The sequence below is a fragment of the Muntiacus reevesi genome, chromosome 1 (assembly GCF_963930625.1).
Source record: "Muntiacus reevesi chromosome 1, mMunRee1.1, whole genome shotgun sequence".
Lineage (NCBI taxonomy): Eukaryota > Metazoa > Chordata > Mammalia > Artiodactyla > Cervidae > Muntiacus > Muntiacus reevesi.
Genome location: NC_089249.1, coordinates 148,628,492 through 148,772,670, shown reverse-complemented (window position 1 = coordinate 148,772,670; position 144,179 = coordinate 148,628,492). Strand labels below are relative to the sequence as shown.

The following is a 144,179-nucleotide window of genomic DNA, read 5'->3' as shown; positions in this document are numbered from 1 at the left end:
TCCAAATTTGCTGGCATATTGAGTGCAGCACTTTCACAGCATCATCTTTCAGGATTTGAAATAGCTCAACTGGAATTCCATCACATCTACTAACTTTGTTCATAGTGATGCTTTCTAAGCCCTACTTGACTTCACATTCCAGGATGTCTGGCTCTAGGTGAGTGATCACATCATCATGATTATCTGGGTGATGATGGTCTTTTTTGTACAGTTCTGTGTATTCTTGCCACCTCTTCTTAATATCTTCTGCTTCTGTTAGGCCCATACCATTTCTGTCCTTTATCAGGCTGATCTTTGCATGAAATGTTCCCTTGGTATCTCTAATTTTCTTGAAGAGATCTCTCCTTTTTCCCATTGTGTTGTTTTCCTCTATTTCTTTGCGTTGATTGCTGAGGAAGGCTTTTTTATCTCTCCTTGCTATTCTTTGGAACTCTGCATTCAAATGGGAATATCTTTCCTTTTCTCCTTTGCTTTTCGAATCTCTTCTTTTCACAGCTGTTTGTAAGGCCTCCTCAGACAGCCATTTTGCTTTTTTGCATTTCTTTTCCATGGGGATGGTCTTAATCCCTGTCTCCTGTATAATGTCATGAACCTCCATCCATAGTTCATCAGGCACTCTGTCTATCAGATCTAGTCCCTTAAATCTATTTCTTGCTTCCACTATGTAATAGTAAGGGATTTGATTTAGGTCATACCTGAAGGGTCTAGTGGTTTTACCTACTTTCTTCAATTTAACTCTGAATTTGGCAATAATGTGTTCATGACCTGAGCCACAGTCAGATCCCAGTCTTGTTTTTGCTGACTGTATAGAGCTTCTCCATCTTTGGCTGCAAAGAATATAATCAATGTGATTTCAGTGTTGACTATCTGGTGATGTCCATGTGTAGAATCTTCTCTTGTGTTGTTGGAAGAAGGTGTTGCTATGACCAGTTTGTTCCCTTGGCAAAACTCTATTAGCCTTTGTCCTGCTTCATTCTGTACTCCAAGGCCAAATCTGCCTGTTACTCCACGTGTTTCCTGACTATCTACTTTTGCATTCCAGTCCCCTATAATGAAAAGGACATCTTTTGGGGGTGTTAGTTCTAAAAGGTCTTGCAGGTCTTCATAGAACGGTTCAAGTTCAGCTTCTTCAGCATTACTGGTTGGGGCATAGGCTTGGATTACCGTGATATTGAATGGTTTGCCTTGGAAATGAACAGAGATCATTCTGTCATTTTTGAGATTGCATCCAAGTACTGCATTTAAGACTCTTTTGTTGACCATGATGGCTACAGTAGTAGATATAATGGTCATGTGAATTAAATTCACCCATTCCAGTCCATCTTAGTTCGCTGATTCCTAGAATGTCAACGTTCACTCTTGCCGTCTCCTGTTTGACCACTTCCTATTTGCCTTGATTCATGGACCTAACATTCCAGGTTCCTATGCAATATTGCTCTTTACAGCATCGGACCTTGCTTCTATCACCTGTTATCTACTTGGACAAAAAAAAAAAAAAAAAAAAAGGTGACAAGGGTTTGCGGAGGGAATTGTCATTTCTCTCTACTATCTTCTCCCCTCTCTCATTTTTTCTCTTTTCAAAGCTTAGTTCAGCTGAGCACTAAGCACCACCTTAATTAATCATTTCACATGAAGTGGGGGTTTGCAAGCCTGTTCAATGCAGATTCCCAGGTCCCAGGTGGTGCTTCTGAATCAGACATTTTGCACACACGCCTCATGCCCCTTCTGTACTTCCTATGCTTACTAAGTTCTTGCAAATGTTTAACCCAACTTAGGGTCTATTCAAATGTGCCATGCGCTTTACAAGATAGCCTGAAGTCAACAGGCAACCCTTTTTGACCTTCAGACGTGGCAGGTTCATACGGTTCAACCTAATCCATGGGTGTAGGTGATGTAAACCTCAGCACAACCTTCCAGGTGGGCATAATTATTTCTGATTTACCTTTAAGAACACAAGGCTCCTGGGGGTTACAAGTCTTGCTGATGGGCACACAGGCATGGAAGGAAGAAGGGATTCAAATGCAGGCCTGTTGTCTCCACAGTCCGCGTCTGCCTCTCTGTTCCTGAACCACCTCGACTCCTCAGGACAGTGGGAACACTAGACAGCTATGGACTACCCGGGCCCCAGTGTCCTAGGTCGGCGCCACCACTGATTAAAATGGGGCCACAAGTTTGTCCCTTGAGGTCTGGGATGTGTGCACAAGTTTTCAGAAAGCTTTGTTTCTTGTCAAAAACTCGCCTGATGTTTTTCCTGGAATGGCTTTCAGAAGGGAGCGTGATTGCTGATTAAATATGAAGTGGTTTGAAACTCAAGTGTCTCTCTGAATAACGTAATGTTTACTCCTGATCAGGAAGGGGCGCCAAGGGGCTGTCTCCTCAGGGTTATTTATGTGTCCCGGTCTCCAACACCCCCTTTGGAAGCCACTGCAGTGACCCTGTTTGGGTTTGACACCCCCTCCAGCAAGGGATCCCTGTCCTGAAGTGGCCCGAAGACTGGGCAAGAGGGAGCATTTCTGTCCCCGGAGCCATCTCTCTGCTGGCTGAACCTGGGGCCTGCTTGAGCCCAGAGCTGCCCCGCTTTGTGCCCAGAGGAAGATGCAAAAACTCACACACTCTCCTGCTTCCGCAACTTGGGAAACTGGGGCCCCGAATCTGTGAGTCTGTGGAGGGAAAGAGAAAAAAGAGCAGCTTTGTCTTGAAAGACTCCTATATTACACTTATCATCTCTTTGAATTCCTCAGTTTTCATACTTTGAATTCCTCAAAGACCCCTCAATATGGTCATTCCTGTTGCCATTTGACAAATAAGGAAAAAACCTAGACCCCCAAAGTGAATGCTTTCTTCAAGTCCATACATCAGTTAAGCCCAAGACTGTCTGACTCCAAAGCCTTGTTCATGTCCAGAAGAAAGAGGCAGGTAGGAGGGGGAGGGGACTTATTTTATGCCAAGCACTGTGCTAAGTGATCTCCTCTTCAGGGTCTCCTCTACTCCTTCCATCATTCCTGTGAGGAAGGCATAATTACACCCACTTCAGAGGTAAGAAAATAGAGGTTCTGGGTATGGGAGTGTTTGCCAAGGCCACACAGGCAGTAAGTAGCCAAACCAGGCCACAGTCCAGGCTTAATTTCCACCCACTTACGCTCCTCAATGACAATGAGCCTCAAAGTCTGAGTCTCTTCCCAGCCCTGCCACTAACCAGTGTGTGATTTGGAGAAAACTGCTTGCTTCTCTCAACCTCAGTTTCCTCTTCTGAATTGTGAAAAGACCTCCAGTGCCTCTCAGGTTTGTAAATTGAGACAATAGAGACCCCTCAGAACGGATTCTGTGTGTTGGAGAGATGACCTGGCTGCTGGCTGGATTATAAATGGATATTGTTTAAGTAGCAGGTCCTTGAGCTGTCTTTGTAGAAGGAAAATACCTCAGAAGGCACCGACTTTATGCCGGCCAGGAGGGAGAGGCTGGGAGGGGGACTCGGTTTTGGAGTGTTGGGAGAAGCAAGAAGCTTAGAGAAATCCTTGGAAAGTCCCTGCGAGAGCTCTCCAAGCCACTTCACGCAAGCAGGGCAGGAACAGTGTGGGTGAGCTGGGGCTTGTGTGAAGTGACTCTGCACTTGCTTAGAAGGAGGAGGTATATCCACCTGCCTAGAGCAAATGTACTTGGAGGTCATCACCTCCAATCTCTTGTCCATACCCCCACAATGTGCCTGAGTGGGACATCACGAATCCCTGGCAAACGCTCAGTCCTGGGACCACCAGTCATAGTAGACGCTACCGAAGACTAACCCCCAGAAAGGGAAGGAACTAATTTGTTTCAGGTCATCTGTCTATCAGGCATATATTCAATGATAGAAATAACCAGTTCTGAGGTTTTTTTCTTTACATAATAGTAATAACAGCAATTTAAAAAGGAGAATAAGGACAATAAGAACAAGAACACTTAGGGAGCTCTTTCTCTGTGCCAATGTGCCAGTCCCTTTGCATACATTGTGTTAATCCTCCTAACAACTCGAAAAAATATTTACTTTTACCGTATCCATCAACACAGCCCCCTGAGGCTCAAAGAAATTGAGTCCCTTATACAAATCACACAGCAGGTAGCTGGCAGATTGGAACTATGAACCCTGGTCTGCTGGACCTGAATGCTTTGGCTGCATTTACACCTCCTAGAGGAAATGCCTGCAGTCTTCAGTCTTTCCCTTTACTAACAGTGTCACCTTGGTCAAAGCACTTAACCCCTTTGAACCTCAGTCACCTTATCTGTATAACAGAGTTGTGTGGGGACCAAGAAAACTAGATCCATCCCCATATTCAGCTGGTCGATCCACAGCCACTGCCGGGGCTCCTTCGGTATGTCTGAGCTGGGGTCTGGGGCTTGGGGGCTGAATGAGAATGTCCAATGTCAAGGACAAAAGATAGATGCAGCCAATCAGAAGGCAGCATGTCGAGCATTATCAGAGAACTGTTTGCTGCCCAGATGCACTGGGTTAATGTTTTACTGAAACTTAGGAGAATCATTGGCACATTGAAGGCTCATTTCCCCTCTCGTCTCTGGCCTGGGGCTCTCCCTCAACATCCGTATTCCTCAGATGAGATGCCTGGGCCAAGAGAACTTGTACTGGCAGTTGGTTTCAGACCTTGCAACACGTTGGGCTTTTTTTTTTTAAGCCTCCAGGATCTTCTAGCCTGGAAAATCCCAAAGGTGACTCAGAGACTTTCAGGGAAAGTGACCAAAGTCGAGGCCTCTAAAGCCCCTGGATTCCACCCACTCTGCAGCTGCCCCTTCCCTGGGCAGACCCGGCCAGGGCTACAGCACACAGACCTCGCTCCCTGCGGCAGTCGAAGGCAGAGGCACCCAGCCAGGGGCCTCCACCTCCAGGCTGCGCTGCCCCTCAGCTCGGCGTCAGCTGGAGGTCCCCGGGCAGGTCTGTCCAAGTTCAGTGTTCTCATCTGTCAAGTGGGGACAGACTGCTAGCCTCTCTTCCTCCCAAGCTTGTTGTAAAAACTAAAAGGGAAAGTACAGTGTTGTGCAATGACACACCTGTCACAGAGAAGCCATTCATTCTCCAATGAGCAGACCCTTTGTTTCACCAACGGACCATAATACCTAATATTGGGACTTTTCTGGCTGCCCAGTGGCTAACACTCTGTGCTTCCGCTGCAGGGGCTGCAGATTCGAGGCCTGCTCAGGGAACTAAGATCTCACATGCCACACGGCATGGCCAAAATTTTTTTAAATATACCTAATGTTTTCTGGGTACCAGTTATAACCAAATCAGTTAATAACTCCATATATCAAGTTCCATATATTAACTAAGTTAATATGTATAAAACTAAGTATTAAAGATAAGAGTTAATATTAACAGTTATATATGTTCAAACTTAGTTAACATATGGAATTACAAAAATATTTAATTTTACATATATTAGCTAATGTAATCCTCAGAACAACCCTGCTGCTAAGTCACTTCAGTCGTGTCCGACTCTTCGCAACCCCATGGACTGCAGCCTACCAGGCTCCTCCGTCCATGGGATTTTCCAGGCAAGAGTACTGGAGTGGGGTGCCATTGCCTTCTCCGCAGAACAACCCTAAAGGTAGATATTTTCTATATCCCCATCTTATCTACAGGGTAACTGTTCAGAGGTTAAGTGACTTGTTTAAGGCTCCATAGACACAGCTGAGAAGTGCAGAGCTAGAAATGAACCCAGGAGGTACAGCTCCAGCCTCTGTGCCCCTAACCTCTACCTCACTCTCCACTAGTGAGATATGGGGTCCACAGTCTGGTAGGAAAGAAAGACAGGTAAGCAGACAACTGCACTATCAAGATTCATGCTGGGATAGAGGGAGTACAAGGGGACCACTGAGCCAGAAGCGGGGCTCCAACCAAGCCTGCAGGTATTAAGGAGGGTTTCTTGGAAGAAGCAATACAGACTAACAATGTGATCTTGACAGAAGCTCCAACTTTGGGAAAGTCTTGGGGTGAGAAAAAGGCTGAGTGGTGTGACTAATGGGGAGAAATGGGCACATAGGATGCAGAGGCCAGACCAGCTAGGGAAGATCATATGGGGCCTTGTAAGCAGTGCTTATTTATCAGGCAGCATCCCAGCAGGACGAAGATGGCACACTTACCTGAGTGATTTACGAAAAGTGTAAGAAACTTGACAGAAAGTGTAGACGGGGAACAGGAGAAGTGATGATGGATGCTGCAGCATTCGCAGGCTGGCAGCTGGCCCACCATGAAGCCTGAAGGGACCTGAGCAGGCGGGGTACTGGGAAGACAGTGATGGAAGCTGCGGTCTTTGGCAGACAGACATGACCTTCCCCAAGAACCCGCAGGAGGCAAGTGGGAGGTCAGTGCTCTGATCGCTCTCCTCCTCCCTTCCCATCTTCCGGGGCTACATTGGCTGAACCAAGCTGGGAACATGAACGTGATGGGTCTGTCAAAGATCAGGGTCCAGGGAGAAGAAGGGAGGATGGTGGCCCTGCAGGGGGCAATCAGAAGCCATGCTTGGCCAGGGCTTTGTTAACTTATCCTAGGGACAGCAAAGAGTCATGGAGTGACACTAGATCTCTAGTTTGGAAGGAAGGTTCTGGTTACAGGTGAAAGAAAATGAGCGGCATGTAAGAACCGGAGGCAGGGTGGCCAGTCAAGGCTGCGGCAGATGTCCGGTAGGAGGGCAGTGTCCTGTGGGAGGGGTGTAGGCAGGAACCACAGCAGTGGTGTTTCAAATAAAGAGACTTGGACAGTCGTTAGGTAAGAGGCAGATCTCTCCTCTCCCTCCTCTTCCCAGCCCCAAATATGACACATTGGCATGGGCACACACGTGCACACACCACCGCCACCACCCCTCACACCCTGCTGCCATCACAGGCTGCATCCTTCAGGCCTCTGATTCCCACTCAGCCCACATCTGTCGATGAGCATCCCTAGTGTAGCTACCACCAGGCCAGGTGTTCTCACTCCACTGTTTCATTCACATGCTGAACAAATCCGCCATCTGGGCACCATGCTCTTCACTTAAAGAAGAGCGACATGAAGTTCAGAGGAATCTAGTGACTCATTCAAGTCTCCCACAGCAAGGACGCAGCATAGCCAGGACTTGAACCCGAGTCAGCCTGGTCCTGTCTTTCCACCTCCTCTCTCCCTTCTTCCTCTTGCCCTCCCCTCTTCCCAGCAGGACACCTCTAAGTCTTACATGTTGACCCCCACCTCCCCAGGGGTTTCCTTGCTGAAGGACGTTCATTCCTTCAGAGTCCCCAGCAGACTGAGTTGGGCATAAAGGCATCTTCTCAAGACCACAGGAAGCCTCATGCATTGCCAGAGCCTTGCAGGCCTGAGGTTCCAATCCCAGAAGGTCTGCTCACCCCACACTCCTAAAGAGAGGGCACTGACTGCTGTGGATTCAATGATGATCACAGTGAGGGTGTGGGCTTCCCAGGTGGTGCTAGTGGTAAAGAACCCACCTGCCAATGCAGGAGACATAAGAGACGCAGGTTCAATCCCCGGGTCGGGAAGATCTCCTGGAAGAGGGTGAGGCAATCCACTCTAGTATTCTTGCTGGAGAATCCCATGAACAGAGGAGCCTGGCAGGTGATAGTCCATAGGGTCACAAAGAGCCAGACATGACCGAAGAGGCTTAGCACACTCGCACAGTGAGATTTTATAGGTGGAGGGAGTTTACTTGAGCCAGACTCTATCTGAAGGGCTTTACCTTGAAACGTCACAAAATTAGTGGAGTGTGTAAACTGAGTATTTCCAGTTTAGAGATGAGAAAGCTGAGAAGCGGGTTTGAATAAATGAACTAAGACACAGAGACGGCGAGCAGCAAGGCTGTGTCAGGACACAGGCGAGGCGGCTCCACAGTCTGTTCTCTTCATCTCCTCGTGTGGTTTTTGTCTGAGCTGGAAAGCCCCAGAGCACATCCAAAATCACCCCTCACCCTGAAAATGAAGAAAAAGAGGCCTAGAGGGAGGGAGCGACTTCCCAGGTCAGCGGCAGAGCCTGGACTAGACCCCGTCACCCCCGGTCCAGCGCTCCTCCCACCTCCTGGCACTGCCCGTCCTCCAGAAGCCCCGTGTGCCCCAGGCTGGAAACTGGCTGAGCTTCTCGCTATAAGCTTGATTATGCCGGGTGAGCTCTCCCCTCCAGGAAGCCAGTTTACGGGACATTAAAGTCTCTTGCTAATGACCTATATTCCTCACATTCAAACTGGAGCTTGGCCAGGTTCTCCAAGTGACTCCTTGCAGGGGTCACAAAGTTTTTGGCTGGGGAATAACCAACACCAAATATTTCCAGAAGCAGGAAAACCCCTAGGGTCCCATTCCTCAGCTCCTCCTCGGCCCACAAAAAGGTTGCTCTGCAGCCAATGGAAGATAATTTCCTTTTCTTTCTAAGACTCTCATGGATGACACTTGGCTAGCTGGGGGTCACCAACACCTCCTAATCACCCTCAGCCCACACTTATTCTATGGATGAAAAGCTTTAGGATGGGAATGTCTTTATCCTAAGCTTGCATGGAACCAATGGGGAAATTGAGGTCATCAAGGAGATGGTACCAGCTCCACGTTACACAGCAGGGCCAACAACGATCAGAGGCAGGCTGGACACCCCCCTCCCCAGTCTGTCCTGCTTCTTCTCATCATACCTTGTCGGGTCCTCCCAGCACACCCAGAGTAAGTCTTTCCTCTAAGTGTTAAATGACTCCCAAAATCTCAGAGTTGTGGATATCCTTTTGAAATATATTTGTAGAAATAAAGAAAAAAAGAATAGTTTAGGGAATAACTCATCTCTCTCAGCGCTTACTTAATCTGTTTACTCAGGATTACCAGGCCAGTTACCAAGCTGTCTCCTTCCCTCCCCCAGGGGGCCTGAAGGAGGTAAATTTAGGACATTACAATGAGGTCAATGTGCTAATGTTTGCGAAGCGCTTCAGTTTACACAGTGTTTTCATGTTACATTTTGCAACAGCCTTGTGAGGTGAACGCATACCTATTGCAAAAGAGACAGTGTGCCCCGGCTGCGTTTCCTCTGGACACTGAAGTGAGAGAACCCTAGGGCCGAGCCCCAGTCCCCGAAACCCACATGCTGCATGGGCTCAGGGCAGCCATTCATCTTCTCAAAGCCTCTGCTTTCCAGGTGTTATACCCACCTTGCAGATGAATGAGTCAAAGACCCAGCACTTTATAGCACTCGGTAGCTGTTAGCTTTGCTCATCCTTGTGTCCTCTGCCAAGGGCCACATTCCCAAAGAGGTATTTAACCCTGGGGCTTGTTATCCCATCTCAGGCAAAAAATATTCACGAGCATCAGAAGGGTTTGAGAGATTCCAGATGAGAAATCCATAATGGGAGCTATTAATAGATACAGTCAGAATGGGCACCTCACCTTGGTTAATCTAATCAGTGAAACCAGGCCTTAGGTGGGAGGTATTGAGAAGAGGTACTATTTTTTCCTGCAGGTTCAGGATGTGAACCTAAAGGATGAAGGCCTGGAGGAGCGCTATGTGGAAACTGAGAATGAAGCCAGCGTGGAGGAAAGGAGGCCTGAGAGGGGAAGAGAGACGGGGTTCTGATGACATCGTTTGATCCCTCTCTCCAGCAAGCTCTACCCCGCACATTTAAATTGGATGCACCAATGCATTGTTTTTGGGTGGGGAAGAGTGTCTATGGCTTGCAGGTAAAAGAATCCTATGGACTTACCCACTGGCCACAGGGTTGTTGAAAGATTAGGGATGCCTGCTGGGTGAGATGAGTTGGATGGTCTCATTGGAATGAGATAGACAGGGCACATCAGGCCATTGTGGAAATATTCTACTTCTTCAGCTGAATAATTATGTATGTAGATTTTTCATGCTCTTCTCTGTGCTTTGCATATATGAAAAATCTCACAAAACAAAATTTTATTTAAATCTACCGGTCTCTTTTCTAGGGACAGTTTGGCAATACATATCAATTACAATACACAAAGCCATTAATTTCATTAATTAAATTACCAATTTAAAATGCAGACACCTTTTAGCCCTAAAATTCCTCTTCTTCTCTTTTTGGCCACACCTCACAGTGTGCAGAATCTTAGTTCCCTGACCAGGGATGAAACCCATGCCCCCTGCAGTGGAAGCATGCAGTTTTAACCACTGGACCACCAGGGAAGACCCCTAAATTTCCTTTCCTTATCCTAAGAAAATATTAAAATCTACACAAAGATTTATGTTCTACACTGTGTATCATTTCCAAAAATTGAAACGAATTTAAGTTTCATCAATAAGGAATTGAGGAAATGATGGTATATGCTTACAATGGAATAGTTATATAGTCAGGAAAAAGAATACAGTAGATTTTTTATGCATTGACAGGGAAAAAATAAATATATATATAATATTAAGTTAAGTGGAAGGGTGTATCATTTAGAAATTGTGTCCAGGCACCAGTCATAGAAGAGTTCATCACAGTGGCTTAAAATCACAGGGAGTTATTCTCCAAAGTTAAAGAAGCCTGGAACAGGATGATGAGGAGTGGTATGGTTATTCCTTTAAGTTATTGATGGCTCAGCTCTTCTCTTCTGGTCCCCAGTGTGCAACTTCCATCCTCAGAGTCCCTTCATGGCCTAAGATGACTATGAAACTCTACCTCCATATCTGTTTGTAGCTAAGAAGGAGTCAGGCATGCAGGTCAAGAAGCAACAGTTAGAACTGGACATAGAACAACAGACTGGTTCCAAATCAGGAAAGAAGTACGTCAAGTCTGTGTATTGTCACCCTGCTTATTTAACTTATATGTAGAGTACATCATGCAAAATGCCAGGCTGGGTGAAGCACAAGCTGGAATAAAGATTGCTGGGAGAAATATCAATAACCTCAGATATGCTGATGACACCACATTTATGGCAGAAAGCGAAGAAGAACTAAAGAGCCTCTTGATGAAAGCTGAAAGAAGAGAATGAAAAAGTTGGCTTAAAACTCAACATTTAGAAAACTAAGATCATGGCATCCAGTCCCAGCACTTCATGGCAAATAGATGGTGAAACATGGAAACAGTGAGAGACTTTATTTCCTTGGGCTCCAAAATCACTGCAGATGGTGACTGCAACCATGAAATTAAAAGACACTTGCTCCTTGGAAGAAAAGCTATGACCAACCTAGACAGCAGATTAAAAAGCAGAGACATTACTTTACCAACAAAGGTCAGTCTAGTCAAAGCTATGGTTTTTCCAGTAGTCATGTATGGATGTGAGAGTTGGACTATAAAGAAAGCTGAACACTGAAGAATTGATGCTTTTGAATTGTGGTGTTGGAAAAGACTCTTGAGAGTCCCTTGGACTGCAAAGAGATCCAACCAATCCATCCTAAAGGAAATCAGTCCTGAATATTCATTGGAAGGATTGATGTTGAAGCTGAAACTCCAATCTTTGGCCACCTGATGCAAAGAACCAACTCAATGGAAAAGACCCTGATGCTGGGAAAGATTGAAGGTGGAAGGAGAACAGAATGGGTCTACAGAGCATGACATGGTTGGATGGCATCACCGACATTATGGACATGAGTTTGAGTAGGCTCTGGGAGTTGTTGATGGACAGGGAAACCTGGTGTGCTGCAGTCCTTGGGATCGCAAAGAGTTGGACACAACTGAGTGACTGAACTGAACTGAAGGAGTCAGGGAAAAGGCTGAAAAGACATGCCTCCCACCTGCATCATCCTCTCTTAAGCAGCCTTCTGGGTGCTGTACAACCTGTCTGCTTATATGCTATTGGCTAGAAATTAATCCCCTGCACATATCTTGCTAAAGCAAAAGCTGGGCAATGTAGTCTTTATTCTAGGTGGAAGTGTACTCAGCTAGAGATCAAAATTCTGCACTAGGGGTGTGTGTGTGTGTGTGTGTGTGTGTGTGTGTGTGTGTGGGTGGGTGTGTGTGTGTGTAGAATGCAACATATAGGTTTATAAGCATATAGAATAAACTCTAGAAGCATACACACACTAAAAAATGGTTATGTCTGGAAAGTCAAATTAGAGAGAATTCTTTTACTTGCTTCTCCATATCATCCTGAATTAATAAAATTATTTTCAACCAATAGTTATTATTTTTGAAGTCAGAAAAGCAACCATAAATATATCTCAATTTTGAAGAAAAAAAAGATAATGACGTTAAAGTCCCATAAGGTAAACTTCAGCCAGCATTTTGTATTGGCAACAATACTATATGCCAGGGTTTGAGTATATGCATTTATGCTCATGCAGTTATTAAGCAGTCTTAAAACTTTCAGACCATAGGAGGTATTGAACAAAAGAAGGCCAAACACAGAAGACATGAAAACCTCTTTTCTGATCTAAAGAAACTAGAAATCTACTGATGACACTTTTATCATGATTCAGTGAAGACTTCCTTTTACAAACATTTCATCTCCCCATGAGATTCACCCAATGAATATTAATTGAGAGCCCACCATGGGCCAGGCAATTTATTAGGCCCTTTCAACCTTTCTCATATAATCACTCACAAAAAGTCTAGCAGGCAGACACTTTTGTCCCGTTTCAGAGATGAGGAAGACAAACCTCAGAGAGATGAAAGAAGTTGGGGTTTTTGCTTGGTTGCTTTTTAAATTTTCACTTATTTAGTTTTTGGGCCTCAAGTTTTCTCTAGTTGCGGTGCATGGGCTTCTCCTCGCAGTGGCTTCTCCCATTGTAGAGCATGGGATCTAGGGCGCATGGGCTTCAGCAGTTGTGGCTTGCAGGCTTACAGTGCAGACTCAGTAGTTGTGGTACACAGGCTTAGCTGCTCCATTGCTTTGGGGATCCTACTTCCCTGACCAGGGATCCAATCCATGTGCTCTGCATCAGCAAGTGGATTCTTAAGCACTGGACCACCAGGAAATTCCCATTATTTTTTTTTAATACCTGGAAGACCCGTGTTTCTTGGACTGAGAATTACCATGTTGGGTGTCAGTGTTTTCTACAAGAGTTAGGACCTGAAACTTTTGAAAGAACCATTCACCTTTCGGGCAAGCATTTCTGAATTGTCCATCACCAACCATTTCTTCTTGGATATCATTATGTTTGTTGATTGGAGTTATCCTTTAAGTTGATGCATCTCTGGATCGAGATAAAACATTAAACTGTCTTCCTTCTCCATCAAGTGTACAGTGTTTAAGCTATTATTGGCATTTCAAGTCTTCTGGAAACATGCATGGTATATGCATGGCCCATAGCACAGTACAAACTGCATCTAATAACAGTTTTCATTGCAGAATGTTTTCAGATTCTTAAATAAATTAGATCTTTGGTTGAGACCCTACTGATGATCCCTGGAAAGCCTTTCCCACCTCATCTCTAGTATTGACCATTGCTACTCAACCCTAGTTCTCCCTGACTTCTAAGATCATCCTTTTGCTACCCCACTGGAGGATGTCTCCAAGCTGGATCATCCCCAAGTCCTCCTGCAGAGGCCAAGGGATGATAAATGGCAAATATTCCTCACCCAAACTCCCTGTCTCATACCTTAGGAGCCTCAGAGTCTGGGGCTTTCTAAAATTAGGTCAATCACTTCCTTCCTTACCTCCAGCCAGTTTTAACTATAAGCTCTCCTATCCATCTTCCTTACTGGCTGAATTTTCCGCTGTGCTTTCAAGGACTACCATAACTCGGCAGTATTTTTCCTATTGCCCTCTTAACTTCCCCTGGGAGTCTGACATTACTCATTTTGGACCCGGTGCCTTGTGAACTTGATAATGGTCTTCCTTACCTTACTCAGCTCTGACGCAAGTGAGGAATAGCTTCCCAGTTTTAGTCACTCCTTAGAGATGGGGCTCTGGATGTCATGCTACCCCTCCACTGTATGTCCAGTGATTTTCCCGGATGCAGAGGGAGTGGTGGAGAGAACTTGGGCTTTGGACTGAGACAGACTTAGGTTTGAATCGTAGCTATACAATAATTCTGAGTCATGATTTCCTTATTTCTAAAATGTGGGTGATAAATGCATTTTTTCCAGACTGCATGTGAGGGTTAATCGATATAAGTATTTTGTTGCCTAGCACCTAGGAACCATTTAATAACTTTTGTTATTTATCTTACCTCCAGTATTCTTGATTGAAAATGCCCTAAATTCTCATCATATAACTAAAGGACACTAATATCAATTATAATTAGGCCAAGAGTTACACAGCATAACCATTAAAACATGGGCTCCATGACAGATGGCCTGAGTGTGAATCTCAGTTTCACTGCTTAGTAACTATGTGACCTTGGGCATTTACTTAAACCCTCTGAACATCAGTTTTCTCAACTGCAAAATGAGTTTTATGATTGTACCCACTTCACGGGGCCAAATCACTTAGAATAATGCCTTGACCATTATAAGCACTTAATTTGTATGTGATATTATAGTTGTTACCATGCATTGAAATCTTGTTAAATTCCAGGCTCTATGTTAAACTCTTATTCATCCTCTAGCATTTTCACAATGACTCAGGTCTTAGGATCCCTGCTTTTGAGCTAGGGAAACTGAGGTTCAAGTGGGAGGATGACTTACGCCCTGATTCTAGAGCGAGTAGGTGGCAGAGGCTGGATTCATGACAGGCAGTCACCACCCTTTTCACTCTGCTCTGAGGTTATCTCCCTCTGACTCCGGCTTATTCTCTAAGGAGCCCCCTTGGCTCCTTCCCAACTTCCTATCCTGATATCTCAAGGACATTTCCACATTAATCTTGGTTTCCTTTGCTATTTATGTCCTGTTACCTTTCCCAAGCTTTATCACAAGGGTTGATTAATCAGAAACTGTTTCTCAGCGGTTATGACACTAAAGGAAATATATTAGAGCCTCTGTGACCATTCCTGATCTCAGCTCATGAATGATGGGCTGTTTATCAGAGAGCAGAAGGCAGCCCATTGTTGGGACGTAAAGAAAAGGTGACCAGGTTAGAAGGCCTCATATAAGACATGGGTCTCTGGGACCTGCTGAGTAAGCTGATGTGCCTATGGTTCTTGGTAAACAGGATATTTTCTTGGGCTCCAAATTACTGCAGATGGTGACTTCAGCCACAAAACTAAGACACTTGCTCCTTAGAAGAAAAGTTAAAACAAATCTAGGCAGCATATTAAAAAGCAGAGACATTACTCTGAGACAAAGGCCCATATAGTCAAAGGTGTGGTTTTTCCAGTAGTCATGTATGGATGTGAGAGTTGTACCATGAAGAAGACTGAGTGACAAAGAATTAATGCTTTTGAACCGGGGTGCTGTAGAAGACTCTTGAGGGTCCCTTGGACAGCAAGGAGATCAAACCAGTCAATCCTAAAGAAATCAACCCTGAATATTCACTGGAAGAACCAATGCTGAAGCTGAAACTCCAATTCTTTGGCCACATGATGTGAAGAGCCGACTTACTGGAAAAGACCCTGATGTTGGGAAAGATTGGGGGAAGAAGCAGAAGGGGATGACAGAGGATGAGATGGTTGGATGGCATCATCAACTCAATGCACGTGAGTTTGAGCAAACTCTGGAAGATAGTGAAGGACAAGGAAGCCTGCCATGCTTCAGTCCATGGGGTCGCAAGAAGTTTGACATGACTTAGTCACTGAACAACAACAACAATCAGGATGGTGTTGGTCCAAACTGCTAACATTCATCTCTGCCATGATGTGAAAGAGGTCTTCTAAGAGCAGAGATGTATAGCCACAGAGATGGACCTGCATTCCACCTAACAATCAGTAGAAATTAGAATGGTAGCAGCTACCTCTGACTGGAGGCTTCTTGTGTACTAAAGAGCAGGTACACATACCTCCTGGGTGTCAGTGCTTACCAGGCCCTGACTTGTCCTTGAAGTTTCAAGAATCCCAAACAACCCAGAGCCCCCAAGAGGCACCATGGTAATTCTTACCTCTTTATCCATGTATTCCTTCATTCGACATTGATATCCTAACTATTTATTATGGGCCTTTGGTGGGGGTAATTGTGTCCCCCTTCCCAAAATTCATATCTTAAAGTCCTAACCTCCAATACCTTGGAATGTGACCTGATTTGGAAATAGGGTCATTGCAGATGTAACTAATTAATTAAGAGGAAATCACACTGGAATAGGGTGAATTGTGTCCTTATAAACAGGGACAATTTGCACACATACACACGGGGGTAATACCACAGGAAGATGAAGGCAGAGAGCTAGGGCATATGTCTACAAGATGAGAAACACCAAAGACTGCCAGCAAACCACCAGGAGCTAGGAGAAAGACATGAAATAGATTCTTTCTCATAGCCCTCAGAAGGAACCAAGTCTGCAGACCCCTTGATCTCAGATCTCTAGCCTCCAGAAATGTGAGAAAATACATTTCTGTTGCTTTAGTCACCCAGCCTATAACACCTTGTTACAGCAATACTGACAGACTATTACAGCATCAGACATGAAGTTATGGGAATCAGCACTGAGCAACACAGATGAGGTCCCTGCCCACGCTGAGTTTACCTCTCAGTAGAGAATACCCTAAGAATACAAAATCAAATACACTACAACTTCAGGTCATGATAAGTGATGTGAAGGAGACTAAAGCAGGTAAAATGATGGACAGTGAACAAGGTACTCAGAGAAAGTATCTGCGAGGAGGGGATATTTTGAGTAGAGGCCTGAAAGACGTGAGGGAGTAAGTCATGCGAAGTTGTGAAGATAGAATATTCCATGTTGGCCCCTTTGTCTGGATGGTGGTCCCCCTTGCCAGCACCCTCTCCTAACCCTCCCAGCACCAGCAAACTCATTCTAGTCTCAGCTTAGATACCCTCTCTTCCAAAGAGACTTGACTGACCCCCAAGATAAGCTAAAAGCTGCCCTTCTATGGACTCCCAAACACCTAGAGTACAAGTATCCCTCAACAACTTGTTTTATATTTTTTTTTTGTTAGTTTTGTGTCTTTCTACCTAAATTGTGCTTTCACAGAGGACAGGACCATGTCCTATTCATTTTTGTGTCCCCAGAGGTCAGCAAAGAATCTGGTGAACAACAGGTGTGATAAGTTTGTTATACAGATGGTTGGATGGATGGATGGATGGATGGACTGATAGACAGATGAATGGGTAGAAGAAGTGAATGGAATTATGTTATTTATTCCTCACTACAACCTTGTGGGATAGTTATTATTGTACTTATTATACATATGAGGAAATCTTGGTCTCACTGAGGAGGGATCTGGGCTATTCACACTATTCATACTGACCATGTTCTAGGGCACAATTCAACTGGCCCAAATTGTTGAAGGACCTAGATGAGCAAAGTCACCCATTGGACCCAAGTTCCTTGAAGGGCACAGTCCTTTACAAATTAGTCTGATATTTCCATTTGTTCCTCCCAATAGCCTGAAAAAATATAAACAGGATAACTGTCTTTATTTGACAGGCAGGAAAATCCTGATTCAGGGGGGTGAACTGAATTGCCCAGGCTCTCACAGCTAGCAAGCAGAGCAAGGACTTCTGGACTCCCTGTTTTTCCATTCGTGGTGCTGTTGCCCCAACTCACTGACCCTTGGAACCATATCTTAGATGCTTAGAGCTAGGAGGACCTGGACTTCATCTAGGCCAGCCTCTTATAGATGAGGAAGGAGAGGCTCAGAGCTGGCAACCCCATGCTCACCATCTTTCCTTCAGACTGACCCCATTTCACTTGCTCTAAGAAAGTACCACAGGGATGATACTCTGTTCAAAGACAACAGGAAGTACCTGCCCTTTGTAATAAAATGAACAAAAAGCAAAACAAAGAAAGAGAAAAGGAAACCATCGTCTAGACAGAACCCTAAAACTCATTTTTCCCTGAGAATGGCAAGCTCTTCAGCGCCCCTTTCCCTTTAAGACCATAAACTTTTCTGGAGGAGTAAATCGGAGGAGGACAGAGTGATGATAAATCCACCAACCAGAGCAGACCCTCCATCAGCCCTTTAATGAGAAACATGTTAAGAACTGATGCTTTTGAACTGTGGTGTTGGGGAAGACTCTTGAGAGCCCCTTGGACTGCAAGAAGATCCAGCCAGACTATCCTAAAGAAGATCAAGCCTGGGTGTCCACTGGAAGGGCTGATGCTGAAGCTGAAACTCCAATACTTTGGCCACCTCATGTGAAGAGTTGACTCATTGGAAAAGACCCTGATGCTAGGAAAGATTGAGGGCAGAGGAGAAGGGGATGACAGAGGATGAGATGGTTGGATGACATCACTAACTCAATGGACACGAGTTTGGGTGGACTCCAGGAGTTGGTGATGGACAAGGAGGCCTGGCATGCTGCAGTTCATAGGGTCGCAGAGTTGGAAACGACTGAGTGACTGAACTGAACTGAACTGTGGAGGCAGAGGGGCATGGCGGCAGGGATGGACAGGGTTCATGGAGTTTCTCCCTCTCTGGAATGGATGAGGACGGCTGTATTTCTGCAGGGACCCAGCATTCCTAGTGGGAAATGGAGGGGAGCAGGAGCCCCACCACAGCCAGCATTCTGCAGGGCAGCAAAGGTGACTGTGACTTCACTCCCACCATCCACATGGCCCAGCAGCCCTCTGCTCTGCCCTGGATCTCTGTGCCCAGCTCAAGGTTATGGATTCAACCTAGAGAGGTCAAGGTCAGATCCAGGAGCTGCAGTCTACCCCCATTCCCCATGAACAGGGAGAAAAATCAAGCATGCAACACATTTGGGGATATAATATCTCAAATCTGGTCTAAAGTTGAAGGTTTTTATGCTGGAAGCCTGCTTCCACTCCTGTGTTCCAAAAACATGAGCAATATTCACCTCTCATTCAAGGATGAAACCTCAGTCCCTTCCTTCTATCCTGGGATCATACCCACAGTCAAATGATGAGTAAGGCAGCTCACCCAACTTGAGAACTGTCTCCCCAGCATCACTGTCTCTCCATCCCTAGAGCACCTACCTCAGGTCTGACCTCATCACCTCTTGCATGACCTTCTTATTGTAGCAGACCCTCCCTCCCCTGACAACCTACCCCACCTGTTAACATGCTCTTCCTGCACAATTACCCTGATCAGGTCAGTTCCCAGCTCCAAACACCAGGTTCCTATTTCCCTTGTTGTTGTTGTTCAGTCACTAAGTCATGTCTGACTCTTTCTGACCCCATGGACTGCAGCACACCAGACTTTCTTGTTCTTCACTATCTCCTGGAGTTTACTCAAACTCATGTCCATTGAGTCAATGATGCCATCCAAACATCTCATCTTCTGTTGCCCCCTTCTCCTCCTGCCCTCAATCTTTCCCAGCATCAAGGTCTTTTTCAATAAGTCAGCTCTTCGCATCAGGTGGACCAAGTATTTGGAGCTTCAGCATCAGTCCTTCCAATGAATATTCAAGGTTGATTTCCTTTAGGTTTGACTGGTTTGATCTCCTTGCTGTCCAAGGAACTCTCAAGAGTTTCCCTTGATATATGTCCAAATTCTTCATCAGGCTGTGTATAACTCAACCTCAGCTCCTTATCTCTTACCACCTCTGGCTCCCATTCTTCTCCCCAGCAGCTCTCAGCTGCTTGCAGTCACAGCCACATTGTGCCATGTATCATCTCCATTCACTTCCTCTTGTGATCCTTCTTCCTGGAACAACTCCCTCCCCTCACCATCTCCCACCTTTTATTGCACTGCCCAAATGCTACTCAGTCTTTGAGACCCAGCAGAGGCATCATCTCCTGAAGAGGCTTTACCAGATGTCCCTCATACCAGCCCAGCCACCCAGGTAGGACAGGGGCCTTCACCTTGCACCCACAGCCCTGTCTTGCTACACCCACAGTGACAGCCAGCTAATCATGTCCCCTTCTTCTGACTCCTCCCCAAGGGTCAGGGCTGTGTTTTACTCATTTCCACATCCCCAGATGCTGGTTAAATCTCTGAAAAATCATAAGAACTCCATAAATGCCTAATGGGTGAGTGAATGCATGGTTGGTGGAATTGATTTGAAGAGTCAGACACAACTGAGTGACTGAACAACAACAAATGAGGGATAGTAAAGAGTCTAGGAGAGTTCCAGGTATTGACACTTTTCATAAGACTGGAAACACACAACAAATGAAGGCTTAGGGAGCAGATGGATTGGGTAGAGATATCCCATAGGCAATTAGATCTATATGGAGTTCAGAAAAGACTGCATCTGGAAGAGGGATATCATTTGGGGAATCACTACAGTAGCAAAACTGCTCAGAGAGGGATCTAGAGTGAGAAAAACAGGGGCGGGAACCCTGAGGAACACTGTCATTAAAGCATGGGCAAAGGAAGATAGTTCCACGTAAATAACAGAGGCTGCTACGGCTGCTAAGTCACTCCAGTCATGTCCGACTTTGTGAGACCCCATAAATGGCAGCCCACCAGGCTCCCCCGTCCCTGAGATTCTCCAAGCAAGAACACTGGAGTGGGTTGCCATTTCCTTCTACAGTGCATGAAAGTAAAAAGTGAAAGTGAAGTCGCTCAGTCATGTCCAACTCGTAGCGACCCCATGGACTGCAGCCCACCAGGCTCCTCCGTACATGGGATTTTCCAGGCAAGAGTACTGAAGTGGGTTGCCAGTGCCTTCTCTGAAATAACAGAGGGGATGTGGCCAAAGAGGTAGGAGCCACTCCATCAGAACGTGATGCCATCCAAATCAAGGGATGAGAGCACTCCAAGGGGACCAGTGTTTCCAAATGCAGCCGTCACTTCTTCTTTTATTTATTTGTTTACTCAGGTGTGCTGGGTCTTAGCTGTGGTATGGGAACTCTTAGTTGCAGCATGTAGGATCAGTTCCCCAACCAGGGATCGAACCTGGGCTCCCTGCATTTGGGGTGCAGAGTCTTAACCACTGGACCACCAAGGAAGTCCTCCAGTAGTCACTTCTTAAATAATGAGCAAGGTCTTTATAATCTAGTCCTTGCCTAGATTTTCTACCTCATCCCCTCACACTGTAAATTTCAGCCCTTCTGCATATCTTAGGGTTCTCTCAGTCTTCTGTGACGTTCTACCTTCCCATTCATTTGCTCATTCATTTCCTCTCCTGTAAGGTCCACACATTCCTGTGTGGTTCCACAGAACCCACCAGAAATTGTCATCATCAATCAAATGCCATCTTGAGCTTTTCCTCCAGTAAAGCTTGCCTAACCTGTTAACCACTCCTTCCTCTAGCCCTCCACTTTTCTATCAACTTGGCTCTTACACATCACCTGCAAGACTATATTTCTATTTCCATGCCTCTCTTCCCCATAAGATTGCCTTGTCTAGGGGCACAGGCTGTTTATTTATCTTTACAATGTCAAGAGCAGACATATGATGTGGCATTGTCAGCAGTTTATATGTTTTATTGAATGAGAAAGAGTGAACAAAAGACTTTGCACATCAACATCACTCAGAGAACAAATCAATGGCAGTGTAAAACTCAAAATAGAGTTGAGAATTTTCCTTTGCTGGGTTTTGATTAACTGAGGTTTCCCTGGGTTAATGCCTGGATTGATACTATACAGAAAACATTGAGGTTTGCCCTAGCCTACATGAGCTCCTGATTGTAGTTGCAAATGAACTAATCTGGGTGGGAGGGATCACCTTTGTACGGTTATATAGAAACATCCGTTTGTGTTGAGACTGCCAAACTGGCTTTCCTTTAGCCCCACTGCACCAAGGGTGTCTCATAAATGTTAAATAATCATAATGACCACACTCAAGGGGATATTAGTGGTCATAAAAGCTGGCTTTTATGGATGCTTGTCTGCATCTCTTGGTGGCTGGCTACAACTTACACAGGCCTGATGGCCAGAGGGCACCATACAGGCTGCATCTGGGAGACCTCTACGCTTGGGTGGCTTGGATTCAATCACAGGTTGGGACGCCCAACCATTGATTGATTGAGGAAGGCCACCCACACTGAGCCTTCTGGAATCCATTGGTGAGTCACGGGCCAAAGGATTATGTCTTCAATATGGGCCATCAGGCCTGATACCAAAGCATTTCCTGCTTACAGCTTAGGGGAGCTGTCATTAATGAGGGTGATGACCTGTGGGTCCAAGAAATAGCCAGATGAGAGGAAAACCATAGTCTCATTTACACCTCATGGGACATGGCTTCCTAAGCTTTTCTGTTTGATTCTATATTCTCCAGCAAAACTCATTTTATACTCATCCTATCATTTATCTTTGTATTCATTCATTTCATGGACATTAATTGAGCATGTGGGCTAGACATTAGAAATACAGAGATGAATAAGACACAATTCCTACCCTTTTGGGTTCATTGTAGAAAAGGAAGAAACCATTCCCAGGTAATGTGCTATGTGTCAATGGCCATTGCATGCATGAGTGCCCAGTCACTCAGTTATGTCCAACTCTTTGCGACCCTGTGGACTGTAGCCTACCAGGATCCTCTGTCCATGGAATTTTCCAAACAAGAACACTGGAGTGGGTTGCCTTTTCCTTCTCCAGGGGATCTTCCTGACCCAGGGATCAAACCCGTGTCTCCTGCATCTCCAGCATTGGCAGGCAGATTCTTTGCCAGTGAACCACCTGGGAAGTCCCATATATGGCCATAGGGGTATGTGAAAAGGGAAGAAAGGGGACCACAGAAGTCTTATTTGTACTGAGTTTTAAAGGATGAATAGGATTCCAACTGGCAAGGAAAAGGGAAGAAGAGAGGTGCTGGGTATCCAGGGGGGTGAGGAGGCATTTTAAACAACTAGATACGCAGAATGCGAGGAGTGCAAAGTAGGGGGTCAAGAGCAGGATCTCTGCCTCCATAATTTCAGGGGTACCACTCACATCAGAGTCTACAAAGTCATGCAGTGCATAAGCTGGTGGTTATATGCCCCTCATGGCCCTCTTTGGGAGACTTGGGTTCAATTCCTGACTCTGCTATTCACCAGCTGTATGACCTTGGGTGATGCTCTTGCTGTTCCTCATTCCCTTTAAGTGTGGAATAAAGAAACTGAACTAGATGGTATCCAAATAATCTCTTCTCCCCAGAGTCCTCTATGAGTCCAGCCGAGGTGAAATGACAAAGGAGTTAAAGCTTGTTATTTTGGGACTGAATTAGGTATTGCCCTTGGAAATAAAACCCTAATCCTCCCCCAAATTCTTGATTTATGTACACTTTTAAACATGATGTTGGTTAAACAGTGATATATAGAATGTGAGCACTAAAACAGAATTTAAAGATCATTTAACCCAAGTGGTTCAATTTTGAGAAGGTGAGACTGAGACCTAGAGACAGTAAATGATCCACCCAAAGGCACACAGTAAGTTAGGTCAAGATCAGAACCCTATCAAATGCTTTGTCCTAAGCCAAGCAGTTACCAAGTTTGACACTGACACCACAACATTGTAACCTCCTTGGCCCTCATCCTATCAAGAAGCATAACGCTGCTAATGAAGGCTGCCTGTAGATCCACTCACATGCCTCCTGGACACCCTATTCCCACTCTGTTAGCTTCCAAACAGCAGAGCATCCAGCTGACCAAATCTGCAAATCTCGGACCATAGCACACCTCCACCTGATATTTCTTTGAAATATAAAAACTCCAAACCCTTTTTCTCATAATTAAATTATATATATATATATATATATATATATATATATATATATATATATATATATATACATATACACAAGTCACTTTCAATGCGGCCAAAATATTCCAAGCACCAGATATCCAAGCGAAAAACTCAAGTGTGATTCTTGCTCCTCCTCCTCTCTCCCATTCCCTCCTCCCAGTTCCAAAACATGTCCTTGTCTCCAACTCCACTGACCTACTTTAGAGCTATACCCTTTCTTACCAGAGCTATTACAGTAGTCACCTGACTAGTGTCCCTCCCACCCATCCATCTCCCTCCTTCTGCCACCATGATGGTTTTGGCTCTGCCCTGTTCAAGGGCAAACCGGGGCACTCCCACATCTATTAGCAAAACCCAGTCTTGAGCCTGGCATCTCACATGTTTTCGATTTTCCCCCACCCACCTGCCATTGTCGATCTCTGCCTCTGTACTCCTAAGTATGCATAATTACCATTTATGGTTCTGCAGGTATGTCGGGGCTTCCCAGGTGGCTCAGTAGTAAAGACTCCACCTGCCAATGCAGGAGACACAGGAGAGGCCAGTTTGATTCCTGGTTGGGAAGATCCCCAGGAGGAGGAAATGGCAAGCCACCCCAGTATTCTTGCTGGGAAATCCCATGGACAGAGGCGCCTGGTGCACTACAGTTCACGGGATCTCAAAGAGTCAGACACGACTTAGTGACTGAACACACACGCACACATGCATGCCTTGGGGACAGGTAAGCTGTGCCTTCTCAGGCCTCCACACCTTTTACTCAGCTGTTTTCTTTGCCTGGAATGCTTTCCCATCCTCAAATCCATCTCCCTTGTACATCCATCCTATACAAGTCTGCTCGGGGATACCACAGCAAAATTCCACAGACTGGGCAGTGTAAACAATGAAAATGTATTTCCTCAGAGTTCTGGAGGCTAGAATCCGTGACCAAGATGTCAGCAAGCTCAGCTTCTGCTGAGAGCTCCCTTTCTGGCTTACAGACCGCTGCCTTCTCTCTGAGTGTTCACATGGGCTTTGCCCTGTGTGTGCACCCTGAGAGATAGCTCTCTGCTGTCTCTTCTTCTCCTCATAAAAAGCCCCACCCTTATGAACTCCTTTAACTTTAATTGCCCCCCTAAAAGCCCTATCTCTAAATACAATCATCACATTGAGGGTTACAGTCTCAACATATGAATTTGAAGGGCACAATTTAGTCCATAACACCTCCATTATAGCGCTCATCTGTATGTATTACAATGTTTTCTTTTCATGTCTTTCTCCTCCATTGGCTTCTGAGTTCTTGAAGAAAACTAGAAGTCTGTGAATCCTCATGTCAGTGAAGACTGGTCCAGGTTTTGTGAAGCCCAAGGCTTATAAAATGTGAAGGGCTCTCACTAAGGAAGGGATTAAAACTTAGGTCCTAAGAGACTTGAGGAAGCGCCTATGCAAGTGAAGAGCTCTGGAGCTTCAGTTTCATAGTTTCACAGTTTACTGCCCCTGAGCTCATAATAAAAAGTTTCATTGGGTCCTACAAAGGCCACTGGGCTGGGGTGCATTCAAACTTCTCATCTGATTTTGGACAGATAATTTCATTATCCACACCTCAGTGTTTAGCATGTGTAAAATGAACTTATAATACTTGCCATGAGGTTGTTTTGAAGATGTAATTAAATAACCTGAAAATACAGTAAATATTTGTTTACTTGCTATTGTCTGCTTCCAACTACAATGTAAGCTCCATTAGGGAAAGAGACTCTGCCTTGGTCGTGGCTGAATCTTTTCCATGATGGAGCCTGGAAATGGTTGGATGCTTCATAAATATTTGTTGAGTGAAAGAATGTAGTGCCTTGTAGGACCTGAAAGAATGGTGCTTGGTATCCATTGTTAAGTTCTCCCAGTTGTAACTATGGCTACTATTAATGAATCTTTAGTTACATGAGTAAGGAGGAGACAGAAGATACTAACGATCAGAAGACATAGAAATCACTGTAAACTAGACTCTGGAGAGCATTATCATTCAAATCTCTTATTCTCCTAAATGTTTTGAAACTTAGAATAAGAAAATATCTGTAAGGAAGAAAGAAAGTTGAGAGAGGGAAGGAGAGAAGGAGGAGAGGAGAAAAGAAAAGAAAAGAAAAAGAGATAGACAAAACATAACAAAAGAACATTGAAAACTGTCCAGGCAATGGAGAGAGGCAAAAAGGAAAGCCCCAGAAATTTGACATCGTTTCTTCCAGGACCAAGATAGCTAATTTATTATTCATTGTTCATCAGCTCCCCTTGTGCTCTCCAGCGAGGAGGGAGTGTGGCTGGGTGCAGAATGCTCTCTCATCAGCCTTCAATAAGGGCAGACAACCTCAAGTCATGTCAGGCCCCAGTCTCTTCCATCTTGGAGCTGAAAAGTTAGTCTTCCAATTTAGCTCTGAACTCCTCACCCCAATCAATTAAGAGAAATCTCATCAAAAACCCCAAATAAGTTTAGTTGGCCTGACCTAGCTAAAGAGGCATGGTTCCTCCTGGAAGAATCTATCATGTTTAAATGGCTCACACTGATGGTTGAGGAATTCAGGGAGAGAGGCTGCAGCCCACACACAAGAGCTGAGAGAGACCCCCACACTTACAGAGGGCCCCCTCCATGACAGATGGGGAAACTGAGGTTCCAAGACAGCCAGGGACTTTGTCAAGGTCACAGAACTTTTTATTACTATTGTTAAAAGGAATCCCTGAGACAGATCTGGCTTCCTACACAGTCCATTTAATTCTCACACTTGACTGTGTCAGTAACTCTGACTCGTGGTTCAAGGTTCAAGGCTCTTATGAGCCTGACCTCAGCTTCACAGACCTTGTTTCCGCTTCTCATTTTGCTTCCTATGTGCTATGGGAACTTGGACAAGTGACAGCACCTTTCTGGGCCTCAATCTTATCCTTTGTAATCTGTCTCACATATGTGCTGTTAAGATTAAGCAAGACAGCATGTTTTTAAAAGCTGGTACTTTTTGTGCTTAATAAATGCTGATTTCCCACCTTCTCCCTTCCTCCTTCTGGCTTCCCTGGTGGCTCAGACAGTAAAGAATCTGCCTGCAATGCAGGAGACTCAAGTTCAATCCCTAGATCAGGAAGATCCCCTGGAGAAGGGAGAGGCTACCCATACCAGTATTCTTGCCTGGAGAATTCCATGGTCAGAAGAGCCTGGTAGGCTATATAGTCCATGGGGTCGCAGAGTAGGACACTAACTGAGCAACTAACATTTTCACTTTCCAACCTCCCCCCTTCCCCCCCACCCCGCCTTCCTTCTTTCCCTTTCCCTTCACTCCTCTTTTCTTCCTTTGTTCTTCACATAACAAAGGATGGATGCGAAGAAGTAGAACACAGGGTCCTTACTCAGAGGAAGTTCATCTCCAATCAGGCTTCTGTTTTCACTTCTGTAACACATAAAGGTGGGAATACACAGATGTCAGTCCCTATCCTCAAGGAGCTTATAAAGAACCAGAGCTACATACAAGGGAGAGAAAACCCCACAGAAAGCATGACATTTTCAAGCATTCAAAAAAACACATAGAAGAAGGGAAGAGATTACCAAGTTAGGGTACAGTGATAAGGTATCAGAGGGGGAAACCCAAGAGGTACTGAAGTTCTCTTTGTCTGATTCAGATAGGAAAAAAAAAAAAAAAAAAAAAACTGGTAAAGGGAACTAGAAGTTCACCCATCAGGGCAACTATTTCTGGGCACCAGAGAATCTAAGCCCTTTGGGTCCTCTGACTAATGAACCTGGTGGGAAAAAATATGTTAAAATTACATGAAACTGAAACAAGAGGAAGAAAGTGAAAGGAGAAGGGTAAAGAAGAAGGAAGAAAGGTAATAAACGACCACTGGTTTTCACTTATAAGTCCTAAGTCCCAGACCAGATTCCTTTATATATTCATTCTGTGAGTGAAAAAAAGAAAAGAGGAAAGGGGACAGGGCAGTGAGAAAGGGTGGAAGGAAGAAGGAATGGTGGGAAGAAAACTTGGAGATGGATACTCTCTTCTTTTTAAACAAGAGGAAACTAAAGTCAAGAGAAAATGCCTTGCCCACAGCAACACAGTCATAAAAAGCAAACTACTATTGAAAGCCACCTATGTGTGACTGCAAAGCTCGGGGTCCCTCAGGACATCCCAGTCCCCTGATCAGAGTTCACATTATCCCCCAAAGTATAGCATCAGTGGTAAGGTATGGTCTGAAGAGCTAGGATGTCACGGGAAGAGGAATAAAAATCACAGAGAAAAGGGCCCTTTCAGGCACTCAGGGAATCCCAGCATTTCTGTGATTATCTCTACAACATGAATTTCTCCTTGGGCTACTGACAAAGTTAACCCTGGGCAGGTCACCTAATCTCTCTGCTGCCTTATCTGTAAAATGGGTTCATAACATCATCATCATTTGATGAAAGAGACTGGATTAGCTGAAATCTTGAGCACCTGTCCAGGTTGAAGTTTTTAGACGCTACTCACATCACAGAATTTCACATCTAAAAAAAGTGTAAAAATTCATGCCCAAGAAATGGCTAGGCTCTTGGTAGGGATTTCCACTTGGCCCATCTGTTCGTTCTCTTCTTTTGCATAATAACAGAATTTTTATCTAGTCACAAGACTACCCAGGTAAAGTGATTTCTTGGCCTTACTTAAAGGTAAGGGTGACCATATGATCAAATTATAGGTAGTGGAATATGAAAAAAAATGATATATGCAACTTCTTCCCTGAAAAAGAAATGGTAAGCTCTCCCCAATTCCTGTTTTCCTCTTCCTGTTGGATGAAATGCACACTTGATGGCAGGAACTGCCATCCTGGATCATAGGATGGAAGGCACATGATGAGGACCATAAGGCAGTGATGGGAAGAACTTGGGTTCTTCTATCATTCTATATGGAATCTAGACAGGTGGTACTGATGAATTAATTTGCAGGGCAGCAGTGAAGAAACATAGAGAACAGACCTATGGACGTGGAAGTCTGGGAGGGGAAGAGGAAAGGGTGAGATGTATGTGTCTGGAGAGAGCAACAAGGAAACTTACATTATCATATGCAAAATATCGAGAGCCAATGGGAATTTGCTGTATGGCTCAGGGAACTCAAACAGGGGCTCTGTGATGATCTAGAAGGGTGGGATGAGGTGGGAGATGAGAGGGAGGTTTGGGACGGAGGAGATATGGGGGTACCTATGGCTGATTCTTGTTGCTGTATGACAGATGGAAAACCACAAAATTCTGTAAAGCAATTATCCTTCAATTAAAAAATAAATAAAGTGGGAAAAAAAGGAAGCCATCATTCTATCCCTTGATAATCTACCTGAACTTCATATGTGAGAGAGAAATAAATTCCTATCTTGTTTATGCTGCTGGCCTCTAGCAAATACATCCCTTTTATGGAAAAAAAATCACAGATTGTCCAATTTGGGAAACATGTTGCATAGAAAGTGAAATGGGAAACATTTTAGACACCTTCATGGTATTGTCACAGTCATAGATACAAAGTCAAATGGGGCCAATGAAACTTCATGTCTATGCATGGAAATAGAGGGTCCCCTAGATAATTCAAATTATCTTTATATCAAAGAGAAAGAGGGTTGGATAACCATTTCCATGTATACACAAAATTGTAGAAGTTATCACAAAACTTTTTAATTGCCCCCAGCCCCTACCCTGAGCCTAGAGGCCAGATGACCCAGTTAGAATGAAAATTATATAATCCATTTATTTTTAAACCAAATTCCACTATGACTGCAGGGCAATAGTGGGAGAAGTCTGTCCAGGGGGGATGAGACAGGATGAGGTGAGGTCAGCAGACCTCCAGGAACCTGCCTCAACTGCACCTTCATTTCTCTTATCTGCTTTATATACCGAGGTTCCCCAGAAAAGTTCAAATAATTCTGTGGTCAAGCCTGAGTAAGTCCAACTTCCTGATTAATAAAGGAAAAAACTAGCACCCAGAAAGGGGAATTGACTTGCCTACAGTCACACAGTGAGGGAGAGGACAAGTTCCCAGGCCTAGGAATCAGCCTCTTTCCCTGAACCAGACCTCTTTATTGATCAGGACAGACACAACTGCTAGCCCGGGGACAACCCTCTCTTAACACAGAGACAGAGTTTCCCTTTGTGATTTTTAAGTGACTCTCTCGTCCACATGGGTGCTTCAGCCAGAAGGGAAAGAACCTTTGACCACAGCAGGTGCTCACAGCCTGAGAACGAGCCAGTGAATTCCCATACTGGCCCCAGGACGTCACATGCTGTCCAGCCTGCTCAGCTGACCCACAGAGGGATGGCTCTCTCCTGGTCAGAATGGGTCTTGACAGCAGAGCAAAGGAAGGCATCACATTTCCTGTAACATCATGACCACAACCAAAGATGTCTTCTTCCCAGAAGGGAGGATCAGGTGGGTGCCAGAAACAGGTCCCCAAATCCCTGAGCACAAGTATTGGTCACTCAGATTAATATTAAAAGTGATTGGGGGGAATTCTCTGGTGATCCAGGGATGCAGATTCAATCCCTGGTGGGAGCTAAGATCTCACATGCATCTTGGCAAAAAAAAAAAACCACATGAATTAGAAGAAATATTGTAACAAATTCAATAAAGACTTTTAAAATGGGGTAGGGGGGAGAAGTGATTGGAAATTCCCTGGTAGTCCAGTGGTTAGGATTTGATGCTTTCACTGCCATGGCCTGGTTCAATTCCTGATCAGAAAATCAGAGAACTAAGGTCCTACACGGTGTACAGCACACACCAAAAAAAAAATAAAAGAAAACATTAAAAGTGATTATTCATTGGAATGATCCGGAAGTTCCCACTTCCCAAAGGCCTTTTACATACATCATCTCAGTTGGAGGTTCTTTCAGTGCTAGAGGGGAAGTGGGTCAGAAATCAATATGACTTCCTGATACGGTCAGAGACACTGGAGGCCCATCAGGGTCTCACTAGAATGTGAATTTCCCCAGGGGAGGGGATTAGGTTGATTTTTGTCCACTATTTCCCTAGTGTTTAAATACTACACTTGAACTGATGCCCACTGTTTGCTTCATAAGCGAAGAAACAGCCTCTGCCAATCTTCCTAACTTCATCTCTCTTCAACCCCCCTAATAAGACACAACCCACTCAGCCTTTCAGACAGTGAACCACAGGCAGGTCCCTAAGCTGAGGCAGCTCTCTCTCCAGCCAGCAGGGTTTGTGCATGCTCTTTCCTCAGCCTGAAATGGCCTCTGCCAACTTTTCCTCTCCAGGACCTTTCTATCTCAGTCGACATTGAGGGCTGCCATGTTCAGATAAGCAAGTTGTTCATCAGGCATGAGTGATCTGGAAACTTAACACAATATATAAAGTGACTACATTCCAAGATAAAATAAAAATTAAATTAAAAAAAATAAAAAGTGATCAGCCCAGGAGGCAACTGGGGACACAAAGATCTGCCTGGGCTCTGCTTGTCAAGCTGTACAGACAGGTTAGGGGCTGCATTTATCTAGAAAAAGGGGGCAACTTTTTAAATTATCACACAGCTTCCATAAGGGCTAGGGTCCTATTGATATCAGGTCCTCCAGGGCTCCTTGGGCCATAGCCCAGAGCAGCATAGAATCCACTCACAATCTCTGGCCTTGCTCATTTCCCCACAGAAGCCATGAGAGCTTCCACTGCAGCAGCTGTCTTGTTAGAAGTTGCCAGGCCCACAGGAGCACTTCTAGAAATGTGAATGAATAATGATGGGCTTAGAGAGGAGAATTGCCTTTTCCAGGGTGACACGGTCAGCCATTGGCAGAACTGACTCAAGCCCCCCAAACCTCCTGGGGTCTGGTCTAGAGCTTCCTTCCACAGTAGAAACCCTCCTTCCATACACCCCTTCTAAAAGCCAAGCCCTCAGAGATACCTTATTTAGCAGTGAAGACAAGCCAGATGAGCCCAATTAATTTTGAACCCTTGCATGCAGCTTGTTCACTCAGTCAGTGAAGGTTACTCATGAACAGAAATATTGGAGAAGACTCATTTTTCCATCCCCAATTCATAATTCTGTCTACTTGTCACTCTTCACCCAGATTTAAGAGGTGCTAGTGAACTTCAAGTAGGCCTTATGCCTCCAGCACCACTGTCCTGACCAGGCTTTGTCCCCTGATGCTTATCCTGCAAACATAAACCAAAGGGGCTTGACCAAGTGGCTTCTGCAAAGGGTAGTGGAGCTAAAAGCATCTCACACTTTGGTACTTTGGGTATAATGTGATCCAGACCCCCTGATAACAAAGCTGTGCAAGAAAAAGTGAGGAGGAATGCAGAAAATCACCACGTTGGCAGCTGGGAGAACTGGGTCACTCTCATGTTAGCATAATATTAATAACTCCTCATTGGAAAGTGAGATTTGACTAAAGCCACTTTGCATAAAGAGGACAACATTCCCAAGGCAGAGCTGCCTGGAAGATTTGAAAGGTGAGCAAGAGACAAGGGGCTTTAACTGCTTCTCTATGCAAGATGGGGGCTGTGCTAGGAGTAGAGAACCCAGGAATGGTCTCACACTTTGGTCTTTGGGTATAATGTGATCCAGACCACTGCCTACTCCACCGCTTTATTGCTCTGTGACCTTGGGCAAGTCACTGTTTCTGAGCCTTGGCTTCCTCATCTAAATAAGGAAGATAAAAATATATACGTTGAAAGGGGTTTTTTGGGTCACACCCTTCTTTCTTTATCTGCTTATAGCTACTAGAGCCTGGGCTCCCAGCTTAGACTTGTAGTGTGACCCTGAGCAAGTTACTTCTCTGTCTTTTTCTTTCTTGTAAAATACTGTCTACCTCACAGAGTTTGTCCCAAGGCTAAAAGAAAGGAATGCATATAACAAACTCATTTAGTAACTGCCAAACAAGTGTGAATAACTCTTACATTTTGTCTGACTACTAAGTTACTAATAAAAACAGACCATAGATTAGCTCAGTGGTAAAGAATCTACCTGCCAATGCAGGACATGTGGGTTTGACCTCTGGGTTGAGAAGATTCCCCTGGAGGAGATGGCAACCCACTCCAGTATTCTTGCCTGGGAAATGCCATGAATAGAGGAGCCTGGCGGGCTACAGCCTGTAGTGTCACAAAGAGTTGGACACAACTGAGCAACTAAACAACAATGACCCAGAGTTTCAGCTCCAGTTTGGGCACTCCTGTTTCCTGATCTTAAATAATTAAATACCCTCTCTGGTCCTCCATTTATTCCCTCAGTAAAATGAAGGGATGGGGCCTCCCTGCGGGCTTTCCCTCATTACATTCTGTGGGTACTCAAATCTCTGCCCCTTTGAACTCTTTAGGGTCTGAAATGTCCATTGTCTGCACGTGGAACTCCATGCCCATCATGTAGGGCCAGGTTAAATGGACTTCCTCTGAGCATACTTCCATGACAGGCACAGAAAAAAAAGCAAACAATCAAAGTAAGTCACAGTATTTTCTCTGCTTTTATTTTTTCCTCATGTTTATATAGTGACTTTATTACTATCTCCATTAATTCTGTGCCACAACCTATCATACCCCACTGTACACGATGGCACTGAGATACAGCAATAAGTATCTTGCCTTTCATAACACATTTAGTTATGGTAAAGGCAGGTCTAGTCCCAAACCCTCTTAACCCCTACTATCACTGTTTCTACTGGGTCATACTGACAACATCCTGGATTACTCTCTAGTGTGAAAGGATGGGGAAAGCCGTATTGTCCAGTGTGATCTGAAGAGAAGATGAAAATCATCTTCTTTTTCCTGCTTTTAACAGTCACCTGGATTCAGCACTTCCGACTTATTCTTTCTCTTTTTCTCTCCCACCCAGCAAACCCAGTAGCCCTGAAGAACATGGGTCCAGCAGAATAATAAATAGTACTTGGGCTTTAAAGGCAGATCTGGGCCAAACCAAATTCTGTCCCGCCCGCCTATCTAGATGACATTGATAAGTCACTTCAACTCTCTAAGACCCAACTGCCTTATCTGAAAAATGGGAGACTAATGTCGACATCACAGGCTGTCAGAATTCGTGCAGGGACCACCAAGAGCTGGGACTTGAGAACTAGAGAGAGTCACTGGAACGAGCTGGAAGTTGCCTTTCTCTTTGGAAACATCCCGAGGATATGGCACAAAGGAAGCAGGAAATAAAGTGTTGGTGGATGGCACTCTGTGTATAGAGCTGCTTGGAAGTCCAAATCGTCCAACCGCCAGGCCTCCCGATAGATAAACTGCCGCCACAAAGAGTTAATGTTCAACTGCCCTTCTGACCCTGTGTCCTTCAAAAGGAATACTGGCAGGAAGCCCTGGGCTGCCCCCACTGGGCCCGTGCCTGCCCACCCGAAGAGGCTGGCGGAGAAGGGGGCAGGCCAAACAAAAACCTTTAACTGTGATGTCATCGCAAACTCTCCCAGATAAATGTCCAGCTACCAAAGCATCTGCACTGCATGCCAAAACGTCCAGTTGGGCAGAAAACAAGGAATCGGGTCCCAGGCGGCCCGTGCAGCCCCGTCCCGGGCGCCTGTCTCTCTGACCCGGGACCTCGGGATAGCGAGGGACCAGCGGCCCAGGAAGCAACCGGGCTGGCTCCCCTCTAGGCCGCCCTCTCTGCCCCGGACAAGCCCCGCCCCGGTTCGCAGGGCAACCAATCAGCGCTTGCTTCTTTCCCAGACCCTGAAGGGACCGCCCCGATGCGCTGCGGCGGGAAGAAAGCCCCGGATCAAAACAAACTGAAAAGTGAGTTCCGAGATAATGCCCAAGGCTGGCCAATCGGGCAGCAGAAGTAACGCTGCCAGAAACCGCAACTGACTTCCTTCAAGGTGTTAGAAGATATTCCACCTGTGAAAACGGCGGCAGAAGTATTGAGGAAGGAAGAGGAGAATCGGAGAGTCATTGCACTTAGGAAAAAGAAAATAAGACGGCTGACATTTTAAAAAGAGTCCTAACTCCAAACGCAGCAGTTGACCGCCCCCCCCAACAGGGAATTAATAATTCACGGACTGTATCACCGTCCCTTCCCTCCCGCAACTTCAAGTCCAGACTCCCATCATTTTAATGACTCGGCCTCAGCTTCCTTGCCCTCTCACGCCTCAGTGTGAGCACCTGCCAAACCGGTTAAATGCAGTTTTCCCGTCCGTCCTCACGTGCGACCACCCGGCGCACATCCCCTGGCTGACTCCTCTCACCAAATTCCAGAAACCAGGCCGAAGTCCTCATACCCTTCCCGAGTGGATTCCATCCCACTTCTCTAAATGACCGTTCGACGTCTCTCTCGTGTCATCCCCAGCACCTCTCCCCCACCTTTCCTCGCAGCTGCTAATCTTGCTTCGGTTTTATTGAGGAAATAGACTGGATCCCAGCACAGCTTCCTCCAGCCACCACCCGCTCCCCGCCAGCCCGTGTGGATATCCGCGCTCGCCCTGCGCGCTTCCTCTCTGCCCCCGCGACGGCGCTGCCGCGGCGCTCTGCCTTGCCCTTTGGAGGGCCTCACCTCTTTCGGTACTCCGTGCCCACGTCTTTCACTGCCCGAAACCACCTTTCGGCACCCTCACTTTTCCCTTCCTGTCGAAATCATTTTCCTCCGCGCACAGACATTGTGCATTTTCTCTCATCTTTAGAAACAAGAGGAAACACAAATCAAGCGTCTCTTTAGGTTCTGTATTTTCCTCTGGCTACCTACCCGTTTCTGCGTATCCTTTACAGTACCACTTACCAAGGACAGTCTGTGCCAGCGGTTTTCAAACTGCTTTGGTTTACATACCCACAAAAGAATTTTGAAAACTATGTACTCTAACACACATTTCAAACTGACATCTAAAATTGTTCATTGTAAGTTTAATCGTTGAAAAGAGGTAATTTGTGACAACTTGTAAATACTGAAAATTCGAAATGAAGATACTAAGTCCCTATTTTTAAAAATCTAATTCAATGTGAATATCATGGCATTCTGATATTTACATTTACTTTTAAAGTATTAGCATATGAAAGAGCTCCTTTTAACAATCAGAAATTTTAGTTTCTTTAATTTCTTGAACTCATGTTTTCATTCTATTTACCTCTCCTCTAAAATCTTAACCTAACCCAGATTGTAAGATTGACAGTTTCTAATTGATCATGTCATCTATATCTAACAAAATGTGTATAAATGGAAATGTAAAATGTTTTCTTTCCTCTAACCATATGGTTGTAAACATTAAAAAATTCCATCTGCATTGAGTTATCATGATTGATCAAAATAGCAAATATGGTTTTTTAGAAATAATTCCTAAACATATAAAGTGTTATAGGAAATTATCTCATAGTGAGATATCTGAAATTTTTCTTTAATTAGTTTATGTGTCCATTGATATGGGCTTCCCTGGTGGCTCAGTGGTAAAAAGACATGAGTTGGGAAAATTCCCTAGAGAAGGAAATGGCAACTCATTCCAATATTCTTGCCTGGGAAATCCCATGTGCAGAGGAGCCTGACAAGCTGCAGTTCATGGAGTCGAAAAAGAGTCAGACATGACTTAGTGACTAAACAATATGCAACATCCACTGGTATATAATATTTATTGCTGCAGTGACAGAGGATTAAGCATCAATTCTAGTCCTGTTTTTCTTATTTACAGATGTTAGCACTGAGAGCAATTAGTGTCAAAAATCAGTTCACTGGAAAAGAGTTTTGTTTATAGAAATATGACTTCATTCTTTGAACTCTTTCTAAGTTATATGCCAAAAATCACATAGTGAACTGTCATCAAAAGTTATTTTTAAGGGGGCTTCCCCGGTGGCTCAGTGGTGAAGAATCTGCCTGCCAATGCAGAAGATGCAGGCTTGATCCCTGGCTCAGGAAGATCCCACATGCTGCAGAACAACTAAGCCCATGAGCCACACTATTGAGCCTGTACTCTAGTGACCAGGAACCGCAGCCACTGAAGTCTGTGTGCCCAAGAGCTGGTGCTCCACCAGAGGAGAGGCCAGTACCCTGAGAAGCCCGAGCACTGCAACTAGTGAGTAGCCCCCACTCACTGTGCCTTGAGAAACGCCCTCATGCAGCAATGAAGACCCAGCACGGCCAAAAATAAATAATATTTTAAAATATTTTTTAAACTACACTACCTGATAACTACTAAATCAGAGCTCCACATAGCTATTTGCAAGGTGCCTATTAGACTTTCATGCAGAAATGTCAAGATACATATGTCCTGGGGAAAGAATAGGGGTGCCCCAGGAAGGATCAGGATGTGAGAGGTGGCTGCAGAGACTGCCCCTGACTTGGGTTCTAATGACGGGACCAGCGCTGCTGACAGTGTGACCTGGGACAAATGATAAAACCTTTCTGAGCTTCAGTTTCCCATTGCCCCTTTCATGCATGTCCACAGATTCTGAAAGCAGGAGGAACTCTCGCTAGGAACGCAGAATTTTTGAATTCTTTAACTTAGGAGAATAACACAGATTCAGATGCAACTGAATCACTAGTCACACTCTGATTTTTATCTGCTCTATTTTTTTTTAATTTTTAAATGCAGTAAAATACAGAAAAAATAAAATTTGCCATCTTAACCAGTTCTACCAGTGTACAGTTCAGTAGCATTAAGTATAGTCACACTCTTGTGCAACCAATTGCCAGAACTTTTTCATCTTGCAAAACTGAAATTCTGTACCCATTAAACAACTATTCATTCCCCGCTCCCTGTAGTTCCTGACAGCCACTATTCTACTTCCTACTTTTATTTCTTTAACTATTCCAGTTACCTCATATATGTGAAGTTATGCAGTATTTGTCTTTTTGTGACTGGCTTACTTCATTTAGTAAAATGTCCTCAATATTCATCCATGTTGCAGCGTGTGTTGGAATTTCCTTCCTTGTTAGGCTGAATGAGATTGCATTTTCCATTCCATATTCACCAACTGTGAATTGTATTCCACATTGAAATGAGACTTCTGTTAATTCAAAAATATTTATCGAGCACCTACTATGTTTGTGTACATACATCTGGATGTGTTGTGCATGTGAGTCAAACAGATATAACGACTAGGTGACTAATACTTTCACTTTCATAGTCTAGTGTAGATGAAAGTGGATTCAGTCTCCTGTCCTATCTTTTAATCCATCAATCAACCTTTTGGGTCAGAATAGCAAGATGGCATCATAATGCCAGTATTCCAGTTTGGAGCCCTGAGACCACTAGTTCCATCCTCCATACATGCAGCACATCTCCAGACCCTTCCTCACACCAACCCAAACCTCTGCCCCCATCTTTATTCACTCTCTTATAATAGCTGTGGAAGCATCTGTATCTCTGATGAGATTATAAACCTGTTTGCAAATAAGAAGCAAGAAAGGTTTAGTTATGTATCCCCAGGACTTTAACGAAATCTTTGCACATAGAAATGTTCAGTAGTTGTTTTTTTTTAATTTACTGATAAAGCTGGAAAATCCTTTATTTGTTCTAAACTATTCAAATAATTGAAATTCAAAATAATTCAGGGAGACTTGCCTGAGTCTCACTGTGGTTGCAGACTCTGGAGTGCAATTCTTGGCTCATTCCGTATAAACCCATTTTTGCTGGGAAAAAAAAAAATTCAAAAAGTACTGCTTGCTTGCTATGTGCCAGAATCTGTTCTAGGAGATAGAACTATGGCAAAGAACAAGGCAAACTTTATTCACACTCTCCTAACACATTCTGGTTAGGGAGTGAGAGAATCAACAGCGAGTGAAGCACAGTGAAAGAAACAGCAGGCAAGGGCTAGGGTTTATATTGCTTTATCCTGGAGGGTCAGGGACATCTCTCTGCAGGAGTGTTAGTGGGTCAGAGATCTGATGAGAAGAAAGAGCCCAGCAGGGAAACGTCATGGGGAAGAACATTCTGGACAGAAGGAACAGAGACCACAGAGGTCCTGAAGCAAGAAAGTAATACTGATGCAGGTTAAAGCTATATATTATTTCTAGTTTAGAGATAAGATCATCAAATCTAAGATTCAGTGACTTGTCCACCACTCACCGAAGTGGTAGCTAGACTGGAAATTAGGTACAGTCAGAGAGTAATCATATTTAAGTGATGTGCAGACATTTTCCAAAGCAGTTCAATCCTCTAAGCCATAGAAAAGAAATATCCTGACTGAACTTGATCCAAAATAAGCCATGCTTCTCATTCGACACTCTCCCACTGGGTCATCTATCTCATCCACTTCTTGTGTCTTTCTCCACCTCTACCATGTTCAGGTTGTTGACTCCTGAAAGTCTGCCTCCAGACCAGATGTCTGTTATGTCTATTCTGAGCTACAGATCCTTGTCCCCAACTGGAATGCAAGCTCTCCAAAACCAAAGCATTGTCTTACACACAGCAGTTACTGAATAAACATTTGTTGAATGAATGAATGAGCAACTAACTGAACTGTCTATCCAACTATTAACTGGACACATCCATCTCAACATCTCACAAACACCTGAAATTCAGCATATCCCAGGATTCCTCATCTCTGCTACTCTCTCCTCCCGACTGCCCTTTTCATGTTTCCTCTCCTTCTGAGGTCAGTGACATTCCAGTGCCCAAGTCAGAAACCTGGGCACCGTGTTTGATTTCTTTTCTCTATTTTTACCCATATCTAATAAGCAATGAAGTCTTCTCAATTCTAACTCTTTATTGTTCTAGAATTTGTCCCCCTACTTCTACATTCTTTCTGGGTTTGCCTTGGTTGAAAATCTTATCATTTCTCTCCTGAATTATTGTAGGAGTCAACTAATTGTCTCATTTCTTTCTGTCTCTCCTACATAAGACTCTGTTCTACGAGTGATCATTTAAAAATATATTTTAAATTGTAAAAGCTGCATTTTCATTCTAAAGATATGGAAAGTACAGAAAAACTTGAAAAAGAGAACAGAAATCACCAATAATTCCACTATGCAGAGATAACTATAGTTATTTTTTGGTTTTGGTACAGTTTCTCCTAGTTTTGCTGTGCACATATTTATCTGTCTATTTTAAATCAAAACCTGAATCATGCATTCTTCTTTTTGGCTTGGCATTTTATTATGCATGTGTCCCTATACCTTGAAATATTGCCAGATGACTTGAATGCTTTAAAATATCACATCAGTTGCATGTAGTATAATTTGTTTAATCATTTTCTAATTATTCAGCATTTAGATTCTTTCCAGTTTCACTAATGTGTCTTCAGTGCACATTCTTGGACATAAATTTTTGTCTTTATTTCTGATTATTCCCTTATGACAAATTCCTAGAAATAAAATTATGAGAGTAAATTGTATGGCCATGCTTAAGGCGTCTAACACTTTTGTCAAGTTACCTCAGAGAAACTTTTTTAAAACATGAATTTAATCATGTTATTCCCTTTTGAAAATCTCTAAAGACAGAACTCAGAAACTAGTTCACACTTCTTGGGTAGATTTATAAGACTACATTGTTTGACCTCAACTTACCTCTCAACTTACTGCTCCCACATGTAACCCCTTTATTTCAACCACAACATACTATATATTAATATCAGCTCATGAAATATGTCAGTCCTTTGGACATGGTTGTACTGTCTGCCTGGAACATCATGTTCCCTTTTCTTCATCTAGCCTTCTTCTATTTGTTGATTCAAAATTTAACTTTAAGCATCATATATATAAGATAGAAAATATCTTCCATTTAAATGCTTGCTGTGAGTCAGGCGCTAAGCTAAAGAAAAAAATTCATTTCATTTAATAGTCACAACCGTTTTATCTAAGTATTTATTTCCAACATCAACTGAAGAAACACGCTCAATGAGTGACAGGCTTCTGTAGTTAAGTGGCAGAGTGGAGATTTACTCCCAGGTCTATCTGACTCTAAGCCCATGTCCTTTCATCAGTGTGTCTAAAATTTGTCTCTTCTCTGATCTTCCTGCCATTTCAGTTCAGTTCAGTCACTCTGTCATGTCTGATTCTTTGAGACACCATGGACTGCAGCACGCCAGGCCTCCCTGTCCATCACCAACTCCCGGAGTTTACTCTAATTCATGTCCATTGAGTCGGTGATGCCATCCAACCATCTCATCCTCTGTCATCCCCTTCTCCTCCCACCTTCAATCTTTCCCAGCATCAGGGTCTTTTCAAATGAGTTAGTGCTTCGCATCAGGTGGCCAAAGCATTGAAGTTTCAGCTTCAACATCAGTCCTTCCAATGAATATTCAGGACTCATTTCCTTTAGGGTGGATCGGTTGGGTGTCCTTGCAGTCCAAAGGACTCTCAAGAGTCTTCTCCAACACCACAGTTCAAAAGCATCAATTCTTTGGCACTCAGCTTTCTTTATAGTCCAACCCTCATATCCATACATCACTACAAGAAAAACCATAGCTTTGACTAGAAGGACCTTTGTTGGCAAAGTAATGTCTCTGCTTTTTAGTATGCTGTCTAGGATGTTCATACCTTTTCTTCCAAGGAGTCTTTTAATTTCATGGCTGCATTCACCACCTACAGTGATTTTGGAGCCCCAGAAAAATAGTCTGTCACTATTTCCACTGTTTCCCCATCCTGCCATTTAGATTCCTCTTTTATAGGTTTTCAGAATACCTGGGCTTCCCTTTGTCTTTCTCTTTGTCCATCCAATCAGCCTTCCTTGTTAGACTGGAAATTCCGTGAGGACAGGAACTATGTCTAATTCACAGTGTAGGAACAAAGTGAATAGTCACTGAATGAATGAGGAATGAATAAACAAACACTGGTTGTACTCTTATAACTCTGACCTCAGTTTTCCTTAATTTCCTTTGCTGTCACCGATGATGACTTTATGAGCTTGTCTCCTTGGGGGATCACCACTCATTTCCTCTGATGTCTTGATTCATGCTGGGGTTCGCCAACTGAGCAGAGGTGACATCATGGTCATAGAACTCCTCTGCCAATCAAGGTGGACCCCAGATAGCATCCTGTGAATCCGGCAGAAAGAGAAAGATGTCGATTGGGAGTGCCGGTAGAAAGTTTGTTTGCCCACACATGCCAGAGTAATGAGAGGAAAGGAAACAAAAAATAGAAAGCAGAGGCTTAATGGGATGGAAAGAGGCTCCAGTGTGAGGCAGGAACTGCCCCTAAAGGATTAAAAAGAAAAGAAAAATTGAAATTTTGGCACAAATCTTCAGTTGGAATCAAAGAGATCAGGTCCATAGGATTTGTCCGCTGAGGCTGTCCCACTGATGTCAAAACTCCTTCCAACTCTTCCTCTCAAACCCCTGATTTCAAAAGCAATGTAATGTTTACTTAGGTACATTGAATTCCACTCCCACCCCCATAAAAGGCACCCTCCATGGGATGAGTTTCTGAGAGCTGCTTGGACCACATACTCCACAGTTTGGTCTCCAAAGTGGCAATTATCCTTTATTTCCTCTTTCCACTGTCACCGCAAACATCTTAGCATCCCCACAAATGCCACCTAAGAGTTCGTGTCACCCAGTCAGAAGTAGCAGAGCAAATATATGCATACATGCATATACTCAGACACACATACACTTGCATGCATGTTCAGAGATACACAACCGTGTGTTTGCATTTATATGTACATCCTTGCATATAATTAACACATAACCATGCTTTCACATATACTAAAAAAGGCACCCTCTAAGCATCTATTTAGTCAAAAAATAATTAATTGAGTACTTACTCTGTATTAGCCACTATGCTCCATCCTAAAGAAAAGAAAGGTAAGACATTGTCATTGCCTGCAGGAGTTCACAGACAATAGGTAAAATAGATAGACATCTAGTCAACTGCAGAGCCACAAGACAGTGGAAGTTCAGCAAAGCCATCCTGCCCAACCTCTGAGCTCAGAGTTCTTCCAGGGAGGTGGAGGCAGGTCTGATCCTTGGCAATAACTAGGAAAAGGTAGCTGCATATACAAAAGCAAAGTGACATGAGTTTGGGAGAATTGCAAGCAGAATTGCATAGCTGGATTTTAGAGGACAAGGGGAAAGATAGCTGAATCACAAAAAAAAGATAGCGGTAGAGGGATAGGGAAATACAAACTCATGAAAGGAATTCCATGCTGAAATTCCAAATCTAGCAACATGGCAGACTTCATTAACATAGAACCGCCGTCCCAGAAAAAAAAATCACACACACAGAAATACTGAATAAAATATAATAGCTTCCTCCACTGAATACAGATCAAATGCACTCTGATGCATGGATCAGACATTCCATATATCAGAAATAAAAGGAGAGTATAAAATCAAGGTAATAAGCTTCTAAGCTGAAGTTGAAGTGTGTAGAAGTCAAATCATGCAGTCTTACATATCCATCCAATGAAACTGGACTATTTTCTGAAGTCTTTCTGTAGAAAGTTTAAAAAGAGAGTAATAAAATTAGATTTGCATAGCCGAGGACCCATGAACCCCCTGGGATTCCTTCCTGGCAGCACAAAGACAAAACGGCTTTCTAGAGACCAGGGTGCATGGGATTCCCACAGAAAACATAAGCCCTGCTATAGATAAGCTCACAATAAAAAAATTATAGACCACACAAGCTTAACCTATCTGGTATGCAAAATGAAGATAAAAATTCAAAGGGATTTTACATATTTGTACTTACCAGATTGTTAAAATTTAAAATTCTAACAATACCAGTTGTTGGGGATGGAAATCAATTGCAAAATTTCATATGCTGCTATTAATAATAATGGCACAAATTTCTTACAACTACTTCTGAGAACATGTTGGCAATAATATCTGATAAAGTGGAGGTATAATATATTCCTACCATTTAGCAATTCCATTTCTTTGTATACTGGAACTAAAGGAAGAAATACATAAAGGAGTCCATTTCTGCATTGTTTGTAATAGCAAACAGCTGAAAATATCTAAATGTTCGCCAACTTTATAATAGATCAGTAACAACAGAATGGGAAAGACTAGAGGTCTCTTCAAGAAAGTTAGAGATACCAAGGGAACGTTTCATGCAAAGACGGGCTCAATAAAGGACAGAAATGCTATGGACCTAACAGAAGCAGAAGATATTAAGAAGATGTGGCAAGAATACGCAGAAGAACTGTACAAAAAAGATCTTCATGACCCAGATAATCACAATGGTGTGATCACTCACCTAGAGCCAGACATCCTGGAATGTGAAGTCAAGTGGGCCTTAGAAAGCATCACTACGAACAAAGTTAGTGGAAGTGATGGAATTCCAGTTGAGCTATTTCAAATCCTGAAAGATGATGCTGTGAAAGTACTGCACTCAATATGCCAACAAATTTGGAAAACTCAGCAGTGGCCACAGGACTGGAAAAGGTCAATTTTCATTCCAATCCCAAAGAAAGGCAATCCCAAAGAATGCTCAAACTACCGCACAATTGCACTCATCTCACATGCTAGTAAAGTAATGCTCAAAATTCACTATGCCAGGTTTCAGCAATATGTGAACCATGAACTTCCAGATATCCAAGCTGGTTTTAGAAACAGCAGAGGAGCCAGAGATCAAATTGTCAACATCCACTGGATCATCAAAAAAGCAAGAGAGGTCCAGAAAAACATCCATTTCTGCTTTATTGACTATGCCAAAGCCTTTGACTGTGTGGATTACAATAAACTGTGGAAAATTCTGAAAGATATGGGAATACGAGACCACCTGATCTGCCTCTTGAGAAACCTATATGCAGGTCAGGAAGCAACATTCAGAACTGGACATGAAACAACAGACTGGTTCCAAATCAGGAAAGCAGTACATCAAGGCTGTATATTGTCACCCTGCTTATTTAACTTATATGCAAAGTACATTATGAGAAACGCTGGGCTGGAAGAAGCACAAACTGGAATCAAGATTGCCAGGAGAAATATCAATAACCTCAGATATGCCAATGACACCACCCTTATGGCAGAAAGTGAAGAGGAACTAAAGAGCCTCTTGATGAAAGTGAAAGAGGAGAGTGAAAAAAGTTGGCTTCAAATTCAACATTCAGAAAACTAAGATCATGGCTTCTGGTTCAATCTCTTCATGGGAAATAGATGGGGAAACAGTGGAAACAGTATCAGACTTTATTTTGGGGGGCTCCAAAATCACTGTGGATGGTGATTGCAACCATTAAATTAAAAGGTGCCTACTCCTTGGAAGGAAAGTTATGACCAACCTAGACAGCATATTAAAAAGCAGAGACAGTACTTTGCCAGCAAAGGTTTGCCTAGTCAAGGCTATGGTTTTTCCAGTGGTCATGTATAGATGTTAGAGTTGGACTGTGAAGAAAGCTGAGTGCCGAAGAATTGATGCTTTTGAACTGTGGTGTTGGAGAAGACTCTTGAGAGTCCCTTGGATTGCAAGGAGATCCAACCAGTCCATCCTAAAGGAGACCAGTCCTGAATATTCATTGGAAGGACTGATGCTGAAGCTGAAACTCCAATACTTTGGCCACCTGATGCAAAGAACTGACTCATTGGAAAAGACCCTGATGCTGCGAGGGATTGGGGGCAGGAGGAGAAGGGGACGACAGAGGATGAGATGGCTGGATGGCATCACCAACTTGATGGGCATGAGTTTGGGTAAACTCTGGGAGTTTGTGATGGACAGGGAGGCCTGGTGTGCTGCGATTCATCGCAAAGAGTCACACGACTGAGCGACTGAACTGAACTGAAGATATGGTTTACCCATAAAGTGATGCTATAGCATGTTAAACGAATATTGTAGATCTATATGCCATCACGTATAAATTGTAAAAACACAATGTTAAGTGATCAGAACAGGCTATATAAAAAACAAACAACTTTGATACTATTTACATATATACATATTTTAAACTCACAAAACAGTTATATAGAGTTCATGGATGTATACTTATGTTGCGTTAATAAGAAAACCTGATTTGAAAAGATACACACCAAATTCAGGATAGAGGGGAGGGACTGTGTGGAATTAAGGGACAGCGCTGAAATTGTATCTTAACTGCTTCTTTCTTAGCAACAATATTTGATTGGAACAAATAGGGCAATATGCTAATCTCTTATAGTTGAGTGGTAGGCACACGGTTCTTGTGTGTTCTCTGTATATATTACATTTTTGAAATGAATTCAAATTTAAAAAGAAGAATAAATACTATGTGAAGGATTGTATTCCCTTAGAAGGTGAGTGACGTGGTCAGATTGCTGTTTGGAAGGCTCCCTTTAGCCCCTGATGCAGAAGAGTTCTTACCAGAATGTAGACTCAGGCAGGGAAAACCTGATTACCAGAGGCTATTGGAGTTGGTTAAAAGAGATTTAATGAGGGACTTCCCAGGTGGTCCAGTGGTTAAAAATCCACCTTGAAATGGATGCACAGGTTCAGGGAACTAAGATCCCACATGCCACAGAGCAACTAAGCCCACAGACCACAACTACTGAGCCCAAGCACTCTGGAGCCTGCACACCACAGCTAGAGAGAAGACCTGGCACAGCCAAATGAATAAATAAATAATATTTTGAAGAGTTAATGAGGCCTCAAATGAAGGGAATAAAGGGGAGGGGTGAGTCTGAAAGCTATTTATGAAGTAAAAATTGCCAATATATTATCAATCTTTTTCCATTGGTATTGAGGTTTGTTGTGTTTTTTTTTTTAATAAACTTTGCTCTTTTCCCTTTTTCAGTTGAAGTATGACACAGCAATAGACAAATACATGAATCAAAGTACGCTGCTTAATACATTTTCACAAAGTGACCAACACCCACATTAAGTCCTCTCCCAGTCAACATGTGCCTAAAGGTCATCACAAACCTGACATTTATCATTATAGGTAAATTTCCTGTGTTTGTTTAAAATATTGATTTGAATTTATTGAAGTAACAGAGGCATTTAGTTATCATGGCTTCCCAGGTGGCAGAGTGGTAAAGAATCCGCCTGCCAATGCAGGAGACGCAGGAGATGCAGGTTCGATCCCTGGGTTGGGAAGATCCCCTGGAGGAGAAAATGGCAACCCACTCCAGTATTCTTGCCTGGAGAATCCCATGGACAGAGGAGCCTGGCGGGCTACAGTCCACGGGGTCACAAAGTGCTAGACACGACAGACCTCACACACACACAGTAGCTGTCACACATAACGAGTCGTCTAGATGCCAGTTGGTTCCAGAGCTGATTCACCCAGGGCACTGGGTCAATGACTCTGTGAGGTTCTGACTTTTCCTTTATGGCTGGCAAGACGGCTGCCACAGCCCCAAACATCATACCCTCACAACAAAATGTTGAAGGAAGGATGCAGCAATAACCAGGCTACTGAGACATCTCAAGTGCTTTCCTGTTTTCTCAAATGCATAGAACATGATCAGCTTCTCGGAGGCTGGAAGTCAGTGATCCCCGTTTTGAGAATCTATGATGGGAAATGAGTAGAAAAAACAAGGTTGGTTTTCATTATGACAGTCAAATAATTTCCTTGGTTTCCCACCAGACCCACTCAATACTAAGAATCAAGTAGTACAAATATTTACTTTTGGTTCAAGTGTAAAGTTTTTCTGACTAATGTGTCATCATTGCTTTGGAATTTTCTGTTCTTACCTAACTCCTTGTTTTTACTTGCTTCTTTTGGGTTTTTTTCTTTTTATTCAGTTTTATTGAGCTATAGTTGACATACAGCACTATATACATTTAAGGGGTAAAGTATAATGTTTGACTTAATATATTGTGAAGTGTCTACCACAATGAGTTTAGTCAATATTCATCATCTCTTGTAATACAAAAAAAAAAAAAAAAAAAGATTAAGAAAAATATTTTTTCCTTGTGATGAGAATTCTTAGGATTTACTCTCTTAACAACGTCCACGTATATCATACAGCAGCATTAACTACATCATCATGTTGCACATTACATCCTAGTTCTTATCTTGTAACTGGAAGTCTGTACCTTTTGACCACCTTCATCCAATTCCACCTCCCTATAGCCCCTGCCTCCAGTAACCACAAATCTGATCTCTTTTTCTTTGAGTTCGGTTTCCATTTTTTTGTTTGTTTGTTTGTTTTTTTAAGATAAAATCACAAGCTGTCTTAAACAAATGAACTTACAATGCCTATGGAGTTGGAGTATACAATAAAATAAGGGTGACAGTTAAATTTAAAATTTTATATACATTTTCCAGCGAACATATTTGAGAGGGACATTATCCTTAAATCAAAATTATGTATATTAAAATCCTTGTGCCCCCTGATTTCTGCTATAAAATTTAAAATTCCCAGGATATAATAAATATCAGCAGAGAATGGGCAAGCATTAACATTTCTCTAAAGATTATCTTTTCTGGTAAAGTAGTGATAATCATTCTTAAATTTGTCATAAAAATGTGAATATCATGTTGAAAGGGTCATGTTAGTTCTTGCCAAAATAACTTAGTTCTAAAAATGAAAATGTCAGTTTAACTAAACTACCTCTTAGTATCATTCTAAACCCACATTGTTTTGGTAATTTATAACTCTGTTTGTCATATATTCTTTCATTTATAAAAGATGTGTATCTTAAAAATAAATTGGTTTATTGGGACATAAAAGAAACTGAAACAAGCAAACAGCCACTCTTGAAAATGTATTTATCAGTGACCAATGGAGGCGTCTAGACCTGAAACCCCCAGTGAAAGAAACTGACTTTTCATATAGTTTTACCATTTTCATAATTATACCAATTCTTAGATAACTTAGACTTAGAGGATATAAAATGTAAAGAAGAGGGATTCGACCCCAATATTTGGAGGGATCTTCTAGTAGGTGATGAAAGGAACTGGAGAAAGCTTATAACAATCCTTTTTTGTGTCACTCATGACATGTTTGTTCTTTTGGGATTTAGTAACCTAGATTTAGTTGGACTTCACAGGTGGCACAGTGGTAAAGTACTGGCCTGCCAATGCAGGAAATGAAAGAGACATGGGTTTGATCCCTGGGTTGGGAAGATCCTCTGGAGAAGGAAACGGCAACCCACTCCAAAATTCCTGCCTGGAAAATCCCATGGACAGAGAAGCCTGGTGGGCCACAACCACAGGGTCACAAAGAGTCAGACACAACTAAGCACAAGCAATCTAGATTTAGTTGTTTTGACTCTACTGTATTCCATTAATCACCAACCACTTATCTTGCATCATTTTCCCTCTTGGCGCATAAGAGTTTGGTTTTTGTTTTTTATGATTCACATATAAGTGAGATCACACAACATTTACCTTCTTCTGTCTGACTTATTTCACTTCATATAATGCCTTTCAGTTACATACACACTGTTGCAAATGTTAGAATTTCTTTTTTATACTGGAATAATACTCCATTACATGTATAATATATTCCATAACTTCTTTATACATTCATCTGTTGATGGACACTTAGGTTATTTCCATGTCTTGGCTATTGTAAATAATGCTGTTAAAAACATGAGGGGTGCAGATATCTCAACACAAAGTTTTCCCTCTCTCCAGATATATACCCAGAGGTGGAATGGCTGGATCATATAATTCTACTTTTTTTTTTTTGAGGAACCTCCATATTGTTTTTCCATAGTGGCTGTATCACCTTACATCCCACCACTTGCACAAGAGTTCCCTGTACGTCACATTTTCACCAGCAATTATTGTATCTTGTTTTTTGATGTTAGTCATTCTAACAGGCATGAAGTGATATCTCATTACGGTTTTGATTAGCATTCCCTAGTGATTAGTAATGTAGAGCATCTTTTCAAGTACCTGTTGGTCATTCATATACTTTGGAAAAATGTCTACTTAGGACCATTATCCATTTTTTAATTGGACTATTTGTTCTTTGCTATTGAGTTGTATGATTTCTTTGTATTTCGGGAGTATTAATGCCTTATTTGATATAAAGTCTGCAGATATTTATCTTCCCTTTTCAGTAGACTGTCGTTTTGTTGATTGTCTCTTTTGCTCTGTTTGCTTATTTAGAACTTCATAAAAATGAACTCATACTATATGTATTCTGTTGTGCCTTTTTCCATTCACTCAATATTCTTTATGTGAAATTTACTTGTATTGTTGTGCATTGAAGGGGTTTGTTCATTTTCATTGCTAAATGCTATCCTCGTGTGAAAGTTTAATTTCATTATTTCATGACTGGCTCAATCGTTGATGTGGATTTGAGTTGTTTCAAGTTTTGGTGAGAATATATACATCCCTCTGTTGGGTGTATATTTAGGTAGGAGTGGAGTTTCAGGGGTATGGAGTATGCATATTATTAGCTTTAGTAGATACTCCCAACGTTTTCTAAACTGGCTGAACCAATTTACATCCCTGCTTGCAGTGAATGAGAGTTCAGTTGTTTTACCTCTTCAACAACATTTCATACTACCAGTTTTATTTTTTCAATTAGACAAGGGTGTCACAAGTATGAAGCAATATCTCACTGTAATTTTAATTTGCATTTTCCTATGACTAACAAAGCTGAGCACACTTCTATGTTTATCTACCATTTGTATAACCTCTGTTCAGTTCAGTTCAGTCACTCAGTCACATCCAACTCTTTGCAGCCTCATGGACTGCAGTATGCCAGACCTCCCTGTCCATCACAAACTCCCAGAGTTTATTCAAACTCATGTCCATTGAATTGGTGATGCCATCCAACCACCTCATCCTCTGTCATCCCCTTCTCCTCCTACCTTCAATCTTTTCCAGCATCGGGGTCTTTTCAAATGAGAACGTTCTTCACATCAGGTGGCCAAAGCATTGGAGTTTCAGCTTCAGCATCAGTCCTTCCAATGAATATTCAGGACTGATTTTCTTTAGGATGGACTGGTTGGATCTCCTTGCAGTCTAAGGGACTCTCAAGAATCTTCTCCAACACCACAGTTCAAAAGCATCAATTCTTTGGCACTCAGCTTTCTTTATAGTCCAGCTCTGACATCCATACATGACCAATGGAAAAACCAAAACTTTGACTAGATGGACCTTTGTTTGCAAAGTAATGTCTCTGCTTTTTAATATGCTGCCTAGGTTAGTCATAACTTTCCTTCCAAGGAGTAAGCATCTTTTAATTTCATGGTTGCAATCACCATCTGCAGTGATTTTGGAGCCACAAAAAATAAAGTCTGATATTGTTTCCACTGTCTCCCCATCTATTTCTCATGAAGTGATGGGACCAGATGCCATGATCTTAGTTTTCTGAATGTTGAATTTGAAGCCAACTTCTTCACTCTCCTCTTTCACTTTCATCAAGAGGCTCTTTAGTTCTTCTTCACTTTCTGCCATAAGGGTGGTGTCATCTGCATGTCTAAGGTTATTGATATTTCTTCCAGCAATCTTGATTCCAGCTTGTGCTTCATCCAGCGCAACATTTCTCATGATGCATTCTGCATGTAAGTTAAATAAGCATGGTGACAGTACACAGCCCTGGCGCAGGGGCCGCGCGGCACTAGAGCGACTTTGAGGAGATACCACATGTCCAAGGTCAGAGAAGCCCCATCAAGACAGTAGGCACTGGAGTGCAGCGCTGGAGCAACTCTGAGGAGATACCCTCTGTTAGAAAGTTCTGAAAATGGATTGTCTCTCTTTCTTACTCATTGTTATTTACAAACCATTCTGATATCAAAAGAAGACTACCAAAACCTCCCTGATTCTAACAGTCACCTCTGATATCTTGGGCCATTCATGCCTTGTCTTCTCTTCAAAGGAGGTGAGGAGAATCCAAATGTGATGTGTGCATTCAAGTTTTCCAAAGACTGCAGTGGGCTGTTGAAGGCGAAGTGAGCGTCATTGGAAGGGTTCATCCAGAAGCTGGAATTTTTTTTCCGGGTTGGATGTTCTAGAATGGATGCTTACCAGAGATGGGGAGAGGGTCCACAGGGAGGACATCAAAGTCTAACTCATTCTACTCATTACGCTCCTGCAATACTTCACACAGGCTCCTCCGCCCATTAGCATACTACCATAATCTCTTACTCATTCAGTTGTCTCTTCTAGACCTACATCTTGCAGAGCCCTTTCCATTCATGTCATTGGTGCAGATAGTGTAAACAGGATTTAGCCCTTGGTAGATCTCACAAAAGCCACCATCAGACAGGATAGGTCCTCCAGCTAATCTCTCTCTTAACTTCCTGTATTCTTTCTTTGTAACACTCGTCTTAGTTCTTAATTACCTAAATTTGACTTTTTGCATCCTTTTCTAACTCATAAGTCCCTTGAAGCTGTGATCTCATCCCTTTAACCCACTGTTCTTCATGGATTTACCAGTGCCTGGTACAGAGTACTTAATGAGTATTAATCAACAAATAACTGAAATAATTTGAATCTGAATCCCAGAGCTGCCCTATATTATGGTGTGGCTCCATCTTTGCTTAAGTGAACGTGTTATTTGTTCAGTCATGTCTGAGTCTTTGCAACCCCATGGAATTCTCCAGGCAAGAATACTGGGTAGGGTAGCCATTCCCTTCTCCAGGGGATCTTCCTGACCCAAAGATCAAACCTGGGTCTCCTCCATTGCAGGCGGATTCTTTATCAACTGAGTCATAAAGGAAGCCCCTCTTTCCTTAAGTACCCATGAAATAGTGCTATTTCTTATTCAGACTAGTTTAATTCATCAAGTACTATTGGATAAGTATAAGGGGAAGACAGGGAAACTAGTAGTATGCACTGACTTGATCTCCACAGCTCCTCCACTAACTTGCTGTGTATCCCTCTCCTCCTGCCAGCAAGTTATTTTATCTATCTGGACCTTTGTTCCCCTAGATTTGAAGGGAACACTTCGGACTCTGGCCTTAAGAGTCTCCCTCTCTGCATTGTGGGACCCAAAGTCATGTCCACTCATAGGAAAATGCCGAGAAAATGTTGAGTTAGAACAGGTATCTGAGTGGAGATACCAATGGAGTTTGCCTGGCTGGATTTTAAAATTGCTTGAGACCAGTGACTCCTTTTTTCCCTTCCATTTTCTCTTTTGAATGGCAGATGACTTATCTCTTAAGTTTCACAGATTCCTAGATTCATAGATGGAGAGCAATTGTGCCTCAGGATGGATTAAACCCAGAACCTCATTCTTACCTTACTTAGATGATGTAGTTTGAAAAATGAGATTTGAGATTTTGAACTGATGTTATAAACTGTTGAGACTTTGGGGAATGTTGTGATAGGATGAATGTACTTTGAATATGGGATGGATGTAAATCTTTGAGAGCTAGAGGTAGGCAGAATAATGGTTCCCTCAAAGATGTCCACGTCCTAATCCCTGGAACCTGTGAAACATGACAAAGTGGGAATTAAGTAGCAGATGGAATTAAGGTTGCTAGTCAGCTGACTGTAACTTGGGTAGATTATCCTGGACTATCTGAGTGGATCCACTGTCATCATCAGGGCCCTAAATGTGGAAGGGGTGGCAGAAGAGAATCAGCGAGATGACAGAATGAGAAGGACTCAGCCCAAAATTGCTGGCTTTGAAGAGAGGAAACAAACCAAAGAAAGTGGATGATCTCCATAAGTTGGAAAAGACCAGGAAACAGCACCTCTAGAGCCTCCAGAACTAGGAGGTAATTAATACACGTGTGCTGTTTTAAGCCACAAGTTAGTGGGTAATTTTTTACAGCAGCAATAGGAAAGGAATCCAAGTTCTGGCCTATGGTTTACTCCTCCACAATCTTAAACATCTTCTTTGCATTCCTTCATATTCCTTATTTCTCAAAATCAGAACTCCTGGAAGGATCAAAAGCAACAAACAGGCTGTAGTGCCTGGCACCCTGGTGCTTAAATGATGTCCAGCTTCCCCTGCTCTTCCAGGTTGGGGAAACACAGAGAAGAAAGTGAGTGAGTGAAATTCGCTCAGTTGTGTCCAGCTCTTTCAACCCCATGGACTGTGGCCCACCAGGCTCCCCTGTCTGTGGCATTCTCCAGGCAAAAATACTAGAGTGGATAGCCATTTCCTTCTCCAGGGGATCAGAGAGGAAAAGCAGGAGCCAGATGCCATTCTTAGCAGTGCACCCTCCTGCCTTTGATGTCGCTGGCTGTGTAAAGGATTGCTTCAGTGAACTTCCCAAGCACAACTTATCATCAACAGCCTGCTCCTTATCTGCCTTTGGGGGACCCACAACTCCCCCCTCCCTGGGGAAACCCCCTTTTAGAATACAAAAGCTCTTTAGAAGAGGAGAGCTCTCCGAGAGGAGAGCAGGAGCAGAGCGTCACTCTGCAAACAGGCTCTTGGAGATGAAAGAGCTCAGGGCATCAGTATCTACACCACAGCCACTATATTTCCCAGGGAGAGAATCCCGCAGTGGTACCCTGTGGGGAAAGAGAGCCCCTGGAGGAGTACGGCCTCCTCCCACCCCCCCAAACCACCGAGACCAACCCCCCTCAACCATTCCAAGTCTCCAGCTCCCTCCTTAGTTGTTATGAGCTTTTATTTAAAAAGCACATTTAATACAAGTATAGTTTCGCAGATACAAGTTTTCACTTTGTATTCTACAAAAGTCTTTGAATATTATTCTCTTTACAAAATGGAACCTTACAAAAATACTGGCAATTTAATGTTTTTATACAATTTTCTCTAGTTGCAGTTATTTCTTTCATTGTAAAAACATCTACCACAGAACTACGGTATTTTAGTTGATATTAAAAAAAAAAAAATTCCATGCTTTTTTAAGCAGCTAATGTAAATAACACAGGTCGAGACACAGTTTATAATCATAGTGGATATAGCTAAAATTGTTTCAGAAATAATATTTTACATAGTTAACTTTTAATGTTTTATACATTATTTATATAATATTTATATATAAAAATCATAGCTTGCTATAAGTTGAAATGACAGGACGGCTTCTGTAGTAAGGCTGTGCATGTGGTTGACCCATGTGGTTACATTTAGCCCTTTGAAAGGTGTGCATCCGAGATCTGAGAGCATTTCTTCCTTCCTCCTTTCCTCAAAGGGTCAGTAGAAGCGGTCCCTGACTGCTGCCTCAAGTGGGACCTTGCTTGGAAGGACACTTATGGAGAGAGGATGAGGAAACTCTACGGAGATTTAACCCACGTGTTCTGCCCAGCAGAACCTACCAAGAACTGCCCTAGAGATCAACCCCAAGACAACAGTGCTTTACACAGCTTAGCAAGAGCAGCTCCCCCAGAGACCCTGCCCCTGTCAGCTCGGTTATCTGCAAGGGCCGCCTCTGGGATGTGAGAGCGTCCGCTACTCTGGCTCATTCAGACTGCGAGTAGCCCAAGGGTTGCTTCATTTTTCATTCTGCCCCCTTCCTTCCTCCATCTCTTGCAGGGAAGGCTGCTTTCCATCAGCTGATGGCAGACCACCTCTGTGCTCATCTCCGGGCCCTCAGAGGCCATCCCGGTGGGCACCCAGCAAGGGTCTCCAGGGAGAAAGCAGTAGCCGCAGCTAATCATCACTACTTGAGTGTGCCGGTGCCAGGTGATTGCTGCACACAACATCACCATCCCGTAAGCGGCATCTCAGCATCACAGGGTGGCGCGTCAGGAGAAGACACGGGAGGGCCCGAGCCCTCCAGCTCTTCCAAAATTGTGCTATTTGTGAAATCCACTCATCCACAAAGAGTTACCTAGTCACTATAAGTGAGGGACTGTGGTTGCTGGCCTATGGGCTGAGGAAGTGAGTGATGAGGCCTCATGACTGGGAATCTGGATTCAGGATTTGACCACTGGACTGAGCAAACCTGCTTTTCTTATATTTAAAAGCAAAAACAAACAAACAAATAAGGTTCCTGAACCAAAGTCACAGTAGAGAAGCGAGTGGTGTGGACAGAGACACGAGAGGGGAGCCCCCAATGGCTAGTTTGCTGATTCAGTGCTATTTCCGGCATCATGTGCTACAAAGTGAATGTGAGCTTTCCCAACAGGCCTGGGATTCCTCAGGTCACAAAGGTGACCAGCAGACTCTACTCAGATCATCTTAGTGTTTGTTCCAGAACAAGCCCGTGTTCACTAGAACATGAACACTTAAACCAACTGCATATCCAGGATTCCCGCATTTGCTGTTAGTTTGCTGTTGTTTCCATATAGGTGAACGCTACCTATTTTGGAAGGCCACAAGGTAAGACTTTTTTTGTTTTTTTTTTCTTTTTAAAAATCAGTCGGGCAAAAAGTTTTTCCCTACATTCTACTGTCTGATGAGATTGGAGAGCAGCAAAAACTTGCTGTCAGCAGTCATTTTCCAAAAACAGCTCAGGAGGTGGGTGGCACCTACACCATGTTGTGGTGATTGTTCCTGTCGATAATGTCCACAGGTGAAAGGATGTCCTTCCTGATGGCAGAAGGAGGCAGGGAGAGTGTTGTCTTGGTCTTGAAGAGGTCAGACACGAAGAAAACCTAGAAGCATAAGATCAGAGATCCCAATCAGTCATTAGCATTTGGGCCTTGGGGACAGGCAAAGGGAAGACCTGAGAAGTGTGGACTTTAGGGAAGGGGGCCCCCAAACTTTGAATAGGGAAGGACCACGAAGACTATGGGCTTCCCCAAAGGCTAGGCAGGTAAAGAATCTGCCTGCAACACAAGAGACACAGGAGACGTGGGTTGGATCCCTGAGTCAGGACGATTCCCTGGAGGAGGAAAATGCAACCCATTCCAGTTTTCTTGCCTGAAAAACCCCATGGACAGAGGCGTCTAGGGGGCTGCAGTCCAAAGGGTTGCAGAGAGTCGGACACGACTGAGCAACTAAATACACAACATGGAGACCACAGAATTCAATTCTTATTGCACAGAGAGGGAAACAGAGGCCCAGAGAAGGGTGGTGACAGGCCCAAAGTTGCACAGCCAGGGTAGGAGCAGACCTCATGTCCATGGGCTCTCAGTCCAGTGCTCCCTATCTACATGCCCCACTTCCTTATTTCTCAAGGTAAATGAGCAGCAGTGAAAGATAAGTTCTCAAACAAAGGAAGCATTAGTCACCGTCATTAGTCCTCAATACTTTCCCTTTCCTCACAAAGGAATCTAGGGTGTAACCAGAAGAGATCAGCCAATATGAATTCCTATCAGCAGGCACTGGAGCAAGGAAGCAGTCATGATCGCTTTTTCCTGAAAGCCCAGTGATGTCAACAAGCTGATGGAGGTCAAGAAGCCAGGGTCTCTTGGCTGAAGGAGTCAGCAACTAACCCAGAGGAAAGGTCAATGAAAACTCTCCTATCACTCATCCCCAACCTCCTTCCTCCTTCTGAGCATCTGACCTCACTGAGTTGTCTTAGAATCATTGGGAAACATTTACTGAGTGCTTACTGGTAAGTGTATAAGGATGGCTCAGGCAGAGTTTCTGCCTCAATCATGAAAGATTCAAGAACTTGCTCAGTTACCCAAATAAGAGAAATCTATGCTTTGTATTAGGTGGGAAAATAAATACACAGATCCCCATTTGAGCAAGTTAGCAACAGGAGTTTGTACGAAGTAACTGTAAGAGGCGGCTGTCAGTCATGTAATTTAATAGGAAACATATGGCTGGGTTTCGAAATGGGGACTAAAACACTTCAAAGTTCCTATGTCTAACAGCTTTCTGGATGGAAGAGTCTTTGTCCTGCAGATGGTAATGCACTCACTAATAAGGACAGCCCTGTGACTTCATTCTGGACACATTACAGGCAAAAAAAAAAAAAAATGAAGTTCTTAGTAAGACTGCACCAACACCAAGACTCTAACAGCCAGAGCCTGGCTACGGAAGGGACTTGTATCCTTTGTTGAACCAATTTCCACAGTGTTCTCTCTAGTGATACAGTCATCAGCAAAATGCAACCAAAATCACTGGACACTGGTTACCCTGGGAGAACTCGGTGACCAGAAGGCCAAAGGAAACACTGGCTTACTAGCGACCACAAAATCCTTTGTACCTTTTGAGTTTTTGTACCCACTTCATAGATGACATACTCAAAGATCTTATTACTATTCCTTTGTTGAAAAAAAAAAAAAAATAAGAAGGGCCAGGCAATTTCTAAGTCATAAGAAAGTGGAAAAAAAATAGATAAGTGAAATGTTAGTCAAGAAATGGAACATTTGAAAACATTTACAGTCTGAGTGCAATTGAATGGACCCTTTGCAAAGGAAAAAAATTAAACCTTTTGTCTAATTTTCTAAGGAGGTGTGAACAGTGAGAACTGTGACACAGGAAGGTTTGTCTCGTCGCCAGGGACAAGTTGAGACTCAGGGGAGAAAAGGTCTGTTCAGTCCTGCCAGGAGGCCCGAGGCTGCCCTGCCTGGGAACTCTTTACCAACAAGTGGGGAAGTGGGTTTCAGATGCCTCAGTATAAGGAAATCTGAACAAACACAGCTAAATGTAGAGATCAATAAAACTTTTCAACTCTTCTCTGACAGGTGCAGAACATATGTCCTCATTGCTACCTGGAAATTACCTTCTCCTTCCTCCTTTGCTCTGTCCCCAAGGAAGAGGTTTCAGTCAGGCTCTCAACTCCACACTCTAGCCCAGCAGCGAGCCCCACCAAATAAAGGCTCTTACTGATCTCATTTCTTAGAGATCTTTCTCCCAGCCTACATGCCATCTACTGAGAGCAAAGAGAGCAGAGGACACCCTCAAACAAACATCCCTCCCTTCAAGATCCTGACACCACCTCTGTCTACTGGCTGATTTCCCAATTTAATTTCCTGAGCTCACACCCAATACATATTAAGAATTTCCGTTTCCCAACTGCAAGATAAGAATGAAATGAAGGTTAAAGGCGAGAAAGTACTTAATAAGAATTCTAAACCTATGTCTGGCACATAGTTCAATAAAAGGCGTACCTGTCTGGGAACCAAAGTCATGTCTGGGCCTAGAGTAAGCCATGTGCTCTCGTGTCTGCAAAACTTTGCTCATCAGCCTTTCTTCTGATGGGATCGAGTCCCATCCTTCTTCTTAAGGATGGAGTCCAATTCTGATCATCCTGCACCACCTACACACTTTGCATTGAACCCTGCACATACTAGGAGCTTATAAAATGTTTGGTGTTGAAATTCTACACTTCTCTCTACTGGAAGCAGGCACTCTGGCCTTGGATCTTATCACCATGTAGAACTCTTACAGACCTCAGGGGAATCGAATCCTCCCACACCAACTGCACACAGCCCCACAGCAAGATGAAAAGTAGACTCTGGTCCAACAGGATCCCCCCGTAAGCTATATTTCACCTTCCGCGTGGCTTGAAGTTACACAAACACTTTTTGGGGATCATGAAACATGATCCTGTTGAGACTCAAACAGGCCTCTGTCTTCTTCATGCTTGAACAGCAGAACACAAAAAGAACTAAAAAAACTGAAAACTTTTTTTTTCCGGGAGCAGTTCTATTTTCCACAAAAGATGATTTCCACCCAGAAAGAAAACCCAGAAGCCCAGGCTGTGAAGGGTCTGTACAAATTAGGTGACTACCCCAGGTATGTGGGACAAACCCCCTCCCAGCCCATAGCCCACTGCACAGAACTTCTCTGCCATGGGAAAGAGCCAGCAGGCAACAGTCTCAGCAAACACAAAATCGATGTGCGAAGCACCACTAAGAGTTCTAAGATCTCTCGCCCTGAGCATATGCTTTCAATTCCTATTCTCCTCTTCTCTGCATTTCATAAATTGCCTTTTGGAAAAGCACAATCAGTAAACACTTATTGAACATCTGCCCTGTTCCAAGTCCTGAGATGATAAAGATAACTATACAGAAGACAGAATTCTTTGCCCTCTAAGAGCTCATAGGTCAATGAGGTCACACCTCATAGCTCAGGTAAATAGAGCAATACAATAGCGTGGTTTAGGATTATGATAGAGGGAAGCCAGGGTGTTAAAGCAGTACAGAGAACACGGCATCTAACCCAGGATGAAGGGGAGGGAAGAGGGCCTGAGAAAGCTTCCCCCAGAGGAGGTCTATTTGAGTTTAGCTTTGAAGGATAAGTAGGAGGGAGCCAGGTGGTGAATGCCAGGAATGTTGTTCTAGGCAAAGGGAGTGAGGGGACCCAGCAAGTCCAGGAGCTGCGGGAAGCTCAGTGTGGGGAAGGCCGAGCGGTGAGGGGGGCAGCAGGGGGGAGCCAGATCTTGAGAAGGAGGATGACACAGCCTGAGAAGCCACGGTCAAGGCTGAAGCAGGAAAGCAGCATGGTGGGGAGACCTGCTTTAAGATCACAATTATCTAAGAAGAAGGCATCAGAAAGGGAGCTGGGTGCCTGAAAGCAGGGGTACTGCTGCAGAAGAGGAGACGATGAGTCCTGTGCAACCATCACGCAGTGAAGACAAAGAAGATGAGATGGGTTTCTGACAGGCTGAGGCCAGAACTGAGAGAGGTGTGCATATGTATGTGGGTGGATGTGTGCGCAGGGGGACCTGTGTTTCTTTTTAGTCTTGTTTTCAACTCTAGAAATCTTGCATTTGTTCCCATCAAAACTCTGTTTGGGTAATATATCCTGGGGGGTGGGGATTTATAGTTCTGCTTTCTTCTGCCTTCTAATATTCTGGCTCCCTCCGACATTGGCTTAGAGATATGGTTCTGACCTCCTGAGTCAGAGAGGATCTGTAACCTGAGGGTACAGTGATCTGATTTAGGCAAGCCCTCAGGAGAATGTAGTCCTTCCATCCAGAGCAAGGCTACACACAAACATGACAACTCCAGGCTGGAGGAATCCCACTGGAGGTGATGAGATGAGAAATGTACAGGAGTCTCCTTATACAAATGGTGACTCTTATTACTGTGCCAATGGGTCGCCATCTCCCACTCCCATCCTGCACATGCAGCACCCGTGACAGGCTTTGCTCTTGGGAGTAGGGCAAAACTGTCTTCAAATCCAAGTTCTGCCACTTTCAGAAAAATACCTAAATGAGGGATACAATACCTCAGGCTTACTTAAGGAATATGTGGTGTCACAAAAGGCACAAGTAGGGCTTGATAGCAAACAGCCATGATCACTGGCTTGTGTGTTCAATGACTGCCCACATCCAGTCACCTCTTCCCCAGTCTCTTGGGTAGAAAGAAAAGAAACAAGAGAAGAAAGTAGAAACAAGAAAAATTAGAGGGAAATAGAAATGATCAAGAATATGAATGAATAGGTGAAAGCCTGTATCGATTCAAGTCAGACACGAAGACCATATGAAATGGGAGTTTTACATAGGACACATAGGATCTGCTCTCTAAGGCCAATAATTTCTGGGGCTTTTGGGGGGAATGAGTCAGCCAATCAAAAAGAAAGATAACCCCAGTGTCGTGTTGTCGGCATTCACCAGCTCTGATAGGCCACTCCCCAGAGCACACAGCCCAACCCAGCTGAGGGGCTGCCTGCCTACAGCTCACCAAGCTCCAGATGATCAGATGGGCTGCTAGACCTGACATTCAATGGCTGGTGTGTCTTAGACACCTTGTAATCTCTTTGAGAGCAACTCCCCTATCTGTACACTGGGGTCCATGAGCCCTTCCTTGAGCTGCTCTTACCTGTTCTCTTCAGTACCCATACTGAACTTTTAATGACCTTCCATATTAGTATGAGGCCTAGACTTTAGTGCAGATGCAGTGCTTTAAATGTGACATCATGATTTCCCTTTAGACAATAAGCTACTCAAGGGAATGAACTGGGCTCAGAGCCCAACATGCATAACCCTAAGTAAATCTAGTCCACTCACCCCCCTTGTGAGGGTAGAAATCATGGGCTGTCCCTGTTGCATACCGCCCCCCCAACCCAATGCCTTGGTCTTGAGATGTCCTTCAGGTATCCTGCTCTACCATAAGAAACAATCTCACCGATTACAGAATAATTTTCCTTGCCTTGGGTCTTGGCTCACCCTCACACCTTAAGTCCACCTGCCAATGCAGGACACGAGAGTTTGATCCCTGGGTCCAGAAGTTCCCCTGGAGGAGGAAATGGCAACCCATTCCAGTATTCTTGTTTGGAAAATCCCATGGACAGAAGAGTCTAATGGGCTACAGTCCATGGGGTCACAAAAGAGTCTGACACGACTGAGTGACTGAGCACACATGTAAAGAAGAGTCATCTTTGGCAGCCCTGTCTTTTGACTAAATAGGAGTTACTTTATTACAATACTTATTTTCTGACCTTAATAAGGCCAGTGTCAGTGACAGTTTGGCCCTGAGAAACTACCACTGTCCATACTGAGTAATTTCCTTGTGTATCTGAGTGGGAACTTGATGAGGCAGAAAGAGTGTCACACAAGAAGTCAGGCTACAGGATCTAGTCCCCAAATTCCGACTGCTGTGTGACCCAGGCCAATGCACACTCTTGTCTAGGCTTGCACTTGTGCAAGATGAAGAGGTTTGTGATTTCAAATAATGGGTCTGCCCTCCATTTGTGTGCTGTGGCTATTTAAAAATCTACCTTCCTACGGTTTCTGTAAGGCTTAAATGGAAGGATTCATGTAAAAATGCTTCTTACCTATGAAAGGCTCTTCAAATACTCAGTCATCATCCTTCATGACCATCATCAATACCGAGGGTCATGAAGGAAGTTAGTCCCATGAAAAGAAGTGGGGTTTGGAGCAGCAGAGGAAAGTCACGGGCAATTCTGAAGGAGAACAGGCATCTGAACTCTGCAAAGAGCCTCACAGGAGGGCACTTCTCAGTTAATACGGAGGAGCGTGGCTGGTAAGGAGGACCCAGAGAACTGACTCTCGGTCACTAGGATGCTAGATCCAGCATCAGCCAGAGTTCAGGAACATGGTACCCAAGAATTATAGAGACTGGAGGAAGCAGGAGACCACTTCCAGAAATTCCACCTTTTGAAGTTGAAAGGGTAAAGGAGGCTACTATAACCGACTTCTCCCAAGCATCCCACATGTTCCATCATTTTGAAATTTTTAGGGTCACAAGTCATGCCATATACACATCCATCCCCATGTCTTTGTGTTATTCCTCCTACATGAAATGCACTTTCTTATCTTTTGTATCTCAGAGAAAATACCCATACATTGCTCAATATTCTCCTACTCTAAGAATTCTTTCCAGACTTCCACCACCTTCAAGAGAAAGGAGCACTGCCCTTCTCTTGGCCCCACTCTCCCCAGGACACAAGCCCATCCTAATGGCTGTGCCTGTCTATTGCACTTGTGTGTTTCATGTCCTTCCCGCTAGAGCAGCGTTTATCAAACTGTATGGTACAAGTCATTAATAAGCTATAATATCAATCTATTAGGTGGTCACTACCAGCATTTTAAAGGTTGAATTTAAAACATTAGACTTTATCACCTACCGTAAGTGTAAGTCTTATTTTGTGAAATATTTTAGTTATGTGTTGATACCTCTATTAGGCTTCCTAGGTGGCTCTGGGAAGAATTGCCTGCCAATGCAGAAGGCGAGACATGGGTCCAACCCCCGGGTCAGGAAGATCCCCTGAAGGAGGGAATGGCTACCCACTCCAATATTCTTGTTGGAAAATTCCATGGACAGAAGAGCCTGGTGGGCTATAGTCCATGAGGTCGCAAACAGTCGGACACACAACAGTCAGAGCATGCATGCACAGTTGCCTCTAATGGGTTATGATGCATGGTGTATTTCTTATTATGGACTGTGGTTGGGAAACCACTGAACCATAAGCTCTTTAAGGACCAACTCTTTTTAACTGGTGAATATTTAAAATGAAGCATCATACTTAACACGGAACACACATTCAATCAATGTGCTGCATGTGCCAAGCATGACACATCTTTAATTCATTGACTCCTCAATCCAAAGATGAGGTTGTGTGTTAAGACGTATCATCCCCACCTGGTGGGATGGGAAAAGGCAGCTGAGAGGAAGTCACTTGGCCAATATATCTAAGTAAGTGGTGGGAATACAACTCCCCCCCTTCTGAGTCAGCCTTGCATCCATCCCATCCATCTCAGCAGAGGAACAAGAAAGAAGATTTTCTCTTATGGAAAAACCTGAATGAACATGTTAGCCAACCTGATAGAATGACTGCAAATTGTCATGATCTACTGAAGGGCAGAGCTTACCTCTGACTCTGCTTTCTTCTCTCTCTCACACCCATGCTCCTGTCATCCCTGCCCATCTGAGAATGGGGGCCCAGAGTGGCGAGGTCATCCCAGAGCTCCTGGACAAACAGCCAGGCTCTTGCAGGGCCAGAGAGATTCGGGAGGTTATTTCATCCATTCCCTGTGCCTGGGCAGCAGCGGAACAAATCCAGTGGAAACAGAGGGGAATCTCCCGGTACAGAAGGAGATCATCCCACAAATTCATAGCATAGATTGCACATGGCTGGGGTTTCCTAGTTTAATCTTATAAGATCAGATCAGGAGAGCCGGGATCTGGTTCCTACTCTGCCACCACGTGCCCTCAGGTGTGTCTCACTGTCTCTCTGCACCACAGTTTCCTCTTGGGGGGCTGTCATCGCTGAACTCTTCTCCCATTCACATCCTCGTTTGTCTCCTCCCTCAAGGTCACCTCTCTGGGGCAGGGACAAAGAACACCCTCGCCCTTCCCTACATCCTGGAGGAAGACAGCAGCACACAAAAGAGCGACGGCTGTCTGAGCCACACCCCCCACGAGAGGAAAACCAGGAAAGACTCTGCCGCGTGTTTATGAAATTCACGAGCAGCTGCTTCCTCTGCTGCCCCACTGCAATGGCGGCCTGGCCCTGCCCTGACCCCTCCCAGGGCCCCGTAATTTGCCATCTGTTGGAGGGTCAGGGAGGAGGTGGCTAGATAGGCAAGTTGTCACCAGACAGGAAATGAACCCACTGTCTGTCGCTTCATCCGGGTCCCTGGGTTACTCCAAGGGTGGGAATGCTGAGCCCAGCTGTAGAGTTCAAATCTTGGGAGGGGTGACTGTGTGTGTGTGTGTCGGGGGGCGGGGGGTACAGTGAGTATGTGCCTGTGTTTGCCTTGGCTTGTCTATGTATCCGTGGTTCTGAGCGCTGGTGACAGAAAGAGGATGGATGAGTGTCTGTGTACAACTGGGTCTGACCATGTGCCTCTGTGCCATGCACCTGCATCCACACGTGTGCAGGTGTACATCAGTGTGCCTGCCCTTCGGACCCATGTGACTGTATCTCTGTGTTGAGTCCACGATGCCGTGTAGGTTTTTTGTCTGTGTTGGGCACAATTGTCCCTCCTCTGGAAAGAGTTCAACTACCAAGCAGTGGGGGAGGGAACAGAACCCTCTCCTGTTTGGCATGTGATTTTTGTCTAGACATATCTTTTTGCTGTGACAGAACTTACTCTCAAAACCCAGGTCAAAGTGCTTGGCTGTCATAGCCTATTGCCCAAGGCAGTGGCTGAGCCAGCATTCTGGAGTGATGCGTTGTAACCCTTGGGGACTTATAAGATATGCTGTGGCCCCCAGTAGAGGCCACTCACATAGACATTGCAGAGAGACGGTTCTGTCTGAGAAGGCAGGTTTCTCTCTGCATGTGTGCCCAGTCGTGTCCAACTCTAAGACCCCATGGACTGCAGCCCCTCAGGCTCCTTTGTCCATGAAATATTCTAGGCACAAATACTGAAGTGGGTTGCCATGGCCATTCTCCAGGGGATCTTCCTGACCCAGGGATAGAACTCACATCTCCTGTGTCTCCTGTGTCTCCTGCATTGGCAGGTGGGTTCTTTACCACGGAGCCACCTGGGAAGCCCCGAGAAGGCAAATCCAGCTCAGTTACTACAAAACCCAAAGTTGGCTGAGCCTTGGAATCCCTGTGGGAGAAGGTCATGGAGCTAAAGGGCTTCCACAATCAATTCATAGATGAGGAAACTAGGCTCAGGGAGGAAGTATCTTGCCGAAAGTCACAAGCTAACATCACTCATTCTTTAACCAATGCTTATCAAGCAGCTATTGCATGTCAGCCACAGCACTAGGCACTGAGAATGAGCAACTGCGGGTTAAGCCATGGATTCTGCCATCAAGGTACCCATAAGGTTACCTGGGGAGACAGACATTTGAGCAGTTATGACAGAACCAGGCTGAATGTCATAGTGGAAAACACTCAAGGGGCCATGGCACCATTAGAAGAAAGTTAAGCAATTGTCTTCAAAAAAGGCAGAAGAGAAGACATGGCAAACTAAACAATGCCACCCCCAACAATGCCCAGGTCCCTAATCCCCAGGACCTACAAATACGTTACCTTACATGGCAAAATGGACTTCACAGATGTGACTAAGTTAAGGATATCAAGATGGGAAGATGATCCTATATTATCCAGGTGGGCCCAATGTAATCACAGAGGCCCTCAAAAGAGGAAGGGCAGAAGAGTCAGAAACACAGAAGATGTGCTGATGGGATCAGAGGCCAGAGAGTCTGAAAGAGAGACGAAGATGCTACACTGCTGGTTATGAAGATGGAGGAAGTGACCACAAGCCAAAGAATGCAGGCAGCCTCTGGAAGCTGGAAAGGTCAAGCAATCATTGATATTTGAGACTCCCCCCAGATCTTCCAGAAGGAATGCAGCTCTGCAACATGTTGATTTTAGCCCAGTGAGATGCATTGTGGAATTCAGAACTCAAGAACGCTAAGAAAATAAATCTGTGTTATTCTAAGCTACTAAGTTTGTGACAATTTGTTAGAGCAGCGACATGGGAAAGTAACACAGGTTTCATCAGCGATGGAGTGAAACTGAAACTGTGCTCCACGAAAAGGGAACAGCTGTCTAAGACAGGAGCTCAGGGTGCTGAAAAACCTGCTTCAAGTGCTGTGCCTAGAGGTGAGGGGGTGTGAGAGGAGTGGGAGATGAGGCCTTACAAGAGGCTGGGATCTTCAGAGCTGGCCCTGCTGAACTGCCTGGAGTCGACCCACTACTTTCTACCCTTTCTCTGTGTTACTTCATCCTTCCTTGTCCGTTTCCTCATCTCTTTAGTGAGCACAGTGAAGGGTGTAGGGTTTTTTCCAGGCACTGGAGATGATCAGTGTAAAGTGCTTAACATAGTAGCTGCGCATGAGCTTTACATGCATGTTAGTAAATGTGATGCCCGTGTCGCTGGGGGTGCATTGAAGCTTGGCTCAGGAGATTATTGGTAAGGGTGGGAAACGGCTTATACATTCCTTGGCCCCTGTGAAGTGGCCTTGTACCTTATTGGGTTGCCTCTTCTTGGTCCTCCTAACCAGTCTCAGGTGATGCACTGTGTCAAGATTCACTCATATCAGCCACATTCATGGGTGAGAAGAGAATATGGTTTTGCCTGGGATGTGCCTGGGCAGTCTTGTTTCTTGGGACCAAGTTCTGCTATGAGACACAGCAGGGCAGAGGCCACAGACTCCTGCCCAGGCTGCAAGCTACCCGGTACAACTCCAAGAAAGCAGCTGATAAGAGGTGCGGCAAAACCTAGAAGGCAGACAGACTTCTTTCATCCACCTTCCTGTCCCCTCTTCTTAGTTCCCCAGACCCATCTCCAGCTCATCCTGGTGTCTTGAGTTTTGTTTCTGTCTTCCTCATACTTCTTACGATGGAAAATGACACACTGCCTTCTTTCCCCCAGTTGGGCGTTCTCAGGCTCCTCGGCTGACCCCACACCTTGCTCTGGCCTGAGTAGCTTACATGAAATGGCTCGCTTGGTGCTGGAATCCTGAGCCAGCTGGGAACATGGGCTCCTGAGGACTAAACTGGGAGTCAGGTGCTGGGAGAAGAATGATAAATATTGAGTCCTCACCCTTGTGTGTTCAGAGCTAAGTGGGACAGGGAAAATTGCTTACAACCCTTTCCTAAGCTATCTTTACACTGTAAAACAGGCTAGCAAACCCAAAGCAGCAACTGGAGCAGCCTAAAGGCTTGGGAAGGCCCCTGACACCCTCAAATTCTGCTCTGGAAGCAGCTGTGTACGCTACTTTGACTCAGGTGACCACGCCTCCTTGCCAAGCCCAGAGGGCACAGCTTTGAGCATCCCCGGGAGCTCTTATCTTGGATGATCTGAGTCATCTGTGTCTCAGGTACCTCATCTGTAAAATGGCTATAGTCTCCAATGGCTTCATGTGCCTTAAAAGGAGCTGATGAGTAAAGAATCTAGAACAGAGCCAACACAGAGTAGGTGCTTGACAAACACTCGGACCAAATTCCTATCCAGTGCTCCAGCCTGCCAGAGCCAAACAGGATAAAAGTCAGACCCCTCATTTCCCTTCTCGAAAATAAACCCTGGTCCTCCCATACACTTTGTCCCATTGTACGTAGTACAACGTGCTCTATAAAAGACAGGAAGGTATCAAGGACCCCCACCCCCGATCTTTCAAATTTTTTAATTGGGGGTACAGGAGATTTTAATTAGGGTAGTGGCGCCAAAAAGGAAACACTGCAGCAGGCCCCCGTGGGCCGAGCTCCTGCCCAGAGTGCCGCCCAGACAGCATGGTCAGCAGAGGGTTACCCTGTCGTGCAAACACCCATCCCCCGCTGTCACTTCACATTAAAGGGCCAGGCGGCAGAGAACAAGCTGCCCGGTGACAGCTGCTCTCATTAACGCTGTGCTCTCCCAATTTCTCTCCCTTCTGGCCTTGACTGAAAAAAAAAATACTTAAGAAAGTAAAGAATAAAGCCCGCAAAGCAGCCAGTCCCTAGGCTAGGGTTTCCAGGCCAAGGCTGGCTGGCAGCTCAGATGCTACTTTCTCCGTGGTGCCACTCTGGTTGCCCTAACTCCGTGCCCCGCTTCTCACCTTGCATGCCTGCTAAAGTGCCCTGGTCAGTCTCCATGATGGCCCCTCATCCTACTGAAGTTCCTGAGCCTGGCCTGGCCATGAGAAACTGAACTGGGATTGCCTTGAAAGCAAGGACTGTGCCTTATCCATCCCTGTGCCTTCAAAACAATGTTCTCAAGAAAAAGTGGACCAACTCACGGATCCTAGCTTTGTTGATTACACACCCATTCACTCAGTCTGAGCTAGCATCCCTGAGAGGCGTTGGTGACATAGGGAGAATAACATATATATTGACTAGGGTTCCTGTCCGGGAGGAATAGTCTAAAGGAAGAAACATGTCTACAGTTTCAACACAGAGTGATGAATACAGAAGACAAGCTGGTTAGTGCAGGGAGATAGCAGGCATCAGCCAGGCGGAGTACCCAGGAAAGGACCAGGGGCTGGTCTAGATCTCCCTACCTCATGATTCTTACCGGGAATGAACAAGGGTTAAAACTAACAATACGACCTGTGCGTGTAGTTCTCGAACACCCAGCCAGTACTCTGTTCTAGAACTCCTGCTGGACCAGGGTAAGTACCCCTTAGTACAAACCAGGAAAGCATGGTGTCAGAGGAGGTGCTCAGTCATGTCGGCTGAATAAGCCCCTCAAAGGTTCCAGCACAAAATTTAATGTTGTACAGATTTTTTTTTAAGTTTCTCTTTTTGACTCTTAAAAACAACTTGTTGCAGGCAAGAAAAGAGATACCTGAAGAAACAGAGGCTCAGAGGTAGAATGCCTCACCCCACCCTCACCAGGAGTCAGGGAGGAGGTATGTGAAGGGGTAACCCTGCCATATGGGGCAAATCAGAACGTGATCTATTCAAGACCATTCTCCAGGAAGCCCTGTGGTTTGATGTACAAAGCCCCCAGGTTAGGAGAGGGCTGAGCCTTCGCCAAGCTCTCTCTCACCCAGCCAACACCTAGTCAAGGGTCTGACTAAGTCCAGTAAAGGTCACAGTGGTGGTGCTGGTTTAGTCACTAAGTCATGTCTAACTCTTGAGACCCCATGGACGATAGCCTGCCAGGCTCCTCTGTTCATGGGATTCCCCAGGCAAGAATACTGGAATGGGTTGCCATTTCCTTCTCCAGGGGATCTTCCCGACCCAGGGATCAAACCCAGGTCTCCTGCATTGCAGGCAGATTCTTTACTGACTGAGCTCCAAGGGAAGCCCAAGGTCACAGTAGGAAGGTTAAAAGTTTTCAGGACACTGGGAAGTACCTCTGAATAGTAAGTGATCACCAAAGCAGCATGTGAGCAACAGATGAGTCACAGACTTAGACTCTTGACATGTGACTTGGGACAAGTTTCTTCCCCTCCTGAACCCTAAATGCCCTCATGAATACAGTAAGTGAGTAGGATACTATCTAAGATACCTTGCAATTGCAACTATGAGCCTAACCCTTCTGGAGAAGAGGATTTATAGCGTCTGCTGGATTAAAACTTCCATGGGGACTTCCCTGGAAGCCCACAGGTTAAGACTCCATGTTTCTGATGTAGGGGGCATAAAATCCCCCTTATGTTGGGGAGATAAGGTCCCACATGCCTTGTGGGGAAAAAATCTGACGCCTGTGGCAATAGTTATACAACTCTGTAAATATACCAAAAATCACTGAATTATGCAAGTAAAACAAGTGAATTGTATGGTAGGTAAATTATAACTCAATAAAAATTTAAAAATAAAATAAAACTTCCAGGTTGGAAAGAAGCAGGAATTATCCTCAGTTCATTGAAGAGGTCCTGGGGCAGGGTGGTTCCCGTAACACCAGGCAGAGAAGAGGATTGAGAGTGCCCCGGCTCTGGTCAGTGAACCAAAAACATTTAATGAGCAAGTTGTTCATGACCCTGCTCACGTGCTGAGGACCAGAGGCTACTTACTATGCAGCAGGCCACCAGGGCCCCTTGAGCAAATCCCGCCAGGACATCGCCAGGATGGTGCTTGTGGTCAGACACGCGGGACAGTCCTGTGTAAAAGGCCATCATGATCAGGGTGAACTGCAGAAGGGGCCGGAGCAGGCGGGCCCCTCGCCAGGTGAAGCGGGCCTGCAGGTACAGCTGGAGGGAGGAGACAGAACAACAGACACCGAGTGACTGGCTGCTCACCTGCATTCTAATCCCAGGTCAATTCCCATGCATGGAATCATCTGCAAGAAAGAGCATTCAAATTGGACTTGACCTCAAGCCCATTTTTTGTTTGTTTTAACTTAAGCCTAAGTTCCTCTACTAAAAACTAGGAAAAAATGGAGCTTTTCTAGGAAGCTAAGCCAGAGAGAATTGAAGAAAAAAATTCAAGAGAATGGCCTTAGCACGCTGCCTGACATTCCATAAATGGGAGTTTCCTTTTCTCATTTTTTGATTGAAACCAATTAAAGAATACTAACCAGGGTTCATAACGGTTTCTTTTTTATATTCAGTGACAACTCATTCAATGCATGTGTGTATTTTCCTACACAATTCCTTCACTTCCCACCTCTCAGAAGTATCATGGAAACTCATGCATGCTGATCAGAGGAGGTTATTATGATAGTCACAAGGCAATGCTTCTGATTCAAATGAAAGCAACTCTAACAAAGAACAAATTTCTAAGTCACCACCTGTAACTATGGATTTTGCATCACAACATGAGGAAACACATAAACCAACCAGACAATGCAAGAGATCTTTCAAACAGAGGTTGACAGAGACTGGACTGGGTGGGGTAGAAAAGTAACCTGAAGGAAAATGGAAGGAAAAGAGCCACTCTGGCCGAGGCAAAGAAGTTGCAATGACGTCAACTGGGTATTGTCCCTTGAAGTTATCTTGCTGCAGTTTCCGTTCTAACCTCTGGGCACAACCTACTTCTCAGGTTCCTGTGGGAACTTGGGAAATGAAGGGGAAGAGGCAAGAGGACGAAGTGGAACTTCCGACACAAATCAAAGCAAGGAGACCAGAGAAAGGGAAAGAGAGCGGAGGGGTGGGGCGGCGGCCTAAAGATAGACCTGGGGCAGCGGCAAGGGAGTGACTCTGCCCTTCCTGAGACAAATGGACACCTTCCTCTGGGTGGTCAGGAAAGACAAGCCAGCAGCAAACCTGAGAGACAGAAGAGTGGAAGATTCCAGAATCATTCTTGCCCATGTAGAAAGAATGCCTAACACTGACTCCTCAACTACTTGGAAGACAATTTCAAAAAACCCAGACCTGGAAAACAGCAGGCAACTTTATAATCATTATGAAACTACATAAATATATTTTGGAGAAATCTAAGAACAACAGATAAAAAATTTTAAAGGACAATGCACTGATGTTGTTGGCCGCTAAACAAGTGATAAAAACCAGTCATTTTTCAAATATTAAAAATACCCCACTAAATATCAAAAAGAAGTAAAGCAATTATATGCCAATTAAAAAAATAAAAAGTAATCTAAAAGAAGAGGTAAAATCATCATAATAGCCCAGATGATGATATAAGCAGAAATTAGCTCACCAAGAACTGCATAGAGCCAGGATGAAACAAAGGACATGGAGGACAATTTGAATAGACAGAATTTTTATTTTTAAGAACACTCAACTTATAAACTCAAAAGATAATATGTAAATTAATCAGATTCCTAGGAACATCCTAAAAAGTTTTAGAGAAAAAACTTTAAAAAATTATTATAAAATTAACCTAAAAGGTCAAATAAATAAATACACACACACACACACACACAAATAGATCAATACATAAACCAGGCACTATGCTAAGTGCTAAGCACACAAAAATGAGAAGTTATCATTCCTCCCCTGTGAGGGGCAATATATGAAATATATTAAATATAGATGTTCATCTAGTCAAGGCTATGGTTTTTCCAGTAGTCATGTATGGATGTGAGAGTTGGACAGTGAAGAAAGCTGAGCGCTGAAAAATTGATGCTTTTGAACTGTGGTATTGGAGAAGACTCTTGAGAGTCCCTTGGACTGCAAAGAAGATCCAACCAGTCCATCCTAGATGAGATCAGTCCTTGGTGTTCATTGGAAGGACTGATGTTGAAGCTGAAACTCCAATACTTTAGCCACCTCATGCAAAGAGTTGACTCATTGGAAAAGACCCTGATGCTGGGAGGGGTCGGGGGCAGGAGGAGAAGGGGACAACAGAGGATGAAATGGCTAGATGGCATCACTGACTCGATGGACATGGGTTTGGGTAGACTCCGGGAGTTGGTGATGGACAGGGAGGCCTGGCGTGCTGCCATTCATGGGGTCGCAAAGAGTCGGACACAACTGAGTGACTGAACTGAACTGAAATATAGATGAATATATAAAACAGGTTTAAGTGCACTTATGGATTTTACAGAAACTATGAAAGAAGCTGGGGAACCAGGGTCAGTTACTAAGGGGTATGCAGACTTGATTTGAATCCTAAAGATACATAAGTATTTGCTAGGAGTTAAGGAGATGTATTGAGAAGTGTGTATCCCAGACAACTCAATGGCTTAGAAGTCAACAGTCAGAGCTGAAAAGAACTTCTGGAAGTTCAGTAATAACAGAAAAGTATATATGCGATCAGTGGGGGTGTGGGGGTGGCAGAGTGTGAGACACAGGGCTACAGAGGCAAGAGGGGAATTCATGAAGGTGGTTGCCTGTCAAAGGAGTGTGGCCTCTATTTAGGTCAGTCTTTCTCTCCCAAACCAGACTTCATGGAACATTCCGAAGGTCTTTTAAAAAACAAAGGTTGACCAACACTTAATCCTTATTTTTATCACTTATAAGACTTATTATTTTTATAGAGTATCTACCTATTGAATCCCAACCAGGAAATATAACTGTTAGCCATGGTGAAAAAATCAAATTATTTTTAAGTAAGAGACTCCTTACTCCCCTACCCCCCCCCCCCCAAATAATGTGCAGGTCAAAGGCCACTCCCTCATTTCTAGTGAAATAACCCAACAAACAGCAGATTCTGCAATCATAAGTCAAAGGAATCTCTTCCTTTTGAGAGAGATAATGGGAATGATGTTGGTAGCCCCAACTCAACCTGGTCTTTAAGACAACAGCAAGTTCAGGGAAGAAGGACTAGCCCATTGCAGTGTGACCACCATGGTCCAGCCTTCTTCCAGCCAGTCTTGGCAAGGAACAGGGATGAAGGGGGTAGCTGAAACGGCACAGGTTTTCATCAGATAAACCTCACTGAGCCTCACTTTTCTCCCACGTAAAATAAATGTAATAACTACCTTATAGGCTGTAGCACAGATTGGTGATAAATGTCTGGCACCATGTACTGCTCAAAGAAACAGATGATTTCACTCTCTAACCACTTTTATTTTTCTTAATTTGGACGTGATAACCTCAAGATTTTCTCATTTCTCTCAACTTAAAAATCTACAGGTCCTCAGGAAATGATTGTTCAAAATCCTCCAAGTCTCCCTGCCCCCCTTCATGTAGCCTTTAAGTCACTGGCCCTGGAGATGGAGGTGGAGCAGAAGAAGGGCAGGTTTCTCAACTGGACAAGGCACACATCTCCCCATCCACCGACTCAGATACTGAAAGCTAGAGCTTAATACAAGAAAAGAATAAATATGTGAGAGGAGCTTGAGGAGGGAGGAAGAGACATGTCATCAGAATAGCTTCAGGAAGGGAGTGCTTAGGAAGGAGGAGGGGGCCACCATGGGGCTAGAATCCCTTTGGCAGGCAGTCCCAGGTGGGGAAGTCAGTAAAGAATGTGCCTGTCAATGCAGGAGACATGGGTTCGATCCCTGGGTCGGGAAGATCCCCTTGGGAAAGAAATGGCAGCCCACTCCAGTATTATTGCCTGGAAAATTCCATGAACAGAGGAACCTGGTGGGCTACAGTCCGTGGGATAGCAAAGAGTCAGACATGACTAAGCATACACACACACACACACAGAGACATGGAATTAGTGGGCAGATGGAAGCTTGTTCCCCTACATCTACTGGTAACTAGTACCTTTATTGAGAAATGTCTCGAGATCTCAGGATCAAGCCTGGTGTCCGCAGCTGGGGCACAGGAGTAACCAAGTGAATTCTGGGGTGAGATTACCCTGATTCCTGGAGAAGGAAATGGCAACTCACTCCAGTTTTCTTGTCTAAGAAATGTGAAGGACAAAGGAGCCTGGCGGGCTACAGTCCATGGGGTCACAAAAGAGTCAGACATGACTTAGCATCTAAACAGGCCCCTATTTCAGTCCCTTACTAACTTCTCTAAGGCTCAGTCTCCTTCTCTGTGAAACAGGAAGGACAGGATCTTCCTCTCAGAGTTGCCAGCATCAAATGAGACATCACAGGACCCTGCCTGGCAGAAGACAGGGACTGAAGCCACTCTTTAGAAATCAACACCACCCATTTTCCTTGATAAATGAGACTGACTCAAATGACTGTAGCTGATTTCACCAAAATAAGTGAATCACTGAAGAAAAAGATTGTGCAATGACCTTTAGCCCAGTGACTGCTTCAGAAATGAGAAGGCAGCTGAGGGCTGCAGGCTTTGAGGTTGACCTAAGAATCTGATAACACCCTCTACCCCACCCCAATCTAAGTGCTAAACGGATTGGAGTTTGTCAGTTCAAAGCCCAGTTCACACGAGCCACTCACTCCAGGGCCAGAGGCTCAGGCTCTCCCTCAGAATCCGTGAGTACATTCTGGAGCGCCCTGCTCCCTTGGAAATTCCATCTGGGAATGCTATGTGGGTCAGGAGGCTCCATACTCCATAGAGGCAGGTAGCCCTTATCCAGGAGACGGAGTCAAACATACCAGCCACAAGGATGTAATGTCCTGTTATGGGCCAAAGAGCACGGAACCTTTCCAAGAATCAAAACTCCTGCAGGGGCCTCAGCGAAGTCCCAGGCCCCCTGAAAAGGGTGCTTTAGAAAGAGGTGAGCAGAACTGGACAAAAGCATAAAGCCTAAATCAGCCTGACCTCTCCTGGGGGTCAGCAACCCCAAGGTCCTGAGCTCTCTGTCTTTATTTCCCCACCAGTGTTAAGGCCTCTGGGCTCAGAGAACCCACTTCCTGGGCATCAGCGTGATGCCACAGAAAGTGCCTAACTTGCAAACAGAACAACCGGATTTGAATCCTTTTTTTTTTTTTGCTACATACCAACTGTCTGACCTGGATAAAGCACTCCGCTTCTCTGAATTTCTGCTTTCCATATGTAACATAAGAAGATTTTTTCTCATTTAAAAAAATGTTCTAAGCTTCAATTCTGTCCAAAACTCTGTGAAAGACACAGACACGAATAAAACAAATTCCTTCACACACACACAAAAGAATATAATCTTTCTGTCCTTTCCTGGGGCTAAGATTGTTCTTCCAATTGCTAAAATAAAACTGCTGATTGTAGATATGGAAACTACGGTAGAAAAGTATATGCCTGCCCCCAGCCCCAAGGTACAGCAAAGTCCCCAGCACACAGAACTCACTCCAAAAACCGAGCTCTCTTCTTTCTGGTTCGAGCTTCAAAACTGTGGTCCTGTGGAATTCTAACAAAACCTCCTTAGAAAAGTCTGGCTGAGTTCAAGCTGGCTTGGGGCTGAACCAGCAAGTCAGACCTGGGTGAGTCTCACTGGTTCTTGCTAAGTCATTTGTGCTTCATTACATGATTTGCATACGGGTGAAACAGGTCTGTACTGTCCTCTGGCTTCATTTCCATCGCTCTTGGGAGCTCTCTGCTAAGAGTGAGAAGGAGGCTTTTGTCCTTCCACTGTCCCTGCCCACTTTCTTCCTGGAAGTCTGTCTAGATTGCTGACATCCACAGGGAGAAACTTTCTCCCTTCTCCCTTCTCCTCCGGAGCTCATACTTGACTCTCATTCACAGAGCTGGTGAGTCTACACGGCACAGAACTGGGAAGTTATTCAACTCCATTCAGGACAAAGACGAGTTTTTAGTTGACTTTTCTCCTCCTTGAGAAGGAAAGAGGTCTTGCTTTCTGTCACTATCGGGGTGAGAAAAGGAAACCACCAGTTTGCTCAGCATTTAGACCCTGAGCAAGGGGCCTTAAATTACATTCCCTACAATCGTTACAACCATCCTGATAAGCAGACACCATTGTACTCATTTTACAGTTGAAGAGATCAAGGCCAAAAGAGGCCATGCCACCCGCTCAAGGTAACAGTGAATCATGACTGACACTAAGAGTTGCCTCTTTTAGCCTCTTTTAGGCTCTAACCACAGAACCACCTGGCTTTCCTTTGGGAATGAGTGCTCTGCAAGCCAAGTATTGGTCTTTTGTATTGGATTTCTGTCTCTGGAGAAGCAATCTGAGGGGACTACACAGGTGTCACGGACTAAAGGGCAACCTGAATGGGACATTTAGAACTCCAGGCTCCTCTAATTCACCTGTCACACCTTTTAAGTGCGCATGTCTGAAAACTCTTACAGCTTCTGTAAGGGTGAGGGTACAGGAGCCTCTGACCTGATCTTAAGTTCAACAGAGCCTGTGAACTGACTCAGCGTGCCTCAGAGCCCTTTCCTCTGACCTCCAAACCCTCAGTCCACCCCAATTAGAGAACTCAGCCTGCCGCTTTGCAACTATTTACTTTCCAAACTTTCCTCACAAAACGTGAGCTCTCTTGGTGTCCCCATGTGTTGGCACAGAACATGTACTCAGAAAAGGCTGGATGGATGGATGAAGCAGAGAGGAAGAAGAGGAAAAACATCTGGTCCAGTGGTTTCCTTATTCCCCGGTGGAAACAACAACCTTGTTCCTGGCAGGGGTTTCACCAGACACTCCCAGGATCTGTGGGCATGTCTCGTGGACATACCAGACCCCACTGCCCTGGGATTCTAAACATGTTGAACAAAACCTCAATGACTAACAACCACAGGATGGAGAACATGGCCACTTCCCTGTTTCCTTGGAACCCGACAAGCCCTCTGACACATCAACAATTCTCATGGGCGCCACAGTGAAGAGCCCACAGGTAAATACTTCAGAGGCAGCAAAGGCCTTCCCTACGCCACATGGGCCCTTCACGATCTATAAGTCAGTGATGAGGAGGTGAACAAAATTTTGATTGGAACGGAAAGCAGCATGGCCTGGAAGTGTCAGAAGATACAGGATTCATCCATCCATCCATTCATCTAACATTCACTGCATACTTAACTGTCAGACACTACTTGGGTCCATCCATTCATTCAATCATCAAGCATTCATTGCATTCTTAATTGTCAGACAGTGGGAAAGTGAGAGACTGCAATAAATCAAGAGACAAAAACCTCTACTCCACGAAGCTTGTAAGATATCTAGTGGAGATACACAAAGGCTATATCAGATGATGAGAAACTGGGTGGTGGTGGGGGGGCAGATAAGGCTGCAAAGGAAGTTTGGGAGCATAAGATGGGGCAGCCAGGAAAGGCTTCTCTGACAAAGTGTCCCGAGAAAGTGGAGGGGCAAGGTGCAGATTCCTGGGAGAGGAACTCAGCTGTCCAGGAAAGGCCTCACTCAAACTTGCTGCTGCCTGATCTGAGCAACAGGAGGAGGAGGTAGGGCTGATGCTCACTGGGTCTTCTCAGCTCTCAGCTTCCTATCAGCCATCAAAGTCATGCTCAACTGAACATGTGCAGACCCCATACCACCATACTCATGTCCTTCTAACCTCCCACCATCAAGAGATTACCCTACAGGACACCCTCTTTGGCTTCTACCCCCCTCTGCAATTTAGCAAGGGTGTCACAATTCTGAGTTTCCATAATAACCTATACATATACCCCTGTCCCTCCAGCACCACGGACCACCCTATCGTCATTGTCCATCTGCTCCTCTAGACTGAACTCCCTGAGGGCCATGACCGTGCCCTGCCCATCACTACATTCCCACCTCTAGCACGGGGCATGCATGTGTGTGTGCTAAGTTGCTTCAGTCATGTCCAATTCTTTGCAACCCCATAGACTATAGCCCCACCAGGCTCCTCTGTCTGTTGGATTCTCCAGCAAGAATACTGGAGTGGGTTGCCATTTCCTCCTTTAGGGAACCTTCCTGACCGAGGGATCAAACCCACATCTCTTATGTTTCCTGAATTGGCAGGCTGGTTCTTTACCACTAGCTCTACCTGGGAAGCAATTTCTCACTAAACTGGTGCTGAATGATGAATGTTGAAAGCATAGGTGAGTTCCTTGAGGGCAGGGCCCAGGGCTGATTAATCTAGTAGCCCCAGAAGGCAGCAGCGTGCCTGGTACAACAGAGGTAACTACAGATATGCTATGCAAATTGGTGCCCCCCGCCTTCCCCCAACCGTGTTGGCATTTTATCCAGGCAGCCAGGTCATCCTCAATCCCTGACCATGGAGGTCCAGGGCCAATCTAGATGTGGTCCTCTGGAGTTTAGACCAGGGCTCAAGGGTAGGGAGCACCGTTTAGGTTTATATATGCTGTGGGATTTCTCTAATTTGTATCTGCATTAATCTCCGACAAGCCTTAACCTCATCCTTAAGCTTCTGTGCCCAGAGATAATTTGGTATTTGGAGCTATGGTTTTTCTAAGCTATCCATTTTACAAATCAAAACCTAATATGGAGCGCCCTCCAACGCCATGGGAGGCTCTAGATGGCAGTCTGGCAAAGGCGCAGCTGGTGTTCCGGTCCGCCGCTTTCTGAACTCCATGGAAGTCAGGACAAAATTGTCTCTGCCTGCTTCCCATCTTCCCTTTCAACACCTAATCCAAACTTCTTTTAAAAACAACCACGAGGGATTGAGAAATCAATTAGATGGTAGACATCATCTAATTCCACTCTGACATTTGACAGCTGGGGAAAGCAGAGCCTAGAGAAGAAAAGTGGCACCAGCTTCCAAAAACAGACACGACTGTCTCCACTTGACAGGAGAGTACACTGAGGTTCAAAACCTAAGAAACCAACTCACAGTTCCACGGCTAGTAATTGGCTCGGCCAGAATCTCCCAGGTCTGTCTGACTCTAAAGGCAAAAACTGTCAATGCCATACTCAGCCAGTTCAAATGGGAGTATTCACAAGGCTCCAAAGAAGCTGTGGAGCCCAGGTTGCCTGAACAAAATCCCACAGGGCTCCAGGGGCTGCCAGAATCTCAAGTGTCCAACTCAGGCACTTCCTGCAGCTCAACATAAAAGCTGCGGGAGGAGCTTCTCTGATGGACTGCAGTATCTTCTACTTCCCCAGGCAGGCGACAACAGTGTTCTTCGAACTTCCTTTGAAAGCTTTGCAAATTGGACTTTCAAAGGGTTGAGATTTCTGTGTAACATCACATAAAAAGGAGCCATGGTGAAGGACACTGTCCTCCCTACTTCTCAGCCCTTACCTTCAGAGGTTATTTTAAGACAAGATAATCTTAGAGTTAAAAAGAGAGCCCTGAGTTTGCACATTGTATATGTGGGTGCCTGTGAATTGTGAATGTGTGTGTGCAGGCGCTCCAAAGAGTGTATAAAAATATGCTGCAGAGACGAAGGATTAAGGAGGTTCTTTTCTTTCTTCCTCTTTCTTTCCTTCCATCCTTCCTTCTTGGAATATAAAGCCACTGTAGTTTTTTCCTCCCTTAAAGATGTAAATAAACACTCAGTCACGATCTACGCTTTACCCAACACCCTCGTAGAGAGCTCTTGCTATAATCATAGCTGCCAGGAGGTGATGGGTGGTGGGGGTAAAGCGGCATCTCAAGCATTAGAGCAGATCTGAAGAAAAGCAGGTCGCCTTCGTGTGACATTGGAATTAGCGTTGGAGCTTGTATCTGTAAGTTTATCCTGCAGAGCTTTGTTTGATTTTTTTTATCACACAGCACCGTGAAAAGAACATACAACGAGGCTCGGGTCATGAAGACCAGCCTTCAAATACCTTTCCTGCCTCTTAAATTCAGATTTGTTTGTTTCTGGGTCTGAAACTGAAAATAGTGTCATCAAAACACATCTCGTTGGGCTACTGAGAGAATCTCAAAGTCATAGCACGAGCACGACACAGTGCCTGGCACATAGAACGCACCAGAAACCTATCAGCACTTTTACTTTACAAAGCAGTGAAATTATATTTTGTAAAATTGCTTCCAGGGCTGGGTAAAATACAAATGGAGCAGGAAATGAAATATCATTGCTAAACTGTCCTTTCTCAGAGCAAAGCAAAAACAAAAACAACAGAAAAATAACGTATGGTGGGAAGTGCTACCCATGACTTAAAAATGCATGTTTAATATTTTTAGAGGTTGGGGCCCACCTTGTAGCTCTGTATCCTAGGTAACGGGAAGCCCGAAGGCCTCTAGACTTGGAAAGGACTGGGGGAAAGAAACAAAACAAAAAAAACTTCTCTGCTGTTTTTTCCAGCTCTTAATTATGTTTTTTAAATACGAAAGCAAAACGCTCTTTTTCCAAACAACTTTATGCTCCTCTGAGCTATGTCTGACCTCTCAGCACCTTCTCGCTCTAAACTCCATCAAAGCAGCCAAAAGCAGGAAGTGCCTTGGCATAGGAACCTCATTCAAGGGGAGAGGAAAGGCAGGGGGACCATATTTAACTGACGAGCAGAAACAGACCAGCAGCTGTCTATCTGTGTGGCAGCCGGAGGGGAGCAGGGTGCTTCACCTGCACCAACCGTCCCAGCATTTCCAGGAAGCATGGCCACGGCAAGACCAACACGGGGCCTCCGACCATGGCTCCACCGCTAGCTGAAGGCCCTCCAACACACTGTGATCCTCTCTGGGCCTTGGTCTATAGATCTGAGCACTGGGGCTAAGGATTTCCTAGTTCATTGTGTTGTTATGAGGTCACCTATGCTCATGGATGCAGAAGGATTCTGCAAAACTCAAAATCACTCTGTAGACAGATAATGACATTTAAAGCCTATCCATCAGAAGACAATGGAGGAGGACGTGGCATGGAGAACATTATGAGGAATTTGATCAGAAGGCATGGATTTGAGTGATAGTTCTGGTGTCTATGTGAATTTTGGCACTTTGCTTGAATTCTCTGAGCCTTACTTAGTGACCCTTTCCCACAGTAGAGATGATATTACTTATAACAAAGTTCCTGGAAGGATCAACTTGAGTTAATGGGTTTTCAGAAAATGGTGCTTGTTACCACAACATGTTATACAAGTGTCTTTTTCACTTAATCATTCCAAAATGGGTGCTCAATCTTTACCAAGCAGCCATGGTAAATATTATTTTTATTTAAAAAATGGGAAATGACTTCTGCTAACGCAGTGGCAGGGCTCAGAATGGAAGCTAATTCTTCTAGCCAACCTCTTTTTCAAAGATTCCTCGGTGAAGTCTGCCCCTAACCATTATGAGGGCTCTGTGTACAGATGAGATTTAAGCTGGGGGTGGACTTGAGTGGAATCAGAGACAAACTACTTACCACCAAATACAGCATAGTGTACATGGAGAAGGAGGCGTGGCCGGAGAAGAAGGACTTCCTGCAAGAGCAACAGATGGCTGTGTAAGGGCCGTGTTCACATCCCCACTACACGCTGCTTGGTCTGCTTCCCTCCCGGGACTGTGGCCCTGTTCACTCCTGCATCCCTGGTGGTACTTTGGACACCTTGCTTGCGACGTAGCAAGAACCCATGAGTGAACAAGTAAATGAAAGAAAAAACAAATGAATGAATGGACTTACCAAAGCTCCATTGTAATTGTTTTTATGATCTATCAGTTATTTGACTGTGAGTTCCTTAAGAATGGGGACGTTGCCTCATTCATCCATCTAAACCAGGGCCCCAGCACTGAGCTTGGTACTAAGTAAGTACTCCCTGAACTGCCTGCAGCAAAGGCGTGAACCTCGTGCCACGGGAGGTGGGGTCTCACCTGGCTTCCTGGACTTTGCTGTCTTCGCCTCTGCATCTGTAGTTCTGAATATAGCCCACAGAGCAGTTGATTTGACTGAAATCAGGGTTGCAGACGTTCAAGAAGTGAGGACGCAGGCGCCCTATGGAGACCTTGGCAATGTCTGTGAAGGACTGGCTGATGGCACAGCCAAAGAGGAAGCAGCCCACCTGCTTGTAGAGGGCTGCCACGTAGGGATTCTGAATCGTCGAGCGGGACTTCTCCTTCAGGTAATAGATGCGGTAGAATTCCCCTGTGATGATCTGAAAGACAACGGATAGGGAAGTGAGGCAGCATCGGAACCTGTTAACATAAGTGAGGCTGCAAGGATATTCAGTGACATAAGAAGATATTCAGGACATGGCTATAGGTTATAATCTAGAAAAATCCCAATTTTCTATTCAAGAAGTATATGACACCAATGTGCATGGGAGAAAAAACTGAAGTACTAATATAGTACTAACTCAGTCATTTTTTCCTTATATAAAAAGTCCTACATGGCCATATAGTACCTTTGTAAGAAGAAACATATGCAATCAAATAGTCATATGTAAATAAATAACATATAAAATATATATTAATATATATATAAGATATAGACATCCATACGTGTGTGTGTGTGTGTGTGTGTGTGTGTGTGTGTTGGGTTGGCCTAAAAGTTAGTTTGGGATTTTCCATACCATCTTACAGAAAAATCTGAATGAACTTTATAGATATCCACATGTGTGTGTGTGTGTGTGTGTGTGTGTGTGTGTGTGTGTGTGTGTGTGTGTGTGTGTGTGTGTGTGTCGGGTTGGCCAAAAAGTTAGTTTGGGATTTTCCATACCATCGTATGGAAAAACCTGAATGAACTTTTTGGCCAACCTGATACACACACACACACACACACACACACACACACACACACACACACACATTAACAAAGAGAGAGACAAACAAGGACTTAGCTATTGAGGAACCAAAATCATGATTAAAGCTGGCCAAGGTGGCGCTAGTGGTAAAGAACCTGACTGCCAATGCAGGAGACGTAAGAGGCGTGGGTTCGATCCCTGGGTCGGGAAGATCCCCTAGAGGAGGAAATGGCAGCCCACTCCAGTATCCTTGCCTGGAGAATCCCATGGACAGAGGAGCCAGAGCTATAGTCCATAGGGTCGCACAGAGTCACACGTGACTAAAGCGACTCAGCACAGCATGACAAGATGTCAGAGGGTCTGAGCAAATCTCCAGATTCTAGGACTGGGGGTCACGAATCACCAACCATGATCAAACTCTTCACAGGGCCTCCGCCTGTGCCACACTGAGTCCTGGCTGAGGTTTCTTCAGGAAAAGGGTGAATGCTCCCTGACTCAATTTTGGGTTTGAATCCAGGCTCTCTCACCTACCTGGTGTCCTTCAGAAATAACGTAAACCTCTACAGAGGTACTGTCAGAAATGTGGCAACTGGTGGAAAAGCCCTGGGTCACAGAAAGGGATTCTTTCATTTTGCTCTTAAGAAGTAGGGCATGATGAAAAGAGTACTGGCTTACAAACCAAGAAACTTTTATACAAGGCCCTTCAGAGTTTGTGAATTCCCAATGGCGCCTGCATTGTCTCCTCCATCCTGAAAGACAGTGAGTCAGTCAGGGTTTTCATATCCTTCCTCCATCCCACTGTGTCTACTCTTTGATGTTTAGGGGAGATTCATCACTTCTTTAAAAAGGGGAGGGAAAAAAAGAGCCAGCAACGATTGATTATGAACAGCATGTCAGTCTTTATTTTTATGTACTTTATGACACCCCCACCACTACCAGGAGATAGATTGAGACTCAGAGAAGAAAAGCACTCTGACCGAAACTGCCTGCTTTTACAGGCAGGTAAAGAACGGCGGGGGCTTGGGGCAGGGAAGGGGGTCGGCTGACTCTCTGTAAGGTAAACACCTTAAATGCCTACACAGCTGAGGATAAGCCCTGCACTGGTGATATACCACTGCTCAGCCCGCTGCCCTTGACTTAACTCCACAGAACAGCCCTGGCCACTTCCTGGTCACGACCACAGGGCAGGGACAGCGATGTTCAACTCATCACTCACCACAAAGTCCTTTTCACACTTCCTCACAGGGAAAGCTGATGGGCCACACTTGCCCTTTCAGGAAACAGAGAGCATGTTCACAACCACAAGGGGAGGAATAGACTGACACATCCGGGCACTCTTCTCATAGTCTCCCCTCATTCTTTTTTAGCTAGGGAAGGCATCCAGGCTGAGCGTCTGATCCAAGTCCAGGGCTCCCAAGTCTGGAGGGGAGGATGGCCATGAAATGCCAGCTGGGCCCAGGGGCAAGCAGGTGCAGCCGTGAGAACAGCTACGAGTGCTGCTAACGTTTAGACAGTGATTCTGTGTTTATAAATGCTGGTGATTTCTCAGTGCTACCCTTCGGTTTCCTGGATCATATTGAATTTCCTAGATCATATGATTCCATTAGAGAGATGGTCAAAGGCCAGCCCTGTCCGGCATCCTGGCTTAGCCATTCTCTGGGAGAGCAGCAGAACTATCAAATGAATGAATAAATGAATGAAAGGGGGCAAGATGGTGGTCCACACAGTTGTTTTCATTACAAAATTGGAAATGTCCTCTAAACATTACCAAGAGTCCTTTGACAACATGCTGCAGAGATTAAAATCTGAGAAGCCCAGCCAGTCATAAATGAAAGGGTCCATTATATACAGAAGAAACTGAAGTTCAAATTAACTCACATCTAAAGATTAGACCCAGGTGTTCTAATTCTCCACCCAGCATTCTTTCCTACCATTCATGGTCTAATTCCCCTTTTGAACCTGTTTATACTTTTACCCTGTGTAACCTTATGGGCTAATATGTTCCAGATGTTTATTACCACCATCAAGTTCTCTTTTTCTTATTCTTCTTTTTTTTAAAGTCTCACTTGACTTTAGACATGGGGGGGGAAGCACTACACTAGGAGTCAAGGGGCCAGAGTTCGAGTCCATTTGCAAAATGAAGGCCCCAGACTCCGTGATTAATTCCTTCATAACTGCAGTGGCATTTATTCCTAGCTCTCCAGTGCTGCCTTCACCAGTAGCCTCTCATCAAAGCAAAGATAATAAGCAGCAGGAAAGGAAACATACTTGCTCAGATATGACACAAGCCAAGAACAGAATCAATTCCTGCCCTAGGATGACTCCTGAGTACCTTGAACCATCCACTGAAACAGATAAGAAACTGTTTCTAAATGGGCATGTCTTGGGTGTGATTTCCAATTTGATGCTGAAAAAGAACAGGTGGGTTCCCACTGCAGATCAGCATCTCTTACATCATTTCATGGTTGATTAGTCCCAGGGGTGTCACCTCTCCGCTTCAGTCATCTCAGGGAGAAAGGGTTTGGTTACATCTCAAGGACAATTTTAGCGCTCATACCCTTCATTCTGAAACTTCGGTTTTCAACGCTACAGTCTTGCAAACAGCAAGCTGCTAAGTAAAATGCTTCCTCCTCTCATAGCAAGATAAAGATAAAAAGAGAACATCTGATGGCCCCTCAAATTCCCAACAACTCTAATAATACTAGCAATCTTTTATATTTCTTTTGCAACTTACAGTTTCATTTAATCTGCAATCTGTGAGGACAATATACCCAGTTTACTGATGGGAATACTAGGGCACTGAGAAATAGTGACTTATCTGAAGGATTTGAGGCTAGAAAGCTGACAGTTAAGAGTAGAGCCCAGATATTCTAACTCTCAAGCTCAAAGACCCACAGAAGACTACATTAAGATCATTTTTATTATTTCTGTTATTAAAAACAATTTCCACTATAGAATAGCAACTGTGTATTTTCAAGGACAGGATCAGGCTGAAGCCATTTAGCAGACATATGACTCCAGGACCACATGGCTTCTGGGGCAGCCCTGACAGATCTTGGAGTTAATGAGCAACAAATTATGTATTTTCTCCATCCCCTTGTACAGAAGGGTCGGGGAGTTGACAATACAGCCATAAATCATCATTATGAACTGGCCAGGTTTGGCTTCTTGTAATCCTAACCCTTAAAAGACCATTTAATGAAATTCGGGCTGCCCAAATACCTCACTTCTGCAGAAGAGGCGAAGGCTTAAATTGTTCTCCGACACGTTATACACCTTAACTCTGGAGTTCCAGATTTACTGCTTTCGGACTTTATTCATTACTCGCAATGTTTTTATTCCCGGGTAATAAAATAAGCTCTTCCCTCCCCCCCTCCCCCTACAAAGGCTCTGTCCCCACTCGCAGACTCTGGCCCCTGGAGCCCTCATTTCTGCTTCAGTCAGCAAAGTTGTGATATGTAAATTTCACAGCTGAGAAAAATGCCTTCCATGTCAATCCCTTTCTGAGACATCAAGCAACAAATTCTGGGGGTCATGGCAGGCTGCCAGGCGAGCAGAGGAGAATTCTCCCCTACCTGCCTTTTAAAGCACTTGGCACAAAATCTGGAAACTAATAAAGTGGGGAAGGATTGCAATTACACTATGAGGGGACAGAAAGGGATCAATCAGTCCTCGCCAGAGAATGGCTGAGTTTGGAGGGAGGTTGCCTCCAACTCTTAAGACAGCTCCTCTTCCAGTCTTTTCTGGTATACAAGAGCTCAATTGCCCACATATTCACAAATATTCAGCTGCTCTGGAGAGGAAATTTGGAAAAACATTAGGAGAGACAGTTTGGAAAGGAGAGATTACACAGTGGTGAAAGAAGCACTGACTTTTGGAGCCAGAAAAATCTTGATCTGTATATCCCATCTCTTACCGTGAACCTAGACAAGTGACTTCACCTCTCTGGGCTTAGGTCTCCTTGTCTATGAAATAAGAGTACTATCTTGACAAGTACACACTGCTATATTTAAAACAACCAACAAGGACCTACTGTATAGCAATAGAAATTCTGTTCAATATTCTATAATAGCATAAATGAGAAAAGAGTTTGAAAAAGAATTGATACATGGATATATATAACTGAATCACTTTTCGGTACATATGAAACTAACACAACACTGTTAATCAACTATACTCCAATATAAAACAAAAATTTTAAAGGAAAAAAAAAAGAAATTAAAAATTTTAAAAGGATTAAAATCTACCTGGCAAGATCCTTGCCAGGGGAATCAAGAAGATGATATATCAAATATCTGGCACCTAGCAGAAGAGCTCTGCAAACAATAATGTTTTTTTATCCTTCCCTTGCAAACAAAGAAACAAAAAATTAACACAGGCATACCATTTTATTGCACTTTGCAGATACTGTTGTTGTGGTTGTTGCTTTTTACAAATTGAAGGTTTGTGACTACCCTGCATCAAGCAAGTCTATCCAGGCAACATTTTTCCAACAGCACTTGCTCACTTCATGTCTATGTGTACTATGTTTTGAAATTTGTAATACTTTCAATATTTCTAATTTTTCATTGTTATTATATTTGTTACAATCAATGATCAGTGGTCATTTTTTAGCAATAAAGTATTTTTTAATTCAGGCATAAACATTGTTTCTTAGACATAATGCAATTGCACACTTAACAGATTACAGTTTAGTGTAAACGTAACTTTTACATGCCCTGGGAAACCAAAAACCCATGACTCACTTTATTGCAATATTTGCTTTATTGCGATGATCTGAAACTGAATGGGCAATATCTCCAGGAAATGTCTACACTTGTATAAAACATCTTTTCCAAAATAGTTCTAAGAGATCCCTGGAAAAGAACATATCACACTAAAGAATTTGGAAGTACCACCTCTCCAAGGTAGAACCAGAAAAATATGAGTATGGAGATGTTGGTTTTGACCACTTCATCTAGGATGTCTTTTTCAGGGGAACAAAGCAGAAAGAAAGTCTAAATTCCAGGCAGCAAGGGCCACCCTACTGCATTGTTCGTGTTATTTGTTAACTGTCCGCTATATAGATTATCCCAAGAAAAGTCAGACTTTGCACAGAGTCCTAACGATCTCTCTTACAGAGTTTGAGAACTCATCTTCTGCTGCCAAATTTGAAGGACAAATGTCCCTGATATTCTGGTCTGCTTCAATGACAACATCTGCATAGTCTGTAACAATTTAAAGAACTTTTCCCTATCCACTGCATTACCTGCTGCTCACAACACGCTAAGAATTGCTAAATTATTCTCCACACTTTATAAATGAGTGTGATGAAGGCCAGAGAGGCCACTGCATCACCCTTGGGGATAAGGTAGTGGACAGTGTCCATGCGCTTGCTGCAGCCTGGGCCTCCCATGTCCTGCCCAGTGGCATCTAGCTGGCTTTCTCTTAGAAGCCCTAGCAGGTGGCAGGATGGAAGTCTCCAGTGAGGCAGATATTCCCTGAGCACCTAGGAAGGTCATGTCACCCTGTCAGGCACCTGTACATCCAGACCCCCATCAGCCACAGAGCACCAAGCTCCCCCTTCACATCTCAGCTCTGTGGATGAATGAACTTCTTTCAATCCAGAAGAGGTTCATTCATTCAACAAGCACTGAATGATGGAGATTAGTGAAGGAAGAATCACTTTTCTCACTTGATTTCTCAGTAAGGGAAAGGGAAATGTAACATATCCAAGTCCTGCTTCTAAGGATGGAGACAGAAGTGTTGCTCTATCTTCTTCGAGCTTTGCTTCATCTACTACAATGAAATGCAGTATCTTCAGTGACTAGAAATAACTGACGAGAAATTGAGTCTCCCATCCTTCTCCCACTCAGTTGTCTTTAACCTCTTGGTAGGAGATCAGTGCCTCACAAATCAGGAAAGGCAATGGGGACCCAAATCTGTCCAAGGCACCAGTGGAGTTTCTAGGCTTTATGGGTAGGTCTAGAATATGGACAGCAAAGAAGCCAGAGAGAAGTCACAGAAGCTATTTATGGTCAAAAATCAACAGTGGCCGCCCTAAGCCCTAAAGCCCAAACTTTACAAAGGAGGCATCTTGAAAGATGAAGCAGTCTATTTTCCAAAGTCAGGGATTCAAAGGCATGAGTCTCCTAAGTGATCAGCTCTGCCTACCCATGCAAGAGTTCTCTCTATAGCATTGCCTACTGCCCACCTCTCGCTCCTTTGACCTTGAATTTCCTACCATCCTAATGTCACCACTGTGCTTTTCTTCCTATTTCTCAAACACCTCTCTCTTCCCAGTGGCTCCACTTCTGGATGCTGTTAGATAAATGTCAGTCTTCCTAGGGTTGCATCCTTGCCTTTTCTCTGTGACTTCACCTGTGAAAATGACATTCAAAAGGGCATTTACTTTGCTCTCTAGTTTCAGCTCACCCTTTACCCCATCAGTCTTACTTCAATCTTCTGCCAAATCTTCCAACTAGTTGTCAAACCAGTATTATCAGCATGCTCACCTGACCAAGTCACACTCATTCCAACTTCTGCCCCAAACTTCGCTTCTCTTCCCTCCATTCCTACTCAAGATGCAACCAAACACAGAACTGCAAAGACAGGAAGTCTTAGATCACACCCTCTCCTTTATGACATTGTCATCCACTTCTGTTCATCCCATGTTTGCAAGGTGGGATGTCATTTCCATCCTATTCTCTCTCTTCTCTTTGCATTACCACCACTGCAGTTCAGACCTCGTCCTTAACCTTCGTTGAACAGTTGGCCAAGTGAGCTGAAAATACTTTCATCAATCTCTAGCCTATTAATGAGAGTAAAAACTCCTCAGCACTCAAGGAGTTTCACAATCTTGCAGTCATCTCTTCCTACCTTATCTTTGTCTGCTCCCTTATACTCTATTTCTCTTGCTGAACAGGTCTGTCTGCTTGACATTTCCTGAAGAGGCCCTATTGTTTCAGTCTTGGTGAAGCCATCCCCTCTGTCTGGAACATCAGGATCTCTGATGAAAGTCTCACCTCTGTTTCAAAGTAGAGCTCAAGTGCCAGCTAGGTGCACCAGGTTAGAGTTTGGGCTCCTTTACTCAAAAGCCTTGGGCAACTGAGCTCTATGACTCAGTCTCCTTCTGTGTACAAAGGGAGATGATATGATGACACTACCAAGAGCTCAAGGGTTGTTGCGATAATTAAATGGAGTGCTCCATGAATGATGATGATAATGATGATGAAGTCTTCACCAATGAAAACGACCTTCAGTGATCGTCCTCTCAACTCCCACAGTACTTGATTTCTGCCTTAGACCACCTACAGCAGAAGTCCCCAACCTCTAGGATCTAATGCCTGATGATCTGAGGTAGAGCTGATGTAATAATAGAAGTAAAGTGCACAATACATGTATTGTGTTCGAGTCATCCCAAAACTATCCCCCCCTCACCCTGGTGGGTGGAAAAAATTGTCTTCCACAAAACCCGCCCCTGGTGCCAAAAAGGCTGGGGACTGCTAATTTACAGCATTTCTCTTGTTTTGTCCTTGAAGCTCTCACCTCTCTAGGACTTACTATCCTTCACTGCCCTGGCTATCTTCTAGCTCCCAGTTCTTTAGTCTCCTTGAGGGTCTAATGGTACAGTCAGTCATGTACTTGGCCTGTTCCATAAGCTCCAAGGACAGTATCCATGTCTTGTACCTCAGCTTCTAGGCCAAGGGGAAGCCTAGAAGCTGCCTATATGTTCTAAGGAAGGTCTCTCCCAGAGAGGCTTTCACTTTCTGAACAAACGACTTCCTATACAACACTATCCCAGGGACTTCCCCGGTGGTCCAGTGGTTAAGACTTTGCACTTTCAATGCAGGGACTGCAGGTTCGATCCCTGGTTGGGGAATTAAGATCCCACATGCTGCACAGCAAGGCAAAAAATAAATAAATAAATACATAAAATAAAGAGAGTAATAACTAAATTAAAAGCTATTTTAAAACAAACAAAAAAATTGTTAAAAAAAAAAAGAAAACCCGCTATCCCACAAATCAGTCTTGGGTAATCATCTGCCTAGATGTTTTGTCCTCCTCCATACAAAGAGCTCTTTACAACCAGGAACTACAGGTTTTCTAGCTCACTAAATACAGAGCACTCTGCATAGCCCCAAGTGCACAGTGGGTCTTCAATGTCAGCTCCTGTGCTGGGTTTTAAAGCCAGACAGCCCTGGTATAAATTCCTCCTCCCTGTCCACCAAGCAGAATAATCTCACACTGGCCACACTCCCCTTGTAAACCTTAGGACCCTCCCTCATTAGTAAAATAGGGTCAATAATACCTATCCCCTGCAGATGCTGAAGAGGATTTAAGATAAGGCATATTAGTTTCCAGCCCACTAGATAGTGGGCCCATGGTATCTAATCCTCTATCCCATCCCCTAACACTGACTCACATGAACAGATTGCCCAGCCTGCTAAGAATTGTCACTTAAAGTGGAGAATATCATCACCTTCATATTAGATAGATTTTCCAAATAGTCCTGAGCCCCTAAGAATGATACTAACTAAGGAAGAATTGCTGGAGTGTGTGTGTGTGGTGGGGCTGGGGGGTGGGGACAGGGAAAAACCTAAATCTTAATCTCAGTGCCTGTGTTTGTTACCTTGCAAATAGAGCCCCTCCCCCTGCCCCCTCCTCAGGCAGTAAGGAGGTCCGAAGAACTCTGTAGCCCTCTGATCAGGGATGACACAGTTGAAGGATTAACATGATCATTCTCTGTTGGTGGTCTTGGTAATTGCACAGATATAGTGGATTGTAAACTGGGGGAACTGGGTCTCCCACCAAGGCACCGCTGGGCCAGCCTGACTTCACATTTTCTTTCAGAGTTGAAGACTCGACTAGCCTTTAATGAGGAGGCAGTCTTGGGGAACCTTGTTTTCTTGGCAGTGCTGTCTCAGATAAAGGGAGTGGGGGCTGGGGAGGAAGTAATGAAGTCCAGATGTGGGCAAACCCAAGCCTGATCCTGAATAAACAAGTCTTGGAGGTATAAGCTCTTCTTCTTGTCTCTCCAGCCAGAAATGTGCATATGGTACAGAGCAGGCTCCCATGTACATCAGAGGCCATCATCCAGATTTCAGGGAGACAAACAGGACACTTGTCCCTGCTCGTCTAGGTCCTTTAACATCTTTTGACCTAATGCTTGTCAGTTTCTGCTCGAAATGTATGGCCTCCTCTATGATTTTTACAATTGTATATATTGAGTACCCAAGTTTGTGCCTTATGCTAGCAATATAAAATCAAAATCAGACCGATCCCTACTCTAGCAGAATCACCAGGAAATAGTCAAGTAAACAGACATGATAGTTCAATTCAGTGACGGCAAAGACAGAGGTGGGCCCAGGGACCTCTGGGATCTTTGGAAGGTGGGGGAGGAGGCAGTCAAGGAATGCTTCCTGGAGAAGGCAACATTGGCTTGGTGTTTATTTAGTACCTATCATGTGCAAGAGGGAAAGATCTGATCTTTGCTGTGCTGGAACCTATTATCTAGCTGGGGAGATGAGAAGTGGACACAAATCACATTACAAGGTGATATATATTGAAGGTGCTATCTGTCTGCTGGAGATGGGGCAGCTTCGGGCACTTTAGTGACGAGAGACAACACACAGCTTGTTAGGCGAAGGTTCAATCCTGGATCACCAGCACCTGCCATGCCCTGCGGACTTGATAAGTAATTGTGGAAGGGACGCAGGCTTTAGAAGGCAGCAGCGGTCTCATTTTAAAAAACCTTGCCTTAGAATCAGAGGACTCCTGGTCTGGCCCTGCCACTCATTAATTATGGGAAAGTCACTTCATTTCTTGATCTCCAGTTCCCTTAACCATACCAATCCACCCCCAAGAATCACAGAATCACTACCAAGTGCAGATAACAGAATGTGCACATGAAGGGAACCTTCTAAACTGTACAAAACTATAGGAATGAAAAGGCCAGTTCTCACTGCTGACACATGTAATGTCAGTTGATTTGACTCCCAGAACTAGCCTATGGAGTTGTTGAATTATTGTCACCAATTTACAGTAAACATAGGTATAGTTCTTTTCCAAAGGGGTCAATGCCTTGACAGAAGTTGAAGGACAAGTCACAGAATGAAGAAGCTCAGAAGTTTTAGGCCACGAACCTCAATCAAAGCCAAAATCTGAGGTTTTTCTCTAGTTAGGAATGTCATAACAGAGGTTCAAAATGGATGGGATGTGAGGAAAAGGAGCATTTTTATGGCCAGAGAAGTGGATTCACTCATGACTCATCATACTTCAACTCCTAGATATTAAGAATCTTTATTAAACCCCTTTCAGGGTCTGACCAAAGCAAGCACTTGAGCCCATGTTTATTTAAAAGGAATACTAAGCATTTTTTCCATATTAAAATCTTTGCACATAATTCTCTGCACAGCATGGTGCAAGGCAATTGGAGAGAAGGCTAGATAAAAGATGATATTTACTGTTTTTGCTCCTAATCTAACTGCTGCTAGAGTCATTAAACCCTTTGGAGGCAGGGATAGGAACCATTGCCTTGTGGATTTGGAAGGAATTCCTATTATGCTATAATTTCAAAATCTAAGCTACATCTGAAAAAGAGGTCAAAATGACCTGATTTTTCCACATCTCCTGCCATAGAAAGGTGTCTGCTTTCTCTATAACTTCTGAAATTTGCATCTTGAAACCCCGCTGGTGTGCCATGCCTTTGTTGTGGGGACTATTCAGGCTGGAGCAGGGGCACCCAGATCAGTCAAGGCTTCTCTTGTTGTTTTAAACAAACCTGACATTTGGCGGGAGGAGGCCAGGGCAGCAAGTAGCAGGCTGATTAGATTTCCAGCTCCGGGTCCCCCTTCACCCTCCCTGACTGTCATTCACGCCCTCTGATCAGAAGCAGATTCTGCATGGAGCCAGCAAGGCTCTCTGGCCAGTCACAACGGGAGAGAGGGTTGTTGTTGTTGAATTCAAGTTGTATAGCTTTTCCAGAATTGACCATATGTATTAAAGGGAATTATTCACTTTTCCTCTGAGGTCTTTGCCTTTCCTCTTGTTCATGATTACCCTGGTGGTTAATGACAGGTAAGTGGGTGAGCATACCTCATTAGCAGCCCACATCTCACACACGCCTCCAGCTGAAGTGCAGGGGCATCTGGATCAGGAGCTAAAGTTTTTCTGCAAAGAGTATTGGCATGAGAGTCGAGAGACCTGAGTTCTCATGAATAAACTACAAGGGAAGAGCGGGAGATGTGATGAGTCCAAAGGCTGGAGGGCCTTTCCTAATTCTACTTCTGCCAGGTAAAAGGTCTTGACTAAGTCACTACATCATTATTTTTTTTACTTCATCGTTTTTTGATGCTGTTTACTCACAATGAAAACAGTGAACATTTGCTGAAGATACTGCATGTGTCAGGCACTGAGTTACTTTCCATACATTAGCTCATTTATTTCTGAAAACCTTCATAAGTAGACATAGTATCTCCACTTCATAGATGAGAGCAAGGAGGCTCACTAATTTTCTACACGTTCTGGAGGAGAGGAGCTTGGGGGTGAACCAGAGCCCACACTTTTAACCCCATGTGAAACTGAGACATCGGAAAACTCGTGTGTGTGTGTGTGTGTGTGTGTGTGCACGCGCGTGCGTGTGTTGAGAGTGTGCAAAAGGCTTGAACACAGCCCCAGGTTTCCATGATGCAACAGTAGCATCTGACAAAGGACGGCTTTCTCAGAAGCAAAGGGAAGCACCATCCAGACCTAATCTGCTGGCACTGTGGGGGTGGAGGAAACGTCCTCGTTGCCCATCCCATCACATCCCATCCCATAACCAAGGCACAGCGCCTGACTCTTTCAAGGGAACCTGGGAGGTCACAGAGCATTTTAATTAAAACTTCCATGTGACATGAGGAGAGAGGCCAGCCACAACTAAGCTCTTCTTAGTGAGGAGGGAAGAAGCAAGGACCCAGGAGAAGCGACATGAGCACCCTGTGTCCTCCTAGTCCACTGCAGCCAAGGATGTGCTCCCCAGGTGTGAAATCAAACAGCACTCTCCTTTTACAGATGAGGAAAATGAGGTCTAGAAAACCCAGGTGGTGGCGGTTTAGTTGCTAAATCACGTCCGACTCTTGTGATCCCATGGACTGTATGGCATCCACCAGGCTTCTCTGTCCATGCGAATTTGTCAAGCAAGAATACTGGAGTGGGTAGTCATTTCCTTCTCCGGGGAATCTTCCTGACCCAGGGATGGAACCAGGGTCTCCTGCATTGCAGGTGGATTCTTTACTGACTGAGCCAGCAGGGAAGCCCAGGGATTTACCTAATTCACATAGTCTAGGGGGCCCCAGGTCTCTCTCCCTGGTGCTGTGGCCAGGAGCAGCCCACCAGGCAGACTGCTAATAACTGCACGTAAAGAGGGCAGAGGCCACATCTGTCTGAACATCCCTGTCAAAGTGGTATTCTTATCTCAACAGTTCCCAAGTTAGAGCCAGCTTCTAAAATAATTCAATTTAACTGAGCTTCCAAGTGTCAAAAGCACCTGCTCAAACCTGAGCACCAGATACCGTGTGAAGTATTCACCTTCCATTACAAACGTTTTTTTCCAGGCAAAGCCATTCTTCCTAAAGAACTCAACCCCAACTGTAACTTTGGAGCAAAGAGTAAAATTAGATTTTGTATTTCTCAGCTTCTGAACACAAAGATCCTTAGTCCACCTTTACTACGGTTGCCAAATGGACTGTTTTTCTTTTAAAGGTTGGAAAGAATTCTACTTGCCTCCCTGCCCCCTCCCCAATGTCAAACTGTTGATTGTGTGCCTGGTTTACGATGTTATTAAAAAACAAAGAGGGGTCTCAAAGTTTATAACCCACCCCCAGAGTGGGGAAGTCAAAAGAAAAACTTCATGCAGTGCACTCTGTGGACCATCAGCTGTTTATATTTGATGCAGAGAAGGCAAGAGTAGCTAACCGCCTATCCCACTGAGCACTTGAATAGGACCGCCAACCTCCTGTCCACAATCAAGTCAGCAACACGGACAGAGGGCTTTGGAATAAACCAGGTTTAGGCTTGAACCCCAATTTTTACTTGCTTCTGACTTTGAGCATATCACTGAACCCCTCCGAGCTTCAGATTTTCCATTTGAGTGATGGGAATACTAAGCCCCTATTTTACACACAGTGTTCTTAATATTGGGCTTCCCTGGTGGCTCAGAGGGTAAAGAATCCACCTGCAATGCAGGAGACCCTGGCTCAATTCCTGGGTCAGGAAGATCCGCTGGAGAAAGGATAGGCTACCCACTCCAATATTCTCGGGCTTCCCTGGTGACTCAGCTGGTAAAGAATCCACCTGCAAGGCAAGAGACCTGGGTTGGGAAGATCCCCTGGAGAAGGGAAAGGCTACCCACTCCGGTATTCTGGCCTGGAGAAGTCCATTAAGTTTCTCCCTTCTTGGCTTGCTAATACAGGCCAGAGATAAGCTTCCATGTTTGGATTAACACAAAGACGACTTAGAATCTAGAAGAGAGAATTTTTGATCGTGGTGGACCTGATGCCTAGCCCTTTGCCCATGTTGCTGGGGTTCAAGGACAGAGAAAAAACTGAAAATAGCGGATATGTGGAATGGATGGCTGTGAAAATGTATGAACTACAAATTATAAGACTGGATTCCCTCACTCTTCCCCTCCCCTGCTCTAAATGGACACATCTAAAACAACACTATGATCTAAGCACAGCCCAGATAGACAATACCCCAATTCCCACGTGGCTGCCATTGCTCAAAATAATTCTGGACCTTGTCAAGCTGGTAGCACATTTTTGCACCTACATTGAGGGCTTCATCCTCTAAGGGAAGATCTGGATATAAGTCTAGACTTTACCTCCGGGTATGAGCGACCATATGAGCGACGGGTCAGCAATTAAGAGTTTATCAAGTACTTCAATATTCATGATCTCTTTTACTCCTCACTGCAAAGCTTTGAAGCAGGATGGTCACCCTTGGTTTTAATGATGTACAGCTTGGCAGTGGAGGGCCAGGTCTAGAACCTAGGTCTTTGGACTGCAAGTCTCGTTTACCAGGTAAGAGAATTAAACAATATGCCAGATCATGCCAGTGGCATTATCACTGTCAGAGCAGCAGTACAATAGTGTGGAAAAAATATAGAAAATGCCCAAGATATTCAGTAAGGCATTTCTCCTGTCCTCTGGGGCTCAGATTTACAGCATGGTGGCTCAGGGCTCAGACTCTGGGGTAAGGGAAATGCATGCGTGCTCACTCAGTCGTGTCCAACTCTTTGTGAGCTCACGGACTGCAGCCTTGCCAGGTTTCTTGGTCCATGAGATTCTCCAGGCAAGAATACTGAAGTGGGTTGTTGTGACCTCCTCCAAAGGATCTTCCTGACCCAGGGATCAAACCCGTATCACTTACATCTCCTGCATTGGCAGTCAGGTTTTTTACCACTTGCACCACCTGGGAAGCCTGAGGTAAGGAAGACAACTAGGTTTAAACCCCAACTCCATCACTCATGAACCAAGTGACCCTGGGAAAATTATTTGTACTCTGCGAACCTCCATTTCTTAATTTGTAGAAGAAAGATAAGGACAATATCTACACTTTGACTATTGTAGAGATAATGTATGCAAAGTATTTTAGAAGGTTGCTTAGCATACTTTTATAATACCTACAGTGTATATATATATATATTTTATTTTAAAATATTGAGTTGGACAAAAATCTCATTTGGGTTTTGAAAATCCCAAACAAACTTTTCGGCCAACCCAATACTTTTAGTAATAGTATTAACTACATGAAATAGTGTTAATCAAGTGAAATTCTACTTGATCTTCTAAGCCTCTGCTATATCAGTTAGACCACGACATGCTACCAGGGAGTCAGATAGGTTGCCCATCACAGTCTGGGCGCTTACCGCGAGGATGGCAATAACAATCCCCACAGCGCAGAGCACAGCGTCGTTGATTGTCTCCCCGGTTTTCAGCGGATACTTGATGCTCTCATCATTGCAGTAAAACCCCCGTTGGTAAGGCTTGATGGTGCTTGTCTCGATGATGATGAAAGGTAGGCCCGCTGGTCAAGATAGAACCATCATCACCATATACAGGGGAGAAAACAAGACAGAGGGAAAACATCAGTGCAAAGAGGTCAAAGAAGAAGGCCCTACAGCAAACACCACCCCAGATAACAGCATCGATAGTGATGTCAATTCCTTGCCTTTGTAGTGACCTACAGCCTTCTGTATCACTATGAATAAAGCTAGTGGATGTGATGGCATTCCAGTAGAGCTATTTCAAATCCTGAAAGATAATGCTGTGAAAGTGCTGCACTCAATATGCCAGCAAATTTGGAAAACTCAGCAGTGGCCACAGGACTGGAAAACGTCAGTTTTCATTCCAGTCCCAAAGAAAGGCAATCCCAAAGATTGCTCAAACTACCGCACATTTGCACTCATCTCACACGCTAGTAAAGTAATGCTCAAAATTCTCCAAGCCAGGCTTCAGCAATACGTGAACCAAGAACTTCCAGATATTCAAGCTGGTTTTAGAAAAGGCAGAGGAACCAGAGTTCAAATTGCCAATATCTGCTGGATCATCAAAAAGGCTAGAGAGTTCCAAAAAAACATCTATTTCTGCTTTATTGACTACACCAAAGCCTTCAACTGTGTGGATCACAATAAACTGTGGAAAATTCTGAAAGAGATGGGACTACCAGACCACCTGACCAGCCTCTTGAGAAACCTGTATGCAGGTCAGGAAGCAACAATTAGAACTGGACATGGAACCACAGACTAGTTCCAAATAGGTAAAGGAGTACGTCAAGGCTGTATATTGTTACCCTGCATATTTAACTTATATACAGAGTACATCATGAGAAATGCTGGGCTGGAAGAAGCACAAGCTGGAATCAAGATTGCCAGGAGAAATATCAATAACCTCAGATATGCCGATGACACCACCCTTATGGCAGAAAGTGAAGAGGAACTAAAAAGCCTCTTGATGAAAGTGAAAGAGGAGAGTGGAAAAGTTGGCTTCAAACTCACCATTCAGAAAACTTAAGATCATGGCATCTGATCCCATTACCTCATGGGAGACAGTGGAAACAGTGTCAGATTTTATTTTGGGGGGCTCCAAAATCACTGCAGATGGTAACTGCAGCCATGAAATTAAAAGACGCTTCCTTACTCCTTGGAAGGAAAGTTATGACCAACCTAGATAGCATATTAAAAAGCAGAGACATTACTTTGCCAACAAAGGTCTGTCTAGTCAAAGGCTATGGTTTTTCCAGTGGTCATGTATGGATGTGAGAATTGGACTGTGAAGAAAGTTGAGCACCGAAAAATTGATGCTTTTGAACTATGGTGTTGGAGAAGACTCTTGAGAGTCCCTTGGACTGCAAAGAGATCCAGCCAGTCCATCCTAAAGGAGATCAGTCCTGGGTGTTCATTGGAAGGACTGATGCTGAAGCTGAAACTCCAATACTCTGGCCACCTCATGCGAAGAGTTGACTCATTGGAAAAGACCCTGATGCTGGGAGGGATTGGGGGCAGGAGGAGAAGGGGACGACAGAGGATGAGATGGCTGGATGGCATCACTGACTTGATGGGCATGAGTTTGAGTAGACTCCGGGAGTTTGTGATGGACAGGGAGGCCTGGCGTGTTGCCATTCATGGGGTCGGAGAGAGTCGGACATGACTGAGCGACTGAACTGAACTGAACTGAACTGAACACCCTTCTCTAGGGCTTCCCAGGTGTCTCAGTGGTAAAGAATCCAACTATAATGCAGGAGAGACAGGGTTCCATCCCTGGGTTGGGACGATCCCCTGAAGAAAGAAATGGCAACTCACTCCAGGATTCTTGCCTAGGAAATCCCATTGACAGAGAAGCCTGGCGGGCTGCAGTAGAGTCGGACAACACTGACTAAGTGACTAAACAACAAAACCTTCTCTACATGCACCCCCTTCCTGCCTTTACTCATGACTAAGAAGGTGTAGAATGATCCTCTTGTCTTGACCAAGAGCACAGAGGGAGACAGTGCAAGCACCAGGACAGGAGCTTTTCCGCTACTTTACGTCATCCTGCTAAAGTCACAGCACAATTTATAATTATCACTAACAAAGTTCCAAATCTAATGATGTCTTATGATGCCTCCAAGTGCCTTCCTCTCTTAAGCCAACCATTCCCCTTCGAAAAGCTCACCTCAAGGGACTCAGGCATGGAATTCTGAAGACCCTGGAGTAAGATAACCTAAATTTGAACCCCCAGATCCACCACTTCCTAGCAATGAGACTTCTGCTTCTTTCTCCATCTTCCTGAGCCTCAGTTCCCTCACAGATGAGTTGTACTGATGCCTAAAGGGGATCAAAGCACCCAAAACTCCCAGCAGAGAGCTGGCACACAGAAGCTGCTCAGTGAACGGCATTTCCGATTCTTTCCTTTCATTGTTCCACAAGTCATTGACAAGACTGAGCAGAGCTGAGTTGGGCCCTGCTGCCTGCAGACCTGGAGCAGAGCCCAAGGGCATCAGGAGCACCGCGAGGCACTCTCGCAGCTGCTGCTAGTTTATCAGCGTCCAGCTCAGATGCCATTTTCTTAAAGGTCATGGAAAACAGATTTCATCACCTGCCAGCAAAGGCCGTTACAAGCCTGAAGCAAAAAGTGAAGGCCCACAATCTCTCTTGCTTGGACCAGGCAGCAGCCTCCAGATTGGTGTCCTGGCCTTCTGGGCCTCTTATACACACCCACCCATTTACTTCCTGAGCACGAGCATGTCACGGCCATGCTCAAGGTCTGTCAATGGTTCCTCACCACACAGGACAAGATGACGTCCCTAAGTCCAACCTCCGGAGTCCCCACAACCCGAACCTCCTTGACACACACTCCAACAAAACGGGACACGGGACCTCTGTCTTGGTTCATGCTCTCCTCTTAAGCTGGAAAGACACTTCCTCCCCCAGCTCCAAGTTCAACGCCAAGTGCCATTGCCACCTCGCCAAGATGGGGAAAAGGTTAAAAAAAGGTGAAAGGAGAGCCACTGCATGTCCAGATTAAGGAAGACCATGCAAAACATCTGGTCAGTGATAACAGTCACTGCTGATGTGCGCCACAATGTACAAGACACTTTGCATCCATGTTTGCATTGAACCCTCCAACAACCCTGAGTGGTCATTTAAAAATCACATAAGCACTGCTATCACTCATCTCCCAGTAGAGAAGAGAGAGGCTCAGAATGACTGTTTAGCTCACTCAGAGTCTTCAAAGTGCCTAAATCCCCAATTTGACTTTACAAATTGGTTTCATCCATATAGGAATTTCATTAGTGGGGGAAAAAAAATACGATAAGCAGCCATTTAAAAGATAAGATTCCACTTTCATGTTTTTCCAAAAGAATTAAGCTCACGTCATGTTGCTCAAAGGCCCAGACTGCCTTTAAAAAAAAAAAAAAAATGTACCACAGTTTTTCAATGACTCTGGTCCAGGCCAGCAGTGATAAAAATGCTCACTTTCTAAAAAGTGTATTTATGTATCACTATGCATACACACATGGATTTATTTGGTTTTATTCTTTGGATTTATTTGAATTCTACAGCTATTTATTTTGTGACCCCTAACTGCTTCCTGCTAGAACAACAATTTACTTTATCAAATTCATACTGGTGCTTTGAAAAGAAAGCCCAGCCACACACCACAGCATTGTGCCTGACCTTCAGAAAGTAAACACAGAGGGGCCCTGGAAGGCAATCACCAGCAGCTCTTGAAATTCTGTCTCTGCGAGGATGGAGAAAAGGAGGAGGAAGGGGAGACAGTGAATGCATGTTCTGGCTTAGTGGTGGCAAGTGCAGTTAGCTGATCCTCTTGGGTTGGGGGCTAGGAGAGAGAAGATATCCTGTGGGCCTGAGCCATCTTCATTCCACTGCCTGAACACTTTGAAATGTGGCCAAGTTGGCTATGAAAAGGAGCTGCAAAGCCAGCAGTATGATATTAATAGTCCGCTTTTAAAGTTCCACACATCGTGATCAACATTGTTAGCTTCGCATCTGAGCCTGGCCACAGCCTCTGTGGTGCCGAGGAGCCAAAGCGTTGCTAATAAACTCAGGAAGGGAACAGACCCCCAGTTCCTTACATTTGTGCTCCGCTCTTAGGCCTCCAGCTTCTATTTTTAATAGTGTTCACATGATAGGCCTGTAAAACATATGTTTCTAAGGACAATAAAACATATAAAAGAGCTGTGGAGCCAGACTGAACTCGGTTAATGATTTCAACTCTGCTCACCACTACTTGAGCAAGTTACTTCCCATCTCATGACACCCTTCTCATCTGCTCAATGGGAAAATGAAGACTTGCTTTGAGATTGATGGGATGGTATAATACATTATAATACATTAATGCATTCACTCACTCATTCAACAAGTATTTATTGAGTCTCAAATATGCCTACAAAGTACAAGGAGTACAGAGATGACATAAGTCCTGCCCTCAGGAAGCTTATTGTCTAGTAGGGGAAGACACAGATCATGGAATGAAATCAGTACAGGCAGTTGTTTTAGTTGGAAGAAATCAGGCAAGAGCATGCGAAAGGGTCAGCAGAGAGTCTGGTGCACACGTGGACACTCAAAAATGCTGTAAGGAAGAAGGAAGGGAAAGTCCCACAGAGAAGGTTAGAAAAGAAGATCTGTCTGGTCAGTTCTGCACTCACCCTGGGAGCTATCCAAACCCTCTTCCTTCCTTCTTGTCCGAGGCTTGGGGAGGGCTTCCGGTTCCAATAATATGGATGATGACCACAAGCAGACAAGAAGTTGGATCTGAATATGGTTCGTTTTATTTTCTTGAAAGGCATGGAGACAGCATTGAGAAAACCCAATGGCCTTTTCTGTCTCCCCTACAGACTTGTGACATGATTGGGGGTGATGCCAGTTGAGTCTTGACTTGGCTCCAGGAAAAGAATAACCTCAGATTCCCTTCAGTTGATGGGAAAAGCATAAATATGTCTCCCTCAATGGGGCAGCCAGTCCTCAAGTGACATGATGCCTGGCCTCTCCAGGACACAGAGATGAGGCCATTCTAATCCAAAGCAGGATTTCCATTTCCAATGTTGGCACTACCTTTATTACCAATCACTATATTTCCTGGCTGTTTCATTCCAAGAAAATTCCTAGTGATAGGTACTGGAAATTGAGGTGAGAGTACATCAAAGTACCTGGCCTCAAGAAGCTCACTGTGTTGTAAAAAAAGTCATGAAAACAAGTGCACTAAAATATTTTTACAGTGTGAGGACTGACAGATGTAGAAAGTACAATGAACACACAAAAGAGCACTCTACAGGGGACACTAAAGATGGTCCAGAGGGGAGGTTTAATTTGACACTTATGTGAGTAGGTTTCTGGGGCCCTAATGCAGGCATACATGCTAAGTCGCTTCAGTCATGTCCAACTCTGTGCAACCCCATGGACAGCAGCCCACCAGGCTCCTCTGTCCACAGAGTTTTCTAGGCAAGAATACTGAACTTGGTTGCTATTTCCTTCTCCCTGGGGTCCTAAATACACTCATAAAAACAGTGTAGCTTAGGGATTGCAATAGGGCTTCCTAAGGTGGCACCAGTGGTAATGAATCTGTCTACCAATGCAGGAGACTCAAGAGACACAGGCTCCATCCCTGGGTCAGGAAAAATCCTCTGGAGGAGGAAATGGTAAACAGTGCCAGAATTCTTGCCTGGAAAATCCCATGGACAGAGGAGCCTGGGAGGGCTACAATCCATGGGGTCACAAAGAGTCAGATACAACTAAGCAACTGAGCAGAGAGCACAAGGACTGCAATAGGCTATCAACAAAATGAGGGTCACTGCTATGATGAAAATACAACTTTAAATCTGGCTACAGGACTGGGAGAGATACACGAGGTGCAAAGGATCCCCACATAAACCGGCAAGGCAGACAAACCTGCTGCCTTTTCTCAGTTCTCAGCAGTGATGGAACTACTGAGTTGGAGTCCCAGCCTTCCAGTGGCCCAAAGGCCAATAGGAGAAACAGTCATAAAAGCTAACATATTAAGTCACCCTAAGGTTCAAAGGGATTAAAGTGACTTACCAGAGTCACTGGGTCAGAAAAGCTGTGGAGGTAGACGGGCTCAAATGCTCTGACTCCTGGGCACATTCTAAAATAAATGAGTCACTTAAAATAGAGGGAAGGAAGCAGCTATGAGTATTAATACATTAATTGAAGCTCAGCAAATCTCATGGTCTTTCTTTGAAGAAAGTTTTTTGTTTGGAACAGTCAAGGCAACAGCACTGGCTCCTGTTCCCTGAACATTTACCGTGTACTACACATGTTAGTATCTAATATTATTAAAACTCTGAGGCCAATATCCTGGAATTAAATTTATCTATACTGAAAGGTACATTATAAGCTTTTTGCAAAGCAGAATGAAAATGTAAGTGAATACACACACACACACACACACACACACACACACACACACACATATCCCCCATCTGGTGATTCTAAGACCTCAGACTCAAGCATTTCTCCTTCTTTTAATCAAGGATCAATTAACTTCCTAAACCTCCAGGGACCTCTTGGGATGTGTAGGCTGCAGGGGAGGCGAAATACGAACTCACTGACAAACACTTAATGGGCAGAAAATCAAAGCACGAAGAAAAGCCCCTGTGTTGGGTTCAGCCTTTGAAAGTTCTTGGGCTTTGAAAAACTAACACTTGGGCAGGTTGGGCGGTTTGGGGGTGGGGTGTAAAAAAACATGGGATAAGTTTTCGTGGCCCACCCATTGATAAAGTCATGTGGGAAGTGTTACCAAAGTGACCCAACCCCAGAGCCCTGCTCCCTCCAGCCACAGCTTCAAGTTTGTGCAAAATTAAACACAGCCTCCTGTTCTCAAAGTGATTTTTAGAAAGTGTTTGTGAGGGTAGGGGAAGAGTGGGACTGGGAGAGTGAATGAGAAATTTTTGCACTTTTGCATGACTGAAATCAGAGCATCAGGGAGAGATTTTCCCATCACTCCTGTAGACCTTTTCCAGAACTGTCCAACTTTCCACTTTACCCAAACTGTAGTCACCCTAAAATGAGCCAAGTCTAGCATCTGTGCGAGTACTAATTCAACTAATACATGCAGAAAACCTACATATCTACTGAAAAAATAATATTGAAAAGAGTCCATGTGCAGTCTAGTTGTTTAATGATTCTGTGACAGGAATTTATACATCTTAGCTAGGGTATAGAGTTCTATCAATTTTATTGTTTTACTCCCTTTGCAAATGGAAAATTCAGGCTCAGAAAGGTTAAGAAGCTCATCTGAAGTCAAAGTGAGTAAATGGCACCAATTCAGACTAGCACAGAAGTAGAGCGCGACAGGGGACTTCCAGTGGTAAAGAATCCACCTGTCAACTCAGGGGACACAGGATGGATCTTTGGTCCTGGAATTAAGATCCCACATGCCACGGGGTAGCCAAGTGTGTGTCCCAACTAATGAGCCCACGTGCTCTGAAGGCTGCATGCCCCCAACAAGAGAGAAGCCCACACACCACAATGAAAGATCCTGCTGCTACAACTAAGACCAATGCAGCCCAAAATAAAGAAATATTAAGAAAAAGGAAGAAAAATACAAATGGACCACACCAGGTTTCTGATTTCAAAGAGTTTAGAACCTAATTAGGAATTAATGTATTTTAATCTCCACAACAGCTCTGAAAAGTTACAGGCTCTTATTTTCATTTTTACCCAACAGAAAACTGAAGCCAGAACTTTTATAACGTGGCCAAGGTTCCCAAGTGAGTCAACTGGTCACTGGGATTTGAACTCAGGTCTGTCTTTCTTTTGGCTCATGTTTTCTTACTCCGTGACCTGACCCTCCCTGTCTTTATAAATGTCTTCCCTGTTAAAATATGACCAACTGATTTTTTTTTAATCACTTAAGGCCAGAATGGTCAACCCAACTACTACTTAGAGGTTCAAAATACAAATATTTATGTTGCTTGTAAGTGACAGGGTTTCTATTTAAAGTAATTAATTGCTACTGGTCTTAGAAGTGTGCAAACTTTCTTTGGTTTACGATATTTGTCCAGATTTTTAGACTGGACACAATCCAGATGAGACAAAACTAAGTTTACTATGAAGGCGTTTCCCACCTTTGAAAGAGGCTGCCATGAAAAACACTTGCTGTTGGCTGGTGTGAACATTCAGTATTCTGGTCTAGAGGTTCTCTTTGACAAATGCTCAATTCTTTGGTCCTGGAAAGTTCAGGCCTTTTTTTCACAAAAAGAAGATTGTCAGAACCCAGGGCAACCACATGGGAGAAATGAAGAAAGGAATGGCAGATCCAGCCCTGGATCCTGGGTTTCTTGAGTCTAAATCCTGGGTCTTTAATTGGATTCCACAAGCACATATGGACACTTTCTGAGCACTGGGCACTGTGTGAGGCGCTCAGCGCACAACCTTGAGCACTGTTTTTGGGTTCCTTAACTTCAGAAAGTCTCAGCTTCCATGACAAAGAGACGCCTGACTTAGTCTTTTTGTGGCTATGAGAAAGGACTTTGAATGGTCTTTCTAATTTGAAAGTGCTTAAAGTATTATAGGCCTGGCGTGCTGCGATTCATGGGGTCGCAAAGAGTCGGATACGACTGAGCGACTGAACTGAACTGAAAGTGTTATAAAAGCATCTTATCCTCTAGAATAAATATCAGCCACCTTAAACGTCTCAGCTCTAGCAGTTTTGGCTTTTGCAGTTGGAATTTTAAAGGGCTGCCATATCCACCAAGAAGTAAAAAAAAACAGGTCAACCAACAGTCAGTGATTTATACCTCTCACTGAGAGAATTCCAGACCTCTTTTGTTGCCATTACATATTTCACAAATGGGATACTTTACTTCTACTACTACACAAAGGACTTATGATTCCTCTCCTCCAGGTAAAAATAGGTCAAGACCTCCTTTCTCTCTTTTGATGCCTCTTTAAATAAGGGTGGGAGTCCACGTACACTCATTGGGCACTTATTGTGTGCCAGGAGGTTTGGATATATCAACTAGTTTAACTCTCAAAACAATCCTCTAAATTATCAGTTAATTAGCAAAGCACAGAAGGTCAGAGATTATAATTTGCCTCAGTGGCCACTTTGCTGATAAGAGGTGTAACCAGAGTATGTAACCAAATACTTTGACTCTAAAGTTCATTCAGAGATGGGCCAGCGAGCCTGCCCTTAAGTACACATGAACTCTATCTATGCAGATGATTCGCAAAGCTACAAAACTCTGGAAAGTGGAGGGTGACCTTGAACAAGGGTTAAAAAGTAAAGCCTTAGATGTTGAGATGCATTTGTACAGATCCAGCTACTCTCCTATCTCATTCTCTCTTATGAGATGCTCATTTGCAATATACTGCCCAGAACTAGGACATGGTAAGAATCACATGCGTGGTTTCACAGTTCTTAGGTAAATGATCACCTCTGATCTTCCTGACAATTCTGGAAAGTAATGTGTTTAACATCTGGATTAAAGTATCACTGGCAAACTCTGATTCAAGACCTGAATATCTTTTCTACAAAGGAGCCACTTAGCCATGTAACCCACTCTGGCAGAGTTACTTTTTTCAAATTTAACCAGAAATTTTGGAATCAGGCAGACAGGATTCTACTTCTATCACCCATCATGCTTACTGTATGACCTTAGGCATGTCACTTGACCTCTCTGAACTCCATTTCCATCATCGTGCAATAGTTCTCAACATACAGAGTGGATTGGGAGGACTAACTGAGACAATTTATAAAGCATCCAGTAGTCACTTGGCTCTGTAAATGTTACTTCTTGCTTCTGTATGTGATAGAAAGCCACAGAAAGCTTTTAAGCAGGGACAAGACATGATCAGAGTTCTATCAAGAGTCACAGCCCTACCAGCCCTTTTCCCAATGCAATCTGATCCCACGGGAAAAGCATGCTCATAAAATCCTTTAATTCCATGAACTTCTTGGGATTGTGTAAACAGAAGGGGCTAGCGGGACCTGGCATCCTGACACAGAGAAAAAATATCAGAGCAGGCACCCTGCCCCACATTCTTGAAGATCACAGGAGGCTGAATGGGAGGTGTAATAAGGGTGAAAAGCATTTCTTATTTTTCCAGCAGTTAAACATACATCCGTCAGCAGTGTGCTGTCATCAGAGTCATGCTATCCAGGTGTACACAAACGCCAGGTTCACGAGGTGGTGCAATAAACAGCGTGGGGACTGGCAGGACACCAGACACGTTAGAGACAGTCAGAAAGCAAGCTGGAGCCAGATGCAGTGCCAACAGTGAAGAACTGAAGCATTATTGGAGGTCTTGCAAGAACGAAAACATGCTGGCAGGTAACCCAAGGCCATCAGGGCACTCCAAGTCAACTCATCAAGCTACACAGTCCTACCAAGTTCTAGGTCAACGTTGACACACTGGCAGCCCAAGGTCAAATCTAGCCTTCAGAGATGTTCTGTTTGGCCCACCCCGTTTTTAAGATATTTTAAAATTCATTATTAATATTTAATAACAGGAGGTCTTACATAACACTCAGATTTCAGTTTCTTTTATTTATTTACTTATTTATTTATTTATGGCCTCACTGGGTCTTCATTCTGCACAAGGGTTTTCTCTAGTTGTGGTGCTCAGGCTTCTTATTGACTTGGCTTCTTTTGTTGAGGAGCATGGGATCTAGGGGTGCGAGGGCTCCGTAGTTGTGGCTCATGGGCTTAGTTGCTCCAGGGCATGTGGAACCTTCCCCAACCAGGAACTGAACCTGTGTCCCCTGCGTTGGCCAGCAGACTCCCAAGCACTGGACCACCAGGAAGTCCCAGATTTCAGCATCTTAAGCCAGCTCTACTGTCCAGGGGCAATCAATGTAGGTAGTGGTAACTAGCTACACAGATTCTCCAAAGCACTACCATGCCCTTCTGTCTCCCTGATACCAAGGCTACATCTTGGTTCCATCCCCATTGAGTTTGTACTGTCAATCTTCCTATAACTGGTCTACTTCAGTCATTTATGTTAATAGTAATATTGGATCCCTGGAGATGTGTGGTTTTTCCATCCCTGCTCTCAAGAATATAAAGTCCTTAGTTGAACCCATAAAAATAGAAACAAGGAACACTTGATTCAACTTATCATCTCCTCCATGTAAGTGATGGTCACATTAGACCCATGTGGGTGGGTATGTGCGTGGGTATGTCAAAGACTTAACCAAAGACTGTGCCTCCTATCAATGTTTTCAAAGCCAAGCATTGTGTCAAGTCACCACTGTAAGGCAGTTAATAATATCTTCATGTTAGACATAAGGAAACTGAAGTTCAGAAGCTAAGTGATTTGCCAAAGATCTCACGGTGAGTAAAAGGAATGAGGTAGGAAGCCAAAGCTTGTTGAACAACAAAGTTCTTTGCAAGTTTATTCAATGAGGGTGGCAGTGGGGCCAGAACGAATCTGCCTCACTGGCCAGTTAAAAAATGTGTACATGTTAATAAATTACATGGTTATGCTTCAGAAGAAAGAAGTAAATACAACTTATACATGTCTATGTGATATACTAAATGAAGTTATCAGAGTTCTATTTTTCAAGGCGATAGTGTTAAAAAAAAAGAAAAAGCCTCTTTCTGATTAGAAGCTCATTCATTCTAAAAAGTAAAAGCCAAGTGAGAAGGAATTTACAAATAAAAATCCACCAAATAGTTGCTGGTAATTACAAATCTTACTCTAGTGGAGTCAGGAACATTATAGTAATATGCTGATAAAGTTTTGAACCTACAAGAGATCCGAGGCGTCAGTTATTCCATTTCAGTTCAGTTCAGTCGCTCGGTCGTGTCCGACTCTTTGCGACCCCATGAATCGAAGCACGCCAGGCCTCCCTGTCCATCACCAACTCCAGGAGCTTACTCAAACTCATGTCCATTGAGTCAGTGATGCCATCCAACCATCTAATCCTCTGTTGTCCCCTTCTCCTCCCACCCTCAATCTTTCTCAGCATCAGGGCCTTTTCAAATGAGTCAGTACTTTGCATCAGGTGACCAAAGTATTGCAGTTTCAGCTTCAGTATCACTCTTTCCAATGAATGTTCAGGACTCATTTCCTTTAGGATGGACTGGTTGGATCTGCCTGCAGTCCAAGGTACTCTCAAGAGTCTTCTCCAATACCACCATTCAAAAGCATCAATTCTTCAGGGCTCAACTTGCTTTATAGTATATTCCATTTACTAGATGGGAATACTGAGACCCACCACACCCTAGCATCATCATTACTCCTTTCTGGGAAATCTCTTCAGAAAAGGGTCCTTATTTTATTTATCTCTGTATCCTCAGCACAAAGAATAATTCCTGGCACTTAGTGGGTGCTCACCAAACGTGTACTGAACAGATGTATAGGAAACAGACTAAAATTCAGAAGAAATGACTCCACCCCTAACACACTTTATAATCTGTGACTCCTCCCCGCCCCCCATGCTTCCTTGCTTCTGAACTCAATCTAATCTCTTTCATATCCCTAAATCCTGTTTTTTGAACACAATCTCCCAAAGCAACACAGCACCCTCATAAAGTGCAGATGACTGTACCAGGAATAAATTATGGAGAGCCTAACCAGCTTCAAGTACCAGATGGGTGATTAGACTGGATAATCTTTAAGACAATTAGTCTTCGGAGTTTCCCAGATGTTTCACACCTTAAACGATCAGAAAATACTGGGAAGGGGTAAAGTGAGGAGGCTGCTGCTCTGGTTCAGCACCTGGCCCACCCTGCCCCGAAAGGGCCAAGGGATCAGCTTCAGCACACGTCGACCTAACCATCTGCTTTGATCTTCTTGGGAATTTCTGCCCTGAAGAAAGTTCCCAGTAAGAGGAAGAGCACAGATTTCAGGAAAGCAACAGACCTGGATTTGAAAACCAGTTTTGCTACTTATCATCTACGCAATCTTCAGCAAGTTGCTTAACTTCGCTGAGGCCCAGTTATAAAAAAAGAAAAGGATGCCAAGAGCCACTTTGAAGAGCCATGAGGATGAAATACCATGTTTAATAAAGGTATTTATTAAATGTACCTTTATATTTAACACAGTCCTACAAATCTACTCTCTGGCTGTCTCCAGGATACCAATTAACCAGCTTGACTGGTTTCCCCCAGAAGGTGGCCGGACTAACCTGGACGGGGCTGTGTCAGCTCAGACAAGGACTGTCACACAGGTTGCCCAAGATGACAGCAATTCCAGTGCGTGGCTGAGAAGACAGCCCTCACCCCAGGAGCACCCTCCCCACTCCTGACCCTGTCAATGCTCCTTTTGTAAAACACAGAAACCTTCTTCAAATCTGACAGCTGCCACCTGCACAAATAATTCAAGGATGTAATTTTGTAACTGAATACAAGCCCTGAAAGCTGAAAAGTTTGAAGTCCAAAATAATCCCTTTGACCTTCTGCCTAAACACTCACTAATCACTTTTTAATTTGTAGTTTATTTCCTCTCTCTGTGCTGTCCTTCTAGGCTCTATTTTCGTTTTAGACGTATCCAGGGAGTGAATGGCATTACACAACACCTGATTAAAGTCAAGTCAAACTTCTCTCGCAGACATCTGAGGCTTGGTGCACGCCTCACTGAGTTCTCCAAATTGCACTGGGTGGCAAGAAAGTGAAGGAGAAAAAGTCTGCTTTGAAGGAGGGAACTCCTCACTGAGAGAATTATGAGCTACAGAAATTAATAAGAAGTGGTCTCTGCCCTCTAAGAAGGCATACTCTGGGGACAACTACCCGTGATGCCACGTGACGGGAACTTCCACGGAGGCATTTCTAAAATATTCAGGGAGCTTGGGAGACGCCCTTTAGCACATGACTTGGCAGCCAATAGGCATGTAATACCGGTTTATTGACTAGCCCAGTCAATGCATTTCAAAGATTCCTTGCTGTCATTCCAATGCCAATTTCGTACTTAAGGCAATACAAAAAAGAAAAAAAAAGAAAATCCAGAACAGGAAAGCCTCTCCGACTCCCCACAAACTGCTTCAGTGTTTCACCCACATCTCCTACCCACCTTTTACCCTTGAGAAAAAATGAGAAAAGTAGTGTGAGGGAACCCACCTAATTCCTCAAACTCAGATACTGAAAAGATGCAAAAAGAGAAAAAACAGAATTAAAAATGTTATTCATTCTAGAAAAAAATCTCTTCCTTGGAGGAAAAAGGTTTTTAACTTAAACATCACTCAGTTTAGTTCAGTTCAGTCGCTCAGTCACGTCCGACTCTTTGCAACCCCATGGACTGCAGCATGCCAGACTTCCCTGTCCATCACCAACTCCCGGAGCTTACTCAAACTCATGTCCATCGAGTCGGTGATGCCATCCAACCATCTCATACTCTGTCATCCCCTTCTCCTCCTTCTCATCACTAGGATCACTATAAACTGTAGTAAGTTGAAGGTAGATCAGTATATTAGAGTCATTCAGCTTTGTGTCTGTTCTAATAAATTAGCCTACTGAATAAATTTCACCTACTGAGCAAGGAGGAGTCTAGAGTAGTCTGAGCTGGCTCAGCTCGACCAACATCCTGGAAGGAAAATGATCTCCACGCTAGTTTTCAATTCAGTGGAGTAACGCCTGGTAGTAAAAAGACAGTACAAGTGAATTTAAATTTCTTTAGCTAAAGTGTTAGTCGCTTAGTCACATCCAACTCTCTGCAACCCTATGGACTGTAGCCCTCCAGGTTCTTCTGTCCATGGAATTCTCTAGGCAAGAATACTGCAGTGGGTAGCCATTCCCTTCTGCAGGGAATCTTCCCAACTGAGAGATTAAAACTGGGTCTCCAGTATCGCACGTGGATTCTTTACCATTTGAGTCACAGCTAAGGCTCAAAACACCTTAAAAACAAATACTACAAATGATAACTAACAATAAAAACTTGTATTCATCAGTACTAACTCTGCTGCTAACTGTATATCATCACACTTCAGCTCACTTGGGTTCTATTTCTTCATGGGAACTTCGACGGAGGCATTTCTAAAATATTCAGGGAGCATGGAAGATGTCCTTTAGCACATGACTTGGCAGCCAACAGGCATGCAATATCTAGTGCAAAATGAAAGAGGTGGCCCTACCAGGTGTCTAATGGACCTTCTCAAGCTGTCACCTTTATCCAAGGAGTGCAAGGCATTTTTTTAATAAACCAAAGGCTTTGCTCCCATGGCATCCTCACAGAGCAGCTGGGCATCACCTCCTGTCCATTATCCCAGCTGGGGTCACTGGGGACCAGGCTATTTTAAGTTTGTGAAGGTTCAAAGATGCTCATTTATAAAAATAAAGAGTCTCAGAAAACATCCCCAAATCTGCCGATCTTCAGATACAAACCAAACTCAAGATGGGCAGCTCTTGGCTCAGTAAAAGAAGTGGATATCAACAACATTTCAGTGTGGGTTACAGGAGGGGGGAATTAGCATCAGTTACAACTGCAAACTGGATACCATTCTGGGCAGTTTGAGCTGCCTCTCATTTGTGAAAGTGAAAGTGTTAGTTGCTCAATTGTGTCCAACTGTCTGCAGCCCCATGGACTGTAACCCACCAGGCTCCTCTGTCCTTGGAATTCTCCAAGAAAGAATACTGGAGTGGGTTGCCATTTCCTTCTCCAGGGGATCTTCCCAACCCAGGGATCGAACCTGAGTCCTCAGCATTGTAGGCAGATTCTTTTCTGTCTGAGCCATGTAACTCATCCAATAATCCTTTCCAGTAAATAGTTCCCGCTTGATTTTGCAAGGGCCGGAATTGAAGATGAGAAGTCCACAGAGCAGCAATGCAGGAAAGCTGCTGGGTCAAGCTGGCTTTGCACACTGCCCTGCAGCCATCATATTTCCTATGTATAGGTGACTTTGACTGGACCTCCAAAGGGGTACTTCTCATAAACTGGTCAGCCCTCCTCAGCAAGAAATCCTTGTGCTCTGGGGCCACCCTCCGCTGCTCTGGCCCCGCCCCACCCCCACCCCCACCAGGATCAGGGAAACAAAATGTGGGCATTCAGATACACGTGGGAGAGCCAGCGGCAGTAAAGAACTCCTAGGTGGCTTGCTATAGGAACCCTATTGTTCCAGAGGGAAGCTCTTGTGCCAAAACTCTCCAGGAAGCCACTGCTCCATGATGCATTTTTCAGCTGTGAAGAGAAAAGGTTAGCTCCTGGGATGTTTCTTCAACGGTTCTGGAAGCCAGACCCTTAATCCTCGCAAAGCAGCAAGGAGCCAGCTTCTCTCAGAGGGACAGAATGTCTAGAGTCCTTCTTCCAAAGAAAAACATAAAAAGAACTCGTCAACGTCCCCTTTACAACCTTTCAAAATGTATGAATCGGGAAAAGGGGGAGTAGAGAGTATTGAAGCCCAAGGGTTGTGGGGCGTTCAGGCCTTCTCTGCTCCCCTCTTCTCCTCATGACCCTGCCCACCTGACCTCCCTATTGCAGTCAATTACAAAGGCCCCCACTGTTCTCTCTGCCCATCCTCCCCCCAGCCTGTCCCCCCAACACACACCCCACGCCCCCTCCCACCCCGCTCTACCACCCCCCCACACACACACACATACACTTTCTTAAAAGGGCGAAATGCCAAATGACATTATTCTCCTTCACCATGGTATTGCCACGAGAGTTGCCTGGTATGTTTGCCTGAAAAATGGAAGGTTTTCATGGAAATCTCAGCCTCCACTACAGCTCACCCTTTGTGGAAGTGGACTTGGGAAAAAATGGAAGGAGCCCCCACGGAAACCTAATTGCGCAGACAAGAGCAGAGGGCAAGATCCATGGAATGGCTCGAAGGCCCCAGGAATACCTGAGTGTGCCCTGGGCAGCCCGCAGGAGGCCTTCGCACTCGGGCAAAGCCCCTCTCTGTCCACTGTGCCCTCTGCACAACGTGGCACCCTTTAAAGGCACCACGCCTCTGGGCAGACACCCTATTCTCTCTCTAACATGAGGCGGGAGGGGAGGACTTACAGGACATATATTATCCAGGCATGCAAACAGGTATGCCTGCAGGCGCTGTAAATTGCAGAACACTTCCCTTCACTGCCCAGATTAACCAGCTGAACACCCAGAAAAATAAAAAGGGTCTTCGGGCCTTGGTGTGGTCTGGGGGCAGTGTGGAGGGAGCAGACCCAGGTAGGAGTCCCAGCCCTCTCTGACACATGTGGCAGTGTGACCCCGGACTCGTGAGCTCTCAGGACATCTGCGTCCTCCCTGGCAGTTCGGAAGGGCCGCTGTGAGGATTTCCTGAGATGGTGTGTCACACAGCCCGGTTCCAGCAGATGGGCTCTTAACGTTTCTTCTTCCCCATCCTGCGAGCGCACAAAGGGGAGGGGGACAGATTCCTAAGAACAGGCCGGGATCTGTGGGAAATCGTCTCTCCTATCGTGCTCCAAGGACCTCGGAGCGGAGCTGTGTATGTGGGCTCTGGCCTGTCCATCAAGATGACAGAATGGGTCTTGGGGAATTAATTATTCAACAGACTCGCCCTTCAAAAATCCCATCCAAAGGAATGGTTGGATGCCTTTTAGTACACGGACTATACAGAATACTGAAAGGCCAGCGCACTTCAAAAGCCTCACAAAAAACCCAGGCCTGGGTTTGGCAGGAGTTCCTCAGCCACTGGGTTTTTCTGTGTGTGGTTTATAATAACATGCAGACCTGATGCCAAGTCCTAATCTATTAAGGGACTGCCAATTAGCAGGAGGCTTAGAGCTGCAGGTTTGAGAACTGGGGAGCAGGTCTAATTAGGCTTGCAAATCATTTCTGCCCATCGCCCCTCTTCATCTGACCCAGGCTATACTGGCCAATTGTTCTGCATACATCCTTTCCATATTCCTCTGCACACACTTCTTTGTGGGTGTGTTTGTTTGAAGGTTCCAGGCCTGAAGGTCAGTGCTTATTTTCCTGTCTGTCTTTAAGACTGACGTGGAGGATCAAACAAGATTGTCTTCTGGATAGTGACTCTCAGATTTGGTCAATCATCCAAACCATCAGGGACACATTAAAAAACACATTCTGGCCACGGCCTAGAACCCACTTGATAACTCAATCAAACTTTCTGGGGGCAATGGCCTGAAAGTTCCCCTTATTAATAGGACCTCAAGATGATTCTATCCCAAGGCAATCTGGGAATCACTACTCTAAAAAGCATAAACAAAATTTTAAACCATATCAAATATCAAAGGTTTACTGAGCACCTGTTCTGTGCTGGGGCTGGGAAATATCACAATGAGTAAAGCAGGGTTCCTGCCCTCAGTCAGCTCTCTATTTAGGGGGCCAGTAACATTCCCACTCCAGTGTTCTTGCCTGGAGAATCCCAGGGACGGCGGAGCCTGGTGGGCTGCTGTCTCTGGGGTCGCACAGAGCCGGACACGACTGAAGCGACTTAGCAGCAGCAGCAGCAACAACATTCCCATAGAAACCCTGTCTTTCTTACTACAGCTCCCGGGAGAATCCACACCTGCAATCCTCCTCTCACATTCTCTTCTGCCGCATCATAAACCTAGCTTTCTAATGTTTTTGCTGAAATGACTCCGAAAAAAACCCAGAATGATTTCAGACACCAAACATCAGAGGCTTATCTTAGGAAGGGAGGGGAGGGAAAAAACCTAAGAAACATATGGTTTCAAGATACAAGAGAAAATACATACTTTAGGACTGCCTGGTCTAAAGACAGAAAGAGAGTGGAGAGTAATGTCAGGCGGGCTCTGTGCAGCAGAAGCAGCCCAGGGCTGGGTCTTGGAGTCCAACATTGGATACCTCCATGACTTCAGAAAGTCCCTTTTCTTCGCCAAGCCTCCTTTTCTATTAAGGAGCGGAGCCTGCACTACTCAGTTATATCTCAAAGCATATTTGGCACAAACTGTTTTCCTTGGAGCTTTCATCAGAGTTCACTTTTGAGTTTCAACAGGGAAATGTACAACCTAGAAGAACCAGAGTTCTCCAGAGCCCTCTCTAAGAAAAGCTAGCCTGAATGATCTCTAACCAGCTCCAAAATTATGTTTTGAGGGTATGACTTTCAAATGAGACTGATTTCCTAGCCATCAGGGATGGTGTTTTTTTTAATTTATCTTATTATTATTTTTTTTAATCCTATCCTATTAGTCAGTAATGCCATTCAATCATATAGTGCTGGATGCACTGCAGAGACTCAAAATAAGGGGATAGGTGTGGGGTAGACAGCATGGCCAGGCTGTGTTTGAGAAAGAGCACCCTGGTGGCCACAGGGAAGAGGGGTTGAAGCATAGGACATCATATCTAAAGCTCCCTGCTTTAGACCAAGACCAAGCATCTTCCCAAGGAAAAATCTGTATTTTCTAAACACATCTCCATTAGCCCTTAAAAAGAGATACTAAAGCCTTGACACCAAGCTAGGTCCTAGACAGCACAACCCAAATAATCACTGCCTTCTCTCCAGGAGTGACCAGGGCCATTCCCCTCTTTGTTTCCTACACCTCTATGAAACTCACTGCTAGTATCACTCTCTCAGGTTATCTTAACACACAGCACTATTCAGGAACAAAACTAGGTATAGACAAGAAGTATGCAGCTAAAGGGAGTGGCAATCCATCTGTTGGCTACTGAAGAACATGGCAAAGAGTAGCATGGTGTGGATTTAGGAGTCAGACACACCTGAGTCCTGCCTCCACCTTAAACACGTCAGTTAACTCTCCATAGGGATATGACATGAAAAAGATATGATATGCAAAGATGCTTCATATAATGCCAGGCACACCGAAATGCTCAATTAATATTACTGGTATCATGAATAAGGGATGGCGTGTCTTCTCTAAGAAGGAGCGAAACAAGTGTCACCTGGGCCCATTAAGAAATCCATTATGAGGACTTTGGTGGTCCAGTGCCTAAGGCTCTATCCTCCCAGTGCAGGGGACCCGGGTTCAATCCCTGGTCAGGGAACTAGATCCCACAAGCTGCAACTAAAGATTCTATGTGCCACAACAAAGATTGAAGAGTCCATGTGCTGCAACTAAGATCCAGCTCAGCTAAATTAATAAATATTTTTTTAAATGCATTATGTACTTCACATACAGTTACTGAACATGAATCTTAAAATCACCAAGCCTCTGGTTTTTTTATGAGATGGGGGTGGGTAACTGACAATACAGATGATCAAGAAAAGCACAGGGTTTATGGTCAAATAGATTTGAAGCCCAGCTCTGTCTTTGTTCAGTCCTGTGACACTGGATAAGCTGCTAACCTCTCCAGGGAATCTGCAAAATGGGGTCAGTAGAGGGGTTACTGTGAAGTTTGGAGGTACAGTACCATCTCAGAGTACACTCAATTCATGAAGCTATGGTTATTCCCATGGTCTCCCCACAAAATACATTAGAACGAAGAAAGATGATGAGGGTAGCCCTATGTCTCTATGTAGGAGCTCTGCTACTGCTACTGCTAAGTCACTTCAGTCGTGTCCAACTCTGTGCGACCCCATCCCTGGGATTCTCCAGGCAAGAACACTGGAGTGGGTTGACATTTCCTTCTCCAATGCATAAAAGTGAAAAGTGAAAGTGAAGTCGCTCAGTCATGTCTGACTCTTCATGACCCCATGGACTGCAGCCTACCAGGCTCCTCCGTCCGTGGGATTTTCCAGGCAAGAGTACTGGAGTGGGGTGCCATTGCCTTCTCCAACCTTTACTTTCCTTTAAAGCAGGCAAGGCCATCAGCATATGCAGAGTTTTCTAGAACACCAATGTCTTTTCAATATTTGATTATTTCCAACTAAAAGAAAATAATGGGATTTTCTCAGCAGTTCATGCTGGTTTGTATGGAATGTCACTTGGATCTTCCTTGGTTCACATCTATTGAGACTATGTGTTCACTTTCTTTTCAATCATTTTTGCCCAGTAAATATTTTTATGCACCTACAATGAACAAAGCACAGAAAACAGCAACTGGAGTGATGTAGTAATCATTAAGTCAAAGTGTTTGTTTGTTTGTTTTTAATTCATGTGAGGAAATTAAGAGTAATAGTGACTTGCCTCAGTGCATTCAATGGACACAGGTGTCCATGCACTGACCAACTGCACCATGATCGGCTACATTAGCTGATCATTGTTATGCTGGTCCTAGTTTTCCATGGGGCCTACTTGTGTTTGTGTTTGTGTGTGTGTGTGTGTGTGTTTGCATGTAGCTTGCCATAGTCACTAACCCAGGAGAAGGAAAATAAAAAACCTAAAAGGAATCTACAGAAAAGATAGACAAACAAGATAAAAATTGGTGACCCATATCTAATATTGATTGATTTTGCTATAAAGTGTGGTCCAATTGCCAGACAATTACTGGGATGCTATAAAGCCTACCAGTCATTGTATTCTCTGGTACTTTCAAATAAGAACAGAAGAATCTGTGTAAAGGGTTAGCAGATGCTTCAGAGCAATAAAACATTTTAACTAAGCATAATGTGCTATACTTGACTTTATTTTTAAATCACATGATTTATACAGGTTTCAGCTGGTCAAACTCAGCTAAATTTATCAGTTAATAACCATCAAACTTATCTCATGATAAATAAATTCAGATAAAGGAAGATTTTTTTTTCCCTCATTCTTCATGATATTCTCAATTCATGGTGAGAAAACAGGATGTGATGATAGCACATGATCTCAGAGTCATTTAGGCCTAAAATCAAATCTCCAGTTACTTGGCTTGGGCCTCAATCTTCTCACATATAAATGGGAAGTGTTAGAGATTGAATTGTGCCTTCCCCTAAATTTCATATATTGGATTTCTAACCTCCCAGGATCTCCAAGTGTGGTCTTATTTGGAAAGGGGGTCTTTAGAGAGGTAAATCAAGTTACAATGACAACCGTAGGGTGGGTCCTAATCCAATATGATTGATGACCTGTGGAAAAAGGGATATTTGGATCCAGAGACGCACACTGGGTACACAGGGAGAATGCCATGTGAACATGAAGACAGTCATCCACAGCAAGAGAGAAGTTGGGAGCAGATCCCTCCTGCATGGTCCCCAGGAAGAATCCCCTGCACCACTCTGATTTCAGACTTCTATCTCCATATCTCTTGATAATATATTTCTGCTGTTTAAGGCATCCAGTGTGTGGTACTGTCACAGGCATCCAAGCAAACTGGGGGCAACAGGGCCTCCCCCAATAGAGTTTTGGTCTAGGGGAGCAGGATGAGGGAAAAAGAAAGAGGGTGATAGACAAATTTGTGTGATTAAAGGATGATGCTTAATTCTGAATGATTGTAAAGGGTCATACAATCAAGCAAAGACAAAACAACTTACATTATGGTGACTATTAGCAACACAGAAATAATCTAAGTAACTGAAAGAAAATTAAACAAAAAATGATTAAAAGGGAATATGCCCAATGGTAATAATGTTTGTGTAAGTTGGTGAATTATACATGATCTTCCCTCTTTTTCCTAAATTTTAGGTGATGTAGTTTAACATATCAATGTTGAAAGACAAATTTACCTTTAGAAAGAAGGCTATAAAACTTATGTGAGTGTCAAACTGACTTGGGTTATTCTATTTTGTTCAATTTTTACTGAACAACTTATATGTACAGGCCCGAGTTAGGCGCTAAAAATAGAAAAGTAAGAAACAGCAGGTCCCTGCCTCAGATTTCACTGCCAAGGTTGTACATAAACCCTCTTATTCTTTATATCTCTCCATGTACATAGGGAAGACAGTATTTTCCCAAAATTTTAATCTACCATACAAATGCTCTGATTCAAAGAGCAAGAGAAAAGTCATGTGTGTGGTCCAGTGCCGACAGACATACCAGAAAGTTTTCTTCTAAATCTTGTTCAATCAACCGACCAGCCATTGTAACTTCTCTGATTAAGTCCAGTCATCAAAAGCACCACTTGTAGTAGGAATCAAGACATCCCTATATCACAGGACAACATCTAATATTAGGGTAACCTCTACTCAAATTCAAGGCCCTTACACTTCCGAATTCAAGCATGTTTGCGTTTGTTGATCGAGCATATGTTGGTAAAACTAATCTTTAGAAACAATTAATAGTAACCTGGCACATAACATTACCAGGCAGAGACTGGGTAAGCTTGGAGACTTGATTCTTGGAAGACACATAAGCATGGGCTATGTTATCAATACACATTTGGGGCACAGAATAAACATTTAAGATGGCTAATACATGAAAGGTCATCCCTTTTTGCCTTAAATCTTTGAGTCCTCTGTGTCCTCTGGAAAACTCAGTTTTCCAAATGTATAATCCAAAGTCACTGTTCTTCTACAATGATGGACAGACTCCACTGACAGCCCCTCCAGACTAAGTTCTCTTGCCAGTGGTTCTTCCAAATCCACCCCTTTTCCTTCTGTTGTTCCTACTATTCTATTTCCACTCCCCTCCCTCCATCTTACCAAGCAGTTGACAGGTGAATTTAGACATATAAAAATGAAAAACAGGGGAAAAAATGAAGACTAGAATCCATCAGAATTTATTTTCTCTTCCCTCATCTCCATCATTGAGCCTTCCCCTGTGCTTATAGCGCTCCTCTGCCTGGACTGGCCCTGCTGGTCAGTGTGCTGCTATTTAGAACACCTGTAAAGGTGAGCATTACAAGTTTCACCTCAGGAAAGGTCACACATAAAACCCTATTTGGGCGATGGAGGGGAGGAGAGTCATGTGTATGGAACACAGTGGGACATACTTCAAGTTTTGGTTAATTAGATGTTGAGCTTCGTGAGTAGGAATTGTGCCATTTAACTTTATAGCCCCATCAACCTAGCATGTAGCAGGTGATCAGAAAATACTGCAATTAAGTGAGTGAATGAATGAATTCATGAATGTGGTTGCTTTGGGTTTTCACAGAAAGCCACTGGCCTTTAGGTCAGGCGTCATGCTAAAATGGGAACATCCACAAGTGCCTTTGAGACTCATTTCCCTTTTCTGTTCAAAGACATACCATGTTGTGAAGTCCACATTTTAAAAGCATGTGGATGAAGCTGACAGAGGAAAGATAACAGCTTCTGAAACCAACTTTCGAGGGTTTGGAAAGAAACTCTCACTGTATGGAGAAACTTTATACTTCCTCCATCGATCTCATAGTCCCTCTCCTCCTCAGCAAGTCCCAGGGCGCTTTTCCAATCCCACATTGCTCTGTGCTGAAGCCAAAGCCCAGTTTCCTGCCTCAAAAGGCCCTTTGTTTGGACTCTCTTTCCAAATCAGCGTATCCTGAGCTTGAACCCTCTTGCTTTTGAGAACTTCGATGTCTTGGCAGCAGAAGGCTTTGCCAGCAGGTTTGTGGTCCTCACAGCTTTCAAAAACCTCAATGTGAGGGCATGTCTATAGCTAAAAACTCTTTTCATGGGGGGTGGGGGAGAGGGAGTATTATTTTAAGAGTTGCAAAAACAACTTCAAATTGACTCTTTAGTCTTTAATTGCTACCAGAATACTGAGAACTTCTTGTTCCCTTGTATTTAATTAAGAAGATAGTTTTAATCAACTTTCAATGATATTGGTTCATAGGCTCTGCTCAATCTCTTGGGAAGTTTTGCCTCAGAACAGTGGAATGCATTTAAAGACACATTTCCAACAGGTTCTCTCCAAATGGGAAAACACCTTCCTTCAGCAAGCACGGATGGAAAGGTAACTACATCTGTGCAGCTGCTTGATGACTCCCTGGAAGGACTCCAAAGTTTTACTTTTCACAGATCAGGTAAACTGCATCTCATCCATTCTCTGTACACTACATATGCTATACATCCAGGTAGCGCTATCTCGTATTCCTTGTGAAGCTTGCCAACTCTGACAGATAAGAGTTTCCAAACAAAAAGATTTTAGGAAGGAGGGTAGAGATTAATGTGGAAGAGCCTACTGTCTGTATCTCCTGATCTTGGGGTGCTCTGTCAGACAGGAATTGTTCTTCCCATTTTACACATGATGAAACTGAAGTTCAGAGAGGTGACAACCCTGGCCTCCACTTATAAGCTAGCAAATGGAGGAGCCAAGATTTGAGTTCAGAACTGTCCCCAAGGACACATTCTCTTTCCATTATGTCATGGGGCCTCTGAAAGTTTAAAAACTTTCTGACTTGAGTTTAAACTGTGGGAACTTCTTAGGGTGACTCTCTTCATCTCTCCTCTTATGTCGCAACCCTCTGATAGGATACAGCAATTCAACATGGATCAAGATATGCAAGCAGGAAGCACTGTACTAAATGTGGAGTCCTTTATATTTGATGAACTCAGCAAAGCTTAAAGATCATCTCACTCACCTGTCCCATTATTTAGGAAAGAAAAGACCAATAGAACATAAGTGATTGAAGGTTACTACCTAGAGTTTCAGCTGGAAGCACTTAAATGAGGAGGTGAAAGTTCCCTAAGGTTGGACTAGTGAGGGCATGAGATGTGCAGAAACCAGCCTAGAGATGGATACTGTTTCCCATAGGCAGAGAAGAAGGGGAGGGTGCTTTGAAGAGCAAAGACATGATCCAAGACCAGAAGGCAGACATCTGTGGGGTGTGTCAAGGAAAAAAAAATGAGACCAATGTGGATGAAGGTGGATGCCACTGAGAATACCTGTGCATTCAAAATAAGGTTGGCAGGAACTACAAACTGTTAGCAGTAAAGCCTCCAGGGAATGGAATTTGGAGGGATGGTGAGAGGGTTATCCCCTTTTAACATAATCATATTTTTGGAATATTTTTACTATAAGAGTGCATTACTGTGCTTTGGGATGTTATGTTAAGGTTTGAAAGGTTTTGTAGATTATGACACATGGGGCCATTATCTGATTTACAGAATAACCAAATCCATGGTATAAAGGGGTGCTTTAAAATAAGGTATTTATTGGATTTAAACTTGAACCTGCACAAGGTAAAGGTTTTATCTGCTCTGGATTTTACTCATTTTCTTAAGAGAGTAAACTTCTCTGAGCCTAGTTTCCCCACCTATGGGATGGGAGTGGGCAAGGGGAAAGTGTTGATCCTTGGGCCCCTCCACTCCTGCATTCTAAGATTATTCTAGAGGGTGGTCACTGTACCAGGGGTTAAAACTTAGGCAGAGGAACCACTCAGCTCAGTGAAGTTCTTCAGTGCAACGCCGTTTTCAACAACAGTGCACAAGAGCATTCTCTTGAATTGACCATCCAAACAAGTGGTGGTGTTACTACCCCCAGACCCCCCCAGCTCAACTCTGCTACCTCTATACAGTGTCCAGGTTGAATTTCTAGAATGACTACCGCCCCATGTCCATTCTAGAAGACTTTAGAAGACTACATCCAATTCATCACTAGGTGTCGACAGCAAGCACAGTACTTGGTACATGAAAGGTGCTCAACGGATGTGGGTTGAAGTGATGCATCACCACCAATTAGTCAGGGGCTTCTAATTATAAAACTGATTGATATTATTATTAATATTAATAATGACTTACCAGCATGACAACCAAACATAGCCGATGCTGGGTTAAAATTATAGGAGGGTAGATGCTGGGGTTACTTCCTAGTACCTAACCTCTTCATGCCTCAGTTTTATCATCTGTAAAATTCGAGTAATAATCCATTACACAAGGATATCATAAGGATTGAATAAAGCACATTAGGTGCTCTGTTCTATGAGTTCCTTTCTCTTCTGAATCAGACATTTTGGTACTTCAATCTCAGCCTTCTCAGAATTATGAGAAGCAAGATTAACCCAGATAAATATCTAAAAAGGCAACCTAACATACAAATTGTGGTATCTTAGGATATTAAGAGATTGTTTTTAAAAGTTTTTCCAGTGGGTAAAAAAAAAAAAAAAAAAAAAAAAAAGTTTTTCCAGTGGGTAAAAACAATGAATCAAATACTGTTGATGTGACAGAAGAAATAAACAGAACAGTAATATGAAAAAACAGAAAAGAGTTGAAAGGAGGAAAAAAGTCTTCCCTTCCTCCTTCAGTGTAAACTTCATGGTATTTTATGGAACAGAGAGAGATTTCAGAGGAAATGCCCAGAGAATTCTCCATGCCCCATTTCACAGATGAGGCAACAGAGTCACAGAGAAGGAAAGTTGCTTGGCTAAAGCGATCCAGTAAGTTAACAAGAAAGTTAGAACATAAACCCAGATTTCTTAACTTTCCACTTGGGCATCTTTCTATGATAGGAGGCTTCTGCTCTGCTCATTCACAGAGCCTCTCCATAGGGCAGGACTAGGATGGAAAAAACCAATCATCCTAAAATATAGCCCTAGCTTTTAGGGTAACTTTGACTTTTTTTTTTTTTTAATGGAAGCTATCATGGTACAAATAATACAAATTCAGTCTGTTGACCAAGTTCAAAACACTATATAAATGTAAAAATTGAACTTAAAATATCTAGCTGACTTTAGTTAAGTACATACTCCCAATCTCTCAGGTTAATTAATACTTTATTATAGGCTATTACAAACTCTAGCAAGTGAAGGCTTTTTCTATTTCATCACACTGATTTGCAGGAAGTATGTATTAAGCACCCAGTGTTTAGCTTTATAATTATACTTAATAATAATTCAGCTATTTATAGAAAGAAGAGATATTGTACCAGTAGCTGCTTTAAGATTGTGTAGTGTAGGCAACAAAATTGTTTTTTTCTGTTTGCTTCTTCTTTATATTTACCAAAACAGTCTTTTATTGACACTTTCTTCAATGTGTTGACTTTAATAAAAATTTTCAAGCATTATACAAGGGAGTCATAGTCTATTAAGACAGACCTGTACTAAACTATAAAACAAACCAAAAATTTTGACATAAGAAAGGTCAATACAAAATGCTATGATTTCCTAAAGAAGAACAAATTCTGCCCAGAGGAAATTAGAAAGGGCTTCACAGATTGGGTGGCACTTGAATTGATTATAAGAGGCAAATAACATGTATGGAACAAACAGAAATGATTTGGTGGGAAAGTTCCTGGAATAGTCACAGAATGGAAACACCTGGGCAAAGCCATGAAGTGGGGGTTGGGGAGGATGGGAAGAAAGGGAATAGCAGGTTGGTTGGGGTCAGATTCTAAAGAGTCTCAAATATACTAAGAAGTCTTAGTATAGTCAACCGGGGTTGGGGGCAGGGCGGCGGTGGTGGTCAAAGAAATCCCGAAGAGAAGGACCTATGTGATTAAAACTGCAGTTTTGAGAAATTATTCCTTTACAGTTAATGCATAAATAATATATGGGAGAGCCAATCTGTGAAGCCCTTTCAAATTTCCCCTGGGCAGAATTTGTTCTTCTTTAGGCTATCATAGCACTTGTACAGAAATAAAACCTGTAAAGGAATGTTTTCAGACCTAGGTGTGTGAAGGAATTCATTTAAAATGGAATAGGGACTTCCCTGCTGGTTCAGTGGCTAAGACTGCACTCCCAATGCAGAGGGCACAGGTTTGATCCCTGATTGGGAAACTAGATCCCATATGGTGCAAGTAAGATCCAGAACAGCCAAATAAATATTTTTTTAATTGAAGATAAAATGGGATAGAAACAGGGAGAATAAAGGACAGCAGATTCAGACTATAGGTTACCATTTTCTTCTCCAGGGGATCTTCCCAATCTAGGGGTTGAACCCACGTCTCCCTGTCTGAGCCACCAGGGAAGCCACATGCACATACATTTATATCCATTGTACAAATATGACTTTACAGTTTCAAAGCATTTTCCTTATATAAACATGATACCATACTCCTGGTCTCAAGAGCTTCATGAAGTAGGCAAGGAATGAATCATCATCTCCATTCTATCACCCAACTAATACAGCAAAGTTGGGAACACAGCCCAGGATCAGCATGGAGCTGCCTCATAGACCTCCTATTTTTAAACTTTCATTTAATGATCAGCTCAAGACACCTGGTCATGTATTCCCCAAGAATGAATGTGTGTCTCCCTTCTCATCTTCTTACCTACCCCTTGAGGGCAGGATCCGCCTCTTAGTATTTCTTTGTTATCTCTTTGTATTTATCTCAATAAATACTGAAGGATAGATAAGATAGCCAGCTGAGTCCCAGGAATGTTCTCATCTGTAGCTTCCCCCAACCACAAAGAATGGTAAATAGGCAATGATCCATTTTCCCATTGGTCCTATGAGCGCTTCCCATTCATCACCAGTTCACAGCAGTCGAACAGCCCCTGCCATGCCTCCTATGATCTGAGCTGCCTCCTGCCTGCTGCTCTGCATTCTAAGTGTGAAGGATCTGTACAAAATGGGCTTGCTCTCAGTCCTGTTTAACTTTTCCATGGCTCTGTGTTTGTCAAAGCTTCATGCCAACTCTGTCAGAAAAAGAAATGCCACAAAACTTCTTTGAGGAAAGGGAAAAAAAGACCTACTTTATACACTTGCTCTCATGCAAATCACACTCCATTCAAATCCCAGCTGAATAGGAGCCCTACAATAGCCTGGGAAATACACAGAGCCTCTAACCCAAGTGTAAGCTGCTGCACTCAAAATGTTGCATTTCTCGGCCTCTTTAACTCCTTTGCAGAAGGCCAATAAGAAGAATTAACAATATCATCTGAGGTTCCTATCCCTCTGCATGAAGAAAAGTCATTCCCTTCCTATAAAAATCAGCAAAGTATTCCCCTGCCATGGCTTTCCCCCTTTTCGTCACAAGTTCTGCAGAACTGGAGTTGGGATGCTCTGTGATATATTTTTAATCAAAGTGGATACATGGTCCAAGCTACCAGCTCCAAGTAGATTCTAGCAAAGCAGTTCCCCTGGGATCTTAGTAAACAATCTCTTCTAGTGATGAACTAGCTGAATTATTAATATACTACCCACCAAAAAGAGTTGAGACAGGTAGGGCTAACCAGGTTCTGAGAAAACTGAAATGCACCCTGACACTCTCCTCCATAGGTTGCTGTGAAATTCAAGCAGGTTAACCAGCCCCTTGCATGACTGCCTGCAATGGAGATAAATGTTCTTAGTTCATGCCCTTCCCACTTCCAGCCCAGAGGTTTTTGAGTCTAATCTCTACCCTAGAGGAATTTACAAAGAAACAAACAATAGTAAAATGGGCAAAATGCTTTAACCCCCAAATATACTTGAATACTTCACAAGGCCTGGTCATTTCGCTTTAAAACTTTCTGGCCGGTTTGTGGGCTCTTCATATGCTTATTATTGAAAATAGCAGCCAGTGCAAATTTCAGTGCCAGTCTTCACCACGGGAGGAAAGAGTCCACATAGGTGTTGGTTGGTTCTTATCCCAGGCGTTCCACCGTTTTCTAAATACAGGATCCCCAACAAGCTCCTCTTCGACCTTTCCCAAGGGCAACTGCCACATCTGTAAAATCAGCTACAGTCACATCTTCCCTTCACCGTTGCAGACTTTGATGAGATATGGGAATGTGCCCGACTATAGTGGAAAGGTTCAAAAATGTTCCTTTCCCAGCCTTTTTCATGTTGACATCTGGAAAATGACCTCCTCAGTAGGGTGGTTTGGGTATATTTTTCTGTGGGCTTTACAGGGCTGGGGAGCTTAAGAGCTAGAATAAGAAAAATGAACTGAGGCAAAAAAGAATATTTACATTCAAATTATCTAATGCACACATTATCGTTTGGTAGCACTATTCAGTGAAAGGTATTATTAATTAACAATAAGTGTTTAGATTTCACAGCTGAGGCCAACACAACTACAAACAACCAATGTAAAGCAAAATTATAATTAAAGTTTCTTCAACTCCATCAGTTGGGCTTTGGAAAATTAAACCTAAAATCAAGAGGGCTTATTTTCCCCTGAGATTGAAAGCTCTGTATTTTGAATGCTTTGACCTGAGAAGTATACTTTAATTTCCCAGCCAGCCCCAGAGAAGTCTGCATTTACGCCATGCCTACAGGACAGACCATCCAAAGAATGGGACCATCATCTCTCCTTCTGTGTCATTGAAGCCACTCTCTTTAAAGAGATTTAAACGAGAAGCCTGCTAAAAACAGGATTCCAGTACAGTAGCCTTCCTATTTTGGGGGGAGACTTCTGAGACCTCTGGGGCTTCCCTGGTGGCTCAGACGGTAAAGAGTCTGCTTGCAAAGTGGGAGGCCCGGGTTTGATCCCTGTGTTGGGAAGATCCCCTGGAGAAGGGCATGGAAACCATGGACAAAGGAGCCTGGCGAGCTACAGTCCATAGGGTCACAGAGAGTCAGACACAACTGAAGCAACTTAGCAGGGTCCAGTGAGTCCCTGAAGCTGTGGATAGTACTGAATAATATAAGTACTATGAATTTTCCTGTATATACCTTGCTATGAGAAAGTTTAATTTATAAATTTTGCACAGGAAGAGATTAACAACAATAACAAATAATAAAAAGTTGTGTGAATGTGGTCTCTCTCTCAAAATATCTGCTTGTACTGTAGACACCCTTTTTCTTGCAATGATGTAAGATGATACAACACCTACATGATAAGATAAAGTTTGACACAGTATTAAGCTACTATTGACCTTCTGGTCTTACGTCAGGAGCAGGACCATCTGCGTCAGGTGATTGTGGATCATCAAGACATAACATGAATGGCTGGAGGTCAGTAGCAGCCCATGTTGACAGCTGGGGATCCTAGTGAGAGATTTGATCACACTACTCAAACTGTGTGCAAGTTGAAACTTTTGAGTTATTTCTGGAATTTTCCACTTAATATTTTCAGACCAAGGGTAACCAAAAACATGGAAAAGGAAACAGCAGATTAAGGGAGGACTACTATAAGCTGGTGACACCTTTGGAAATACTTTAAAATCTCAGCCTGCCAGATGTTCCTCCCTTTGATAGCAATACAAACGGCTGCTTCAAAAGAAGACACCTGGCATTTAATCAGTGTCCACTATCCACAGAGCTGCCTGTCCATTCTAGAATGTTCAACATTTTCACCACCAAAGATCCCTTGCCATTCTTCCATGACTCTCTATGACATCTTATTTACCAGTTAAACTACATTTAAGTCATTTCTCTACTTCTGTTAATCAAAGCGTGGGAAGTGCCAATCACATGTCCTAAAGAGTGGAAATAACCAACAAGACCAGAGTGATCTGCCAGGTGTCATTCCACACTCAAATCACAAGCACAGAAAGTCAGTGCTTTGACCAGTCCAGGCAGAGGCCGACGGTCTCAGTTAACCTAGGCAAGTTAATCATTGAAAAATGTGCAGTACATGTTAGATATTTTTGAAGTTCTGAAAAGAGCACGAGATGCCCTGTGATTGCCCTAGTTGACCTTGACGAGTCCAGAGAACCCAGGGTAAGGATGACAAGACTAATTCATTTTGGACAATTCTTCATGTGTTACTGACATGAAAGTTGGCAGGGAACAGTGGGGGAAACTTGAGCTTCAGAAATAGAAGAACAAAAGCAGGAGAACCTATTGTTTAAGAATGGCCTCATGAGATGGACTTCTCAGGTCTGACCCCAACTCAAACTCATCTGCTCATAACTTTTGTTAAGTTATTTCTAATATCTCTGAACCTCAATTCTGTGAATGCAGATAATAGTAATACAGACTTCATAAGCATATTGGGAGGATTAAATAAGAGAATGCCTGCACCCTGCATAGCCCAGTGAGAGGTACATACTTGCACTCAGTAAACGTTAGCAACTGTCATTATTTAGTCAGGCTTGAGTCCAAACCCCAAGTCTAACACATATCAGTTGTGTGAACTTGGGCAAATCATTTACCCTCTCTGAGTTGCAAAACCAGTTATTGACATCTACCTTATTCTGTGATTGGAAAGATCAAGTGAAATATCATCTAAAGTTCCTAATATTAAAGGTTGAGTGCCTTTTCCTCACCCTCTTGAATTGTATGTGGTTTAATTTTTCATTAACTTATAGCTTAATCTGCACTGTAATTTTCAATTCCAACCAATTTCTAAAGATTTGTCCTTGTGTCTTATACTCTAGTATCACCAAGTGTTCAGCACATAAATCTAAAAGATGGACTATAATTTTAGTTTCTGAGAGGCAATCATGTATACAGCTGTATCTCCAGTGGGGAAAGGATGGGAAAAAAGAAATCAATCTTATCAGGACCTACAGTTCTATTTCATGGTTCTAAAAATATCATAAAGCAAATCCAAGGAATATATAGATTTCAATATTTGTACTTTTAACTGTTTTCAGGGTACTCTGAAGATCTAAGGCTGCTTTTCATTTTACTGAAGCAGGAATCTGCTTGTCACACTCTAGTTTCTGGAAGTATGCTACTCAGTGGGTGAATGGGTCTAGCTGACCACCCAGCTATTCCTCAAGCAGTTTTATTATTCTTCATTCACTCATCTTAAACCCAGTGACACTGCTAAACTGGTTGAAAACTTTCTTTGTGAAAAATTCTCTGACAAACAAAGCAACATTATAGTGTTTTCATAAATGTGTTAATTCCAAAGGTCTTCAGTAAAACGTTTGCATTTTTTTCCATATATATCTTAATTAATCTTAAGACACCTCTATTGATAAAATGGTACAGCCACTATGGAAAATAGTTTGGCAGTTCCTCAAAACGTTAAACATAGAGTTACCGTATCATCCTGCATATCTATTCTCAGGTACATTTACCCATGAGTATTGAAATTTTGTGTCTATACAAAAATCTGTACATGAATGTTTATAACAGCTCTATTCATAATAGCCAAAAGGGTAAATAACCCAATGCTCAGCAACCAATAGATGTATAAACCAAATGTGGTATGTCCATATAATGAAATGTTACTTGGCAATAAAAGTAGATGAAGTACTGATACAAGCTGAGCATACACGCCACTATATGGATGAACGTTGAAAATATTATGCTGAGTGAAAGGCAAAGAAATAGAAAGTTGATAAGCAGTTGCTATGGGATGAGGAAGGAGGAGGGTAAATGTGGAGTGACAGCTAACAGGTACAGTTTTCGTTTCTTGTTGCAGTGATTAAAAAAATTTCTAAAATTTATTGTGGTGATGGTTGCTTAACTCTGTGAATATATACTAAAAGCCAGTGAATTGAACACTTTAAATGAATTAATGTTATGGTATATAAATTGGGTCTCAGTAAAACTTTTAAAAATACCATATAACCCATGGAAGACTGTTTCCCTAAACCAAGAGGATTTCTAATGGTCTATTTATTTTAAGGGGCATTTGAGAAATTTAAAAATTCCACAGCACATAAATAAATAAAATTATATATATATATATCTTATAGCCTCATCTTTTTAATAAGGCTACAAATATAAAGAAGCATTTACTAATCCTATTATAATATGGGCTTCATAAGTCTTCTACAACCACTGCATTTAAAGTGTTTGTGGACAAAACCCACTGGAAAAAAAAAAAAATTAAATAAAGCGTTTGTGGAGGGAGGGGCATTACCATGGTTCAGAGGCTCCCAATCAGGAGATGGGGAACCCCACCACCATCCCCCCCCCTCCCCCTTACCCCTCCCCAATTTCCTTTAATCTCCTTCTTCACCCATCTGTCTCCTCTCTGTCCCCAGTAACTCATATTCATCTGTCTCTCAATTGATCTCCCTTCTTGGCCTCCAGTTTCCCTCTCCTCAAATCCAAAGATCTCAAACACAAATCAGAGTAAATTCACCCCCTCTTAAAAACTATTCATGAATATGTTAATTCCAAAGGTTGCCTGTAAAACTTCTGCAATTTTTTTTCCTTACACATTTTAACTAACCTTACAATACTTCTAAATTGATGCAACTACTATGGAAAAGCAGTTTGGCAGGTCCTTAAAAAGTTAAACATGGAGTTGCCCTATGACCCAGATCCTAGGTATATACTGAATTTGGTTTCTATATGAAATTTTCCACAATAAAAAGAAAATGAAAACAAAAATATGACTTCATTCGCTGGTCCTCCAAAATAAAGTTCAAGTCCTTTAGCAGCCTGCCATTTATAACTCTCCTTTTTAATCTGGCTCCTAGCCATCTCTCCAGCCTCATCCCCAACATCCTCTATTCCCCCAACTCAATGCAAGTACACACCACTTACATTCCATTCTGCAACCACTCACCCTTCCCAAACATGTTCCTGTTTCCAAGTCTCAGCATCCGTTGCTTCCCCTGCTACTCTCTCCCACTCTATGTGTGCTCAGTCACTGAGTTGTGTCCAATTCTGCAACCCCATGGACTGTAGCCCACCAGGCTCCTCCATCCATGGGATTTTCCAGGCAAGAATACTGGAGTGGGTTTTGCCATTTCCTTCTCTACTCTGTATAATGTGGGCTATTATTTCTCTAGCAAGACCCAGCTCCACGCCCTCAGGCAAATTCATTGCTTTTCCTTGTGCAGCTATAGCCCCACCCTTACCACTCCCAAGCCAGTGGCACTAAATGTGTGAAATTATGAAAAAGTCTATACTCATTCCCAATCTGGGAATTTTTAAAGTGCAAGGAACCCTACCACCTGACCCAAACCGAGAGGAAGAAGGGACTGAGGGGGGTTGCACATAGTGGATGCTCAGGAAACAACTGCAGAAGATAAGACATACTTGAAAGACAAGTATAAACATAAAAATTAAATAGGTTCTCTAGAAATTATACAGATTGATGCCACAAACTAATTCAGGGGCCAGATATAAAGAAACCTTCTTTCATGTCAATAATCATGTGTATTACATGCTTTAAGGACACATAAACAGGAACCAAAGCATACTGCTTATTATGACAAGGCGCTTACACTGATTTGCATTTCTCTGCAAAACTCTCTAGGCATATAATTTTGTTAATTTGTGACAAACCTCAAAAACACACTTCCCACCAATACTCTGATTGCAATGTATAGTTTAAAAGCATACAGAAATCATCAAGTTCCTTTCATAAGTTGCCAGTTGGATTTTATGTGTGTTGTTTGGTTCAGTTTGTTTTAAATTTGGGAATTTTAATGCAGATCATTTATAATTTAACTTGGACTTAAGGGAAGAATAGTTTTACAAGGATGTCAGAGAAACTGACTAGCCTTCTTTTGAATGTGGGGACCATCAACTCATTCATGACCTTGAGGAAATTATTTCATCCGAGACTCAGTTTCCTCCTCAGTCAAAAGCAAACACTTTGAAAACACTGGCTTCTCTTTCTCCTCTCCTGAGACACATCATTTGAAAAAGACGGTGCCTGTTCAAGCCCAAATCAGTCAGCAGTGATCTCTGGTAATAAGCACTTTCTAGAACAAGGGCCAGTTTGAAGAAAAGTGATATATGAAAAAAAAATTGCCTAGTCCTTCAAATCTGCACCACATGTCTCTAGCCTCACTCGACTATCATCCTCTGATTTGGATTAAAAAGTTAAACCTGTTTGTCTTGTTCCTCTTTTAATTGACCCAGGGAAGAGAAAAATGAGAATAGAGCTCTCTGGAGAACTACCTCATAGATGATATCAAGTTTCAAACTGACAAGGACACACCAGAAAAGCAAAATGGTAAAAAGGCACTGGTTCCAGGCCCTGCTCCTTCACTGCACGCCTGCGAACCAGTCCAAGCCTCCAAGTCTTCCTATGTGAAGAGCACTGACTAGGACGTGGTGACAATGACAGCCGCAGCTCTGAGTGCCCAGCGCCATGCACTATACCAGGCATCCCCTCGCAGGTCCACAGTGCATACTATCCCATTCCCAGGTGAGAAAGCAGAGACCTCAGAGACAGTCACAACTTGCCCAAGGGTGTACAGCTTATAACCATAAGCAAACTCCCACCTGTCTGTCTCCAGAGCCTGTGCTTCCTCCTCAGATCTCCTACCTGTCCCCTGTTCAAAGAGGCCTATTTTTCTGACTGAGACAGAAAAATGATCTCAGTATTGTTGATAATGAAATCCTCAAGGTACTTTCAAATTCTAAAGTGTCCACAAATCCAGGCACTGAAAAATTGCTCTGATGGAATTTTCTTTATGTCCACAGACAGGCTTGTCAGCATACGCCAAGCTGTTCCGCAGCTATCTCTATATAACTCTGTCCCCTTTGCTGCCCAATATGATCTTTGCATTAAGACTCACATTTGTGTCCTATATTGGGACTTCCCTGGTGGTCCAGTGGTTAAGGCTTTGCCTCCCAATGCAGAGGGTACGGGTTCAATCCTTGGTTGGGGAGATAAGACCCCACATGCCTTCTGGTTGAAGAACTAAGACATAAAACAGAAGCAATATTGGGGCTGCAGAACACATTTGTACATATGTGGACCCAATAAAATGGGCATAAATGAAATGGAATGGAATAGAAAGAGGGAGCCTTCATTGCATAAACTGCATTGGAAAGTGGGCAGCAAGGTAAGTTGACAAGAGTTCTGGAAAATTTAGTGACTCCTTATTAGCTGGGTGCTCTTGTTCAAGTTACTTAACTTCTCTGAACTGCAGTTTCCTCCTTTCTAAAAGTATCTAATATATATAGCACATGGTTGGCATGAACAATAAATATAATCATTATCATAGCTATTCCCTTCCTCAAGACACATGGAGAGTGCCCTGGACGACAAGCATTTCTATTATTTTCAAACATGGCTGCTCTTTTTAGTTAGATTTTTTCCCCCCTGGGCTTTCAAAAGACACATGTAAGAGTTAACCCTAAAACAGGCCCTTTGTCCAAACTTCGTCCCAGCCTTCCTAGTATGTATCTGTCTTTCCCTTAAAGTGATATGGCCACGTCACTTCCAGAGGAGAAGAAAGTAACCACCAAAGGCTCTTGAGGTTCCCACACACTGACTTTCCCCAAACCTGCCACTGCTCTCCTCTGGCTAATAGAAAACATTTGTATTCCCTGTCTGGCTTTTTCTTAGATTCTCTTCACAATTGTTTCCCCTAATATATTTCAGGCAACTTTGCAACCAAAACATTAAAGAAGATTTCATAGAACCATTGAGGAGTAAGAACAGTGGGAAGGAAAGGAAAATTCTATCACTATGAATAATAATAGCCACATACTACCCAATAAAGATTTAGTGCTTTTAAACTTTCCCAAGTAGTTTCAGATTTATGATATCATCTAAGCTGCACCATACACAAGTGTCATGAGGTTTGCTTTTGTATTTTATAGATGAGGAAACTAAGGCTTGAAAGATTAAACAGTTTTTGTCCAAGTCACATGTGCAGATGACATTCTGTCAGGATTCTGTCACCCAGAGCTGTCACCCAGCTCTGGGTGAATCCAAAGCTTGCACTGTTTCTCCAGTACTCTGCCAAGCTAACATTGATTTTTTTAAAGGCTCTCTATAGAAATCTAATTCATTCATTTTACTTTTTACTCACACACAACAAACTTAAATATCTCAAAAGAAAATATTTACAGAGTTTACACTTCATTTATCCAAAGTGGTTACTTGGCCTTCAATAAGTACACTACAGAGAACTCAGTTTAAAAATAAGTAAAAATCCAAGATTCTCAGCAATTAGGAGACACCACCAAGCCCTGGATGGGGAAGATTCCCTGGATTGGGAAATGGCAACCCACTCCAGTATTCTTGCTGGAGAAGCCCATGGACAGAGGAGCCTGGTGGGCTATACAGTCCATAGGGTTGCATAGACTTGGACACTTTCACATTCACCAAGTCCTTGCATTAAAAATCACAGGAGACTTTCAGGCAAGCACCCAGGGGTAATTTTTCCTTTTGAAAGAATTCTAAAAATCTTGAATATCTTTTTCTTAATTTTATTGGAGTATAGTTGATTTACAATATTGTGCTAGTTTCGGATGTAGAGCAAAGTGATTCAGTTATACATATATACATATTCGGTTTTTAGACTCTTTTCTTATATAGGCTATCACAGAATACTGAGTAGAGTTTCCTGTGCTATACAGTAGGTCCTTGTTGGTTATCTATCTCATATATTACAGTGTGTGTATGGGTTCATCCCAAGCTCCTGATTTGTCCCACCTTCTGCTGCCCAGACATTTCCCCTTTGGTACGTTTGTTTTCAACATCTGCAAGTTTGTCTCTGTTTTGTCAAGAAGTTCATTGGTATCATTTTTTTAAATTAGATTCCACATATGAGAACTATCATATATTATTTAGTGACTCACTTCACTTAGTATGATCATCTCTAGGTGTCTTAAACATTTTTATTGGAAAAGACAAGTGTACTGGCCACAAAGAGAAGGAAAAAAAAATACAAACAACCTAACAATTTAAAAAGTGCCAGAACATTTAATCCTTCTCTATGAACCAATAGAGAAGAACCAATTTTTCTCAATCACCATTAAGACACTAGCTATTAAACAATAGTGATTCTCAAATCTAGCCTGATAAGAATCACTAGAAGCTTTTATGAAACACAGAATCCTAGGCTGTGGTCCAGAGCATACTGAATTTGAATCTTCTGGAAAGAAGCCTGAGAATCTATATTTCACACCAGACAGGAGTCCTTATTAGCTGAGGCTATGAAGTACTGATATAGCAGGAATCCTGACAATTATAACTCCCCAAATAATGTGTACCATGTTGAACGGACAGCAAGGATAGCGAGTCTACATTAATAAAACTTTTTAAACAGGGAAATAGCCCCAGGGGTTTGGCACCATTAGCATCATGCGATGCACAACTGGGCTTGCCAGCCCAAACAACTGCACGGGAAGTGGAAAAGAAAGAATCTCAAATTGACAGGAAATCAAAAGTGAAAGAGGCCACCAATTCTAACTTTAACAGTCTCCTACAAAGACAGCTATACCACTATAGTATATATCAAGTACAAGAAAAAGGGATGAAAGAGCTAAGAGGAAAAAAAAAAACAAAAAACTAGCCAATCCAGACAATGAAGAAATAGAGGTTTTCAGCTGTCCTGGAAGAGTCAGCAGGGCTTACCTACAAAATGGAGGCTCCCTTCTCATTCCAATCAGTGCAGGATGCTTCCTGGCTGGAAGGTTCACTAGTTACTAAGTGAAAATATATTCCTAAATTCTTTGGTTCATGTGGTAGATTAAGTTATCAACGTCTGCTGCATTATTAAAAGCACACACTTAGTGACTATAACAGCAGAGTTAAAAAAAAATAGAAGGAAAAACCTGTTGGGCTTGCTTCCTTGTTTGCTTGTAATTCCTATAAATTTTAGGAAGCAGGTGAAAGGACACATCTGGCCAGGAAAAAAATCTAGCCAGTTTCTCAGCATATTGGATGAACTCTAAGAAAAGATAATGCTCTTTATCCCTCCAGAATGAACCCCAATTCAAGCTAATTGTCAGCAATACTTCTTTGATACAAAAACATAAAAATTCAACGGTTGATAAATAATCTATGAGGTCTGAGAGATGATCTAATTCCTTTCTTTTGTGATCATAATCAAGATATCAGGCCCACAAAAGTCAAGGGAAGGTTGTCAAAGTCACACAGCAACACGGCCGTAAAAGACCAGAGCTCCTATTCCTAGGCCCTTATTCTTGTGACTTCCTGAGCTAATATACAACCAAGAGCTAAGCAGAGCACAAGTATCAGGTACCAGGTAGACATTCAATAAACCCAAGTGTCATTTTCTCTACTAGAAATCGGTCCTGGAATGTCACAAGACAGCTTTTGACATTAGACATCATCCCACCCAACCAGTCATTTCACTGTCGGAAAAAACTGAGACCCATTAAAAACTAACTTGCCACAACCACACAACTAGCTGCTGGCACTGGCCACCCTGGAACCTGAACTTCTGGCTCCAAGTCTCCCATCCTTTTCACTACATCACATTGCCTCCCTCTCACTATTAAAAGTGAAGAGTTTAATAATACATGACAATTTTATTTATCCCATAGACTGAACCAGTTCTAGAATTGTATTTCAGCCATTTAACTGCAAATCAAGAAGTGTCCAAAAACATTCTAGAACCACTAAGTTAAGAGCATAGTTGCTGACTATCCAAATTCTCTATTTTTACCCATTTGAGTTTCTTTCTCTTTGCCTCACTAACCATGTTTCCTGGTGAGGAATGGCAGAGGAGCCAAGCCTTTCAATCCAAACCTGCCTGAGCACCTGCTCCTCCAAAGATCTGCCACCCCCACCATAAACTCAGTTACCCCACCATCTAGTATCAAAAGACAAAGGAGGCACAGTCTTCACACCTGCTCCTTCAAAGATCTCCCACCCCCATCACAAACTCAGTTACCCCACCTTCTAGTATCAAAAGTCAAAGGAGGCACAGTCTTCACACCTGCTCCTTCAAAGATCTCCCACCCCCATCACAAACTCAGTTACCCCACCTTCTAGTATCAAAAGTCCAAGGAGGAACAGTCTTCAAACTACTGCATAACTACACTCATTTCACCTGCTAGCAAAGTAATGCTCAAAATTATGAACCAAGAACCTTCTCTAAAGCATGATCAGAATATACTATGAAGATGTGATGTCTCAAAATACTGCTAAATTTTAGGGGTCGCGTTCTCAGCTAAAGTTTAGATCAACAACCAATGAAAATCACCTGTCTTCAACCTACTAGGCCAGTGTGAACTTCTCCTTTTGGACGTGGATGCTTTGTGGTCTTTGCTATAATATTGTTATTGAGTTTTTGTTTCATGATCTTATCTACCTATGATTCTCAAACACAGCATATAAACGTAGCCACAAAAGCTTCATCTAGGGGTCTGGGTTATAAATCCTTTGCATTTGCCCAAGTATTGAGAGATGACAAATAATTTTCACGTCCAATATTTCCTCTGATGCTCATGGTAACGTAATGGAATGGCTACTCTGATCATCATCTCACAGATGGGCTCACTGACCTCAGAAGATTAAGGACCTTGAACAGAGCCCTTGACAAAAAGCTATTGCTACTGCTACTGCTAAGTCACTTCAGTCGTGTCCGACTCTGTGTGACCCCAGGGCAGCCCACCAGGCTCCCCTGTCCCTGGGATTCTCCAGGCAAGAATACTGGAGTGGGTTGCCATTTCCTCCTCCAATGCATGAAAGTGAAAAACGAAAGTGAAGTCGCTCAGTTGTGTCCAACTCTTAGCGACCCTGTGGACTGCAGCCTACCAGGCTCCTCCGTCCATGGGATTTACCAGGCAAGAGTACTGGAGTGGGGTGCCATTGCCTTCTCCGTGACAAAAAGCTAGACCTAACTCTGCCCACCTATCAAAATGCACGGACTGGGAGGAGGCAGTCAGTAAATACCTGGGGAGAGAGACAGGGAAGAGATGAGACGAAGCAGAGAAGCTCCACATAGATTTACCAAGTTCGCACATTTGCACTACAGTTATGCACTGCTGTTTGTGCTTTCTTTGGAACCACTGTCTCATGGGGTAAAAAAAGCACCCTCAAAATTTGGGAATTACTCAGTGTTAGAACAGCCCCAAATCAAAGCAATGCCTTAGGGCAACGAGACCATATCATTGACCAGAAGAGCTGAACCACCTTTATCCACCTGTTTCATTGCTAATAACTAGCTGGAAAATGTGGACGGGCAGTGTGTGCTAGTTGCTCACTGTGTCCAACTTTTTGCATCCCCACAGACTGTGGCTCACCAGGCTCCTTCTGCCCATGAGATTTCCCACTCAAGAACATTGGAGTGGGTGGACATTTTCTTCTCCAGGGGATCTTCCCAGCCCAGGGATCAAACCCTGGTCTCCTGCATTGCAGGCAGATTCTTTATTAACTGAACCACCAGAGAAATCCTGGCTTTCTGCCAAGAGAGCTTTAAAAATTTTCTAATAATCTGAGTTTTAGGATTCTTCTGATGAGGGAAGGGGGATGAACTCCAGTCATGCCCGCTGAAGATTAGGGATCAACTCAAATTGATTTGTGTGAATCTCAGTTTTCTCATTTATAAAATGGAGATAGTCTCTTCATCAGTTGCAGTGAAAAGTACTTAACTAATTTACTTGACAAAGAGTCTAATAGAGCTTAGAAAGAAAAGATGCTCCTCCCTCCTTGCATAAGAATGGTCTCTGCTGCTCTCTTGTAATCTGGTATAACAAAAGCATTGCATTAAAAAAACAGAAGGTCATCCATATTATGCAACCAAAAGGAAAACAAAATCAATTTCAGAAAAACTACTATGCAAAGATTCATAACCATATTTATAAGCAATAATTGGCAAAGATAGCTATTTTCTGAGATATAAACTCCCACAGGTGATTCTCTGACACCAGATTCCTTTTGCCCTCAAAGGCGAGTGGACTTCTTTATTTCACCAAGAATTTTACATTCCAAAAAGGTAACAAAACATATGCTGCACGTTGCCTCTTATTTTTTTCCAGACACAAGGAGGGGAATCTTAGTGTATATTCCTGTGAGACAACAAACAGAAAACTGTGTCTCCCTTTTTCATATATTAGGGCTTTGTAATCCGGACCACATGATCAATAGACTATATAAAAATTAAGTCATGACTGACAGTCCCAGGCAAAAAGTGAACCAAGTAGGAACAATTTTTTAGGACTGTGATGTGTGGAATATTAAAATCACATGTTGTGTTAATAATTTTCTTTTGGAAGTCAAAGGGAGTTCTCCTGTATAAATGTTTAACTTGCAGTGTTTCCTATTAAAGAAGGACAAGAGGCATCAAATTAGTGATATTGTCATTTGGTCTATGCGCAGGGGAGACACTTTTTAAATGACTTGGTTGACATGATGTTAATGGCAAGGCATGTACCCTTAAAATGGATAGCTATATGATTCTTATGGTAAAATAAAAGATCCTATTATCTTATAAACATTTTTTACAGTAAACAAAACCATTTGCTGGAACAGGCCAAGAGTGAATAAACTTAAGAAACAGCTAGGTATAGAATATTAGCTTTGGAAGGGACACAGGGAGAGTCGGGGCAGATGAATAGCTGAAATGCACAAATGTACACCGTACTCACACCTTCAATGCATATCAGTATCTTGGGATTTGTGTGTCCCTGGCTAAACTATAGCTGATAGGTGTGTCTTTCTGCAAATTCCTTCACACTTTCTCCTTTGATAAGACACACCATCTCTTGGGATTGCCTTCTGAAATCAGAGTGGAAAGCGAAGGGAAGAGTAACAAAACTGTCTGAGCTCTGCTTCTCTAACCAGCAAGTAGGAGATAGGAGGGTACATGGCAACAGACAGTCTAGAAAGAGTTCACCCTTCCACCAACAAAACGCACCAGTGAAGACTGGAAGCCCCCAGATAAGTTTACAACAAACAGCTTCAGTGTGTTTCTGGGTTCCAGGTACTCCCCCAGGACCAGGGAGGCTCTCTTAAAAATTCAATAGCTTGGCAAGGGGACTTTAAGCGCTAATCTCCCCACTGCGCACAAGTCAGTTGCCTTCAGGAAGGTGGGCCCCCCAGTGACAATTACTTTACATAACATCTTAATGTTGAATTTACATGAAGAGGTGAGAATGGATGGGATTTGCCACCTGAACTACAGGCACCTTTCTTCCCTTCCACAGAGCACAACTGACCTTCAGCTGTCTCCGGGTATCTAAAGGCCGTTCTATTTAAACTCCAAGAGTCTCTTCTTTCTTTGACTCTGAAAATTCACTATGGACAGTCAAGCCAAATTGACCTCAAGACAGATGGACCTCACTAAGGACCCTGCTACAGAGTCATGAACACAGGGACCTGGGACTCCAGCCCAAGAAGTCTCTGGTTTGCACACTCTGCGTGCACAAAACCAATTCAAAGGGGACTTGAACCTTCTGTGCAGGAGTTCTATTTTAAGGGAACAAAATTGGGAACACAGATGTTTCTTCAGTTAGCAGAGTTGGCAGAACAGCCCCTGGACCAAATCCGAGTTCTTAATGCAGGAAGGGGCCTCAGAGAGCAACTAGTTCAACCCACTCACTCAATTGATAAGGAAACTGAGGCCAAAGAGGCATTTAGGTGGCACACTCAGCAAGTGGCAGAGTGGCCCTGTTCTGATGACAAGTCCTGCACGCTTTCCATTTCACCAGGATTCGCTTAAAAAAAAACAAACAAACAAAAAAAAAACTAAGCTGACTTCAACCTTGGAACTCCTGTAGATTCTTGTCAATATCCACCCCTCGCCCCGGGGGCAGTTCATAAATCCTCCTGACCCTCCCACCCCGCTGCCTATACTCCTAGCTGTAACTTCCAAATAGTTTGGAAAACAGAAGCAAGCTACTGCCTCAACTTTTCGGGAGTATAATTAATCCTGCTCCCAATGCAGGACGATGGCTAGTTTTCCCAGTGCCTCAGTTTCCTCCCTGAAATGGACCTCCTCGCTTGCACTGCACCGAGTCACAGAGAGGGCCAGTAAAAACTATCACCTGGTACACAGTAGACGCTTTCAAAGTGACTGCTGGGTCGGCACCAAGTATCAAGCCCTTCGAGAGCACCCTCCCAACCCCTGGGGGGCGTTCAGGAGAGCATCAAGTGAAAAGGCCAGGGCAGTCTCAGCGGAAGGGCTGGATGTTTACATTCGGCCCGGAGAAGGCAGCGCTCTCCAGGCGGGAGCCCGGCGCTCCAGGAGATCCATCTTACTTGGATGGATGTCCTACCAGCTCTACGCCGGCTCCGGGTCCCGGTTCCATCGACTTCCCCTTTCCTAACGGGACGAGCCCACTCTTTTCGTGGGATTCTGCCCGGGCTTCCAACTGCGGCTCGGCTTTTAGGGCTCGGTGTCCAAGTGGCCCACGAAAGCCTACAGCGCTCCTGTAGCGAAAGCTACAGGCCGGGGAGGCGGCGGGAACCGAGAGGGCGGGGACCCCAGGGCCGAGAGCCGCACGAAGGCTCCCCGAGAAGCCTGCAGGGGCCCCCGAGGCGGACTGCGCGGCGCGTCCGGGAGACGCCGCCCCGCGCGCAGCCCGAGTCGAGCTGGGACGCACGCCGGGCGCCGAGGGCCCGAGGGACAGTGGGGCCGGGCTCACCCATGAAGAGGCAGAAGAGGTCCAGGCAGATGAGCAGCACCCGCTTGCTGCCGCCCTTCCTCGGGTTGTTGTTGAGCGCCGGGCTGCCGCCGTTCTTGCTTTCCGCGACGATCGCCTTGTCGTACTTGTAGTTTTGCATGGCGCTGGTCAAGACGCCCGGCGACAGCAACCACACACCCAGACGCTCGGATCGCCTCCCGGCCGAGGCTGCTCGGGGCGCGGCGGGAGAGTGCCGTCCCGCTGCCCGCTTCCAAAGGCAGGCGGTGGTGCTTTCTGCTCCCCCTGAGGCTCCTCTGCTTTTCCTGTCTCAACCCCGAATCGTTCGAAAGTCCAGGATGAAAAGAGCCAACTTCTCGAGGGGAAAGTTCTGCAGCTCTGCGCTGGTTGCAACGCGCAGAGCTGGCGTGTCTGTGCGCAAAGCCGCGAGTGGGCAGCCCGGGCGCTCGGCCACCTTCCTCCGCGCCTGGTTGCTTAATGAATGGGAGCTGCGCGGAGCGGAGCTGAGCGGAGCCCAGCCACCCCGGAGCGCTGCCGCGACTCCAACTTTTCTCCTCCTCCTCCTCTTTCTGCTGCTGCTGCTGCCGCCGCGGCTGCCGCTGTGATCACCAGGGTTTGTTTTCAGCACTTTTATTGCACGAGGTCCTTTTAAAAAAGAGAGAGGGAAAGAGAGGGACCTCCTTACTTGGCTCAGAAGGGATTCTGAAAGCACAGCCCCTTCCTTAAGCAGCCTAAGACGTAGGATAATTAAGGCCACATTTTCCCCCACCCCCTTCAAAAAAAAAAAAAAAATCCTAAAAGGAAAAGTTACTCTCAAACCAGAGAATCCGGGAGCCCCTAGCGTTCAGAAATACTGAACTGTCACAAAAGGAGAGGAGGGAAAAGCATAAAAAGAAACATTTTCTTGCCGGCCTTGGGTCAGGCAAAAGTTTAGACTGTACAGCTCAAAAGCGTTTCTTCTCCATGACACGTTTGGGGCTTTCAAGCCTTTATTTTGATTTGAATCGTATTATCCCAAAAATATTCAAAGGAAAAAAAATCTTTTTTTTAATTGTTTTTAAAA

At 43.8% G+C, this 144,179-nt stretch overlaps 1 protein-coding gene and 2 non-coding genes across 4 annotated transcripts; 1 reads left to right on the top strand and 2 right to left on the bottom strand.

Annotated features, from left to right (window-relative positions):
- Positions 1-20,719: 20,719 nt before the first annotated feature.
- Positions 20,720-20,792, bottom strand: TRNAW-CCA (transfer RNA tryptophan (anticodon CCA)). Its single transcript has one exon. It is a non-coding gene; the product is annotated as a tRNA-Trp (tRNA).
- Positions 20,793-55,368: 34,576 nt separating this feature from the next.
- On the bottom strand, positions 55,369-143,793 carry PLPP3 (phospholipid phosphatase 3). Of its 2 annotated transcripts, XM_065912136.1 has the most exons (6): positions 143,120-143,784; positions 97,381-97,538; positions 81,622-81,902; positions 81,176-81,233; positions 69,773-69,949; positions 55,369-55,660 (listed from the first exon to the last, which is right to left on the bottom strand). In XM_065912136.1, the coding sequence occupies exons 1-6, from the start codon at positions 143,256-143,258 to the stop codon at positions 55,535-55,537; spliced, it is 939 nt and encodes a 312-aa protein (XP_065768208.1). In that variant the 5' UTR covers positions 143,259-143,784; the 3' UTR covers positions 55,369-55,534. The 2 variants fall into 2 exon arrangements, with proteins under 2 accessions (XP_065768208.1, XP_065768218.1); XM_065912146.1 differs by lacking the exon at positions 69,773-69,949 and having other exon boundaries at positions 143,120-143,793.
- On the top strand, positions 90,279-90,351 carry TRNAE-UUC (transfer RNA glutamic acid (anticodon UUC)). The gene has a single exon. It is a non-coding gene; the product is annotated as a tRNA-Glu (tRNA).
- Positions 143,794-144,179: the final 386 nt, after the last annotated feature.

Coding starts and splice junctions, on each gene's coding strand:
- PLPP3 (XM_065912136.1), bottom strand. CDS start 143,258: ATGCAAAACTACAAGTACGACAAGGCGATCGTCGCGGAAAGCAAGAAC. Junction 81,903..97,380: donor TTGTTATTGCCATCCTCGCG/GTAAGCGCCCAG, acceptor GTTGTCTTTCAG/ATCATCACAGGGGAATTCTA. Junction 55,661..69,772: donor CCCTGGTGGCCTGCTGCATA/GTAAGTAGCCTC, acceptor TTATGCTTCTAG/GTTTTCTTCGTGTCTGACCT.